Source organism: Sminthopsis crassicaudata, chromosome 4, assembly GCF_048593235.1.
Source record: "Sminthopsis crassicaudata isolate SCR6 chromosome 4, ASM4859323v1, whole genome shotgun sequence".
Classification (NCBI taxonomy): Eukaryota; Metazoa; Chordata; class Mammalia; order Dasyuromorphia; family Dasyuridae; genus Sminthopsis; species Sminthopsis crassicaudata.
In genome coordinates, this window is record NC_133620.1 from 428,013,150 (window position 1) to 428,147,669 (window position 134,520).

A 134,520-nucleotide genomic window follows, 5' to 3' on the forward strand; every position below is an offset into this window, starting at 1 on the left:
CTTTTGTTATGTTTTAATGACCTTAAGAGAAGAAAGGAAAGAGAGGAGAAAAGAAGTATAACCCAGAGTTTAAAGAAAAGTAAAAGAGTGAAGCTTAATACTTTATATAATCAGTATACGTGAGAAAATGATGACACAAAAATGTTAGAAGGAATCTGTAGAACAGATGTCACTTGAGAGAGAGAGAGAGAGAGAGAGAGAGAGAGAGAGAGAGAGAGAGAGAGAGAGAGAGAGAGAGAGAGAATTTAATGTAAAAATACTTTCAAGTCAACAGGGTGAAATAAAAGAACTAGAAGAGTGAATAGAGGGGGAAAAGGAAGGGTAAATTTAAAGAGAGATTATTCATAAGCAAAACAAATTCTTAACTCAAAGAGTGGGGCTGTGAAAAGGATTTAAAAGTAAAATAAAAAGTATTAAGAATATCTGATTGAGGTGAAAAAAGCAAGGTAACAAAATGTATTTGTAGCTAATAGTAGTATCAAGCATTTGGAGGTTCGAGATCCCCTTATATCCTTAAAAATTGTTGAGAACCCCAAAGAGTTTTCATTGATATTGACTATACCTATTGATATTTACCATATTAGAAATCAAAGTATTATGAAAATAGATCTGACCTCCTGAATCCCCAGAAAGAGTCTGGACAATACTTTAAAAACCACAGGCATTAAGCAGAGGGCATACTTCTGAGCATCCCAAGTGTCTTCTCTATAAAAAGGCATAGGAAACAAAAAAAGGTGAAAGGTATAACATAATAATAGAGGGAAATACAAAATTAATGATCACAACTGTGAATGGGAATGGGATGAACTCAACCAGTAATGCAGAAGAGAACAAAAGAATGAATTAGCACTGGAGTTGGCAAACTGTGGTCCAAAGGCCAAATATAAACTGCCACCTGCTTTAGTTAGGTTCTCAATCTAAGAACAATTTTCATGTTTTTAAATAAAGTTTTATTGCATCTAAAAATATAAAAACCTTTCTTAGTTCACAAACCCTATAAAAATAAGGACCAGAAGAGAAATGGGAAGCTGTATTTGGCTTGCTGGCCATAGTTTGCAGGCCCCTGGATTAGCAAACAGAATCCAAAAATTTGTTTACAAGGAACACCCCTGAAGCTTAAAAGATGCTGTAGAGCTAAATAAGGGACTGAAGCAAAATTTAGTATGCTTTAGCTGGACTGAAAAAAGCAAGAGTAGCAATCATGATGAATGGCAAATTCAGATGAGGCAACAGGAAAGATAGACTTGATATATCCTAACTATTGATTTTGTTTGTACAAATTCTTCAATTTTATATAATCAAAATTGAAGTTAAGGAAGAGAATAGAATTTTAGAAAAGTTAGGCATGATAGAGCTCTAGAGAAAATTGAATGGAGATAGAAAAGAATGCATCTTTTTCTCAGTAGTACATGACACCTAAACAAAAATTGGCCATATATGAGGGCATAAAAACCTCACAATCAAATGCAGAAAGGCAGAAATATTAAATGCATCCTTTTCAGATCATGATGCAATATACATTACATGTATTACAGAGTTATGGAAAAATAAACCAAAATTTAATTGGAAATTATGAAATCAAAATTGTCCATTTTTAACCCCTGGTATCTTCCTTGTCCTTGGTTTGGTTAAGGACTATTTCTCTCAGTTACATAAACTGATGTTAAGTGAAATGAGTAGAAGCAGGAAATCATTGTACACAGCAACAACAAGATTATACTATGATCAATTCTGATGGATGTGATTCTTTTCAATAATGAGATGATTCAGACCAGTTCCAATGATCTTGTGATAAATAGAGCATCTACACCCAGAGAGAGGACTGTGGGATCTGAGTGTGGTTCACAACACAGCATTTTCACTTTTTGTTGTTGTTGTTGTTGTTTGCTTGGATTTTATTTTATTTCTCACTTTTTTCCTGGTTTGATTTGATTTTTCTTGTGCAGCAAGATAACTATATAAATATGTATACATATATTGGATTAAACATACATTTCTACAATGTTTAATATATATTGAATTACTTGCCATCTAGGGGAAGTAGGAAGGGAAACTGGAACACAAAGTTTTGCAAGGGTTAATGTTGAAGAATTATCCATGCATGTGTTTTGAAAATAAAAAGGTTTACACAACATAGCATTTTCATGCTTTCTGTTGATGTTTACATGCATTTTGTTTTCCTTCTCAGGTTTTTTTTCTTTCTAGATCCGATTTTTCTTGTGCAGCAAGATAACTATATAAATATGTATACATATATTGGATAAAACATATATTTTAACATATTTAACATGTATTGGACTGCCTGCCATCTGTGGGGTGGGGGAAAGAAGGGAAAATTTTGGAACAGAAAGTTTTGCAAGAATCAATGTTGAAAAAATTACCCATGCATATGTTTTGTAAATAAAAAGCTTTAATTAAAAAAAGAAAAAAAAAAGGTTTAATAAAAAAGGGACTGCTGGAAAGCATAAGAATAAATGGAGCTTTTTAAAAACTGAAAAAAAAAAAAAAAGAACTCGTCCTCCCTCCATGGTTGTAAAAAGTAGCTTCTTCCAAGTTCCTCTAATTTGCTTATGATATGACCTTTTTTATCTTAGTGAACAGATGCTTCCCAAGGCCTGTGAAACTCTAAGTTAGTCTTAAAAACATAATTAAAACTAAAAATTTATAGCCTGAAATTTTCCCTTTTGACACTGCATCTTTCATAATCAGGTTTCCCAAATCCTCTTCCCACCTTCACACCCACACTTATATGACTCCCCCCCCTTTTTTTTTTTTAACAAAATGCAAACCATTTGAATGACTGCCTTTGTCAGAAGTTCCAACACCCTGAAAATTCTATAGATGTTTTCAGAGAAATGTAATTTAATTTGAAACCATCTGAAACAATCTAGAACACATATTTGATCAGTATTAGACCTTTAGATTGCTGTAGATTGTAGATATTTTCCCAAAAACATACATAATATATTTATTTGATTAGACTAATGTTAATTATGCTGCCATCAATCTGATTTATAACTGTAATAGTTTTCTTCATAATATCACCAGATAGCATCTTAATTAGTCTTCCTAATTACTGGAATAAGATACTAGAATTATAAGGAAAATTAGATATCATCTTGTTCCATCCTCTTATTTTACAAGGGAAGAAAATAATAAAACATTTATATTACACTTTAAGGTTTACAAGATGACTGTGAGGTAAGCTGTGGGGTATTATTTCACTTTGGTGACGCAAAAACATCAGTTAAAATTATTTATATATTGAGGAAAACAAGATACTACTCATTTAATAAATACTTACTGTGAGCCAGTCACTGTGCTAAGTACTAGTGACATAAATTTAAGCAAAAATAAATGTAATGTCTACCTTTAGGGAGCTTACATTCAAATGAAGGAAGAAAACACATAAACGGGATAAGGAAAGGGAAAGAAGAAGGGATGGAGGTACTTCCATGTAGACATAGTGTGGAAAATGGCAAAGTCAAAAGTCCAGCCAAAAGGGAAATGAAGCTTGACCAATTCATCCCCCCTCCATGAAGGAGGCCCCAGAAGGAACTTCCCAGTGAGAGAAGTAGGCTGGCACAGAGGGTAGATGTTCCAAGGTGAGAAGGCCCCAGGTATTGAGGAAGGTTCAAAGGTGAGATATGGTATTGAGATCCAGAAAGTCAGAAGCACAGCTGGGAGGAGAGGAAATAGAGACTCTAGGAATATAATTTGGTATAAGCAGAAGGAGCTGCTGGATTAGCATCAGAACACCAGGGTTCAAATCTTCACTCTGCTATTTACTTGTGTGAACTGAACTCAAACTTAGGTAATTCATTTACCTTCTCTAAATTTTAGTTTCTTTATCTGTAAAAGGCAGATAGATCAGTGTTCTATATCAGTGGTATCAAACTAAAATAGAATAGGTCTTTGCAAGGCCCATATTGACTTAGAAAACCACAAATTAACATTATTTATATTATGTTATATTTTTATTTATTTTGTTAAACTTTTTCTAATTACCATTTAATCTGATTCAGACTTCACTTGGGAATTTTGCTGGTGTCATGAGGCTCATTTTTTGAGATCTCTAGATTAGAGGTCTTTTTCTGTTTAAACTTTTTGTTGAATAGGACCTTTATTTTTGAATAGGACTATGTCCTATTTCTGTCCTATTAACTTACTCTAGGGTACATAGATAGCTAGCTTTACATAGACTTTAAAGTTTTCAAAGTACTTTACAAATAATCATCTCATTTTATTTTCACAACAATTTTGGGAGGTAGATGCTATTATTTTCATTTTAGAAAAAACAGGAAACTGAAGCACCTGGAGGTCATTGGGATTCATTTAGCTAGTAAATATTTGAGGCTGGATTTGAATTCAGGTCTTCTTAAATCCACTGTTGCTACTTTGCCATCTAAGTTGCCTCTAACCAGGTCTCATTAGAGCCAGAATTCTAACTGATCTAGGTCTTCAGCTTTACACATTCTTCCCACTGCACCATACTGCCTCTCAAATTTAAATATGGGGAAGTAAAGTGACTTGTGAATGATTATACTTGTCAGCTTATACTTGTCAAACTCATTCCCTGCTAATTCCAAACCTAGCACTTTTCCTAAAACACCACACAGTCTCTCCACATTTAAAGGGAAAAAAAAGTTTTATAAAAAACAGTGGATGCCAAAAGAGGGTAGCCACGGATTCTGAAATATCCTGGAAGCTATTTTAGAAGGACAAGGCTGTCAGCTAGACAGAGAAGAAGAGAGAAAGGAAGCTGTTGAGAAGAGGTTAACTCACAGTATACGTTGAGGGTAGAGGCAATTAGCAAAAGTGAGAAAATTGCTATACTAAAGAAAAAATAGCACATAGACTGCATTTTTCAGAAGGAAAAATATTTGGAATCAAAACAAATAATTTCAGAATTGAAATATTTTTCCTTCTCACCTTTTTCTTCCAGCTTTCCTATTTTCCTTCAAGACTCAGCTCAAATACCATTTTTGGAAAGAGTGGTCTCTTTTCTTTTCTCTAGCTTTTCCTCCTTTTTTGTTTGCTCTCTCTCTCTCTCTTAATATGGTTCTTTCTCTTTCTCTGTTTTTTCTCTCCATATATGTATATATGTATGTGTATGTATATAATGTTTACATCAGTTTTTGCATGTTTTATCCTTTATAGTTTGTGGGTTTTTAGATAAAAGTTGTGTTTCTACTTTCTTAATTATGCCCATAGACTCTGAGGGTCTCAATCCTAACTGCCATTTGCAATGATGAATTGAATCTCCCAGCATAAGGCTGCATCTCAGGGGCTTAGGGGGTACCACTGAGTGTTTAAAGGGTTCTTTCTAATGCCATTGGCTCAAGTCTCCATTCCAGTGAAGTTTTACTTCTAGCTTAGTAGTCAGTCAAAAGGCTGGAAGCAATACCTGCCCACGTTCTAAAATCCACATAGGGATTGCATCAACAGAACACATGTGCATGCTCCTGAGGACTGGGCTCATTGACTAATCACTCCCTTCCCCATTCTGTTAAATGTCTGGTATGTAGTAAACAGTGAAGGGGTCAGGGAGGAAGTTGCTTATTGGTTGATTGAAAGGAAACTTGGAGATCATTTATTTGGAATTTTCTTGTTCTGGAAGAAAAGAAAGAGAACAGAAAAATCCAGAGAAAGACGTAAGCATTTTAAGTGTAGGAAAGCTCTGCTTTTGATTTAGAGTAATGTATAGAAACTTCTGGGGTCCTTACCTCAACTCCCATTTATACTGGCAGCCAAGTCCTGACAGCTCAACTAGCTACATATCCCCCCCTCCCCCCCGCCTCAGTGTTCAAGGGAATATTCCTGAGGGATCAGAAATAATTTTCTAATGCTATCATTCAAACATCCAATCCAGTGTTGTCCCAAATGTTAATCATAAAAGCCAGTTGATGTGTGGTGTTAATTAGATATTATGAATATGAAAGAGATATTTACTAAAAAGATATTGTAAGAGTAGAAATACATCATTCCTTGACCAGCAACATGCTCTTCCCTTTACCACTTCAATCCTTAGGGAGAATGAAGCTCAAACTTCAAGGGGTTTCAACAAAACATTTGTACCATGAAGTTCTCTTCGGAGTATGAGCCAGACAATTGGCAAAATAGCTCCTTTATTTACAGGACACAGTAACTTAACATCAATCCCTTGCTGGGCTGGGTCAAGTAGGTTGCTCCTCAGAGATGTACTAGACATCTTTCAACAAGCTCTAGTGTGGATCCCACTTCCTGGATCTCTCTGGTTGGTGATTCTCCCAATCTTTTGAAGTTTGTTTCCTCATCTGTTCCATCTCTATTACACCATTACTTAGCAGCATGAAAGAATTGACAGAGCAGAGAGAGAGGCACTTTTGCTAGGCTCCCAGTAAAAAGAGTAAACCATTGGTATCCTCTTTCTGTCTTGACCATTGACATTATATCTCAGTCATTGAACTATCTCTCTTCAACAAGTGGCTTGAATCAGTACTTGCCTCAAGCCACACAAAACATGAATTTTCCCAGGATTGGGGTCTTCAGCGGTCAGTCCCCCCCCCAATCAAGCACCTAGTAGGGATTTGATAGTTACTGAGCTGATAGAACCACTAAATGTAGATTCAAATGACTGTGAAAAGAGACTAATTTTGACTTCAAATGGAGAAAGAAATGGAAAGTCAATAAGAAAGTAATAATTGGGGCTATAGAATCCCAGCTTACCAATTTGGGAATCAATCCTATAGAAGTATACTTAATTAAGCGCTTGTTCCAATCGAGCTGGAGCAATGGGACAATTTGTCTGAAATTGTCTAGCTTGTTACCCCATTTCCTTACATGATAGCAGAATAGTTTAGACAGCTGTTTAAACATTTTAAACAGCTGGCTGAGCATGTGTAGTGCTAAAGATAGACTATAGAAATGAAGGGGAAAACCGACCTCTGCAAAGATGAACAAACTACTTGCCAGCCCTGGGAGTTGTTGGCAAGGGAGCTGTCCCTTTCTGCCCTGGTCTTGTTTTGCCACTCCAATCCTCATGTATCATTACTTCAAGAATCTATTAAGGAAAGTCCTGGGACCTCCTATCTCTTGGTAGGTAGTTTTCGAAATGTGTTTTCATTTCTCTTCTTTCAAACTAGTGATGAGTTTCTCAGGACTTAACAAGATTGGTCTCAGAGAGCTGGTGGCTTACAGTTCATGTCTAAACCTGCCCTGATACAATTCTGTCTTGTTTTACCTTTTCTTGGTTTTGCTTTTGCAGAATTGACCAGCTCCCTGAAGTCAACAGGACAATTACTTAGAGTAAACAAGGAGCAGGGAGCCTCTTGTTCATTGCTTCAACTGGCTTCTGGCATTTCTTTGCCTTTTTTCCACTGTTCATTAGTTCCAGTCTTATAATTTCAAAATCTAACCCCAAATCACATGTTGTCAACCACTATTCTCTAACTGTCACCTGAAGCCAGGATTAAATCTTACTAACCAGCCAATTTTCATTCTCAGCATTTTGATTTAAGGAAAATGAGGTTCAGGGTTAAACATGTTGCCCCTTACAACTAAATCCTGCCCTTCTTTTCTATTATCTTCCTCCCCTTTGACAGGAGGAACCATGCTTTGTGTTTTCTATGTCACTTACAATCTCAAAAATTTAATGCTGATATTAGGAATTGGAGAAGGAGGGAGGGGGAAGATTAAAAGCCACTCAACCCAATCTCCTCTTTTATTAATCTGAATTCCTCAAAGTCTAAACATTAGCTCCAGAATTCTGTTCCTGTTGGTCAATTGGCCAATAACAAGGCCTAACCCAAGCCTCATTTGCAAATTATTTGGGTTTTGATGACTTAGATTGAGTGTAAATTGTAATTATTTCTGTTCTAACCAGAAATTCTGATCTTCCCCTCTTTGATTCTTTTGTGAAGGCAAAGTAGACCATCTTTAACCTTTAACTACTGAATGAATATTGTCTTGGACAATCTGAGACCGGGGAAAAACCTTAGTTTAAAAAGGCCAAGGACTCCCACTGCAGCCTGAGCCAGAGTAATCCTGACCTATGTCTTGCTACTGGACTCTGATATAGTTGGATGACTTTGCCCAGTTCTTGCATTCTTTAAATCCAGTTCATGTTCAAATCAAGGCATCAGTAACCTGATGTCACTGGTCTTCTTCAAGAACAAAGGACAAAGAATACCACTCACTCAAATGTATTTTTCCCCCCTGATGCAATCGGGGTTCAGTGACTTGCCCAGGGTCACACAGCTAGAAAGTGTTAAGTGTCTGAGAATGGATTTGAACTCAGTCCTTCTCACTTCAGGACTAGTGCTCTACCCAATGTACCACCTAGCTGCCTCATCTGTAGTTTTTTAAAACCTGTTGCAGACACAAAGCTGTCCAAGGGGTGAAATCTCAATTGTACTGAGGCTTTACTATAATGAAGAATAGTTGAATGAAAGGAGATAGCTAGATGGTATAATGGATAGTGTCAGGTCTAAAGGCAAGAAGCCTTATCTTCCTGAGCTGAAATCTGGCCTCAAATTCTTATTAACTGTGTGATCTGGGTACGTCAATTAACCCTGTTTGCCTTAGCTTCTTCATCTATCAAAGGATCTGTGGAAGGAAATGAAAAACCACTCTGGGATCTTAGCCAAGAAAATCCCAAATGAGGTTACAGAGTCAGACCTGACTGAAATGAATCAACAACAAATTGAACAAAATGAGAATATTTAACTGGGAGAAAACTTGGAGGAATAATAGAAATGAGATAGGCTTCAAAGGTTTGAAAGACTTTCTTGTTCAGTTGACTTCACAGACAAAATTAAGACCAATGGTAAGAAGCTGTGACTAACAAGATTTTTTTAAATCTCAATCTAATTGAAAGCTTCCTAACACTTTATTTTAAAATTTAATAAACTGTCTTAGAGGAATAATAAGTTTTTCATTACTGGAAGTTTTCAATTAAAGATTAAATGAGTGCTAGACAGGTTTCATGATTGGAATAAATATTCTTTGAGTCCATATGATTCCATTTAGAAACACAAACATAAGGTTGGAAATGATCCTGTAAATAACCCAAGGAAATCTATTCTAAGGTCTTTCCTGATACATTAATCCCCTCTACAATATCCCTATCCAGTAAAAAGGGGAAATGACAATTGTTGGAGATCCTGTAGGAGGACATGAATGATAGTACATAAATACACTACTGCTGGAAGCTATGAAATGGTCTAACCAATCTGGAAAATAGTTTGGAACTATATCTTCTACTCTGCTTGCTGACCTTCCTGGTTTCCTTTAAGTCCCAACTAAAATCCTATCTTTACTGGATGCCTTCCCTTCTTAATCCTAGTGCCTTCCCTTTCCCAGCTCCTCTTAATTCCTGTGCCTTCCCTCTGTTAATTATTTCCTACTTGTCTTGTATAGCTTGCTCTGTATAATATATTTATTTGCATGTTGTCTTTCCCATTATATTGTAACTTCCTTGAGGGCAGGGATTGGTTGTCTTTTGCCTTTTTCCCTTAGTGCTTAGCACAGTGCCTGACAGAGTAGATGCTTAATAAATGTTTATTGATTGATTTATTGATAATCCTTTGATCCTGCAATATCAATACAATGTTTATCCTAAAGAGATAGCACTACTTTTTGTTGCAGCTAAGATCCAGAAAAAAGATCTAGAAGTGGGTTAATCAACAATTATTTACAAAGCCATTTTCTTTGTATTAGGGAATGTGCTAAAACATATTAAAATTAATGTGATTAATTAAAATATATTTTTAAAAATCAGTAACATAGTTCCTACTCTCAAGAACTTCATATTCTAATTTACATTCAAGCTCAATGTGACATAGATGAAAAGTAATCTCAAAAGGAAAGGACGGGCTCTTGGAGAGGCTTCAGGCAGAAAATAGACTTTTAGCTTAGTCTTGAAGGAAGCCAGAAGGCAATGGCAAGGAGGAAAAGCAGTCCAGCCAATGAAAAGGTGCAAAATTGAGAGATGAAGTGTCATGTTTGAGGAACAACCAAAAAGCCAGTCTAAATAGTGTAGAGTTCTTGGAGAATAAAATGTAAGAAGACTGGAAAGCTTGAAAGGGGAAAAGTTATAAAGATTTCTAGTGCCATCGACTGGAAAATGACTTAACAAATTATAGTAAATGAGTGTAATGGAATAGGATTGCATTGGAAGGTGATAAAAGGGACAGATTTAGGGGAATTGGAGAAGACTGGTATGGACAAACAGAGTCAAATGAGCAGAATTAAAACCATTGAAGAAGAAGAAGAAGAAGAAGAAGAAGAAGAAGAAGGAGAAGAAGAAGAAGAAGGAGAAGAAGAAGGAGGAGGAGGAGGAGGAGGAGGAGGAGGAGGAGGAGGAGGAGGAGGAGGAGGAGGAGGAGGAGGAGGAGCTAGGTGAATAGAGCACCAGCCCTGAAGTCAGGAGGACTTGAGTTCAAATCTAGTCTTAGACACTTAACACTTCCTAGCTATGTGACCCTGGGCAAGTCACTTAACCCCAATTGCTTAAACAAAACCAAAAGAAATAAACAAAAAAGTGCAAAAGGATGCTCCCATGGAGGCACAGACAAGCAGAGTAGTGTTAGAACTACTGTGTTAAATTTTAAGCATACCCATAAAAAGAGTATTCATAACAGAAAAAATATATAGATTGCATAATAATCATTTTACATGTTTTCCCTTTTTGTATACAAAGTTTTCAAATTAATAAAAGAAAAAAAGAAAACAAACAAAAAATCCAAAGTCCCTGATAAGTGTATGTAGCCTCTGCTTGAAGAACTCAAGGGACTGTATGTTTCAATTTGGGGGGTTATAAAGTTCTTCATTTTTCTTTTTTGTCCTCAGCCTATTTCTTTGTTGTAAAATACTCTCAGTGTAGAAACTACCTTTCTGATGCCGACTGACCGTTCATTTAGCACTTGCTCTGAAACAGTCACTGGGAGTTGCTTGGGATACTTTGAGGGTAAGTGACTGGCTCACGATCATGTAAGCAATATGTGTTACAGACAGAACTTGAACCCAGATCTTCCTGATTCTGAGTCTAGTCCTTTATCCACTCTACCTGTAGATATATCTCAGCATATTTTGCCTGAAATAAATTACCTGCTCTTTACAACTTTGGGGCAGGATATGAAAGAACCTGTTTGTCTGAAAAATAATTAAGCCAAGGACATCACATTCGTTGCTGGTGGCTTCCCCACTAAAAGCCAACTTTAAAAGGGTCAGTAAGATATTAGCCACAGGAAAACTTTTGGTCCCTGAAAAAAATCCCCTCACTTGGATTCTCTATCATTTGGAGCCTCTGTCTTCACTTTCAACTGTTTCCTGTGAATGTTTTGTTCCCAGGGTAGACCAATAGTTGTTGATATGCATTTTGGCTGCAGCCATATCAGCTTTAATGATCTGGTTGTTTTAGTGCCAGCTGATGAAAAATGGTCTTGTGCTCCTGGAAGGGCTTCAACGATCAATTACGCAACACGCACTGATATTTTTCTGACAGTTTTGCCAACAAACCTGCTCCATTTCCCTATCTCATTTGCAGCAACATCCAGAATTGGATCATGCTCCAAGCGTGACTTAGGAAAAGCCCCCTGAGGACAGGCTTGTGTGCAGCATTTCCAGGGGCTCAGTCCCATTTCTGGCTTCTTCATCTAATAAAATGAAAGTGTCCTTGCTCGAAGATAGAAAATGATGAGCAAATTTCTGCAGACCCCTGTTCTTGTCCCAACTCTATTAGCAACTTATTATATAACTTTGGGGAAGTTATTTCTCACTGGTCTCAGTTTTCTCATCTATCTGTTAAATAATGGGAATTAGACTAGGTTATCACTAAGGTCTTTTTCTGTGAGGGTTATCCCCCTTCCCCACCAAGACCACCAAATGTCAGGTAGCCAGAATTTATAAGAGTAATAGCTAAAGGGAACCTTGCAGAGGCCAGAGCCCTTAATTTAGAGAGAGTATTTCTAGAGTATTTACTATTTTGGTGGAGGTATATTTCTTTAAAGGGGGAAATATTTACACAGAACTAATGCCACACTATGAAAGGAGATAATGATTGGTAGTTAGAAGAGCTAGGGAAGAAACCTAGGATCTGGCTGTATATTTCCAATACTTTGTTTTCCAATACAGGAGAAAATCAAAGAATACTGGATTGGGAGTCAGAAAGACCATAGTTCAAATCTTGCTTTGAGATGTATTGGAAATATGATTGTATAAAATTAATTTAACCTCTTTGGGACTCAGATTCCTTGTGTATAAAGTGAGACAAATGGGGGTTGAGAAGGGGCTGCTGAGATGATCTTTAATGTCCCTCCTAGTTCTAGATATTCTCTCCTAAGAGTAGCAGGCTCTCTTAGGTCATCTAGCTAACCAACACCAAAGATTGAAGGTCTTCTAGGTGCAGGGCCTGGAAATAATGAGGAAGGAGGGCCTAGCTGTCTGTCCTCAGGGAGTCTCGAAGGCCACTTGGGGAGACTGAACAGATGCAAGTGAAAATGCAGAGAAATCACAGACATAAATACTGTCTGATACAATTCCAGGAGCAGACCTCTCCTCAGCTTCTTTAAATGGCATCTGAAGGCATCTCAAGACCAAGACTAGAATAAAAGGTACAAAAATCTGAAGGGATGAGAGCGGTTAACATGGGCAGTCAGGACTTTACAGGTTGCAATGATTTTTCTGTCTAATGCTCCTTCCCCTCCAGCTCCCCCTTCTCCTACACACATGTAACTCCTCCCTGTTTTTTACCCTCAAGAGTCTCTGGATAATAGTAACACTATGTTCTTAAAGCTCATTTCATTTAGGACTCTCGGGCCCTTTACAAGCCTTCAAGATTCCCCAGCCCCCTTTTTAAATATAGGGGAAACTGAGGTCCAGAAAGGGAAATTACTTTGTCAAGAATTTAGAAGGGGAAGGGAGGTATCTGGCAGTTAATATCTGCAGGAGCCCCTGCTTAGATTGCTTTCCTCTCTAACCAGAAAGGCTGTGTTGACTCCTTGTAGCAGGTTCTATTTGTAGTCTGAAAGAGGCATTAGCTCATACTGGATACTAAGGAACTCTTCTCTCACTGAAGCAGAATGGGATAGATGCTGGGAATGAAGAAACTTAACTCTTTCCCCGGGGAAGACTTGGGGCTGGCATCTGGATGGGGCCTGCTAGAAGCCAAAGCAGAAAGAATCTCAGGGCTCTGAGGAGCAGGGATAGAGTGGGGCAAAGGGGGGAGATTCTGTTGCCTCTGGTCGGCAGGGATCCGGGGAGCATGCAGGCAGCCTCTCTCTCTCCTCCAGGCTGCTGCGTTGGGATAGACAGAGGATAAAAGGAGGATGAAATGGTTAATGGCTTGCTGAAAAACAGGGAGACTCCCTCCTCCAGAGGCCCAGCTGGCTGCAGAGCTGTGAGCAGAGGCTCCAGCGGGTGATGCAATGCAGGCCCGCCCTGCACAAGCAAGGGCAAGGAAGGCTAGACTCTCCCCCTTAGCTGCCTCCACCACTCAGGGGCATCTTGGATTCAAACATAACTGCCAGACCTGAGGGTTCTAGGATGTCAGGAAAGATTGAAGAATTATTACTCTACTCCCCCTCCCCATCCCTTCAGCTTCCAACTGGGTTCTGTAACCTAGCTGATCTCCCTTATCTCTTTCTGTAGTAGGTCACTATTTGGGGGGGGGGGGCTGACCCAAGGTAAAGTACCAAAAAGCTATGTTATAGAAATGCTTATTTAATTTCATTTTTTAAAAAAGATACCTACCGGGGCATCCTAGAGTTCTTGCTAATACTTGTCTATTTAATTCCCATAAGATAGGTGTGTGGCTTCTGTTCCAATCCTGGGTGTAGGTTTGTGTACAAGAAAGCAACAGAAAGGTGTTTCTCAGTTCCCTAACATCCTGGCATCTCTTACTCGACGATCCTGCTCTTGAACTAACTAGACACGGGTGTTAGAAGACAGAATCCGAATAACACTTGGCAAATCCAGGAGATTTGGCAAGCATCAATTGAACCCCACAAATAACTGACTCCAAGTTCTCTCTCATCACCCAACACTGATAAAGTATCGGGGACAGTTAGGGTGGGACAGTTTCATTGGAGAAAGCAGATTTAGGACCAGATAGTTATTAAGCACATGAGTAAAAGACTTGAAGGTTATCTCATGCATTCTCTCTGGATTTCCTTTTGGAGCTTGGGCAAAGGTCTGGGCAGAAGCCAACTTTTAAGACAGGCTTTGTAACTTCCATCTTGGCTCAGCAATTCAAACTTTCTTCCTCTTCCCCTAAACACACATACACAAAGAGAACAGGACGTGCATATATACTATCCATAGCCCTATTTTATTTAGCCCATAAAAGCATAAAAACAGGAAAAAGGGATCTTTTGAAGGTGATTTGTTGCATTGTCTTTCACTGAGATGTCTTATCAGTGATAGCTTTATTAGGTTACAATACTTAGAATTAGATATATTTGTCTGTTTATCTACCTATCTTTAACTATAAATATTAGAGCCATATAAAGTTATGACTTTGTTTTGTGATTTTTATATGCATGCACATTATATGTTTATAAAAAGATCTTTGATACAGTCCAGCAAAAAAGGCATTTGAGGCGACAGTTGGTGAGGCTACTGTCTGGCCATAATCTGCCCAGGATTTTTAGACTTTACTAAGGCCTGGGAAAGGAGCAGATGCTCCCAGCTGGGGAAGCTCCAGCCCCCGAGGCAGCAAAGCCCAATCTCAGTGCAAACAAACACTCAACACCAGCAATAAAAAGCCTTGCTGTCTCTACATCCTTGCATGCATTCCGGGAACCAGGGTCCAGGCAGTTAAACCTGTGCCAATAATCAAATTCTTGTGTTCCGATTCCATAGCAACAGCTTCTTCAGTCCCCTTGTCCTTCTCCTTTCAAAGCCTTAGGCTTTCCAGACTAGTTTTAAAGTTTGACTAAAGACATTTCTTTATAGAAAGAAACAGTGTGGGATGGCAGAGTAGTTATCAGACAGGGGACTTTGAGACAGAAAGTTGTTACCCAATAATAATCATGTCCAACTCTGGGTAATCCCATTTGGGGTTTTCTTGGCAAAGATACTGGAATGGTTTTGCCATTTCCTTCTCCAGCTCATTTGACAGATGAGGACACTGAGGCAAATGAGGTTAAGTGATTTTCCCATAGTCACCCAGCTAATAAGTATATGAAGATGTATTTGAACTTGGATCCTCCTGACTCCAGGGCTACCTAGCTGCCCATGACAGAGGAAATCTTCATTCAAATCCTGTTTCTGACACAAGTAGCTGGAAGATCACAGACAAGTCTCCAAGCCTTTCAGTTCAAAGCAATTTTTGAAGGTTTAAGAGTGTCTTCCACATGAGTGTGAACTGTTTGCATTTTTGTTTTTCTTCCCAGTTTATTTTTACCTTCTGAATCCAATTCTTCCTATGCAACAAGAGAACTGTTCGTTTCTGCAGACATATCTAGGATATACTATAACATATTTAACATGTATAATACTGCCTGCCATCTAGGGGAGGGGATGGAGGGAGGAAAGGGAAAAGTCGTAACAGAAGTGAGTGCAAGGGATAATGCTGTAAAAAATTACCCAGGCATATGTTTTGTCAATAAAAAGTTATAATAAAATAAAATTAAAAAAAAAAAAAAAAAAAGAGTCTTCCACACCGGTGGCTCCCCATACTGATGAAATCAGCTATCTGAGTACAAAAATATATGTATAACAGGGAGTTCTCTATGGCAAACTTCCTCCACCAATACAGAATAGCAGGATTCTTTGGGAACTCCATACCCAATAAGTGTAATAACTTCCTTTCTTCTTCTCTGCAATCTAGCTCATCATTCAACTGAAAAGTACTCTCTTCAAAGTTACTAATTATCTTTTAATAGCCTAATCTAATGACCTTTTTCCAATCCTCATTCTTCTTGAGCGCTCTTCAGCCTTAAACCCTTCTCTCCTCAATTCTCTCTTCTCTCTGAATTTTCCCTGTCACTGATCTCTCCTGGTTTCCCCATTTCCTTTGCTGAATCTTCTTTATAGCCATTCCCGTTCATCATGGGTGACCTCCGAGGCTCTGTTTTGGACCCTTCCCTCTTCTCCCTCTATACTATCACTTAATGATCTCATCAGTTCCCACGAGTTCAATCATCACTTTTATGCTGATGATTCTGAAAATTACTTTTCCATTCCTAACTTCTCTTCCGACCTCTAGTCCGGCATCTCCAAGAGCCTCTTGGAAGTCACTAACTGAACATTTAAACTCTGCAAGTCCAAAACTGAGCTCATTATCTTTTCTCCCAAACTCTCTCCTCTTCCTGATTTCCTTATTACAATCAATTTTTTTTCCAGTCACCAGAGTATGTTTACTCTTTCATCTCTTCCTCTCCCCCATATTTATTTAACCTTGCAAGTCTTGTTGATTTTTATCTTTGTAACATCCCTCATCTATGCCTTCTTCTCCTTCCTGACAAGTTTTACTTTGTTCAAGCCCTTAATAGCCTTCTGGTTGGTCTTCCGCCTCAAGTTTTCCCCCATTGAAGTCTGTCTCTATTCATCTATCAAATTGATCTTCCTAAAGTGCAGATCCTACCCCATCATGCTCACCTATTCCCATTCAATCAACTCCAGTGACTCCTTATTACTCCCAGTACTAAATATACAATTGTCTATTTGGCTTCTAAAGCCTTTCATAACTTGCTCTCTTTGTACCTTTCCAATCTTCTTATACTTTATTCCCTTCACATATTCTATGGTATATTGACATTGACCTCCTTGCATCTCAAAATAGACACTCCATCTCCCAATTCTGTATTTTCATGGACTGTTCTCCATGCCTGGAATTCTCTCCCTGGTGATCTCTATCTGTTGATTTTCCTGGCTTCCTTCAAGTTTTATCTGAAATCTCACCTTTTACAAGGAGCCTTTTCAGTTCCTCTTTACACATACACATTGCTAATATCTTTCCTCTAAGAACACCTTCAATTTATCACATATATATCTTGTTTGTATACAGTTATTTGCATACTATCTTCTCCATTAGACTGAGAGGCCCTAGAGAACAGAGACTTTTTGTTTTTCTTCATATTTCCATCATTGACCACAGTCTTTGGCACATAATAGGTACTTAATAAATACTTATTGATTTGATTTGACTATGGTGTTAGCTATTTGGGACACTTAAAAGTTAAGCAGCAACATGTTCAGAATCACTCATCCAATAGATGACAAAAGTAGAATTTGAATCCTAGTCTTACTGTCTCTGGCTTTTTGAAAGTCACCTGATCTTCATTGGTCAATATTGGAGAGAGTTGTGGGGAGGAGAGAGAAAATTATTTTCCCCCAAGAAGGGCAATTCTCTTCCAGGAGGCCTTTACCACAGAATTTGACCACTTGACTTACTTACTGATGGAATGTGTGATTCTAACCCAGCTTACTATATTATAGGCTCAGAGATATATTTCAGTTAATTACCAAAAAATTCCTTCATGGATCATCTGCTTTCATCAAGGTCCGAAATCCCTATCATCCTTTCATAGTTATTAAAAACTTAATCACACCCAATTTTCTTATGATGACATTACTTGGGAGGGGAATGGAAATCCCCACTTTGACATAATATTCTTTCTGTCATGTCACACAGATTCCTTTTGAATCAGAAGGATCACATGTAATCTTGTTACTAACCCTTAACTCTTGTTGTTTCCCAAAGGTGACACAGTACACTCTAGTTTATAATTAGACCCTGCTCCAGTATATAACTGATCCTGCTGTGTTCAGGGCCCTCTTTTTTATGGCCTTATCCTGAAGCCTTCGCCCTGTCTTCCCAAATGAATTTGTAAGCTCTCTCCTGACCCGCCTACATAGGTATCTACCTTCCCTGGAAGAGAGAGGTGAGAATGAAACCCTACAGATGAGCATCTTTTTTTTTCCTTCTAGAAAGTAGAGATTTAATGAAAGACTGTGAGTGAGGTATATTGCCTAATTTTTTTTGTTTGTTTCTTATGCCAGTCATTCATAATTATTTTATTTTATTCTTCATATTTCCTTTTATTCCTTAATTATTTTGTAAGAGTAGTTCTCCAAAGTGTAGATAATTCCCTTGAACCATGGGGCCTAGATTAAACCACACCACCATATTCCTCATTTTCCCATTTCCAGGGTATAAGGTTAAGCTTTGAGTTTGGTTTTTTTTTTTTAGTGTTTTTTTTTATTTTTTGTTACATTTTGAGTTCCAAGTTAACTACCTCCCAACTCCACATCAGTAAAGATAAATGTTATATATATATACATATACATATACATGCATATGTGTATATATGTGTATACATATATATGTGTTTGTGTTTATATATGTGTATGTTTGTGCATATGTATATATATGTATGTATATGTGTATATATACACACACACACACACACACACACATATAAAACTATACAATACATACTTCCATATATCACTTCTTATTTCTCTAGAAGTAGCTAGCTTGCTCTTCTACAAATCCTTAGGTCTTTCATGGTTGATTTGAATGTTTATATTATTCACAGTAGCTTAGTCATTCACAGTTTCTCTTTGAACAACATTGCTGTCATATTGTATACAACATTTTCATGGATCTGCTCAATTCACTCAGTTATTGCCCATACTTGTAAAAGGAGAGCCTGGGGTTGGGAAGTGAGAACCCATGAGCTTGTTTAGCATGTTCTATGGTTGTAATCCCCATACAGACATCAGAGCACATGCAGCATAATTGAATATAAATAGCAATCATTTCTGCTTTGGCCAAATACCCTGAGGGTCTTCCCCTCCTAGATATATTTATTTATTTAGATTTTTTTTTTTTTTTGACTTGGTAAAGCAGGAGATTTTTCGACTCCATGGCTACCTAGCTCAATCACTGAATGGGTGTAGTCTCAGTCAAACAGACCTGTTGAAGACCTTAGCTTTAAAAGGGTCTCCCATTTCATCCAGGGCCATCTCCGGCCATCTCATCTATATTTGGCCACTAGACCCAGATGTCTCTGGAAAGGAAGGTGAGGCAGGTGACCTTGCCCAGTCCTCTCTCACTTAAATCCAATTCACTTACACATCATGTCATCACCTCCCTGATGTCATGGTCCTCTTGGAAAACAAAGGACAAACAACAATAATTAAATGGTAAAAAATCTACTTTTGATTGGGAACTGGGTATATATTCAAAAGCTACTAACTGGCCAAGTTGTTTCCTCTTTTGTCCCCAGCTTGTAATAGAATAAGGAGTACAGTAAACCTCTGGGTAGGGAAAGAAGACTTCAACTTTAATCTACTCCAAAGTGGTCATGAATATAGACCTTTTTTCTTTCAATTGTTTATTCTTGGTCTTAGATATAATAGGATAAGACTAGATTGCAACCTTGAGAACTTCAAAAGGTCGACTAAGCTTTTAGGGGTTAGGGAATGGGATTCTGTGGGATCTTGGGATGTATGAGAAGCAGAATCCCAAATGACAAGCTTGACCTAGCAGAGAAGTAGATTAAAGACAGCCAAGAAGGAATGATTACAATTCATTTATTGGCTATCTCACATTCAGAAGGGAATTTGGTGGGAGCAACATTGTTTAGAAATTGTCTTAAATCCTAATCCATGCTCCCCAGTTTCCCAGTGACTGAGATTGTATAGGAGAAAGTATGTTCACAAGTGTTAAGAGGAAATGCTTGTACTTCTTTTCTAGTTATATCTTCTCAGCAAATATTCCTTTGTAAAATTGAAATGAGTTGGTTAAATGAAACTAGGGCACTAGGCAATACTGGTGGTTAAAATGAAAGAGAACATACCACAATTAGGACTTGAGTTGATAGCATTACACAAGTCTCATCCTGCCCTCAAACTTTTCAGAGTTATATCTAGGACTCTGAGGGAGATATATAGCCTTGCTTAGTGTTCTAATTCTTCTGTGAGAATTTGGATAAGGATCCCTGGAGCTTATATTGGCTACATAGTGTTAGAAACAGTTGATATATTGTTAGTTTTGTGGAACTGCTCTTTTTTTTTTCTTTTTAAAATTTATGTCCAATGGGATGGGGAGAGGAGAGAAGGAAGCATTTAGAAATTAAGCTGCTATAAAAACAAAATATAGCAATAATTGTAAATTCCAAAAAAATAGCTTAAATTGGGACTGTCAGAACATTTGTTAGTTGAAGGAAAATAGGGCAGAGAGTATTGGTGGATTTTTGTATAAAAGTGCATATATTTCATATAAGACCATCTAGAATAAGATGATTAAGTGAAACAATCAAAAAGAGGGAGGTATTTGTGGGTAGAGAGGAAGAGTATATCTATCCAGGAATACTGTAGATCCAGCCCAAGGATGCTGCTACTATATCCATTTCTGTGTTTACTACTTAGTCTCTCCAGACTGATGATTCCCTCCCACAGAATAGCTCCTAGAATTGATGTAGCAAGTGGCCAATAGGAACTGGGGGAGCTTCAGGAAGTTTTTAATAGTCAGGTAATGATTTGTAAAAACACTTCTCTGTGGGGCTGAAATGTCTACAGAGAATTGGAGTCCATAGAAAGGCCTGCATGGAAAGAGAATTGAATTCATCTTTGAATCCTGAGTCTGCCAGTGACCCTCTATGTGACTTCAGACAAGGGACTTCATCTTGACTGGAGACAGTGATTATTGCACCCCTCCATTGAAACCCTATTGCAATACTTCATGGTGGAGGGTAGGTGACCTGGGTTCCTGAAGGCAGCGCTAGCAGAGGGCAAGCTCAGGCAGGTCATCCATAAAGCTGGGAAGACTTAGAGCACAGGGCTGGCAATGAACCATATGTCTATTATCTCAGAACAGCAAGCTATTTTTGTAAAGGTTTTTCATTAGGCTAACCTCAGGATGATGGATTTTGCAGCCATGACTTGAAAATGATCCAAAAGAGCACTGAAGGGTTGAAATCTGTATTGGCAGATGGCATGCTCACAATGGGGGAAGAAAATAACCATACTGATGTGATTATGGCTGAGAGACTGAAGGAAGCAATATCTGTACAATCTACTCTGAAAGGATTATCAAGAAGCACTTTGTAAGTTGTAAAATTTCTATACAAAAACAAAAGCTCCTTTTCTTCCTGTTTCCCTTTTTTACCTTCCTCCTTTGCCTTTCTCTCCTCCCTTTCTTCTATTTCCTCCTCTTTTTTACATAGAATCATAACATTTTAGAGGTGGAACGTAGTTAAGATGGAAAAGTGCATAGAATGGCAGGCCTGAAGTCAGGAAGACTCATCTAAGTTCAAATTCAGCCTCAGACACTTACTAGTTGGGCAGGTCTCTTAACTTTTGTCTGCCTCAGTTTCTTCATTTAGAAAATGGGGATTCATTCCAAATCACTATTGATCAGAGAAATGCAAATTAAAACAACTCTGAGATACCACTACACACCTCTCAGATTGGCTAAGATGACAGGAACAAATTACGATGAATGTTGGAGAGGCTGTGGGAAAACTGGGACACTGATGCATTGTTGGTGGAGTTGTGAAAGAATCCAACCATTCTGGGAGCAATCTGATATTATGCCCCCAAAATAATCAAAATGTGCATACCCTTTGACCCAGCAGTGCTGCTACTGGGCTTATATCCCAAGGAAATACTGAAGAAGGGAAAGGGACCTGTATGTGCCAAAATGTTTGTGGCAGCCCTCTGTGTAGTGGCTAGAAACTGGAAGGTGAATGGATGTCCATCAATTGGAGAATGGTTGGGTAAATTATGGTATATGAAGGTTATGGAATATTATTGTTCTGTAAGAAATGACCAACAGGAGAAATACAGAAAGGCTTGGAGAGACTTACATCAACTGATGCTAAGTGAAATGAGCAGAACCAGGAGATCATTATATATTTCAACAATGATACTGTACGAGGATGTATGCTGATGGAAGTGGATTTCTTCAACATAGAGAAGAGCTAATCCAATTCCAATTGATCAATGATGGACAGAATCAACTACATCCAGAAAAGAAACACTTGGAAATGAGTGTAAACAGTGAGCATTATTATTAATTTTTTTCTTCCCAGATTATTTTTACCTTCCCAATACAATTATTCCTTTGCAACAACAACAAAATTCGGTTCTGCACACATATATTGTACCTAGGATATACTATAAGATATTTAATATGTATGGGAATGCCTGCCATCTAGGGGAGGGGGTGGAGGGAAGGAGGGGAAAAATTCAGAACAGAAGGGAGTACAACGGATAATGTTGCAAAAAAAAAAAATTATGCATATGTACTATCAAAAAAAGTTATAATTATAAAAATTAATTTTAAAAAAAGGAAAAAAATAATAACATCTCTTAAGAGAGTTCTATAATAAAAAAAAAAAAAGAAAATGGGGATTCAAAATACATTTGAGGTTTGGGTCTATTTCATTTATCTTTTTCAGGTCTCAGTGCTCAAGCAATGATGTTCTTGGAGAAAGAAGTCCAGTCCAGATGTTGCTGCCAACCTCGCAAGGAAGCCCTGAGAAGCCAGGATTCTGGAACACAAGCCCAGGAGGATTTTGCACTTGGAACTGATATAGAACTTAATCTGTGAATCTAATATCTCTTTCTAAAAATTAAAACGGTATAAGGGAGATTATATCCCAAGGTTCTGGAAAGTAGGGAATAATGGTACATTGGTTCTTGTTATAAGTTTGAAGTAAATAATGATCGATGTGTTTAAATGGATCTGAGGTACAAGGCACCCCTAAGATTGGGAGAACACAATGGGTGAGGACTAGAACTAATGGGAGATACTACAAACCCCTTGGGAATCCCAATGATTCTTCCAGGCCTAGCTAGAGTCAAGAGGACCTGAGTTCAAATATGGGCTCAGACACTAGTCTAGTGTCCTAGCTATGTGACCCTGGGCAAGTCACTTAATCCTGTTTGCCTCAGTTTCCTCATCTATCAAATGAACTGGAGAAGGAAATGGCAAACCATCCCAGTATTTTTCTCCCAAAAAAACCCCAAATGGATACAATTGAAACAACTGAACAATAATAACAGCTCCCCTGAAGAGTCCTGGAGAATGCTAGAGAAGGGGGTGAAAGTTACATACCTGTCTCTCAGGCAGTGAGGGGCGAAGGTAGTCACTACTTTGTTTTTTTTTTTTTTTTTTAACATCACCATTATTTGTCCCTTCTCCCTCCTAGAAAGCTATCCCATGTAAGAAATAATATTTTTTAAACGAAAACAAGCCAAGGAAAAAGTCTGAAAATGTATGCAATATGCAATCTCCCATCTCTGCAAAACAATGGGGTAATAGTGTCATCTCATATCTTTTTTTTTTTCAGTCAAGCTTATTCTTTTTTTATGATAGTTTTTTTTTTCCAAATACATGGAAAGTTTTCAACATCCACCCTTGCAAAATTTTATGTTGCAAATTTTTCTCCCTCCCCTAGAAAGCAAATAATTCACTATAGGTTAAGCATGTACAATTCTTCTAAATATATTTCCATATTTGTCATGCTGCACAGAAAAAATTCAAACAAGGGGAGGAAAACATGAGAAAGAGGACAAAAACCCCAAGCAAATAAATACCACCATCACCAAAAAAATATAAAAATATATGTTTTGATCCACATTCAGTCTCCATAGTTCTCTTTTTGGATTCAGATGGCTCTTTCCAGTACAAGTCTATTGGAACTGATTTGAATAATGGCCTCATTATTGGAAAAGAACCAAGTTCCTCAGAGCTGATCATCATATAATCTTGTTGTATACAATGTTCTCTTAGATGTATTTACTTTGCTTAGCTCTAATTTATGTAAATCTTTCCAGGCTTTTCTGAAATCAGCATGTTCATCACTTCTTACAGAACAATAATATTCAATTACATAACATATCCTGTCATTCTCCAACTGATGGGCATCCACTCAATTTCCAATTTCTTGCTACTAAAAAAAGAGCTACGACAAACATTTTTGCACTTGTGGGCCCTTTTTTGTTTTTGTGATCTTTTTGGGATACAGGCCCAGTAGACATACTGCTGGATCAAAGGGTATGCACAGTTTGATAGCCTTTTGGACATAGTTCCAATTTCAAGCTTATTATTTATAATTCTGTTAAACCACTTTGATGGCTTGGATTTTTTTAATTTATAGTTGTTATTTCCGTTTCCATTGTTGTAGTTATTGTGTATATTTTTTCCTCTGTTCTGCTGACATTGCCGTCAAGTAGTCCATGGTTTCTCTATTGTCATTATACTTATCAGGTCTACAGCACAAGAATATTCCATCCAACCTTTTCTTGAAAATCCTTAGAAAGGGAGAATCCACTCTCTCTTCCTATGGGAGTCTGTTTTCTTTGAACAGTCCAACTACTAGAAAGCCTTTATTGGTTACAATGCTCTCACAGGAGACTCTCTGTAGTTTCAATGACTCAGAAGTCACTTCAATAATGTAGATGGCAACCCATCCACACCAGCTTGTGTGGGCTCCCTAAAGTCCACTGGAGGATTTACACAATGTACTTACAGCCTTCTTTCATTTCTTTTGACCCATTAGTTGTCCATTCGTCCTCCTTTGACCTCACCATGCGATTAGCCCATCTTTTCTCATCATAGAGAGCCACCTTACTCCTATTCATCTTCAGAGGTCCTTTTTGCTAATTTTCTTCAGCTATTCAAAGTCAATATTTGTCTTTCCATTGCCCTTTCTGAAGTATTATTTTTTTAATTCTTCATTTTCTAAATCTCTTCTCATTCTGCGATTTAAAAGATGGGCTTTTGCTTTTGTAGAAAGTTTGGGATTATTAAGGTAGCCCTACAATTTCTGGAAGGTGATTTGGCCTACTTTTCTCTTCCAGTTCAAATCTAGACCCAGTCTGACTGAGCTAGATATCCATCCTGATTAATTGTCCTTTCAAATGAATGATGTGCTCTCAGCAATAGATAAAAAGTCCAAATTTGTTGGTTTTACCTAGTGCTTCAAATTTAACTCTCTGGAATAAAATAAAATAAATTTAATTATTTTCCCACATGGAAACCCTTTCAAATACTCTGAATAACTTCTCTTCTGGAAGCATGAGTTGCTCATTTAGATCAATAATTTTTTCAGTCATTTATTATATGGTATGGATTCAAGATCCTTCCCAATCTTAGTTGCCTCTCCTGCATTCTGTAGCTTCTCAGTCTTTCCTAAATTTATTAATCTTTTCTAAACAGGGACTATGGTTTGTCTTTCTCTTGATTCTCAACATTTAACATGGCACCTGGCATATAGTCGGCACTTAATAAAAGCTAGCTGATTGACTGATTGACTGACTAAACTGTGGCAACTGAAAGTATATAACATACTCAAGGGCAGCTAGGTAGTGCTATTATATACAGTGCCAAGCCTGAAGTCAGGAAGACTCATTTTCATAAGTTCAAATCTGACTTCAGACACTTCCTAGCCGTGTGACTCTGAACAAGTCACTTAACCCTGTTTGCATCAATTTCCTCATCTGTAAAATGAACTAGAGAAGGCAATGGCAAACTATTCCCAAATGAGATCATAGAAAGTTGGATATGACTGAAACAACTCAACAACACTATAGTCAGCTTCTTTTATCAATGCCCTTGGTTGCACTTGCTATTTGGGATATTGTATCACACTGCTGACTCCTAGGGATCTTGCAGCCCATTAAAACCCCTGGATCTTTTTCAGACAAATTGCTGTCTGACCAGACCTCTTCCCTTCCTGTACCTGTGAAGTTAGTTTTTTGAACCAAACTTAAAATGTATCCCAAGGAATATCATCTTATTAGATTGAGCACAGTGGTCTATACCAGAGGTCTACCCAGTCTTTTGTACAGTCCTTAAAATAAGAAGAGTTTTTATGTATGTAAATAAAGTTTTGTTATGTTTTTTGAATGTAAATGTTATGAGCTTAAAGCTCATGCATGGAGTCCCACAACTGGAGCAGCAGGAAGGGCATTCAAGTCATAATATGTGGGAGCAAAATCATTGAACTTTGTCTTTTTTTGTTGCTGTTGAGTTTACAGGTAGTACAGGTCTGATGCAAAAGGGACTGTGTTTCTAGAAGCTCTAATACAGTTTTCTTCTCAAGAATCCAAACTTTTTAATTTAAGCTGAATAACATAGGATGTAATACCAGAGAAACTGAGGCAGACAGAGATTGGTTTTTAATCTTTAATGTGGAGAGTTTAGGCTAGCCGACCCAATGAGACTCTTGTCCAAAGCATTTGATGCAGATAAACCAAGGCAGGGAACTTATATAGGGTTTTAATTAACTAGGGTTTACAAACAGAATACATAACCTGAGGATACAATCTTATAGCCGAAACAAAGGCAGGTAAGGGGGTTGAGGACACTGGTGGTGGTGGGGGGGGGACGGACAAGCCATAATTCCAGGAAAGGATCATAACTTAATCCTGACAGAATAAGGGTCAAGATAAGGAAGTTGAGAGCAGGAGACAGTGAGGCAAGGGGCAATACTCAAATGAAGGGGGAATTATTCTAGCAAGGATTGAGATAATGCACCTGAAGTTTATGACACAATGGTATATAAATGTGATTGGAACTCCAAGGTTTTTCCTAACTCAATTCTTCCAGTACTAAAGGCAAGGAAAGGGAGGTGGCTATAACCCCAACGCCTAACAAGGAAAGCAAGATTCATTAGATCAGGCTCAAGGGTGTTTCTTCCAAAGGGGGGTATATAGCATATGATAACAAAATAAGCTTGTATGAGTCTCTGGGATAAAAAAAAAAAATGGATTTGCTAAAAATTTTGAGAGGATATGAATGGTTAAATTTCCCATGGCCTTAATTTTTTCTTGCTTTAAAGAGGAATTTAAGCTTGATGTTATGCTATGAGTTTGAAGCACTTTAGACTTTTATGGAAGTTGAGACTTATGAGTTACTATGAGTTTTCTTCATTTGCTTTAGGTGGAGTAAAGATTGTCCTGTTATACATGCAAAAAAACCCAAAACCAAACCAACCAAACAGAAAATAAAATGCACATGCCATTCTTAGTTTACCAGCCTTATAAAAAACAAAAGGAAATTTTGGTCTGGATTTGGTCTGCCCATTGACCATCTGTGTCCAGTCAAGAAGTTTTTAGATACTGATTCTAATATGCAGTAGGTTAGTTGTCTCTCCCAGCTTTGTGTCATCTGCAGCTTTAATAAGAAAATTTTTTATGCCTGAATTTGGAGTAAGATGATCTGGGTTCAAATATCAGCTCTGGTATTTAACTCGCTGTATGATTTTGGGTAAGTTCCTTAAACTCTTTGAGCCTCAGTTTCCTGATCTGTAAAATATGGTTTGGACCATGTGACTTTGAACATCCTTTCCAGTTCTGTGATTGTTGTGCAACTATTTCACCAAAAAAGAATGTAAGCTCTTAATGACGGAACTCCCTTGGGAGGGATGGGTAAATTTCCGGGCAAAAGCAAATTTAATGAATTGCAATTCTGGGTGAGTCACAAATGCTTTCTCTCTCTCTGTCTCTGTCTCTTTCTGTCTGAATATTTTTCTGTCTCTCTGTCTCTCTCTCACACACATACACACACAAACACACACACACCACACACACACTCTTATCTACACTGCAGCCACACTGGTCTACTTGTTGCTACTTGCACATATATTTCATTTCTCTGTCCCCCATTTTTGGAAAGTACTTCTTCCTCGCTATTGCTTCATGGAATTCCTAATTCCTTTCAAGGCTCAATTTAAGTATCATTTTCTAAAGAGATTTAATTCCACTTCTGCCTGAGCTTGCAGAAATTATTCCAAAGGGACATCCATGTATTGTAAATTGCATACACGAAGAAAGAGATGATTCCTCATTGATTGAAGTAATGCTTAGTGGTCATTTGAAAGAAAAACTTGAGGTGATATGGGGAAAGACAGACAAGCATGGAATATGGGGTACTAACAGGAACCCCTTGGAGCTACAGACACATTGGGATGCTTTGATCATGTCACTCCACTTCAGTGCTTGCAACCCCAGAGACTGCCGGATAGCAGACTCCCTGAGTGAGTTTATTCTCTTGCTTCTTGATTGAGCGCATTTTATCCTGATGGAAGTCTTTACTTTTAAATATTCTTTGGTCTCTTCTAATCACTATAAAATTCCTGGTTTCTATTTACTACTTTTCATGGATAAAAGGATTTACTTTCTATTTCCTATTCATGATGATCATTCATGTAAGTTGTCTTTAGAGAGAGGGAGATAAAATATTTAGCTATTAACCCTCCTCTTGAGAACAAAGTGGATGCCTAAATTCCCCAAAAGTATCATGCACTTAGATTTACAAGTGTTTGAGATATAGTAGATAAATATAATTCTAGCCCAATCCAATTTTGTTTATAGATTATGGACAGAGCAAACATCCAGACAAAGCCTTCTTTCTGCTCTTTTCAAAAGCAGAAATCATAGTGTCTTTTGAAGAGAGGTGAACCATATGCTAGATCAGGTATCTATCTATCCACATCATATCTGAGTCAACCATCTTTCTATCTTAGACAACCTATTTATGTTTTGTATTTATGTTTGTTATATAATATGTTTCTCTTATATAATATATACATTACATATTTTATATTGGTTGGTTGTTGTCCTTTGTTCTTGAAGCAGAACAAAAACTGACATCACCATGTCAAATTAGTGTGTTCAATTGTTTCCAATCAGACCAACACAAGCTCAGAATGCTCTATGATAGGTTGGTTACAAATAATCCCTATGAATATTTGAGGTGGATTCTCTAACTTTGCACATCTTGCATTTCTTCTAAAATAATTCAATTCTGCTTTGCTCATAGACCCCAGCACCTTCTCTGATGAGGGCATGCCATGCTGGGCAGTTTTGTGTCAGTGTTTCTCATGTCATATAATTGGTTCTAAAGTTCTTGAGAGACTTTGAGAGTGTTTTTATATCACTTTTTCTGACCACCTTGTGAGACTTGCCCTGTATAAATTCTTCATAAGATAGTCTTTTTGGTAAGTGTGCATTTGGCATTCAAACCATGTGGCCAATGGAGTTGTGCTTTCTGCAGTGGAGTTTGGATGCTTACAGAAAGGATTTCATCATCTGATATCTTATCCTGCCAGTCAATCTTCAGAATCTTCCTAAGATAATTCAAATGGAAGTGATTCAGTTTCTGGTCATGGCACTGGTATACTGTCCAGGCTTCACAGGCATACAATAATGAGGTCAGAACAATAGTTCTATTGATCTGTAGTTACTTAATCCTGCTATTTTATATAATGTATATGCCATGTAAAATCTATAATATATAAAATTATATTTAGACAACATATTTACATTTGATTCCCTCCATTGCACATGTCCTTTTTTTTTTTTTTAACCACTATATTTTAATTGTCCTATAGGGCAACTAGGTGGTACCATAGTAGGTAGAGCACTAGGTCTGGAGTCAGGAAGACTCATCTTCCTGAATTCAAATCTGATCCCAGATATTTACTAGTTTTGTGACTCTGGACAAGTCACTTAACCAATTTGTTTCTGTTTCCTCATCTGATGGCAGAAATTAGATATGGATCCACACTTAACACCATATACCAGGATAAGATCAAAATGGGTCTATAATTTAGGCATAAAGAATGAGATAATAAATAGAATATAAGAACAGAAAATAGTCTACCTCTCAGACCTGTGGAGGAGGAAGGAATTTATGACCAGAGGAGAACTAGAGATCATTATTGATCACAAAACAGAAGATTTTGATTACATCAAACTAAAAAGTTTCTGTACAAACAATATTAATGCAAGTTTAGAAGGGAAATAACAAATTGGGAAAATAATTTTACAGTTAAAGGTTCTGATAAAGGTCTCATTTCCAAAATATATAGAGAACTGACCCTAATTTATAAGAAACAAACCATTCTCCAATTGATAAATTGTCAAAGGATATGAACAGACAATTCTCAGATGATGAAATTGAAATTATATCCACTCATATGAAAGTGTTCCAAATCACTACTGATCAGAGAAATGCAAATTAAGACAACTCTGAGATACCACTACACACCTGTCAGATTGGCTAAGATGACAGGAACAAATAATGATGAATGTTGGAGGGCTGTGGGAAAACTGGGACACTAATACATTGCTGGTGGAGTTGTGAAAGAATCCAGCCATTCTGGAGAGCAATTTGGAACTATGCCCAAAAAGTTATCAAACTGTGCATACCCTTTGATCCAGCATTGCTGCTATTGGGCTTATATCCCAAAGAAATACTGAGGAGGGGAAAGGGACCTGTATGTGCCAAAATGTTTGTGGCAGCCCTTTTCGTGGTGGCTAGAAACTGGAAGATGAATGGATGTCCATCAATTGGAGAATGGTTGGGTAAATGGTTGGGTAAATTATGGTATATGAAGTTTCCTCATCTGTCAAATGATCCAGAGAAGGAAATCAAAGTCACTTTGCCAAGAAAACCTCCAAATGGAATCACAATACGTTGTACATGACTGAAAAAATGATTAAACAAACGTCCTAAATATAATTATCTGTAGATACTTTGCATACCTGCAGTAGAATATGCAATGCTTAAACATGTATACTGCTCAATTTTGAATTTATAGTTTCAGTTCCTTGTGTATTGCCTAGGTAGGTAGGTAAAAATGTTGATTAAATGATTGGTGATAGAGTTGGCTGTATATTTCTCTGAAAGCATTTACATTCAAGTATTAAATGAAATATGGTAGGCACTAAGTATACAAAGGAAAAATAATATAGGACCTTTCTTCAAGTGTTTAAATTCTGTAGTTGGAAGGGGGGATATGACACATACATAGATGACAGATGGAAGATAAGGAAATAGTGGGTAAAGACATCAAACCAGGAAAATGTGAGTGAGGAGAAATCACTCTGATTTGGAAACTTAGGATGCTACAAGGAAAAGTTGGATTGTACGCTAATCCTGGAAGAAAGAAAATAGGATCACACAAAACAAAAGGATACCAGATTAAGATTCCAAGTAAACCTTAGAGACCACAAAGCCCCAATTCTTCATTCTTCAGGTGAGGAAACAGAGGTACAGAGAAAAGAAGAGATCCTCTTTTGGTGGTCATTGGCCATAGATTTTACATGTAGAATACGAACAGCAGATTTTAATAGGAAAAAATAAAAATAGTGATCCTTAGCATTTTTCTGTACCAACCCCCTTCCACCAGTGAATGATTTTTTATTTTTATCTGTGTAGTATTCTGGGTTGCTTCATAATTTCAATTTTGGTGCCAAAAAAGGGAATAACCTCAGAGTTCACATGCATATCATGTAGTGGCACCCCACTGGTGTGCTTCTCATTAACTAGCCCATGATAAACTATCCAGAAGTCAACTAGCAAATTCTAGGATACTCATGTGCTTTTTCCTAAAGAGCACAGACTTCTAAGAACTTGTGGATGCTTCTCCAGTTGCCCACTCAGCTCTGAAGTCTGTTTTCTTTTCTTTTTTTCTTAAAAAAGATTTTTATTTTCAAAACATATGCATAGATAGGTTTCAATATTCACCCTTGAAAAACATTGTGTTCCCAAGTTTTTTCCTTCCTCCCTTTTCCCCATCCCTCCCCTAGATGGCAAGTAATCCAATATATATTAAACATGTGCAATTCTTCTGTATATATTTCCACAGTTATCATGCTGCACAAGAAAAAATCAGATCAAAAAGGAAAAAAAAATGAGGGGGAAAAAACAAAAACAAAATGCAAACAAACAACAACAACAAAAAATGAAAATACTATGCTGTGATCCACACTCAGTCCCCACAGTCCTCTGGGTACAGATGGCTCTCTCCATTGCAAGATCATTGATTGGAACTGGCCTGAATCACTTCACTGTTGAAAAGAGTCATGTCTATCATATAATTTTGTTGTTACTGTGTACAATGTTGTCTGCTTCTGCTCACTTTATTTAGCATCAATTCATGTAAGTCTTTCCAGGTTTTTCTGAAATCTTCCCACCAATCTTTTTTTATAGAACAATCATATTCCATAACATTCATAGACCATAACTTATTCAGCCATTTTACAACTGAGGATATCCACTCAGTTTCCAATTCCTTGTCACTACAAAAAGGGATACTACAAACATTTTTGCATATGTGAGTCCTTTTCCCTTTTTTATGATCTCTTTGGGATACAGGTCCAGTAGAGACAAAGGATCAAAGGGCATACACATTTTGATAGCCCTTTGGACATAGTTCCATATTCCTTTCCAGAATGGTTGAATCAGTTAACAACTCCACTAACAATGTATTAGTGTCTCAGTGCAACGTTGTTCAGGGAAAGCTTGTACCTCTGATGTGAGAGCTGCCAATCCCTTTTCAAGATTGCTTTGGTACCTTCCTGATTTACCCAATGTTCATGTGGCTCCAAAAAGCTGTACAGTGGCTATACCTTAATAAACTGTTTCAGCAGAAGCTAAACCAGGTTGAGGATAATTGGAGTCTCAGACCCATTGGTGAGTTAAGGAGGTGTCCTCATAAGTTGATGTCATAATGTATTGACAGTGTGGTAACTAACCTTTATACCTTGATGGAAGTGTCTGATGTAATCATTAATGAAGTGGCTCATTTGACAAATAAGGAAACCCCCAAACATATGAAGGCTTTCTCCAGCAGAATAGGCAGATGAGAACAATTTGTTCTAATAATCATAAAAGCAACTGAAGCAGGGGTTATGGGATTTTGGGAGCTTGGTTAGACATCAAATAAGCCAAGATTCATCCACTGAATCCAGGGTCATTAGTCTTCTTGACTTTTGCCTTGCCCCTGGACTTCCATGACTGGAAAAGAGAATGAGGTTGACTTCTCACTTCTCCACCTTATTTAAATCTAATTTATGCACAAGTCAAAAGCCATCATCTATACCATTTTGTTGTTGTTGTTGTTTTTAACCTACCCTTTAATCCTGTTTCAACAGGCAAATGACAAAGCACCAGGTACAGATACACTGGGAACTGTAGTCACAGCCCTATGTAAAGATGGCTCTGACCATAGGATCACCTTGTCACTTAACTGAAGCATCAGTGGGATTCAGCAGCTCCCTGAATGCCTGCAGCTTTTTTGAAGGACCACACTGCTCACCACCTGGTATGAAGAAGGCACTAAAAAAGGTACCCTAAAAATTGACTGCTTCACCCAACCCTGACCTGCTTACCATGGTAAATGGAGATCCCACTCTTCAGTTAAATTGCACAAAAATGTACAAAAAACTTTTGTGAAGATGATTCTACTCACTATCAGTACATGGAATATGTGTGTGCTTATGGACAACATGAAATCCAGTAGACTTGAAAGATGGACAGCTCTTGTGATGAGAGAATTCAGCAGGTATAATATCCAAATAGCAAATCCCTGAAACAAAGCTGGTAAATGAAAACCAACTTACCAGAACTGGATAACCACTTTTCTTGAGTGGCCACAGTGATGAGGTGTGTTCTGAAGCTGGCATAAGTTTCACAATCAAAACCAATCTAGTCAACAAGCTTGTGTGCCTCCCCAAAGCAGTGAATGACAGGATTATGACAATGAGATTGACACTTGCAGGAAAATGTCATTCCATCACCTGGTCTCCCTCACTGATGAGATCAAAGGAAAATTTTATGAAGACCTGGATTGTCAATTGTCAATGTGTCAAAAGAGGACAAGCTTATAATTCTTCACAGCTTTAAAACCCGAGTAGAGACAGACTAACAGATGTGGCAGGGAGTCCTTAGGAGAAATAAAATTGGAACTTCGAGGGTTGCTTACTACTGAAAACTTGTACATCTCATCACCAACACCGTCTTCCATTTATCTAAACTTCATGCATGCACCCTCATAATAAACATTGTCATGTAATAGATTTTGTCATTTTAAGGAGAAGAGACAGATTGGATATTATACTCATGAAGGCAGTATGTGACACAGAATGCTTGACAGATCATAAACTTATCCTCTCCATGATAAACATTCTCACTCAAGAAAAATGTCCCTAAGGCAAGACAACAACTGCAGACTTAATGTCACTAGATTAAAATACTTCTCTGAATGGGAAAAACCTGTTGCTAGAGGGAAAGTTTAGCCAGTACCAGGTTGGCAACAAAGAAGCAGAAAAGAAGTGTGCAGGTTTCAGAGATTTGATACATTTACTCATCTGAGCCAGAACACTTGAAAACATGAAGATTATTTTGATGAAAATGATGGGGGAATTCAGAAGCTACTAAATGAAAAATGAGTACTCCACAGAGTTTACCAGCAGGATTATTCATCTATATCTAAGAAGGTAGCATTTAACACCATCAAAAGTAATGTTTAAGTGAAGCTTAGAGAGATGAAAGATTCTTGACTCAGTAAGAAGGCAGATAAAATTCCATTTTACATTGATGGTAACAATTCAACTTTCTTTTTATGATGCTCTGAAGGCCATAAATAGGGCAAAGACCTATGGTACATCTCATGTATTTGGTGCTGAATAGAATGGTTAAGGGATTTGATCCTGGAGAGATGAACAGAACACTTCTACAGTATTCTCCACAGACCATCATTAATCAATGCTGAAGCCACTGACAATATGTCTACCTCAGGTTGAAATCAATTCCTCTCCAGCCCAACTCCCAACCGAAGAAGAACTATTGAATGCCATTAAATTCCTCTTGCATGGCAAAGTACCTGGTACCAATTCTATTCCAGCTGAGATCTACAAGGTAGAGGGTCCACTGCTTATACAAAAGTAGGTTATATGGTAAGAAGAGGCAATTTTTTTAATGCATAAACTAAAACACGCAGGTTTAAAAAGACAAGAGTTCAAGGATACCTTCATTGTCATATCTATAAAGGAAAAGAAAATGGATTGTCCTATAACAATCAAAAGGAATGTCTCCCTCTCTAAGTAACTGCTGACAAGATTCTTGCCAGGGTCCTCAGGGTCAGCCAGAATAGGCTGATTCTTCACTTGGAACATGGCCATCTACCTGAGATCCAGTGTAACTTCAGAAAGGGCCAAGAAATGGTTGATATGATATTTTCTGCCCAATAACTCCAGGAAAAATGTCAGGAGAAGAACAGAGGTTTGTACACAATACTTGTCAATGGAACTTGTGCAAAAGCATGGCCAAATTTGGTTGCCCAAAGAAGTTAATCAGTATTGTATGGCAATTTGGTGACAGCATGCTTAAATAGTTACAATAGTTACAAATGGTTGAGATATTGCTCTTATATTTTCCCGATCACCAGTAGAATGACTGAAGCAGGGCTTATTTCAATGCTTTTTAGCATGGTGTTTTTAGTTAGCTAAAACACTGACAATACATTATTCAACTTAAAAAGGTTACAAGCCAAGGTGAAAGTGGAGAAAGAGTTGGTTTGTGACTATTTGTTCCAGATGATTGTGCACTCAATACAACCTCTGAGACTGAGATGCAACAAAGTATGGATCAGTTTTTTGTTTTTGTTTTTGTTTTTTTGTTTGTTTGTTTGTTTTTTTGCTGTTTGTGCTAATTTTAATCTAATATTCAACACCAAGAAAACAGGTTTTCCACCATCCAGCACCACAGCATCTATAAGTGGAACCATCAGTTATAGCAAAACAGAGAAATTCTAAAAGCTGTGAATACATTTGCTTACCTTGGCAGTATATTTTTCAGAATATACAAATAAATGATCAGTATTTGGGATGTTTTAAATGAAAATATTGGAAAGAAGGGGTTAGATTTCCCAGCAAACTGAAAGTGTATAGAACCTTTGTGCAGAACTCATTGTTATATATCTGTGAAACCTAAACAGTATACCAATGCCATGACAGGAAATTGGATTGTTTCTATTTGAATTGTCTTAGGAGGATTCTGAAAATCCTCTGACAAGATAAAAAAATTCTGAATAGTGTGATCCTTTCTTGAACTTAAATGCCAGACCTTGAAACCGTACTGCAAAGAGTGTAGCTCTGATGAGCTGACCATGTTGTTCTAATGCCAAAGTTATGTTTGTCTAAAAGACTATTTTATGGAGAACTCACACAAGACAAAAGATCAAAGAAATGATATAAGGACCACTTTCTTAAGGTCTGTCCCAAGAACTTTGAAATTGATTGTGAGAGATGGGTCCTGGCAAAGGACCTCCCCACTTGGTGTCCCTACATCAAAGAAGTTGCTACGTCCTATGAGCAAAGCAGAATTGCAGTAGCTCAAAAGAAATGTGACATGTGCAAATTTAGAGACCACTTCATGCCAAATGGTCACATGAATTATTTATACCCAATCTGTGATAAAGACTTCTGAGTTTAGATGGGTCTGAGGAGCCATAGTTGGACACATTGAATCTTGACCCAAACATAATAATATCACTTTGGTGTTCTTTGAGAATAAATGTCAACAAACAATGTTTCTAGAACAAAATAACTTATTTGTGTAACAGACCCCTATAGACTCTTCAAAATATTGTTTTTAAATGCATAAAATGAAACAGGCTTACAATCAATTATGATGAAATATAATGATAAGAGTTTTTTGAATAAGTTCCCAGAACTCAGATTATGAAACTTGCTCTTAGGATCAAATATAAAATCCTAATTTGGCATTAAAGAACTTCACAACCTAGACTCTATTTTTTCCAATATCCTTACAATTTTACTTTCCACCCCAGGTTCCTTGTTCTATAATACAGGTCTCACATTTGTATTCCTCTCCGTCAATCCCCCATTCTTGGGATGCTCTTCCTCTTAACCTCTGTTTACCTCTGTTTTGTAGGATGCCTGCCTTACTTCAAGACCTGACTAAAGTACCACCTTCTGCAAGAGACTTTTTCCCATCCCCACCAACTGCTAGTGCCTTCCTTATCTAAAGCTACTTAACTGCTGCTAATCCTAGGATACATAACGCTGGGTGTTCTAATCTAGAAAGAAATCTGGAAAGTTGTGTAGTAGGTGCCTGGGATTGCTTCTCTCTAGGAAGGAGAAGGCAGAAGACAAGAGTTGAAAAATCTGTGTGAAGTATTCTCCAATTTATGGGAGAGAAAATGGTAGCATTACTTGTTTCCTTCCCAGAGTTTGCATCCAAAAAGTGCTGGCCTTCTAAGCTTTGGACCAGTGGAATCAAATAGAAAAGGGAGAATACTAAACCATAATTAACTATCTTGCCAGGCTATATATTAACTTAGAAAATCACAAATTAATATTATTCATGTTCTATTATATTTTTATTTAGTTAATTATTTCTCATTTGCATTTTAATCTGCTTCATTAGCCTTAGAGAGGATTGCAAGTAGAGTGTTTGACACTGAACTGAGTTTTTGATTTGAACTGAATCTGGTTGGAGAAAGATGATCCCTCAAAGATGTATCTAGTCACTTACCTGAGGGATGGTATTGGTGAATTCCTCTATCTTTCAAGCAGGAAGAAATCAGAATATCTATGGCTTGCTGTGGTTGCCGTGTCTCTCCTGATCATTTTCCCCATCTTCCACTGAGTGTTCTATACACCTCTCTTTTTCTGTTCTGATTTGTTCTTTCTGATGCATCAAAAAAAAAAAAAAAAAAAAAAAGCATAGGACTATTTCAAATGTGCTAGCCTTGGATATGGAGTTATTTGGGGAATATTGATAGGGGGGAAGGGAAAAGAGAGACAGACAGATACACATGGACAGACACAGAGAGACAAACAGATTTAGAGAGAACTAATGTTACACACACACACACACACACACACACACACAGAGGGAATTTGGCTGGAATAAAAACAACAGATCTATTCAAGGCTCATTCTGTAATATATACTTTTGGCGCCAAAGTCGCCAGGGAAACTAACCTCCAGAACACTACCACCACCATCCCACCATTTTTTAAATCAGTCAAGACAGAAGCAGGAGAATTATTACCAAAGACAAGAGAGAATGATTTAGTACTACCCAATCATACAGCCCAGCTAGAATAGGATCCCAGTAGTGAAAACAGAAAGATGGATATGGGAGAGGGATTATTAGGCATGAGTTTTCCCTGGCTTCTTCTACCCTTGGCACTCAACCCTATTCACCAAAAGTGGTGCACTTAAGCCTCATTCTGTTACTCTAAATTTATTCCCTATATACTGATTTATGTGTATGTTGTCTCCCTCAGTGAAACATAAACTCTTTGAGGACAGGAACTATTTTGGCTTTTTTTTGTGTTTCCAAAGCTTAGTACACTACCAGACATTTAAAAAGAGCCTAGTAATACTTGTTGATTGATTTATTCTTCAGTTGGTCTACAATGATGGGGAAAACATATTGTGGCAATTGAGACAATGGGGGTAAATTTATTGTCTCTGCTGACTTTGTATAATTCACCAGATGTACAATGATCTGCTAGCATCTGAAAAGGACTGATCTTTTACAAAGTATAAATGATAATCAGAATGAACTATGCAAATATCTCACTTCATCTGTTACCCCTTAAATAGGCAAATTTGCTGAAATCTGAAAGGGGTACACACTTACATTTGTTTCATTCAGGAGTTCTTTCTTTATTTTTTCTTGTCCTATGGACTCCTTCCTTTGACAGTTTGATGAAGCCTACGGACCCTTTCTCAGAATAATTTTTTAAAAAGTAATTAAAGAAAATCCTAAATTTCGATTGAAAGTTGTAATTTTTTTCCTAATCTAAGTTCACACACTGCCTCTCCCACCCCCAAAATCTGTTAATGGACTTTTTGGGGATTTTCACTCAAGTTAGAAAGCCCTGAATGAGTCACTACCATATTGGGATTCTAACCTCTTAGTCCCCTATATGCTGCATGAAATAGTGAAAGTGACATTAAAGAAAATAAAAATGAGAAGACAGAAAAAAATAGCTGCATCAAAGGAGTTATATTGTGCTGATTAGCTCCCCCTCTCCTGGAATGTTTTGTTCATTCCCCTTTTTGTTATGATTTATTCTCCCTGATATATTTAATTTTTTTCAATATTATTTTATTTGTCTAATTATATGTAAAGATAGTTTGCAGCATTCATTTTTGTCAGATTTTGAGCTTCAACTTTTTCCCCTCCCTCTCCTTTCCCTTCTCCAGGCAACAAGTAGTATGATATAGCTTATACATGTACAATCACTTTAAAGGTATTTTCATCTTTGTCATGTTATGGGAGAAAAAAATCAGAACAAAAGGGGAAAAACACAAGGAAAAAAAGCAAACAAACAAACAAACAAAAGGATGAAATTAGTATGATTCAATTAACATTCAATCTATATAGTTCTCTCTCTGGATGCAGATGACATTTTCTATCCCAAGTCTACTGGAATTTTCCTGGATCATTGCATTGCTGAGAAGAGCTAAGTGTGTCATAGTTGACCACCACACAATCCTGTTCTTTCTGTGTACCATGTTCTTCGGGTTCTACTTGTGAAAAAAAAAAATACTGAAAAGTTAGGTTACCTCAAAATGTTGCAAGCTTCAAGATAATGTAGGATAATAAGTATCACAGCCCAATGTGTTTTCAGAATGTGAGAAATCAAGAAAGATTACAGTTTCCACAAAACAAGTAAGTTTCAATCTTTCAGAAATCTTGAGCAAACAAGGAATTGGGTGGGGGGAAGGGGGTAGGAAGGCACAGGTGGACTCAGCCACTCAGAAAGAGTCTTGTAATTTTGAGAAAAAATTAAGTTTAAGATAATAACCAATCCAGCTCAAATTGGTTGGGTCAATGACCTGACTTGATCAAACTGATAGTGTATCTGCTTAATAGGCTAATTGAATATTAAATAGCACACCCTATAAAAGTTTTCCACCATTTTTGAACATGGGATGTATGATGAAGGAGGGGGAACATGGTTATACATATTTAGGGGGAAATATACAGTGGGTGTATCCGAAAGATTGTAACCTGGAAGAGAACAAGACCAATCTGGTCTCTGAAGGGAGGGACTACGCCAAATTTAACAAATATAAAACTTCTCTCACTTCTGTGCTCAGAAGAGGAGAGGATCCTGCTTCTGACCAGAAATGTTAAGAAAACTCCTTAAGATTTTTATTTAATAAATTATCCTCAATATCTGATTTTCACTGTCAAATGTGTTTCCAACATACTCACTTCACTCAGCAACAGTTCATGTAACTCTTTCCATGCTTTTCTGATATTAGCCTGCTCATCATTTCTTATAGAACAGTAATATCTTGATACATTTAAAAAAAAACCAAAACCAACAACCACCACTTTAGCACTGTCCCATGTTGGAGCCATAAGACAATTTGAAGGATTTTAAGGGATTGAATTTCAAGAAATCTGATAGAGGAGAAGCTCTTGAATTTTTGACAGGAATGATGGGTCTTATTGTTGCCCCAAAGAGTTGCCCAAAGAAATATCAATAATTGCTGATCTACCTACTTGCCCATTCCTATAAAATATTAATTATAATACCATTTATATGGTGCATTAAGATTTGTAAAGTAAATTTTATAAAGTGTTTTATAAATATTTTCTCTTTTTGTTCTTGGTGGTAGGACCTTTTATGCCTCTTTTACAGTTGGGGAAACTGAGGTTGAGAGTCATTATATGACTTGTCCAAAGTCACACAGTTAGGAAGCATCTGAGCCTGGATTTGACCTCAGGTCATCCTGACTGCAGGGCCAGTGCTTTATTGATTGTATAAATGTCTAGGATAAACCGTACACATGTAGGTTTAACTATGTGTCTAAAGCACAAGACTTAGAGCCAAGAGAATCTGAGATTAAATCTAGTTTCAGATACTTCAGTGGGCAAGTCACTTCCCTCAATCTCAGTTTCCCATTTGTAAAATGTGAATAATTATAACCCCTATTTAATAGGGCTGTTATGGGGCTCAAATTATATTTATATATATGAAGTTCTTTATAAACCATAAAGTACTATATAAATGCCAAGTAACATTATATAGATGACAAAGATGATTATGATGTTGATGTTTTAAAAGAAGGATTCTAAAGGAAGCAGAACAGGAAAATTTTCATCCAAGGTTTCTTATTAAGGCCTTATTTTTAAAATATTTAGAAAATTGACTCAAATTTATAAGAATACAAGCCATTCTCCAAATGATAAATGGTCAAAAGATATGGACAGACCATTTTCAGATGAAGAAATTAAAATCATTTCTAGTCATATGAAAAAATGTTCTTAGGTACCACTACATATCTCTCAGATTGGCTAAGAAGACAGGAAAAAATAGTGATAAATATTGGAGGGGATGTGAAAAAACTGGGACATTAATACATTGTTGATAGAGTTGTGAACTGATTCAACCATTCTGGAGAGCAATATGGAACTATGCCCAAAGGGCTATCAAACTATGAATACCTTTTGATCCAGCAGTGTCACTACTGGGCCTGTATCCCAAAGAGATCATTAAAAAAGGGAAAAGGGCCCACATGTGCAAAAATGTTTGAAGCAGCCCTTTTTAAAGTGGGAAGGAACTGGAAATTGAGTGGATGAACATCAGTTAAGAAATGGCTGAATAAGTTATAGTATAAGAAGGTTATGGAATATTATTGCTCCATAAGAAATGATAACAAGGATGATTTTAGAGAGGCCTGGAGAGATGCTGAATAGAACCAAAAGAACACTGTACATACACAGCAATAGCAAGAATATACAATGATCAATTCTGATGGATGTGGTTCTTTTCAACAATGAGATGATGCAGGCCAGTTCCAATGGTCTTGTGATGGAGAGAGCCATCTGTACCCACAGAGAGAACTGTGGGGACTGAGTGTGTATCACAACATGGTAGTTTCATCTTTTTTGTTGTTATTGTTTGCTTGCTTGTTTTTTCTTTCTTTCTTATTTTTTCCTTTTTGATCTGATTTTTCTTGTGCAGCAAAATAAATGTGGAAATATGTATAAAAGAATTGTACATATTTAATCTATATTGGATTATCTGCTATGTAGGGAAAGGGAGGGAGAAAAAGAAGGAGAAAAATTTGGAACACAAGGTTTTGCAAGGGTGAATGTTGAAAATGGCCTTTGCAAGGGCAAATAGGTGGAGCAGTGGATAGAGCACCAACCCTGAAGTCAGGAGGACTTTATCTAGCCTCAGACACTTTAAAAAGTGTCTGTGTGATCTTGAGCAAGTCACTTAACCCCAATTGTCTCAGAAAAAAAAATATCTTTGCATGTGTTTTGAAAAATAGAAGAGAAGGTTCTAAAAGTTGAAAAGGAGGGGGAAATGTGTATTCAAGGCATAGAAGGACAGTCTATGAAAACATAAAAGGGCAAGAGAGGGTTGAGAGCTGGGAACAACTAGTAGTAAAATTTGATTAGAATTTCAAAATTCATAAAGCTGAGTCATGTGAAAGAATACTAGGAAGGTAAAGTGAGAATATGAGTCATTGTGGTTTTATGGGGATTCTGGAGAGCAGAGGAGTGGATGACCCAGATAGGGAAGGGAGAGAATAAACATTTACTATGTGCCTACTATGTGCTAGACATTGTGATAAATGCTTTATAAATATGCTCTCATTTGTTCCTCACAATAACTCTGGAAAGTAGGTGCTAGAAACTAAGACAGAACAACTTACCCAGGATCATATAGGTAGTACATGTCTAAGGTCATAAAAGTAGAGCTGGCCTTTGGGACGACTGACCCTAAATTGACTATCTCACCATTGGTTCATTTGTATCTTGCTCTTTCTCCCCTCCCCCCTTTTTTATTCATTTGTATCTTGATCTTTCTTTTTTAGAAGAATTGAAAACTGGTAAAGGGGTAGAGCCAAGAGTGTGTGTGTGTTATGGTGGTAGTGATGGTGCTGTTCAGTGGGGTTCAGGATCCCTGTACCAGGTAGCCAAAGGATGGGGTCTAGCCACCAAATGATGGAGTATGGGATGACCCTAAAAATATTTGAGATTGTGGGTCAGTGTCTCAGGTTGTGTCAAAAGAATTTGTAGGCTTAGATCTCCTTCAAATCAAGGGGCAAACATTTTATTACATTGCTAAAAGTGGGCTAAAATTCATAAGGATTTTAGCAAAGAAAAGGGATTTTAACAATCAATTTTAACAATTAAGACTAGTTCCCTAGAAAACCATCATTAAGGAGTTTAGGGTCCAACAGGTGTTATATATTGTAACAGCAAGCAGATTAACTTCAAAAAGGAGTTATCTTGGAAGGAGAGGATTAAGTCTTTGACTGTATCAGTTTATCCTAATTTAGTACCCTAAAAAGAGTTCGAAATTGAATTGTAGAGCAGATCTTTTAAAAAGGAAATATAACCTCAGGGTTGACATCATAAATTGGCTTTCTGGTTGGATACAATATCTGAGGAGTTATGATGATTTTGTTAATATAAAATTCTACCATAGACCTCCATCTGGGATGGAACTATAGTAAAGGTCCACTTGAATAAAAGGCCTAATGAAAAATTTAAACGTCCATTTTTCAGTGTCCCTGCTTGCCTCTGGAAGTTTCTAAGCTTCCAGATTATTTATAAACAATTCAGGCTTTCTCTAGATGCCATATCTTGCTGACAAAGACCAGGCAGTTTTATTCAGTCCCCATCTGTGGGGGTAGATATAATTGGTTAATCATTCCTTAATGTTTACAGAAATGCCAGGAAAGATTCTAAATGTGACAGAGGGAGGTTAGTCTCTGAACTCCCCTCCTATGACATTCTATTCATCATTTTTCAGTCCAATGAGTTCTTAGATCCTTTGATGCATCTTGGTGGGTTGGATTTCAACTGCTTATATCCTCTACAACCCACTGACTTCCAGGAATGCCCCAGCACCAGAATCTGTCAGAGTCCTTATAGAGGACATGGTCTGTCTTTAATTCTATCAGTTTACAGCTCTCTACAGAAATGATTGCTAACTCCCCATGGCTCACCTTCTTTACTCTTCCAAAATGACAGGGAGGCTATCAAACTGTGCATACCCTTTGATCCACTATTAAGCCTGTATCCCAAGGGGATGATAAAAGAGAGAAAAGGACCCACACGTGCAAAATGTTTGTAGCAGTCCTTTTTGTAGTGGCAAGGAACTGGAAACTGAGTGGTTGCCCAGTTGGAGAAAGGCTGAATAAGTTATGGTATCTGAATGTTATGGACTATTATTGTTCTATAAGAAATGATCAGCAGGATGATTTCAGAGAGGCCTAGAGAGACTTACATGAACTGAAGCTAAGTGAAGTGAGCTGAACCAAAAGAACACAGCCACAAGTTTATATGATGATTAGTTCTGATGCAAAGTTCTTTTCAATAGTGAGGTGATTCAGGACAGTTCCAATGGTCTTGTGGTGGAGAGAACCATCTGCATACAGAGAGAGAAGTGTGGGGACTGAGTATGGATCACAACATAGTATTTCACTTTTTTTGTTGTTTGTTTGCATTTTGTTTTCTTTTTCATTATTTTTTCTTTTTTGATCTGACTTTTCTTGTGCAGCGTGATAATTGTGGAAACATGTATAGAAGAATTGCACATGTTTAACACATACTGGATTACTCACCATCTAGGGGAGGGAAGGAGAAAAAAAATTTGGAACACAAAGAGTGTTTGCAAGGGTGAATGTTGAAAACTATCTGTGCATGTGTTTTGAAAATAAAATACTTTACTTTTAAAAATGTCAGGGAGACTTTAAAGATGCCTTAAGATCATCTCCCACCAAGGCTTTCCATTGTCTCTGACCAAACTAGTAAGTATTCAGGTCCTAACTAAAATTTTGATACCCTTCTCTATTCCAGGCTTTGTTGTTTATATTGCTCTATAGTTATTAATTATCTATCCTAAACTTGAATGAATGCTGGCAAAAGTGAAAAGTAAACTTGGGTCTCTGTCAGGGGCTCTAGGCTAGAATTAAAAGTGGTTAAGGAAGGCTTCCAGTAAAAGATAATGCATCAAAAGTGTAGAATTTATCATCATTAACATTATTGTTATTAAGAGACTTCAGAAACCACCCATTCCAACCTTATTTTCTTTTTTTTTTATTAATTTTATAATTATAATTTTTGACAGTACATATGCATGAGTAATATATTTTTTTACATTATCCCTTGTATTCATTTTTCCAAATTTTCCCCTCCCTCCCTCTACTCTCTCCCCTAGATGACAGGCAATCCCATACATATTAAATGTGTTACAGTATAACCTAGATGCAATATATGTGTGTAAATCCAATTTTATTGTTGCACAGTAAGAATTGGATTCAGAAGGTATAAGTAACCTGGGTAGCCAATCTTCTTTTCTTATGAATTGTAGAAATTTATAGAATTGAAGCCCAGGATTGCCCAAGGTTGTTAAAATGGTAATCAAAATGGTAAATTTGAACCTAGACCTTCTGATCCCAGAACTGATGCTAAAGGCATTAGTGCTCTTCTTGGGCCTGTGCTCTCTCTTTATAACCCCTTACCTCCATGACCTTAGTTTTTATGACCATTACCTTCATTAGGTATTAGGCCTCAATTTAGATTTTCTTTTCTTTTTTTTCCCCTTTATGCCTTTGATTTATTGACCCATTGAATTCATGCACTTATCTAAATATTTAATTCAGGATCAGGAGGTGGACAAGTGAGCAAGTGTCAGCACTCAATTAAGATTTTCAAGATTAAAATGACACTTTCCTGGATGCCTTTAGTATATTTGTCTCATGATAGTTCCTACCATGCTGTACCAGGTTTCCCTAGGCATATTCCTAAGTAAGGAGAGTTATTCTGGCAACTCTGAAGAAAGAGATGAGAAAATTCAATTCAATTCAACCAATATTTATTAAGTGCCTTTCAGGGAGAAGGACCTGTGCTGGACCCTGGGAACATGAAGACAGATCTCATTGTGGTCCTGTACTTTGGAGTTTACAATTGCAAATGAGAGGAATAGCTTTGGGAAAGGGGAGGTTATAGTAAGTATGGAAGGAGGATAGAAGGGAGTGGATATGATCAAAGATGTTTCCCCATAAACTCAATGAGCTTGCCAGTAGGGGAGATTGATTGATTGATTTATTGCTGAGGTTCACTTGTTCACCTGTGGACTCACTCACTCACACAGTCCAAGCTTAAGACATAAAGTCTCTTGCTGCAATCTTGAAGATGCAATGGACAAATCTCAACCTGAGAAATAGCAGCTGTGGAGAGGAGAATCACCACCTGGAGGGAGTTTTGAATCTGTCTCTTGGATAGAGAAAAGGGGACTTCCTAAGAATTCCAGTCCTGAAATTTACCTTTTTAGAAAGAGAAGGGGAAGTTTCTGGATAGCATTAGCATCTTGAAGAAGATATCTGGAGTTGTCTTCTAATGGGAGCCAGAGATTATACCAGCCTCTCAGAAAGAAGAGAAGAATGGCACATATAGCCCTGGAAGCTACTTTTACTGTTAATTACTCAAATTGTGATGGGAAGTTAGAGTGAAGGAAGGGGGAGAGGTTATCTTCTTAGTAAATCCAAGTTTGTTCCCTTTTAAAGGAAGTCCAAGTCCTCAGTGTAGCTTTACTAAATATCATACTTGTGTGGTTTTCTGGGCTAACAATACTCCCCAAAATATCTGGGAGTTGCCATTTCTGAGAGTGGGCTAGAACCATATGGTGGTGGTAGTAATCTGAAAGCCCTCCTTGTAATGGTGGAGTGACTTGTTCAGCTCAATGAACTGTGCCATTCAGGGTTACCCAAGAAGGACAGGTCAGAGAGTTTGAAGAATAGCCTATTGGATTAGAAGAGATCAGTTTGTGCCCCAGTCCTAAAGAAAGGCAATGTCAAAGAATGTTCAAATTATCAAACAATTGCTCTCATATAATATGCCAACAAGGTTGTATTTAAGATTCTGCAAGCCATGCTTCAGCAATATGTAAACCAAGAATTACCAGAAAAGCAGGCTGGTTTTAAAAGAGATAGAAGAATTAGAAACCAAATTGCTAACATTTCCTGGATTATGGAGAAAGCAAGGCGGTACCAGAAAAACATCTACTTCTGCTTGATTGACCTCACTAATGTCTTTAGTGTATGGATCACAGCAAAAGGTGGCAAGTCCTCAAAGAGATAGGAGTATCAGATCATTTTACTTGTTTCTAAGGAACCTGTATGCAGGCTAAGAAGCAACAATTAGAACCAAACATGGAACAACTAGTTGGTTTAAGATTGAAAAAAGAGTACAAGGTTTTATGCTATCATCTTATTTATTTAATAGTAGACAGAGTACATGATTTGAAATGACAGGCTGCATAAATCGAGCCGGTATTAAGGTTACTGGGAGGAAAAAACAACTATCTCAAATATGCAGGTGAAACCACTCTGATAGCAGAAAATGAAAAATTAAGAAGCCTCTTGCTGAAGGTGAAAGAAGAGAGGATAAAAGTTGGCTTGAAGTTTAATCTTAAAAAAACAACAACAATAACAACAACAACAACACACATCACACAAAGATCTTGGCAACTGATCCCATCACTTCCTGGCAAATAAAAGAAGAAATGGAAGCAATATCAGATTTCATATTCTTGGGCTCGAAGAAAATAGCAGATGGGGACTGCAATCATGAAATTAAAAGACATTTGTTCCTTGGAAAGGAAAGATATGGCAAATCTGAAGAGCATATTAAAAGGCAGAGACATTGCCTTGCCAACAAATGTCATATAGTTAAAACTTTCTTTTTTACAATAGCAATGTATGGTTGTGAGAATTGAACTGTAAGGAAAGCTAAATACCACATAATTGATTATTTCAAATTGTGGTACTGACACAGAGTCTCTTGAATAGCTAGGAGATCAAATTAGCCAATACTTTAAAAAATTAATCTAGACCATTCATTGGGTGATCAATATTGAAACTGAAGCTCAAATACTTTAGCTGCATAATGAGAAGACAGGACTCATTCAAAAATACCCTGATCTTGGGAAAATTTGAAAGCAAAAGGAGAAGAGGATATCAGAAGATGAAATGGATAAATAATGTCATGAAAACAATGAACATTAGCTTGGACAGACTTCAGGAGATAGTAGAGGATAGAAGGATCTGATTTGGATCAGATATGAATGAGTGAATCAATGAACAACAAAAAAATGTCTGAAGGACTCAAGAACAGCCTATCCCCCACCCTCAGGCAAAGACTTGGCAGAGAGGGAAAAGTGTATTGATTATAAAAGTCCTATAGATGTTTTCAGCACTTTTAATGGAATGGAATAAAAGTTGACCTGTTTCTAATATAGACATTGTTCACTGAAGTGCCTTTAGGGGTAGAAGAAGCTCTTAGGCATTAGCTATGTTCAAGGTATATTCAAGGATTGTTCAGAGGTAACTCTGAGTGAAGCTGGAAATAAATTGATTTTATGGGATCACATATTTATAGCTGAAATTTATAATAAAAATGGGAAAGGAAAAGAAAGGGAATGAGCATTTATAAAATATCTACTCTGTGCCAGGCACTGCAAACACTTTACAAATATTTCATTTGATCCTTACAACTCTGCCAGCTTAGTACTATTATTATCATCCCTATTTTCCTGTTGAGGAAACTGAGGTTGAGGGAGGCTAAGTGCTTTGCCCAGTCATACAACTAGTAATAAGGATAACTTTCATTTATATAGGCACTATACTAAGTGCTATGCAATTTTTATCTCCCTTAAAGCACATAACAATTCTGCTACATATGTGCTATTATTATCCCCAAATTATATTTGGGAAAATAGAGGCAAACAGAAATTAAGTGACTTATTCATCTAGCTAGGGTCTGAATCTGGATTTGAACTCAAGTTAATTGTCTAACTTCATTTTAAAGTTAAAGAAACTGAAGCCCAAGAGAGATTAAAGCACTTGTCCAATGTCAAATAGGTGACAAAATGGCATTGTCAAGATTTGAACAGAGGACCTCTGACTACAATTTCACCATTCTTCCCACCGCATGTTAAGGTAGAATAGCTCCCAAGATTAAACCCAGTCTCTGTAAATTCAAAGTTGGAGATTACATGTGCAAAGTTAATCAAAGAAAGTGTCATGGTAAACCTGAAGAAGGAGGAATTTTTCACTTTGGTTGGTAATGAGTAAAAGCATATCAGATGAGTTAACTCTAGAAGGTTGGGAGAAACTTTAATAGGTAGAGATAATGACAAAAATTTATCATCACGTAATATCCATATAATAAATTAATAAAATATAACAAAATGTAATAAAAATCCAATATAAGAAAATAAAAAAATTATCCATATAAAATATATTATCATATAATATCCAGATAATAAAGGAGAAAATAAAAAATTATTGACGTTAATTCTCCCAGCTCCACTCAATTGGCAAATATCTAAGCCTAAATATTAATCTAAGTTTCCAAATTCCAAGTAGGTAGGAGAGGGGAGGAGGTTGATTCACCACATGGGGAATAATGTGAGCGTGTTAATCAAAGATTAGGAAGCAAGACCAGACACAGTATAGTTTAGTTTGACTACGATATATATGTGAAAGCAAATAGTATGAAAAAAAAGTTGGAAAGGAAGTTGGAAACAGGATATGGAAAGCCTTGAATGCCAAGATATAGGATTAATTATGTAAACAACAAGGAGTCGGTGATAATTTTTGAGTAAAGGAGTCATAATAATTATGTAATTATAAATATGTCTAACTCCAACTTATGTACTCCTAAAAGGACCAGGCAGCTAGCTCACTGACTCAATCAGTTAAAAGTATAAACTAGATGTGAACAAGTCTTTAATTGATTTAAGGGAAATAAGATGTTTTGATATTGGATAAAGATAGGAAATAGCTTTTGATTGTCCAAAATCATTTGACTCATCTCTGAACTCATCTTTATGTATAAAACATCAAAAAACTTAGAATCAACCATTCCAACAGCAGGCTAATCTACTAGTAAAGGAACTCCATCCAAGTTTCTGAAAGAGATTCATTTTGGGGCAAGAGTTTCTCTTTCCTTCCTCCAAATCCAAGTTGAAGTTGAAGTCATCGGGAGCTTCTATTAGAGATCTCTTCAGTGGCCATAATTAGTGGCTTAATTCAATAGAGAGCTAAAAGCATTGGGAAGTAATCAGGCAGCAACTTTGAGATGGACATATCTTGTGATTTTTAAAACTTTCTCCAGTCTGGAGATGTCTTAGAGTGACAGCTAATGTTTTCTTTTTTCCTAGCACCTAAGCAGAAGCTGGGGACAAAGTGTCAGCAGCAACAGAAAAGTGACCTAAGGAGAGAAATGGCTTTTAGAGCAGACTGGCTCAAACCAAAAGCAACACCTCTTTTTCTTTTTGAGGAGCCAGCCCAGCACACAGATTTGTGTATTATTTATGCTATGCCCTGAAGTGAATTACAGGAGTATTACGCAAAAGAGAAATAGAATTTCTATTAAACAGGAGTTGTGAGGTATCTTTTTGCCACATGCATCCCCTTCTTCTCTGAGTTGGAACCCACTCTCTCCAAGAGATTTGTATATACAAGGAGATAGGCAGGGGTTCTCAAACTGCGGCCCACTGAGGACATTTATGCAGCCCGCCGGGTTATGGAAAATAGGCTGAGGGGAAGAGACAGTTTTTATTTTTACTATAGTCCAGCCCTCCTACAGTCTGAGAGACAGGGAACTGGCCCCCTATTTAACAAGTTTGAGGACCACTGAGATAGAGTATTCCACTCTCACCCCCCACCCCAGTTTAGCTGGAATTTTGTCCCACTGTTCTATTTATGTCATATAAGTAAATACTTTTGCTAAACAGTTTAGAATACTTTCTTACGATTCCAATAGACTTGTGATGGAGAGAGTCTTCTGCATCCAGTGAGGACTGTGGGCTTGTTTTTTCTCTCTGTCATTTTCTCCACTTTGATCTGAATTTTCTTGTCCCGCATGATAAATGTGGAAATAAATTTAGAGAATTGCACATGTTTTAACCTATATTTGCTGTCTGGGGTGAGGAGAGGAATAGGGAGGGAGAAAAATTTGGAACACAAGATTGTGCAAGGGTGGATGTTGAAAACTATCTTTTCATTTGTTTTGAAAAATTAAAAAGCTAGGTTTTGTTGTTTTTAAAGAGAAAGCTGGCTAATAATCAAATCAATGGGGAGCACAGTGATAGGGGCTCAGGATTATAGTACTAGAAACTTGATTTTTATGTTTATCTCTTAGATCCTTGAGGGGAATAGTAGTCAATTACCCTCCAAAATCTAGCTCAAGGGTCCCCAAACTTTTTAAATCGGGGCCAGTTCACTGTCCCTCAGACTGTGGGAGGACCGGACTGTAGTACAAACAAAAGCTCACACTCTGTCTCTCCCCTCAGCCCATTTGTCATAACCCAGCGGGCCGCATAAACGTCCTCAGTGGGCCCTTCTGGCCCTCCGTAGTTTGAGAACCCCTGTTCCTTCAAGCATATAAAGCTGGATCATAGCTGTAGAAGGAGCCCTGTCACTCTCCCCCTCCCATTATAGATGTTAAGTGACTTAATCCTCTATTACTGTAGACCAGCATCTCTGAAACTTACAGTTTTGGAACTTGCTTTGAACATTGAAAGGTTAAACAATTTGCCCAAAGTCCCAGTGGAAAGGTAGAACTGGGACCCTAGGCTTCCCAGCTCTGAAGAATGTTTTCTTCTTAAGCCGCACTGCCTCTGTCTTCGGATAATTAGAAGCAGAAAAAAGATTTGAACCCGAGTCCTCGGCCCCCATAAGCAATGTTCTTTTCAATCATCACCTTATATGAAAAAAACTTATTCAACCCAAAACATTTTCAAGTCCCGTTAAACCAGAAGTTCTCAAAGTGTGGTCTGGGACAGTCCCTCAGACTTCCAAGTCAGAATTCTTTCCTTTCTTTCCCCCCAAAAAAGTGTTTTATTTTTTTTTCTAATTAACATATTAGGACAGTTTTCAACATTCACATTTTGAGTTCTAGATTTTTCTCCCTTCCCCTCCGTAACACGGCAGAGCGGTTTGGTAATAATGCTTAACGACGGTGCATTCATGGAAAACATGTCTACTTTACTCATGTCAACATGAATTTCCTAATGATGCTAAAATGTTTTAATTTTAAATACAGTAAGTGTCGCTATAATCCATAGAAAGTTCTTTGGGCGAATTTTAATAGTGGGGAGAGGTCTTGAGTTCAGGAAGTTGGAGAACCCGGGACTGACGGGACGAGGCAGGTTTTCCCGCGTACAAGCTCCCCCCATTCCGCGCAGAGTGCGCCCAGTGGGGCGCTCGCTGGGCTCTTCTTTAGGTGTATAAGAACGATGCTCTTGCGCTTCCGCTTGACAGGTAGGCTTATGAAGAGCGGAGGTGACGCTGGGGCCGCTCGAGGACTAGGGAAATACTAGTTGATTTCACCAAGCATGGCTGTGTGCGCTCGGCACCACAGAGCAGCGCAGAGTGGGGGAAGCGGACTGCGCCTCGTGCTGGGGTGGGGTGCCCGGCGTGAGGCTGCACCAAGCCTCCCTCCTCCCCTCCCCCCGCCCTCTGGTCTTCCAGACCTTTCCCAGCGGGCTGCAGGAAAAGTTCATCTCCCTTCGAGTTGTAAACAGGCTCGGGCGGGAGGAGATGGCGACCGCGGAGGACGGGCTTCAGAGAGCGGCAGTCGCTGCCCATCAGAGCCCCGGAGACAAAGGCGGCCGCCGGCTGGGGCTGAAGGGATGGTCTCCCCCCAGCTTCCGGCGCCTTCTCCTCCGCACTAGGATCTCATATTTTACTTTCCACACTTTCTATTTAATTAGGTGCTTAAGCGCAGTCTCCCCGAAGCCTGTAAGCTGCTTGAGGGCAGGGATGCTTTGGTTTTTAATCTCCAGCGCCCGACTAGAAGTCTAGCATGCTAAAGGCGCTCAATAATTGCTGCTTGATTGATGGACTGACTTCCCGAAACTGGCATGCCTAGGGCGGAGGGAGGGACTGGCAGGCTGGCAGTTCTTTTGAGACTGGAGGAAATCTCAGGCTCCCAGCACCACGCTCAGCTCGCCCTCGCCTGGGGGACTCGTGGACACGTGCACGGTAACTCCTCCCGCCCTGTGCAGGGCGCTGCTGCAAGGGCTCAGCGCGCCACCTGGTGCTCCTCAGTGATCAGTTCACCCTTCTCCTCTGAGTGCACCAACTGCCGCCGGGGGGAAGGGAAGAGAAGCGAGAGGAGGAGCCGGGGAGCGGTTTCCAGCGTCGGCGCGAGCGTGCTGGCGTCACGCGCTGCCCGGGAGCATTTCCCCTCCCTTCCCCTCGGCGCCGGCTCCCGAGGGCTGCCCGTTCTGGACGCGCCCCCGGCGGCCTCTGCCCTGACAGTGCGTACTTGCGTGCTTCGCGCGAGCGTGCGGCGGAGGCGGCGCGGGCCGAGCGGAGCGCGCCGCTTCTGTAGCTGGCCAGGCGCCGCGGAGCAAACGGGGCGCCGGCTCCGCCACCTCAGCGTCCGCTTCGCCGAGCCCCGGGCTCCGGTGTCCGCCCAGCCTCGCGGGAGCGGCAGCTCTGGGCGGCCCCGCGCACGGGCAAGCCCGAGGCCCGAGGGCCGGGGGCGGCGTGAGGAGCGAACGGGGACCGCGGGCGAGCGGCAGGCATGTCGGTGCCGGATGCGATGCCGCTGCCCGTGGCCGGGGTCGGAGTCGGGGTCGGCGAGGAGCTGAAGCAGGCCAAGGAGAAGGAGGACGCCGAGAAGTACTCGTTCATGGCCACCGTCACCAAGGCGCCCAAGAAGGTGCGGGGGCGGGCGGGCCCGGGGGGAGCGCGCCGGAGGCGGGCCGGGCCCGGAGCCGGGGGAGCTCGGGGTGACGCAGCCAGGGCCCCCGGCGCTGACGTGTGCGGGCCGCTCGCCGCACCACCGGCCCGGGCCTCGCTCTCTCGCAGCCCATTGTCCCTTCGCTGGCTTTGTCCCTTCCTCCCCGTCGCTCTCCGTGGAACCTCGATACCCCGCGGCAATCCGCTCCTAGACCCCCAGGTCGGGTTCCACGTTCGTGGCCGACTTCCGTGGGCCGGGGGCTGCGGGATGGGGGTGGGGTGGACGGGGAGGGAGCCCGTCTGGGTTAGCCTCTTCCTCCACCGCGGCTGTATTGGCTTTGGAGGCTGCGGAGCTGACCTTCCTATTCAGGCGTAGGTAATCCCTGGCGGGGTGGCGCTTTGTGGGGGGAGGGCTGGACGGCGGACGTTGCTAAACCATCTGTCCGCGGCTCCTCGCGGTGCAGCCCGCAGCTAAGGCCGAAGACCGCTTGCACCCTACCGCGCTCTTTCGTGGAGGCGAAGGTAATGGGGAGAGGGGAGAGACTAGGTACCATCCCCCCGGCTGCTGCTGCGCTTACTCTGGTGGTCCCAGAAATGGACGTTTAGCGCTCGGTAACCACAGAGCCTGTCGCGGATGCAGGGTGAGACCCACTTTCTGTCTCCGAGAGCGAGCTTGGAGCAGGGAGTGGGAGAGGTGGGGGATCGGAGGGTGGGCGCGAGGGCAAGACTGGTCCTTTTTGCACTTACGGAGGCCGAACAAATTGAATGTTTGAGTTTGTTTTGCGTGTGGATTGAATCCAAAGGATTTTTGTTTTGACTCGGGTTAAATCCGTGGGTTTTAGGCTAACATTGAGGGTTAGGAGGACTGGGGGAGCTGATACAGGAGAGCTTGGCTTTGCACGCAACCGTGACCTCAAAGCGAAAGAAGATGCGCAGAAGAGAGGTGACATTCTGAGGTAATGGAGCCCAAGCCCTCAGCTCCCTTATAAAGACAAGAATGTTTCCAGGCTCTCCGCTTATCACCTTCCAGGCCTGCAGTGCTTGCATAAGCTCAGCGAAGCTGAGCTCGCAGCAGTGCTAGATAGCAGCTTCTGAGGTTTCTGCACCTGGTCCTGTTTAAGGAGGGAGCTTTCCCATTCTATGTTTTTGGAGGAATTTTATTTTACAATTCAGCAATCGAAGAAAGCCTCCATTGTGTATCTATATCTGTGCTCCAAAAAATCCTATCCCGGGAAAGCCTATGTTTTCTTTAAAAAGGATCGAGGGAGCTATTCTTTGTGATCTCTGGGAGCCAGTGTTCTATGAGGTTGTAACCCTTTGTATTCTGTATTATTCATATGAGTGACTGTCCTTTTACAAATAGAATCTTTATTTTTAGTTAAGCATTGAGATGAGTCAGTGATAAAGCTGTGGAAGTACCTTAGAATTATAAAACTAGAAGAGAATCATCTAGAACATCGAGTTCAACCCCCTCACTTGGCAGAGGAGGAAACTTAGGGAAAGTCATCCAGCTCCTTATTGGTGGGTCTGGGGTTAGAGCCCAGGTCTGCTGGACCTCAGCACAGTTCCATGCTGGCAGCCTTGTATCCGAGCCTGTCTTGGTCTCCCAACTTCTTAGAGCCTCCTTCTTCACCACTAGGGCCTTTGAATGGTTGTCACAGATATTGGGGGGTGGTGTCCTTTAACCTGGCAGGCACTCCAAGAATCTTTAATTTTCTGCAAGCTCACCCGGGCCACTTATACTTGTGATTTACTGGGAAAAAGTGTGCTTGAACGGGATGGCTGCTCATACACATAGCCAGCCTGGGGATCCAAGCTAAGCGTTCTGGATTTCAGAGACTCCTAATCCATTTGTAAAAGGCTACTCAGTTTCCACCAGGGATGTGGAAGGTTTTCATTTGCTTGTAAACATGTCCTTATGGTTCTCATTAAGTTTGCCCTTTCTGAATTTTATTGTTCAGCCTTTATGCAAATATTTAACATTGAGTGCTTTATGATGATTAATTATTCCTCCCCTAGTGATAACCGGGAGCATTTATTTTGTTAATGGAGCAGTCGAGGACTGGTTCAAGGTCACATACTAAGTCCAGTACTGGTGTTCAGAGCTTCATAGTTTTACATCAGCCTCTGAGTTACTTTTGTACCCCTGTCATGAATGAATAACTTGATTTCCTTGTCTCTGGAAAAACTAGAACAACACAAGCTGTAAAATAAAAATAATTACCAAATTCAATGGCCTCTTTTCAGTTCTTGACCTTTCTTTAGCTTCAGAAATACCACACTTTCCTAGTTCTAACACCTTATCTCAGTAGTTCCTTATCTTCTTATTAACTGGTACTCCCACAAGGTGGATGTTCCTCCAAGAATGTGCCCTTGATTCTGTTTTTATTCTATTTCTTGATCATATCATCAACTTTTGTGACTTCAAATGGAGGAAAAAAGGTACAAAATGATTAAGAATTTCAGCACAGAGACTCCCAAATATTTGTATGTACTGCTGGATTTTTTTCTATCCCCATCTCCTTTGATTTCCTCTCTGCATCTTTGCTGATTCATCATTTACTATGGGCTCCCCTCAAGACTTTGTCCTGGGAACTCCTCTCACTTTTACACTTTCTCCCTTGATAATCTCATCAATTGCCAAGGGTTTAATTTTCATCTCTTGAATAACTCTCAGTATATAGTATCTGTTCTTTCCTGAACTCCAAACCCATGACACCAATTGCTTGCTCAATACCCCTACCTGCCTGTGTCAGTAAATTCTCATATTCAATACTGCCCAATTGGGATTCATCATTTTTCCTGCTTCCCCTTCTCCCTTCCCCCTCTTTCCTTCATATCTCACAGATTTGGAGAGAGCACTTTTACAATCACCCAGATTCTTAGCTTCAGTGTGATTCTTGAGTCTTTCTCTTACCTCCCTATAATCAGTCACTTACCCTATGATTCTAGCTATAAAATATTTCTCAAACCATACATATTTCAAGTTTAGACTCGTCACCTCTCACCTGGAATGTTGTAATAAGTTCCCTAATGACTCCTGCTTCCTGTCTCTTACTTTTTTAGTTAATTCTACATTAATCTTTTTAAGGCATGGATGTAATCACATTTCACCTGTTTAAAAGCTTTCAGTCATTTCCTGCAATAAAATGAAAACTTAGATATTTAAGATGCTGGCTTCTATCCTATTTTTTGGTAGCCACGTCTCACATTATTTTTCCACATGCTTTTACTATGCTGGACTATGGTACCTGAAGTTAACAATTCCATATCCTGCCATCATGCATTTGCACGAGTTAGGTCTCTGCTTGTCAAGATTTATGTCTTTTTTTTTTTTTTTTTAAAGACTTATTTTAGCTGCCTACCTCCTGCAAGAAGCTTTTAATTCTCCACCTCTCTCAGTTAAAGCCCCCTTTCTCTTCAGATTACTTTCTGTGTACTTATCTGCATTTGTGTTTTATTGTTTTATTGTGTTATATTATAGTGAATTTTGAGAACAAGGTTCTTTTCACATTTGTCTTTATACTTATAGTCTAGCATGTTTTATGCACAGTTAATTTAATTAAAATTTCCAATAGGACATAATGGTATCCTACAGTTACCTCAAACCAACATGTGTAAAAACAAGCATATTCTCTTTGCAGATTTTATGACTTCTGTCCATGGTACCATCCTTCAATTATTTTCTCATTCAGGAGCATGATATAGTATAGAGGGTGCTAATGTCTTTCAGAGAGTTGTATTTGGGTTCTGCTTTCATCACCTTATTAGCTAGGTGATCATTTAGTCTGTATCTCCATTTCCTCTTCAGTAAAGTAGGGCTAACAATATTTGGTGGTACTTAATATCTATTATGTTAGAAGTCTTTCAGGTATTTCTCAGATCATCATTCACCAAATCTGCTTTTACCTTTTTTTCACATCTATCCTTCCCCCCACTTCTCTACTACTTTCATCTACTTTGACTATTATAGTAGCCTTAAAAGTCTCTCATCCATGCCACTGGTGGACCAGTCTTTCTGATACTACAGAATACTTTCCTAATGTTATTTCATATCATTTCTCTTCATGTCCTACTTGGCTCCAGCCAGTGGACTACTAGTTATTCTTCAAACACAGCACACTATTTTCTGTGTCCTCTGTTTCTATGAACCACCCTTTATGATTACCTTTTATCATTCTTTTCTATCAAGGCTCAGTTTTCCTGAACTTTGGGGCAATTCTCTCTTATTCTTTGCCTTATCACATTCTGGTTTATATTATAATTTATATATATGTATTTATGTCTTCTAGCAGAATGTGAATTCTTTGTGAGAAGAGACTATCGTTTAAAAAGTGATTATATCTCCAGCTTTTGCTTTATACTTTTAATGTTTTTATATTTTGTATGTTTTAAAACAGGAGTATAAAGTAGAAAATAGTATGCTGAACTTGGAAACAAAAATATCTATATTTAAATCTTGATACTTAAATGTGACTTTGGCAAGTCATTTCACCTTTGTAAGCCTCTTTCTTCATCTATGGAAAGGGGCTAGAGCTTGTAGAGCCCTATAACACAGGATCATTGTATGGTTCAAATCAAAGAATGTATGGGAAACTCTTGACAAACTTGTGCGTGCTATGTAAAGGCCAATTATTAAATATTAAAATATAAATCTGGATATGCCCCTCTATTCCAAAGGCAACACTTTCCCTTATCAATGATCCAGTCAACTCTTGTTTCTTATTCTAAGCTCTGTACAATCTTACATTACTTTGTCTGCTTTATCTCTTGTTACTCTCCTTTCCGAATATACTACAACCAACTGGATGGCTTTTTTGTCTCCTGAATAAGGCCTACACTTTTCTATATGCCTTTGCTCTGAATGTACTCCCTTTGCCTGTTGAATTCCTTTACAATCCAGTTCAAACACCAACTTCTCAGTGAAATCTTATCTGATCTCTATTAAGAGTGACCTTTCTTGGACCTCACATAGTACTTTGCTCTGTACCTTTATGATATAATTATCAAGTGACATTTGTGTATTACCTAATTCAGTGGTTTATCATCATATTCCTTCTATTAGATTGTAAGGTATATGAGGTCAGGGACTATTTTTTAATCTAAATTTGTATCTGTTCACAGGAAGTATTGAATGTTGAATTGAACCCCAAAACAGATGCTTCTAGCCATTTTTCACCAAAAGCTTTTCTATGGTTCTATACCTAGTAATGTTAGTCAAACCAGATAGTACTCAAGTCTTCTCTAGTCCTGAAGTCCCTTAGGAGATGGGAGTACTTCTGGGACTAACATAAATGTAAAGGTTGTGTTTTTTCCATAGCAGTCATGGAGCAAACCACAATCTTTCACAGGTACAGTAAAAAATGAAGAGATCTAAATTTCACATTCTTGCCCTGGCTTCTTAAATAGTTGTGAGTATGGTTGTCAGGGCAGAGGGAAAGGTTAGATAGACATAGTAGGTTGTCTATCTTTGAAATTTGGGTCTCTTAGAAACAATATTAGATGAGGATATTTCTGGACTCATTTAGGTTTCTTTGGTTCAGCAGTGACAGGCTGAGGCAGTTAACCTCAGAACTCAGACTAAAATATTCTTTTTTTTTTTTTTTAATGATAAATTTTTTTGATAGTATATATGCATGAGTAATTTTTTTTTATAACATTATCCCTTGTATTCGATTTTTCCAAATTATCCCCTCCCTCCCCTAGATGACAGGCAATCCCATACATTTTACATGTGTTACAATATAACCTAGATACAATATATGTGTGTAAATCCCATTTTCTTGTTGCACATTAAGTATTAGATTGCAAAGATGTAAGTAACCTGGATAGATAGACAGTAGTGCTAACAATTTACATTCACTTCCCAGTATTCCTTCTCTGGGTGTAGTTGTTTCTGTCCATCATTGATCAACTGGAAGTGAGTTGGATCTTCTTTATGTTGAAGATATCCAGTTCCATCAGAATACATCTTCATACAACATTGAAGTGTACAGCGATCTTCTGGTTCTATTCATTTCACTCAGCATCAGTTGATGTAAGTCTCTCCAAGCCTCTCTGTATTCGTCCTGCTGGTCATTTCTTACAGAGCAATAATATTCCATAACCTTCATATACCATAATTTACCCAACCATTCTCCAATGGATGGACATCCATTCATCTTCCAGTTTCTAGCCACTACGAAAAGAGCTGCCACAAACATTTTGGCACATACAGATCCCTTTCCCCTTCTCAGTATTTCTTTGGGATATAAGACCAATAGCAGCAATGCTGGATCAAAGAGTATGCACAGTTTGATAACTTTTTGGGCATAGACTAAAATATTCTTTAAAAAGTGAGGAGGGTATAATTAGCTTGGAATATGTGCCTCATTGTCTTTTCTGTACTCATAATTTCTAAACATTTGTGAGAACAAATCTGATTAATACTTTTGTGTTGTAAATCTGATGTGTTTTGGAGAGACAAAAGTGATTCCCTGAATAGACTTATTTACCTATATGGCATGTTATCTTAGTTTATCAATAGAGTCAATTATATCTTCAGAAAATGACCAGATTTGAACCTGCTAAGTGACATATGTGTGTTAGACTGGTGGGTATAATCCAGAATGTCATTAAGGTTTAATTTGCTATTTTTCCTTAATGAATTCTACTGGCTAGAGCTTTCACAGAGTACATCTCAGATCGGTATATCTATGTATAAAGCCCCTGTAGTTCTTAGGTGTCTTCTATCCAGAAATGATGTGATAGGAGTGTCGCTGAACCTTCTTTTTAGAGTCTAATTATCTCTATTTTTAATTTTTTATCTGTGACAAGGCTTAGTAATTGGTTGTTCTGTACAACTCTTGAAGACCCTTCTTTCCAATAATAGGTTAATTCAGTAAATTAAAGAAAATCTCTCTCCTTTTTTCCCCCCCTTTATTTTTTGCAGAGGTAATTGGAGTTGTGACTTGCCTAATGTCACACAACTAGGAAGTGTTAAGTGTCTGAAACCAGATTTGAACTCAGGTCCTCCTGACTTAAGGGCTGGTGCTGTAATCATTGTGCAAACCTAGCTGCTTCAAAAATCTAATTTTTTTTTTTTTTTTTTTCTCAGCCAGGACCCTTGACTGTGTGGTATTCAAAATCCATTTAAAACTCTCCTTCCCTTTCCATTATTCTTATATTCCCTCTCTACTCCTCCATTGTTTAGTCACTCTAGTGATTCCTATCTGCAGGGTCTTCTCTACTGGTCCTGATCTCTATCTTGCCACTGACCAAATAGCTCTAGAGGTACAAAGTCTGGTGACTTTATACAAACTGTCCTTCACTTAAATCCAGTTCATTTGGACGAAATAGCATCACCTCTCTAATGTCATTTTCTTCAAGAATGACAGACCAGCAACACCACCTATTTAAAAAATAAGACACTCCAATCTTCAATTTAAGGCATTTCTCGTATGTCCTCCATGCCTAGTATGCTGTCCATCATCTCTGCTTCCTAGCTTCCTTCAAGTCTAAGTTAAAATTCTACCTTTAAGATATCTTTCCTGATTCTTTTAGTGTTTTCCCTTTCATAGTTATTATTTATCTTATATATAGCTTGTTAGTATGTTTGTTTGCCTGTTTTCCCCCATTAGATTGTGAGCTTCTTGAGGGCAAGGATTGTATTTTGCCTCTTTTTGTATTTCTAGTGCTTAGCATAGTACCTGATATATCATAGGTGTTTAATAAATGAATAGCAAGCAGCTGACTCTCTGGTAAGCTACACACTCCCACATTGATGACAGTCCTTCTAAGAGGAACTTGCATTTTATAAGGAAAGCAGCTGGGATGTGGTATGGTGAGGAGATCTAAATTTGGAAGAGACCTCAAAGGCCATCTATCTCACCCTCATTTAAGTAAAAGGCTAATTATCAGGGCCATGATCCCTCACGTCCTGGACTCTAGAGACTCTGCAGCACCAAATGGAACTCCCTAAGAGACATGAGTTCTAGTTGAGATCCTGTTATCAACTTTGTTACAGAGTCTGGGCAGATCCTTTAACCTCTACAGATCTCAGTTATCTAGTTTGTAAAATGAGGATTTTGGACTGGGTGATTTCTAAGTTGCCATCCAGATGTAACTTCTCCACAGCTACACACAACTAAGTTATTAACTTAATTGTTGAATAACCTAATTCCAAGTATAGGTACTAGTTCTGTGTCTTTGTGTGTCCCCTTGAGGATCTCAGACCTATGCTTAGCCATGGGCTTATTGACTTAGATAAAAACATTTTAAATGGACAGTTTACACAAAGACAGGAGAGATGTCCGAATACAATTCTTCCTTTGCAACAATAACAACAACAAAATTCGGTTCTGCACATATATATTTGTACCTAGGATGTACTATAAGATATTTAATATGTATGGGAATGCCTGCCATCTAGGGGAGGGGGTAGAGGGAAGGATGGGGAAAATTCGGAACAGAAGGGAGTACAAGGGATAATGTTGTTAAAAAAAAAAAAAATTACCTATGCATATGTATTGTCAAAAAAAGTTATAATTATAAAATTAAAAAAAGAAAAAGGAAGGAAAAAAAAAAGACCGGAGGGATGGCTTAATACTGGATGACAGCGTTAGGATCCAAAACCATCTTGACAGGCTTGAGTATTGAGCATAATCTAATAAGGTGAAACTCAATAGGGCTAAATGTAAAAGTCTTACATTTGGGTTTAAAAAAGTCTATTTCACAAGTATAGGCAGGGGGAAGCATGGCTAGATATTTCAACAAGTTGAGTACAAATTAGTTGTGTAATGTGGCAGCCATAAAGCTAATGTCATCTATTGACTGCTTTAGGAGAAGCCTTTGATTCCAGAATAAGAGAGATAGTTTCATTGGACTCTGGTCAAAACACATCTACAGTTTAACTGTTAACTTTTGGTTGCCATGGTGATGCCTCTTTTATTGATTGGCATGTGACGACCAGCCCAGGAAGTACAAAGAAACTCATCACCAAGTTGGCCACAGGTTGATGAATTGATCTGATTCAGGCAACTCTGGAAAACCATCTGCCATTGGAGCATTTGTGATGTGTTGATTGAAGAGAGAATTCAAACCTAAAATCATGGACCTCAGAATTTGTGAAGGATTAAGCATTGACTGCCTCCCCATCACTATTAGTAGTAGGCACTTCTTTGATCACTTCCTAATCACCACTTTCCACTTTGTCCATCTCCATTGTCATTTTGCTACATGGTCCTCCTTCTTTGTTCCTCTTTGATAGTCCTTTCCTGCCCATCCTTATTTTTCTCTATTTCTGTCTACTTAAACATTTCTGAAATATATAAATCAGAATTATTTGTATTCCTGACAGCAAACTTGATGGTGCCGAGGAGAGTATGAAGCATAGAACTTAAGACATCTGTGGGTGGAAAAGGGTCATGTAATTCCCTTGAACAATAAAAATAGGGAGTAGTTCAGGCAGGCATAACATAGATTGCCAGTATCAAGACTTGGTTGCAGCTAGGACTTTTTATTGGACTAATGAACCATGAGTATTTGGGATGTGAATTCATCTTTTATGTCATCCTTATAATATGTATTCTCTCCCTCCCCCTTTCTTCTAGTTACCCTGTTTTCCTCCTCAAAGAACAGTTTAAAGAACTCTACTTTTAAAATATTTCTTGCTTTAGGAATTTGTCTTTCACAGTTTCATTGTTTATGCTTCTATTTTCAAATGCACCTGTTTGTTATGCCCTGTAGCATTTTGATTACTTTGTACTTCTCTCCTTATTCCTTATCTTTAAGGCATTCTTGATAGTATCTTATTTTCAACTGTACCTGTGATTTCCTGGTTTTAGAACTCTTGGTAAGGAAATGTCCTTAATCAATGCAGATAGATGAGCACCTTCTCTGCAACTGTTGGAGAAGTACCCAAAACTGAGAGGTCAGATGACCTGCATAGGATCAGTTCAAGGTGGAACTTGAATCCAGGTCATCCTGCCTCCAAAGCCATACTGCCTTTCTTTTCATATCAGGAAACTGTTACCTTAGTTGCAGTTTATTAATTGGAATAACCTGAGGCATAGAACTGATATAAATAATAAACATTTATTGCCTAATAGTATACAAAATGAAAAAACAAAAACAAACATAGTTGTAGAGGAGAATTTGAGGAAATAAGCCGAAGAATATTAAAATGACTTACCAGCCTATTCAGAGGGAGTCCTTGCCCCCCTCCCTTTCACATCATGAAGGCCCGCCAGACAAATGCCTTGTTTCCCTGCCAGAATGACTCTGTCACTTGACCTGGAGGAGCGCTTTGTGCCATTCCAGTCCTGGCTAGTTTATTTCTTTTTAGAGCTGTAGTGTGAGCTCGGTTGTGCAAAGGAAATGAAGCTTACACAGAAGGAGGTTTGGACTGCTCACTGTTCCACACTGTTCCCTCGTAGACTTACATGAGACAGGGCTTCGTACAACCTGAAAAGCTGACCAGCTAGAGAAAATCCTGTTATCTCTATATTTTTTGTTTCTTTCTTTGAATCCACAAAAGATTGGCATCAGTTGAAATCTTGCTGAGCCTGTATATTCATATATCTATATGTATGTGGCTATATGAGTACCTTCTTAATCCGCATCTAAAACTCACTTGTTTTTGATTCTCTAAAAAGACTCCAATTGCAGATCTTAGAATCATTGTTCCTGGGTGTGAGAATGAATTTTCATTCTGTGTTTTGTCTTTCAGGCCTCCAATGGACACTAGTGAAATTCTCCATGTATTTGCTGTACCTTTGGGATTGTTCTCAATTTCCCAGGGCCCTCATTAGAAATGTCTTTAGGGTTCAGCTCAGGAACTAAAGGTGTGCTGGTGCTAATATTTCAGCAGGACTTTATTTGAAGTTGCTTTTTATTGCTTCCTTAGCATTGCTCCTTTTTATGAGATCTTTGGGTCACCTTGGGGTTTAGATTATAAATGGCAGATTCACTGTACTAAAAGAAAATGAGCAGATAAAATATTTTTGCTTTTTCATCTCAGAAGTAGTGGGGGAAAGTAGATCTGTGAGAATAGTAGTAAATAATGTTCTGGAATCAATGGAGCAGCTTTACCTCTTAGAGAGTATTTTGGTCAATGAACATAGAAATGGTTACTTTTGCATAACTGGCCAGAATTGCTTAGATGAACAAGCTTGTATAGCAACTATCACATTTGTAGACGAATCCTGATCATGATAGTTAAACTATTGTATGCTTTGGATGTCTTTGATAAACATTAATTTTTTAAAAGATCAGCAATGTTTTGGTTGATGGACCAATCCGTATTTTAGAGAAGAGCTAAAAGTGTCAAGGATTTGATACTGAAAAAATTCTTTTGGCGGGGGTGGGGTGGGGGGGTTGTTTTATTTTGTCAGTTTTTTATTTTGTTTTGTCTTTTATATGTGATACAAGTAGCACTTGGAGGGAGTGAATGGATCTCTTAAGTCTTTCTGCTTTGGAAGAAGAGCTCAGTACTTTCCTTCACAGATGGCAGATATGTCCAATTGTTCTGGTAGCTAATTGAGTCCCTTCTCTGTATCCAGGTAGCATTCAAGTTGGAGAATACTGTTCAATGTCTAGTGTCTGGGAACCAGATCTTTGAGCAGGCAGAACACGAAAGTTCCAAATTCACATCTCATGGAGGACAGTCCAGCTGTCCTGTGGTGCTGGACTGGATGAATTGTGAATGTTAATTACATTGATCAATACAGTGGCCTTGGTAACAGGCTTGTGGCTGCTGTAGAATCTGTTTATTCCAGGTTACAATAGAAAAGAGACTACTAAACTGGTGGGGAACATGATGTTCTGATTATAACAAAACTGTATTATAATGCCGGGGGAAAAGCAAACTGGAAGTGACTGACCCTATGGGCATCCCTATGCCAGATTTTCCTGAGGAGAAACATGAATATTCTAGGTGGTTTACTTGTCTGCCAATTGTAAATACATTGGGCATAAGTCTTGGTTAAGCAGTGAAAGTGAGACAGGAGTGCTAAACCCAAAGACTAGATAAAGAACATCCATTTGGGAAACATTTCTTAGTTATGTTATTTGGATCTGGAAGTTTCTGAAAAGGATATGTCTTAGCCCTGCCAGTCAGCCAAAGGAGCCCCTCCAGCCTGTCAAGTAGGGGTTCAAAATTCTGCACATTCTCTTCTGGCTCCACAGGGAGAGGATTAGCTGAGTACAGGGCACGTTTGGAATGAGTTCACCTTGCCAATTCTTACTGAATTTGGATTGAGTTATTATGAATATAAATATAGTCTAGGATTTCTCTTAGACATCCTCCCAGTAATGTTCTTTTAAATCTTTTTTGGGGTAGGTGCGTTCTGTTTCTGGCAGGTAGAATTAGATTCTCTGGTATCCTTGCTCCTTCCTCCTCTCCCCAATTTATTCACTAAAGTAAAGGTTTTAGATTAGGCCAAAGTTACTAACATGAAATCCTTTTCCAGAAGCTGGGTAAAATCTTGGCCAAAGGTTACAGTACAGGTACTATATTGGTGGGCTTTGAAGCCTTTGGAGTCTGAAAAGGAGAAGAATGAATGACTTTGACAACCTCACTCCACCCAACTGTTTTCCCCTCTAGTTTTCCATGCAATAAGACATGCTCTAAAGTGGCATCCTTGTGATGTGGAGAGCACTCCAGAATTAAGTGAGAACCTTGCTCAATCTGGAAGAGACTCACTGAAGATGAGTCTAGGATGGGTGATAATTCACTCAAGCCAGAGATGAATCATCTAATCCTTTTCACCGTGTGTATAAAGGGCCAGTGTATATTGAGGGTACGAAGAAGGAAGTTTCTTCTTAGTTTGGAGAATGAACAAGGACTCTAGCAGTATTTCTTTTGCCCTTGAACATATATAATGTTCATGGTATGAAGTATTTCTTGAGACTGTCATTTTTTCTCCCTCAGTACCTGCCCCCACACTTACTAGAAACAGTTTGAAAAGCTGGTTAATCTGAGAAACTTTGCCTTATTAGTATAAATATTTGTATGCCATGGAAGGGCTGGTGGATATCTTGAAAGAGTGGGCTTATTCCCGTGTGTGATATACCATAGAAACAGTATAGATTAAATTCATTTTGGAGCTTGTGAGTGAGGATTCTATAGAAAGACCAAATCAAATTTGGAGGTTGAAGACTCTTAAGTCTTCTCAGTATTATATCCACTCCTCCTCATCACCTTCTTCAGTTCAATCTTAATTTAGATTTATAAATCTCATAAAGATGACCTATTTCAGTCATCTTCTGGTTTCTGGATTTTAAGGACCAAGTGGAATTTTCCATGCTCACAGATAGCTACATGCTTACTATGTGTCAAGGCCAAAAGTCTTTTTTTGGGGGGGAAACTTAGGCCTACAGAGGGCATTTGGGTACAATTGTTTCTATTCCCTTCCCAGAAAACCACAAGGTTGAAGGCGGGGAGGGAGTAGGGAGAGCAGAGGACCTGGGGATAACCTTCTACTTTCTTATTTTACAGATGAAGAAACTGAGATCCAGAGAGGTTTAGTGATTCATCTAGTGCCCAGAGGTAGTAAATGGCAGACATGGATTTAAACTCAGGATCTCTAACTTTGGAACTAATGTTCTCTCTTCCATATCATGGGGATGCTACTTTAAACTTTTTAGTTTCATAGAATAAAAAGGTCTCTCATATCTACAATTTATGTTTTGAAGTGATGTTGCTTAATTTGGAGCAGATAACTTCATTGTTTTCTTTTAAAACATCATTTTAACAGATTTCTCTAGTAAGAAATGCTGATCTTTATTAGATGACTCCAGAGGATCTCAGACTTCTGGTGGTAACAATAGCTAACTTGTAGCATTTGTATATAGAATTGCAAAGGGCTTGATATAGTGTCATCTGATTTTCACAACCTTTCCATGAAATTATGCACAATTATATACTTATTTTTATAGGTGAGGAAGCTGGCCAAGAGAAAGGATAGTGTACCCCCACCCCCCCCCAAAAAAAAGGACTGGATTTGGATTCAGGAAAAATGGAAAGTTGAAAACTGTCTCCCTTGCTTAATAGATTGTAGGCAGGTAGCCGGAGTAGCAGTTGACCTCTACATAGAATGAAATAGTATACATTCTTTTCTATTTTTTCATTCTTTTGATTTTGTTTTATTATTAATGACATGAGGATATTGATTTCCCTTTGCCCTATAGTATTCAAGAAATTATTTTCTGTCTTTACTTTGCTGTCTTGGCTTTGCCCCTTCAAGGAATTATTTTTTTACGTTTCTGATTCTCTAATTCTAAACTACTACTCTGGAGATGTGTGGGGAATGATGTTCCAAGTCTCAGGTCCTTCTTACTCTTATATTCTAAATTTTGACCTAGGGTCCAATCTTGGGCACTCTTCTCTATCCTGTAGTCATGTCTAGGGCCCTCAGCCACATTATGCTGTGTGTTTATTCTTGCTCCTTCTATTCATTCTCTCTGGTGGCTGCAAACACCAGCTATTCTCTCTGCCCTGATACTAAAACCAGGGACTCTGCTCTCCTGCAAGTGCCCACAGCTAGCAGGATTTCCACCTCTCTGCTACTGCAGGTGTGGGCTAGCTCCTTTTCCTCCAGAGCCACAATCCAGAACCATACTTAGCACAGCTGGGCTTGGTGTCCTTCATGTGTAAAGTCCTTCAATTTTTTGCTTCTTAGCCATTCTACCCTTTTACTCTGGCCAAACCTCTGCCTCTGGAAGTCTAGTCTTTCCTGGATTCTTCAAATGGTGTCTTAGGAGGACATATGCATTACCCCTCATTCCTGTTTATTTTTGTTATTCTCTCTGAGGTGATGTCTTTTTTTTTGTGGAGAAAATTTGGAGAGCCAAAAGTTTTCTAACCTATTTCACCATCTTTCCAGAATGCTCTCCTACATATGGCTTTAAGATTTGCAAAGCAGTTCATGGAGATACTCTTTGAAAATGTACAAAAACTTTATTAAATTGGTACTGTCTTAGCGAGGTAAATTGACAGCTGGCTTAGGGTGTAGGTGTCTCTTGATGGCACTATTAGTACTATTAAAGTCATTCTATTCTAGGGCCAACTTGCATGGGTGAACCATTTCTGAAAAAACATCATGTAACTTAGCATTATAACAAGACATTAAATCTAGGCTAACTGGGGAGACAAGGACTGGCTTTTCAACAGGCTTTGATGACCTTACTTTATTTAATATTTTGAAAATAACATTTTCATTACCAAACATTTGCTTTTTCCCCATTTCCCCTTCTTTCCTCACAGGGTTAGGGAGTGGAGGTAGAGGAGTGGAATCCCTTATAAGATATAAGCTTGATCAAACTGGACAAATTCTCAGATTGACTATGTCCAGAAATTGATGTCCTATTCTGAATAGTAGTTCATCACTTCTTTGTTAGGAGGTGAGTAGCATTCTTTGTCATTGTTCCCTAGAATCAATGATTGATCATTGTGTTGATCAAATTATTTCAACAAAAAATAAGAATCATAAGATCTTAGCTCTAGAGTTAGTAGAGGGTCTTCAAAGACCACCTAGTCCAAGCCTTACTTTTTACTGGGCAGGAAACCAAGGTGACTTGCCTAAGATTACTCAAATAACCTTATCAGAAGAAAACTTGAGGTCCTTTCAAATCCTGAGCTCTGGCATTTACAGTTTTCCCCAGGGAAATATAAGCTCTTTGAAGGCATGGACTTTTTTATTTTTGTCTTTGTGGCCCCAAAGCCTAGGACAGACCTGGAATATTTAATAAATGTTTAATAAATGTGTCATTGACGGTGGCAGCTACTGTTCTCAAACTTACCTTAAAGGCTTTGATAGTTAATCTACTTGGGTTGCAAGTCTGTTATAAAATAAATCAGAGAACTATAAATCTGAACACTTTTCACAGTATGTGAAAAGTTTGTGTTTTTATATGTATGCAATATAATTTGAAACTAGCAAATCCAAGGGCAGATAAGTTCATTCTCCCTATGTAATTTTTAAATTATTTGACCTTTCCTCAACTTCAGTGCATTCAATATTTACATTAAATCAGAATTTAAATTGGAAAATTAATTACTTGAGAATTTTTATTGTTTGTCTTGTCTTCCAATAGATTTTAAGCTCACTGAAGTGGCAGTCTTGCTGTATACTTTTTAATTTCCTCTTAGACACTAATTAGACCTATTGATTTCAGACTGAAAACTTTCTCTAGAGATGAACAAGTGAAACTTCAACCAAGTTAATAGTAACTTGTACTTCTGGAATGAAAAATAAATTGTTACATATTATCATTAAAGTGGAATTGACAAACATGTACAATTATCCATTTGTTTTATATGTTCCATCTTCTCTAGAATTTCCCTAAGTAACCAAAAAAAAAAAAAATTAATTACCAACTATATGCTATTGCTTCCTAAAGAAGTTGGAGTAGAAATATTTTTAGTCTTGTTCTGTATAGAAAGTATTCTCCTACCTGTTTGTTTACATTTGCAAACAGCAACATTTTACTACCTTAGTTACTATTTAACATTTAGATTCTTAAAATCAAATTTATTTTCTTTAATGTATTCTGATATTGTTTCCTTCCTATTCTTTTTAACCCCATGCTTTTTAAGGAGTTATGAATAATGATTAAAGGCATATTTTTTTGTTCTCATCACTTGTGTGAATATGCCCATTAAAGTAGGTTTGGTTTGTGGAAGAGCGACTTTTTATATCATCTCAGTGTTGGTGACAAGTTGCAAATTTGGGTAACGATTTTATTGCCAGTGTCTAGAAGTAGACAATGAAAATTAGATGACCCTGTGGACAGCTTGTCTGATACCTCTCCCCCTCCCCTCCCCGCCCCAAAAAAGTTAGTAAACATTTTAAATGTTTGCTTTATGCCTGGAATGTATTAAGCCTTAGGGAAACAAAGGCAAAGAAACCCCACACTAAATCAAAATAGTTTACACCTTTAAAGAGCTCCCATCTAATGAGAGAGACATTTAAATAGCTTAGGTGCATATAAAATAAATACTAAGTAGATGGACAGCAATCTGAAAGGAGAAGCTGTTAGCTAGAAGGCTGGGAAAAAAAGCATCCTCTGAAAGGTATATTTTGAGCTAGAAACCAGAGAAACTAAGTGGCTGATGTGAGGAAGGTGAGCATTTTCAAGTATGCAGTCAGTCAGTGCAGATAAAGAAATGGAAGATTGATTTTCACGGCCAAGGATCTGCAAGTAGCTGCATTATAGAGTTAGTAGAAGGAGAGCCTTGGGACAAGATAGATGGCTGACAATGGCCAGGCAAGAGGTGAACACCATCAGAGCTATGACTGTGAGTAGAGAGAAGGGAACATATGTAAAAGATGTTTTACAGATACAAACAAGATTGTATGGGGTGAGGGAAAGAGGGGAGAGGATGACACCAGGGTTGTGAGCATGGATATTTGGGAGGATGGTGATGCCCTTAAAAATTACCTGGAAGAAAAGAGAATTTAGAGTGAAAGAGAATTTGTTTTGGAAATGGTGAGTTTGAAGTGCCATTGGGAAATTCAATTCCATGTGTCCAGGGAGCAATTGAAAATGCAGTCCTGTAGCTAGGGCTGAATATATGGGGTCTGGGAATCATTTGTTTAGAGATGGGAAGTAGAAAATCCATGGGAATGGATTCCAAAGGAAAGGAAGGAATAAACATTTATATAGCACCTGCTAGGTGCCAGCCCCCATGCTAAATGCTTTTCATGAATGTTATCTCATTGTTCCTTACAACAACTTTAAGACAGGTGCTATTACAATATATTGTACAATTGAGGAAACTGGTCAGAGGTTAAGCTATTTGCCTAGATCGTACCACTCAATAAGTGCCTGAAACCAGATTTCTTTCTCAGACCCAGTGGTTTTGTGCCACAAGCTACCTCTAGGAAAAGGGACCAGAGAGGACAGAACCCTAGGCTATACCCATGGTCTGTGGACATATTGGGACTAAAGAACCAGGAAAAGTGTAACATAAAAAGGCCTTTGAATAGAAAGGAAATCTAGGAAGGGATAGTGTTTATAGAAACTTAGAGAAGCAAGTATAGCAGAAAGAAAAGGTGATCAACATGAAAGGTGAAGAGAAATTGAGAAGAATCACATTGAAGAAAAGGCCATTAGATTTAGCAATTAGAGATCACTTTGAAAAGGGCAGTTTTCATTTGAACTTGAGGTTTGGAGGCCAAGCTCTTTGAGGGTTTAGAAAAGAGTGAGAAGAGAGAAAGTGAAAGAATGTGGAGAGTTTATTCAAGTGGGGAGAAGATATACAGGGTGATAGTGGGAAAGGTAGCATCAAGTGAAGGGGCTCTGTATGTGTGTGTGTATATGTGTTCATTCTAGTCTGTTAAGATGTTTTTAGATCCTATCACCCAATGTGTTAACAATCCCTCTCACTTTGGTGTCACTTGGAAATCTGACCAACAGGCCCTGTGTAATTTATTCATATCATGTGATATGGGTGAATTCTATGAAAGATTTATGTAAAGGTATAGACAGAAATGACAGAAGAAAGATAGTATGGTTATGATTTACACTGATTGCAGGAATCCTCTCACATGAAATCATAGCTCTCCCAGGTATTTTAGAGAAACACAAAATAATCTCATTTTCACTGTTTCCCAACCCATATCAGTACTCTTCATTATATCAAAAAATTACCTTGTTCCAATGTCCTGAATTTATTTCCCCATATCTGTTTGTAATTTAGAGAGTTGAGATAGGAATGATTTTGGTGGGGAGAGAAAAGAGAAGGTGGCTGTAGGTCTATTGAGTATATATACTAATGAGATCTATGTATAATTGGAAGTGGAAGGTGTAAGTGGACAGGAAGTTAAATGGTATAACTGGGATGTTCCCCAGGTCTACTCCAGAATTTTCATTGGGCTGTAGAGATCTGACTTTTCCACTAAGTCAGTTCCCTTCTTACTCAGTGTCCTTGTTTGCAAAATAGGGATATTACATTACTCATGTTGAAAGATTCTGATGAGGATAGGTCTCACTATATTAAGATGAGTAATAATTGTTACTTAATGGAATTGTTTAGGAGAAACTTTCCTATTGGAATGGACAAGTATTCTTTCTTGCCCTCTGTACTGTAGACAGTTTGTGGGCCTGGACTGACTGCATGATCATCCTTACCAGAACATTTAAGACAATTAAGTATAGGTATTTTTATTAAGGAAAGAGAAGATAGATGGAAAGATAAAAGCAAACAATGCTGCCCCTGTATCACAGGTTCACATGTTCTATGTTTCACCTTTTCTTCCTGTCAGCATTGACAAAAGAGGATCAGGTTGGGTCCCATTTTGAAGGGAATGTTCTTCCTGGCAATGTGTGGAATTGGACTCTAGCTGTGTGTATGTTGTATCCTATTACTGTTGAGAAATGGCCTGGGAGAGGAGTGGGGGTGGGGGGAGATATGCTCTGATTAGTCAGCCCCCTTCTCCCAGAATTCAAGCCCTATCTGGGGAGACTGAGAACTTAAGAAACTTGAGACAGGGAGAGGGCTGAGCTGGTACGTGGGCAGGGAGTGGCCAGAACCTGCTGAGACTCAGAAGACCAGTTTACGTGCTGGGAACAGAAAGAGGTGGTTGCAGAATAGTTGTGAATTTTTTTGACTGGCCTAAACATTTATTGAATTTTCTAAGGAGCTCTGCCAAAGACTACTTGGTGTGAGAGAAGAGGGAAACTTTGAGAAGACTCACTTTACAGTATTGTGGATCATACTGGGATTCATCTAAGTAGATTTCTACAGCTTACACTAAGATTTTTAGAATTATTTTGAGATGAGAGTTGAGTCACTCTCTGGTAAGTATGAAGAAAATTGATAGTAATCAATCTGCTTTCATTTGGACTGTTAGATCTCAGATCTCTTTGTCCTGTGAGAATGCAGGTGAGGGAGGGACCTGAACCGATTGTGGAGCTGGGTTGGGGAGAGAGATACAATGTCTGAGCGGGAAGGTGAGTCATTGAGCAGTGGCCACATTGAGGGGGAACATCAGACTTCTGGAGGTGAGTGCTTTTCTTCCAACTGCCCAGTGCATAGGGTAATTAATTATGTCTGTGTAGCAAGCACTTTCCTTGCAACCTTGAAATAAGTAATGTGATTAATAGCCATACTTATTTTATAGACGACATTGAAGCTCTGAGTTATACAGACCAAAATATCTGAGGTGGGATTTGAATCTTGATCTCCCCATCCCATTCTTTTCTGTTAGGTTATCCAATGCATAGGTACTGTCATAAGACTAAGTTTTCATCTCTTGAAACCTTTAGTTTTTTTGGATTTCCCACGATCCTTCAGCCTTGTCACTTAATGTTGAGTTACTTCCAGAATTAATGCTGCTTTAACCAGGCCTTTGGCATTTTCTCTCAACCCTATTCTCAAAACCCAATCCCTAAGCTAGAGACAGTTTGCCACTGTAATGGCCAATCTATTCCAAGGAATTTCTTTTGAAATAGTTAGACAAAACCTGATGTGTTTTTGGTTTTTTTTTTTTTTTTCCCCCATTATCTTTATCACAGGAATTAAAACTAGATTTAGCCTTGATGTTTTCTGGAAAGGGTTAGACTGACCTGAGCTTTGTTGACACATTAACTTGAGTAGGATTTTTGTGTTCTTATTTATTCATTTGTGAGTGAAGCTTTTTAGGAGCTGTTTTAAATGTTTTAAGTAAAAAGCAAGTCTATTCATGATTGACTGATTAGCTTTTTAAATATCAGAATACCCTTCCTTACTTTTTTACTTCTTTCTTCATCCCAGATATAGTCCCTTATAGTAGGTAGATATAAAAGAAACAGAAACAAAGTATTTAGTTAAAATACTCTGCTTGAGCAAATTTGAATATGGTTAAGCAACTGTCAGTTGTGGAACTAGATTGGTAACTCAGACTTTTGGTCTTCTTTCATTTTCATATTTAACTAGTAAACTTAGGGAGCTCCAGTCCCTTAAGGCTTTTCTTGAGATCAGGTTCCACTAGAAAGAGAACTTGTGACATCAAAAGATTACTTTTGGGTTGTAATGCCTTTCAGTTTTATCATGTTAAAGTCAACCAGTGTTGGTGACAGGTACCTCTACTTCAGGCTGTGATCATGACCAGTGGAGCTGGAAGGCCATGGGGAAGCCCTGATTCAAGATGTGCTTAACATATAGTTTTGAGCCAAGGAAAAGGTGAAATTAAATGTTGGGCCAGTTTATAAACAGTGAGATTATCAGCATCGAGAGAAGACAGTTATTAATTCTTTGTCATGGTTTATTGGAATTCTATATACTTTATGTGGGAAGCATCTGTTTTTGAGCGATGGGGAGGTTGGGGGGGTAATAATACTGGATTAGTAAGCTGCTTGTGATGCTATCTAATATTTTTGGTTTGGACAGATTTGGCTAAGCTCTAGAGTACTGATGAGAGTATGGGGATTATAGCTATTAATTCATTCATCAGTTACTCTAAAGAAATTCATTGCTGACTTTCAAAAGCCTCTTTTAAAAACAATTTAAATCTAAAATCTAATTGCAAATGCCACCTCCCTCCCCTACCCCAAGGGTAGGTGGGGTCTGGGAACATGCCCAGAACCTTGTGAAAAGAGATGAGCTGGGGAGGGAATACATAACAGCAGTGAGAGGAGAGCAGCTTCCGGATATGCTGGCATGGGGAGGCTGGTGAAGAGAGAGCTGCTGCAGCAGGCTGTTGGGAGGTATTGATTGCTTTGACTGTGTGTTGTTTTTCCCACCAAAAATAACTGCATATCAGGACAAAGGATACTACTTAAGGACTGGATATAATCTCTTTAGTAAAGCTAGCTTTGCTGACTATTTAAGTCATGTGATACCAACTGGGAAATCCTATCTGGAAGGGCAAATGCTGACCTGTGGAGCACTTCAATAAGGACTTTTTTTAAAGGCAGCTGTGCTGTTGGCATTTAAGAGATTTTAAATTTTAAGTTTTAACGCCAACCAAAAAAGTATTCTTTGGCTTGACTTGCAGGCCAACTAGCTAATCAGGCTCTTTAGTGCCAATGTCTATGTGGCTGTTTTGGAGTTCTCACTTCATTAATGTTAGGGGTAATTTTCCTTTCTTAGATGATTAGCAGGTTTTTCCTTAGCCCAAGTTCCCATACCAGGTTTAAGTTTACAGATTAAGAAAGGTGACTTGGTAATGTTCATACAAAGATGAAAGGGTTTATTTAAAAAAAAAAGGAGGGGTGGAGGTGATAGGGGATATCATTCCCTTATTGCCTTTAGAAATTGTCTGAGCTGGACAGACCTTCCAAGGTACAACATGGCTCTCCACTCCTCCCTTTACTTCCCAGATTTACCTAGCATAAATATATCTTTCCAGTTAGATGTTATGTTAAACAGGATTTTAAATGTGTCTTGGCTTTGGTCTCCAGAGTTCCTGATCTTTCGTTTTTGTTAATATTTTATCTACTTATAATTCTATGTTGATTTTGTTATGCAAAGGTTTGAAAACTTGTGATTGTTGCTACTGTGACATAGTCCTGTCTTGTGGTTTACTGCTGCACATTCTGGTCATTCCTGACCTTCATATGGCATCATGCCTGTTCAGTCTTAAACTGGTACATATCCATCTGTCTAAGTCATACTTTCAAACTGGTTCTTGGGAACAGAGACTATCTTGAATGCATGCATGTAAAATGAAGTGGGATGCTTTTAAACTTTTAACCAAATAGAATTATTATTTCTGGTTTAAAGGAGGCTACTCTCATCAGCAATATATAAAGATATCTATATAGATTTTATTTCAGAGATTTGGGGGAATATCTGATTTAGTTGATTTAGCAGCAGGACAAGTTTGTTTTGTTTTTAGGCAAGTAATAAAAGAATATGTGTGTGTGTATGTGTGTACATAGTAAGCATTTTATAATTCACAATTTTCTTTGTACTATCTTAAAAATTTTTAAAGTAAGTGAATAATGTAAATTGAGATTTTAAGAGGAATAGTTAAATTGGTTTTTAAGGTTAACTGAACTATTATTCATCAAAAGAATTGTGACCCTCAGGATAGCAAAGTGTTAAAGAAGATGTCTATAAGGAAAAAAGGAGATTGCTGACAACTGATATTTCATGGGACACTTGGACAAAAGGAAAATTGATTTAATTGAATATTAAAGTTTGAAAATAAGTAAAAAAGGAAAAATATTCTTATTCAGATTAAAAGACAATTTGTAAAAGTTGTCATGGGGTTTGAAGCAGAAAAGCTTTCAAGTTATCTGGTCAGAGACAAGATAGTGACCATAATTGGTTTTCTTCCCTGGCTTCTGGTGGTAAAGTTGTCTTTCTTCATGGAGACCATTTATTTCAATAGGAGCCAAAGTGTTTGTTGGCTTAATTAATAAACAACTGGGTAACATTTCACGGTACTGCCTCCTTAGTACAAGTAGCAGAGATAGTACAGAGAAATTTTTTGAAAGCAACTTGGGACATTTCCTCTGTGATTTTCAACTTTTTCTCTTTATCCTATAGCAAATTCAATTTGCTGATGACATGCAGGAGTTCACCAAGTTCCCAACCAAGACTGGCCGAAGGTCCTTATCTCGTTCCATCTCACAATCCTCTACAGACAGCTACAGTTCAGGTAGGTATGAAGTTCACTTACATGCTAATTCCAGGTGCCCATTCCCAATTCCCTATTTATTCGCCATAGATTTTATTTTGCCCATCTTGAATATGAAAATATAAAGCAATAACATTATTATCGCTGTATTTCATTGTTCTGGTGATTAGAAGTTGTTGGAGGGGGGAACATTCTCAGTCAAGCTCATGAGGAAATGCCTTTCCTCAGTTCAGCTGGGTTGAGGCAGGTTCCCACATTAACTCAGCCACATTCCAGAGGGAGTTAATGGGAGTGTCTAACAGAACAGGCTTTGAAACAGAAGTGCATGTTCGGTCCAAAGTAATTTTTTTTAATAAATTAGACTCTGACCTTCCCCATTCCAGCCCTAAGCTTCATGAATGGGAGGAATAGGTACTAATTTGAACATTTGAACTCCTTTAATTATTTTTTTTTTAAATGAATCAAAAGAACACATTAAATGCTTAATAAATGTGTGTTGATTGACTGCATCTAAAAATCACCAATGTTATCTCATATGACTTTTGATCATCTCTAGTTGTTAGAAAGTTTTTCTCCACAAAGAGCCAACATTTTCCTTTCCACAACTTCTATTTATTGTTCCTTCTTCTATCCTTTGAGTTTGGTTTAAGAATAAAGATATTCCTCTTATTCATGATAGTTCCTCAAATACCTAAAGATAGTTGTCAGTTCCCTCTGAGGCTTCTTCAGGATAAACATTCATCACTCCATTAACCAATCTTTGTTTGACATGATTTTAAGGTACTTCTTAATTCAGATTGCCTTCTTTATATGCTTTTAATAGCAATTTCAATTCTATATTATAGTTTTCTTGGTGTTTTATCTTACTTATAAACCATAAGCTCAATGATGGGAGAGACATGTCCTAGCCAATCCATCTTCACTAGTTAGTTTCTGGTACACTAGGTGTTTGTAGGCTGGATGAATTAACTGGTGGAATGAGTAATCCAAGTTGATGTGAGCTGGGTAGAGTACAATAAATTCTCAGTTTCCTTTATTCTGGACACTTGGTCTTTTGGACTGCCATAATTCATTATTGACTCCAGAGCTTGGGGTTTTCCAAAATGTTTAGATCTTCTGCCTTTTACTTTGTGCAGTTGATTTTTTGAACTTGTGGGGTAGGACTTGACATTTATTTCTTTTAATTTTCACCTTATTAAATTCAGCCTATTATTCCAGCCCATGGAGATCTTGGGATGGCATCTTGTCTTGTTAACTATTTCTCTCAGCTATTTGTCTTCTACAACCATGATATCTTTGTCTTCCTTAAAGATACTGATAAAAATAGAACAGGGTTAGGAGTAAAGCCCTAAGAGCATTCTGCTTGTCATTCCTCCAGATCAACATGGACTTATTAATCCCCAGTCTTTGTGTGATTAACTAACCAATTTAGAACTCTTCTCTTAACTGTATTATTCTGCTTATGGCTCCCTAGTTTGTCCATAAAAATATCATGAAGGGACTTTGTCAAATGCCTTGTTGAAATCAAGACATACTGTGTCTGTGACATTTCCCTCATCTATCAGTCTGGAAGGAAGGAAGAAGTTAATATTCTGTGACTTGTTTTTTAATTTAATTCAACAACAAATCGGTTATCCAAAAGAAATGCAAAGTAATGGTTGGGGACATAGGGAATCAGGGGCATCAGTAATTGGAAGAATGATAAAAAACCTCTTGTAAAGAGAACTCAAGCTGAATTTTATGGGGAGCTAGAGAATCTGAACACAGTTGTTGAGGTAGAGAGAATAGTCAGGGTAAAGGGCTTAGTCTGTCCAGTAACTCCGGGTAAGAAGATGGCAGATTGTAACATAGACTGTCACATAAAGGATGTGGGATAGGAAATGGAGGGAGGGATTCGAGTGACAAGTCAGTCTAGAAAGAGTTTAGAGCCAAATTATGAAGGATTTAAAATGACAAAAGAGGAGTTTTTATTTTATCCTGGAGGCAACAAGAAGCCCCTGAGGCTGCTTCTTCCTCTTCCTCTTTTAATTGGGGTTAAGTGACTTGCCCAGGGTCACATAACTAGGAAGTGTTAAGTGTCTAAGGCTAGGTTTGAACTCAGATCCTTCTGACTTAAGGGCTGGTGCTCTATCCACTGCCCCACTTAGCCTACCCCACACTGAGGCTTCTTAAGTAAGGAAGTGACATGGTAGATTTGTACTTTAATGTTCTTGGCTTGGCAGATGTATGAAAGATTAAAGGGAAGAAAGAGATTTGGTGCAAGGAAACTAAATTAGGATGGTATTTCAATATTTATGGGTAGAGGTAGTGGTGAAGAGAGGTAGCTTTGTGAGAGGAGAGAAAATGGAAGCAAGAGATATTAAGTAAATATAATTGATATTTTCCAGTTGGCTATGTGGGGGATTGGAGAAGGGAGGGTGAATGGTCAAGAATGACTCTTAAGTTGTGAAACTGAGTGTCTGGAAGGTTTTGAATATTTTAGACAGAAACAGAAAGTTAAGAGGGAGATAGGTTTAAGGATATTCTGAGTTTCAGATGTCCATAAGACATTGAGTTAGGAAGTCTTGAAAAGCAGTTGGGTTTGGAAGTTTAGGGGAGAGATGAAGGCTCTGCTCTGGAAGTCATCTGTACACAGCTAATCATTGAATTCATTATGAGTTGATGGAATAGCCCAAGAAAGTTAGTGAAAGGGAGATCCTAGGCTTAGACCCTGCCTGCCTTAGTTTACACATCTGTAAATCTGGGATAATAATAGCACTTAACTCACTTAACTCACAGGGTTATTGTAACTATTGTAAAGAGCTTAACAAAGCCTGGCACCTAACAAGTAGTATGTAAAATTATTAATGCATATTCACTGTGATCCTCTTTTTCCACTTATTCAGCACCATTGTTAAGCATCCACTTTGTGTATTATTTCTTAAAAAAAAAAAAAAAAAAAAACTTGAATCCCAAACTGAGCTTTATAGTAAGGTCTCAGTCTGCTCTGCCTGGGTAGTTCTGTGGTTGATATGAACATACTGAATTACTGACTGTTCATGCATTCATCTTATTCCTGGAATGCACATCTCTTTTTTAAATCCTCTTGGAAATCAACTCAGCCACTGCCTACTTTGCAAAAACCCTCTTTAATCTCTTCCTACTCAAATTTTTCTAGAGTACTTAATGTTTGAAGCATTTTTGTCCCTATCCCATCCTGTCTGTTTTAATATTAGATTATAAATTCCTCAAGGTCAGAGAATCATTCTTTACCTTTTTATCTTAACTATTGCTCTGTGCCTTGTTCCTAACAGGTGTTTCATGAATATTCTATGAATTTAATCCAAGGGCTGTTTCAGAGACGAAGGCTTCCATGACCAAGGGCATCTGGAGATACAGAAACAGAAACAGATAACATTAGGGAAATTTAGCTGATTCTGAGAAAGAACTTGGCTTGGTGGTAGAAGATGAAGTGCTGAAGAGAAGAGAAGATAATGGAGAAGGGCTTGTTTGATCTTCTGTACAATGGGTAGTTTACTGTTAGAGAGTTAAAAACCTCAGCGGAGGGTACATGGTCATATTGGTAAATTGGATGTGCAAGATTACTGGCCTTCAGATGAGACTGGAGGGACTTTGGGCTAGACACAGATCGTTGTAGGCAGTACTAAGTCAAGTGAGAGAGGACTAGGTATAGAGGGAATATTAAGGGGAATGTTCTGAGATTCAGAGAGGAGAGAGGTGCTTATGGCTTTCCCTGTATCTGAAAAGAGACACCTTCTTTGGCTTAACCTTACAAATTTCCCTGTAAACAAATGTATTTTACTTTCCCCCCACACTGTTAATAGAACCTCAACTACATGTCTCCTGTGTCATTTTTTTCCATTATTGTATCTTTTGAACCCAACCTTCATAATCTCTTAAGATTTCCTTGCCTCCATGCAGAGTTTTGCCTTTAATAGTACTGAATATTTTCCTGTGATTCTGCCAGACTTGTGTATGCTTAGAAATGGCAATGAGTATTATGTTACTTTGAGATCTTTGGAGATGTTGGAGTAAAGACACTGCAGTGGCCTGATGGTGTCAGCTCTGAAACATCAAGGTTGGTGAGCCGGCAGCCAAATGAGAAGAGACACTTGTTTCAACACACCCCTCCACTGCTAGTTCTGTAGGTAGCCGGCTTTTATTGAGTTTGGAGCCATTGATGTCATTTCTTTCCTAGCTGCATCCTATACAGACAGCTCCGATGATGAGGTTTCCCCACGAGAGAAGCAACAAACCAACTCCAAGGGCAGCAGCAATTTTTGTGTGAAGAATATCAAACAAGCAGAATTTGGGCGTCGGGAGATTGAGATTGCTGAACAAGGTAAAGGAAGGAAGAAGGGAAGGGAACCTGCTGGGTTTGGGGCTTAGAATTAACCACTTCCTGCCCTACGAGTCTCTGAGCCAGTTAGTGGCTGGAAGCTAACCTGAAGATCTGGGGGAGCAATAGAGCACGCTCAGAAGCTAGAGCCACCCTTGAGTTTAGGTGGAGCCTCCTACTTTTTTTCTCTGTCTTTTCCCCCTCCCCTCACCCCCCTTAGCATATAGAATGTACATTTGAATACATTTTTCTTCCTGGCTGCACCACTATTAGTGATCTGACCCCACTACTAGCAGCTCGGTAAAGAAAGAGCCTACTTAACCACATTGTGACTAGTTTTACAGGTCCCACAGAGGTAAAATAGTCAATGAAACTTTTCTAGAGAAAGTTTTCTAGAAGAGTCCATCCTCAGTTACGTGAGAGAAGGCTTTAAGTTAGGGTGTGATTGGCTGAAGCATCTTTGGTAGCTGCAGCACCCTCTCCTGGAACAGCTGTAAGTGGCCCAAGTCTAATCAGTCAAACCCTCTTTTTCAGGTTAGCCCACTGAGGAAGTCTTGAGTTATCCTTGTATCAATTTCACATTTCAGGCATATTCTATACAGGGAGGGAGTCGGGGAACCAAAGAGACCTCCACGATGGGGTGAGACAGAGCGTGGAAAGGCAGAAGCAAGTCGCTTCAGCTGAGGGTGAAGTCTCCCTTCTTGGTCTGATTTGTATATATCATTAGCCAAACTCATCATTTTCCCCCAAATGAGCAACCAGAATATTTCTAGTTTTACCAGTTTTGAAAATCTGCTACTTTTGTTTGTCATCTAGCTGGGAGCCACTCTGTGCTACCTAGTGCTTGAAGGAGTGCAGGAGATCAATTTCCAGGTGCTTCTGTGATAACTTGCTCACTCTAGCTCTGCAAGCCTCATCACATGTAGTCTGTAATCATTGTGGGAATGTGCTTGGTGCTTCTCTGCCTTCTGCTACCTGGCCTCAACTGGACTTTCCATAAATGAGTCTTCAGTGTGTGAACTTGACAGCCTCAGAGTGCATTTTGGCAGGATTGGTGAGAATACTAGTGCAGTCCTAGCTCAAATCTCTGTTCTTTCACAGACATGTCTGCTCTGATTTCACTCAGGAAACGTGCTCAGGGGGAGAAGCCCTTGGCTGGTGCTAAAATAGTGGGCTGTACACACATTACAGCCCAGACTGCAGTAAGTAAATCTTTTAAGGGACATGCCAAGATCCTCATAATAGAGAAAAGAATGTGCTGTGGCTAACATTTAGCTCAGAATCTTCCATCTCTATCCTTAACTAACCCTCAAACTTTCATGTTACTGAAGGATTAGATATTCTATAGGTACAAAACCTTTGTTTACATAAGTATAACTCATGTATAACCTGAAGAGCTGAATTTATAAAGCAAAGCTGCTCAAGGATTTTCCATATTATTTCTTTAAAATTAAGGAAGGTCCCTTGGTGCATTTTTAAAATAGTCCTTGATTTATGCCCATTGGGAATATATCTTTTGTAAAAGTGAGGTATATTTCTATAGCAATTGTATGAGAGCTTGTGGGTGGCCTTCTTGATATCTCTTGGCATGCCATTCTTTGTATTTGTCCCCCATTTCTCACTGTATTTTCTTGCCTATATGCACAGGTGTTGATTGAGACACTCTGTGCCCTAGGGGCTCAGTGCCGCTGGTCTGCCTGCAACATCTACTCTACTCAGAATGAGGTTGCAGCTGCATTGGCAGAAGCTGGTAAGTTGGTCCTATTTTGTACCATCTTTGCCCCTTAGAAAAATATCTAAGCTTAATTTCTTGCAACTCTAGTACAAAAGAAAAGGAACAGAATTGCCTTATGGTTTACTTATGGAAGGATTTTGATAATGTTTGAAAGAGGGAAATTTTAGTCTCTTGTTCTTCCCTGGTATATTCCTATTAAACCCAAGAGTTGTACCTATTTGAAGGGACACCATCATTTTATGCAGACTGCTGATTCAGGCATTCATTGCTTTAGCAGGTTCCTTATTTGGAGAAAGTTTTGCCTTTATTTCATTCTTGAGGTGCATAGATCTTAAAGTGCCTAAAATGTCTCGATTCTTTCCCCAAAGTCATTGCCAGAACTCACAATGGTAGTTTTCTAGTCCCTTTAAATTGTTTCTTTAGGGCTCTTCCTTTTCCATGGGTTTCCAGAGCTATTTCTAAGAGGACACTTAATTAAAAAGAAGAACTAATTGTGTTGACTTTTTCCTAGGTGTTGCGGTATTTGCATGGAAGGGGGAATCAGAAGATGACTTCTGGTGGTGCATTGACCGCTGTGTGAACATGGATGGTTGGCAAGCCAACATGGTAAAAAGCAAACAAAAGTGTTCCCTTTCTGACCTCTAGAAAAGCTATTATTGTATTTCTCCTTTCCTCTTTCCTCAAAACATAGTGGCTCCCATTACTGAATGTGTGATAGATATTTTGTCATGTTCATTTGCCACTTGTCAAGGAAGGATCTGAGAGTTAGATATAAAATTAGAGGAAGAAGCTACATGCTTCTGGCTCAGTAATAGCAGATGGCAAATGAGAGGAAATTACTCAAAGATATTTTTTGGAGCACAGATCTATCTTTTCTTTCTGCTTCAGAAGCACTTTTGTTCCTTTAAAGAGCTCTGTGTGCCTTGGGTCTTAGAGAAAAATAGGTTATGCAATAGGTTGTTCAATTTGGAACTAAGACCCTTAGAGGAACTAAGAGCCTAGGAACCTTTGGTTGTGGTCCCTTTCATGTCAACAAAGCCAAATCTCTCTTCCCTCTGTGAGCCTCTTTGCACCTACTCCTGAGAGGCCACTGTAGAACTCACTGTTGGTTCAGAAAGTGGGTCTAAAGTTCCCCTGGCATTAGCAGCCTGAATCCCCATAGAAGTCTTCTGGCTGTTCTGTAGATCCTGGATGATGGGGGAGACTTAACTCACTGGGTTTATAAGAAGTACCCAAACGTGTTTAAGAAGATCCGAGGCATTGTGGAGGAGAGCGTGACTGGTGTGCACAGGTAACAGCTCTGGGGAAGTTGCCCCTCTTGCCTTTGCCTCAGCAGGTTCCTATGTCATTTCTGCTGGGCTGAACATTATGCCCATAGCAGCTTGAAAACATTTTCATTAGCCAAAGGCTGACTCCTGAGTTTTCATTTTTGAAAGATGGGGGGCCCTAAAAGAAGGTTGCTTCTAATTATGATCCTTTTCTTTTTTTCACCCTTTGAATCAGGTAAGTCTAGGGAAATGCACTTTTATAGAGAAGTAATTTTTTTAGAGAAGTAATTTTTCCAAGCCTTTTTCCAAAAGTTATGAGTGAGGGAAGGAAAGGAATAGGCTTTTGTTTACTGAAATCCTTGGGAAGTAGGGGTGAGAAGGGCAGGGTTGGGCTTGGAACAGAATTAATGCATTTGTTCCCAAATTTCATTTACATTCAGTTAATTTGTGTTTGTGGTTTCTCCTCCTCTTAGGCTATACCAGCTCTCCAAAGCTGGAAAGCTCTGTGTCCCCGCCATGAATGTCAATGACTCTGTTACCAAACAGAAGTTTGATAACCTATACTGCTGCCGAGAGTCCATTTTGGATGGGTGAGTAGACACTACTGGTATCAAACCTATGAGGAAGGGGAGGAGAGAGAGCTTGAAGTTGTTGTAGAAAAAGCCATGAGTTTGAGGCCAGAGGATCAGGCCCAGGTCTGATAAAGCCTTATGCTGCCACCTGCTTTGGGACCCACAAAAAAGTCATTTTACCTAACTTGACCTCAGTTTCCACATCTGTAAACTGAAAAGATTGGGCTAGATAGTGTCAAGTCCCTTTTTCAGCTCACAATCTTGTAATACTGTTACTTGGTACCCTAACTGACTAAAGAATAGCCACTCTTTACTTTGGGCATGTGCGTGTGTCCTCTAATTGAGGCACCCTGGGCCTTCCCTCATGTGAAAGCTGTACACTGGGATTGCATTTGAATTAGCAGTATTTGGATGGAACCTTCATCTTTTTTTCACAGTCTCAAGAGGACCACAGATGTGATGTTTGGAGGGAAGCAAGTGGTGGTGTGTGGGTATGGTGAGGTAAATAGCTGGGCTTTGGCAGCCTTTTTTGAGCTCCTCTTCCCCCAATTCTATCTGCTGGCTATCTCTTGTGCCTTAACAGTAACTTGTCTTAAAGAAATTTATGCAAAAAGAGGGATCTCCCTGGGATTACTGCTGATTGGGCTTTGCATATGCTTTTAGATAAGTTTCCTCATTCTAGCAGCAAAGAGCTTTTTTTACCCCAAGCTGTAGATAGGCTTGCAAAATCCGTATACCTCTCTTAGATTATGGGCAGGGTGGGGAAAGGAATGGAAAGTCTGGATCCTGTTCTTTGGTGATAGTAGTTTTTTATTAGTTTTGATTCAGATAGATCCATTTAAGTTCTGAATTCAGGGTGACACAGATTGTGAGTTGTCTCAAATGGAACAAATCACTGTTGTGGGGTTTTTCTTTGTAAGCCTGTGCTTTGCCTGAAGTATAATTTTACAAACTAGTCTTTTTAAAAAGCAAAATTGGAAAAGTAAGGATGAGCTGCTTAGTAGCTGTTTGCTGTGTGCAGCACCAGGCAGATTTTTCTGGAAATTCTAAACTCTTTGGGGAGGACAATAACCATCATTAAGATTTTGACTAAGCAAAAGGGCTTATCTCTCTTAAGAATTGTGTTCTTTGATAGAGAAAATCATATTCATTCAGTCAGGAATCTGTCCCTATCACTTTCCAGTGGTCTTCATGATATGCAATGGATTTATTTAAAAAAAAAAAAAAAAAAAAAAAAGTAGGGAATCAATTTATTGAGTCATAATCTCTGTGGTAAGGCCATGCAGATTTTTGTGGAGTAATAGATAAAAGAGATTGCTGTTGCCTGACCTTGGCTTAGTTCACCTATCCCTCCCTATCTCCCCGAAGTTTCCTTGTTTGTTTTCAACATTCTGCTTCAGATGTAAATTACTGGCTTAGCATGGAATGTGCATTGTACTCTGTATTCACTTCTGCTCTGCCTCTATCCTCTAGATTAAATTCAATTGAAGGCCTTCAAAAAGGCTGAGTCTCATTCATCAAGAAGCTAATCTTTTCTGAACCCTTCAGTTTCTTTCTCTTGCTTTGCAGGTGGGAAAGGGATGTTGTGCTGCTTTGAAGGCACTTGGAGCAATAGTCTATATCACAGAGATTGACCCTATCTGTGCTCTTCAGGCCTGGTAAGGAACAGTGATCATGTTACCAGATTTAGTAGTAGATCCCCTATATGAGTGTTTATCTTCCTACTCCTCTGGCCTTGTAATTTGATATGTCATTTATACTGAAGGGGGAGCCCAGAGGGAATATAGGACTTAGTTTAGTAATCTTTGGCTAGTCTAATAAATAAAACTTTTGAGGCAGCCTCACTGTCATAGTCTACGGATAAACTATCCTTTGATTCTAAAGTCTTTGGTTTTTCTGTTGCTCAAATTATAGTTTTGGGTAATTTCAGGACATAACATAGCATAGTCTTTTATGTGTGATCACTATGAAAATAATACTAAACTTGACTCTAGATATTGCTTCTATGACAATGCCTGCTTGCTTGCTCATTAGTTTCTTTCTTCTTCCAGTATGGATGGATTCCGGGTGGTAAAGTTAAATGAAGTCATTCGACAAGTGGATGTGGTGATCACTTGTACAGGTAGATGTAGAAATGGGTTTGGATAAGAGGGCTTAAATATATATAACACAGATTCTTTAAATTGTGGTCCAGGGACCCTGGGAGTCCCCAAAACCCTTTCGGGGGGCACTTGAAAAAAACCTATTTTCATAATTATGCTAAGACATTTTAATTTTTAATATAGTAATATTATTAGATAAATCCATATTAAATTAAGTGTAAAAAAGTCCTGGGACCAGAAAGTTTGAGAACTATTGACCTAGAAGAACAAGCAAAGTCTGAAACACTGGCATTTGAAGCTTGTTACAAGGCAAATGAAGTCTGTGCTACTTTTTTTTTTTTTTTTTTTTTTTTCTCCCCATAAATGTCAGAAAACTTCTCCATGCCATAGCTAATGCTAAACCATTTAGCTTTTGTTGTTTGGCATACCTCAATCCTGATCACCCTTTTCTTCTCTTCAGGAAATAAAAATGTAGTAACCCGGGAACACTTGGACAGAATGAAGAACAGCTGCATTGTGTGCAACATGGGCCACTCCAATACTGAAATTGATGTCGTAAGACTCCTCTTTCATTTGATTGTGAATGACCACTGTCTTATTAGACATTTGTTTCTATTCTCTTTTTTTATTTTGCAGTTACAGTTCAGTTTTTTCTCTCCCTTTCAGACAAGCCTCCGGACACCAGAATTGACATGGGAGCGAGTTCGCTCTCAAGTGGACCATGTCATATGGCCAGATGGCAAACGTGTTGTCCTCTTGGCAGAGGTATACTTCCAGAAGGGATTTGGCTTTGATGTGGGATAGAGATCTGTGTATGGCAAGAAGGTAGAGAGAAAGGAATGGAACTTTAAATGGTTATCTATAGTTGAGTTTTATATTCTAGAGAAAACTGTTAACTAATTCTTATTCTTTAGTCCCTTGGACCCAGACTTATTTACTAAGGGAGCACCAGATATTAGGGATAGAATGTGGTTGAAAAAGGGGGGATAAAGGACCTAGAACTTACTTTTACTTTTTTTTTTACCCACAACACTTTGCTTTTCTTCATACAGAACCTAGAAAGGCTCTGAATCCTATACAATAGTAGACTGGCTCCTATGTCACTTGAATTTATAACTAAGAGTAGCAACAGAACTGATCCCCACCATTGTCCTCTACTTCTTGATGCATTTTTTTTTTTTTTTTCAGGGTCGCCTACTTAACTTGAGCTGTTCAACAGTTCCCACTTTTGTTCTTTCCATCACCGCTACAACCCAGGTATGTGACTGGAGACCTTGGCTCCTCCTAATACTGGAATTAATGGAAGACAGAGTTCTTAACAACCAGAGGGGAATTCATACTCCTCTTTGAACAGCTGGCCATCAGCTATCTTTACTACATGTCTGTTCTGGAGTTTTCAAGTCATCACTAAATAAGGAATAATCTAAAATGCTCTCCTAAAGGAGAAAGGAAAACTCAACAAGGCAAAAGTAGTGGTTGGTGGCTATTTGAAAGCACATAGGTTGTGCAAAAAACTGGGTTTTGTTTTCATCTTTTCCCATTTTATCCACTACAGGCCTTGGCTCTAATAGAACTTTACAATGCCCCTGAAGGACGCTACAAACAGGATGTATACTTGCTGCCCAAGAAGATGGGTGAGGACAAAACCACAGGGATTTGTCTGAATTGTCCAGCCATGTGCATCATTACATAATATTCCCAATTCTGATTTTGGCAGCATTCTGGACCTGGAGTCAGGAGACTTGAGTTCATGGCCCAATTCTAGCACTTTATAACAATGTTTAATTAAGTAAATCCCTTAATTACTCTGGGTCCTTTTTTTGGCAAAATGTGGAGGTCAGGAAGATACCAGGATTACCTGCCTAGGATAATGTGAAGAAAATAAAACTATAAACTATGAAACTTTTTGAGATTATTAATACTTTTATAAACTTTATCCTTTGAGGTCACTGTACAAGGTATACAAATTAACTTTTGTTTCCTTTCTTGAGAGGGATATTGATCAAGAGGATGCTGCAGATATAGTTTACCTAAATTTTAGCAAAACATTTGACAAGTTTCTTAAGTTATTCTCTTAGAAAGATGGAAAGAAATGGATTCAATTAGTAGTACTGTTAGATTCAAAACTGATTGAGCGGTAATTAAACCAAAAAGTAATCAGTAATAGTTTGTTATTAGGACAAAAGACATCACTTTGGAGAAGAAAACAGGCAGTTTTTAATGGATGCCCCAGGGATCAGCTTTGGAGAGTCCTAAAATATTTAACAGTTTTGTTGGTAACTCAGGTAAAGGCATAAGTGACATGCTTATCCAATAGACATGACAAAATTAATAGAAATAGTTGTTAGCACATTATTTGTCAGTCAAGATCCAAAACAATCTTGGCAGGCTAGAACAATAGGCTCAAACTAGTAAGATGGAATTTAATAGGGATACATGTAAAATCTTATATTAGATTTTTTAAAAATCTGCTTTACAAGTACAGATTGAGAAAATATGGCTAGATAATATATAATAAAACATTCATCTGAAAAGATGGGTGTTTAAGTGGATTCCAAGTTTCATTAACCTAGCAATTTAGTCAACATTCCCCATGACTATTTTAACTAAGGACCAAATGACCATTTTACACTGTTGTTAGTAGTAGTACCTATCAGTTGCTTTCTCAGAGCCTGCCAATGGGAAGGAGTTCAGAGCAGTGGAAGGTGAGGCTGTAACTCAGGGTCCTCACATGGAGCAACCAAGCTGTTTAGCTTCCTTCTTTGCTTTTCCTAGATGAATATGTGGCCAGTTTGCACCTGCCTTCATTCGATGCCCATCTGACAGAGCTGACAGATGACCAAGCAAAATATCTGGGACTCAACAAAAATGGGCCATTCAAGCCCAATTATTACAGGTAACCTTAGGAGAGGAAAGGGTAGAATGGGGAGGTGAAGTTAGCTCTTCTCTAAATCTAGCCCATTGAAAAGGTAGGCCATTTTAACTGAAGGCCAGATAATGGGCCTGGTTGGCAAGAGTATAAGAACTCTGCTTCTGAAGTAGGCAGCAAGTAAAATAGGCAAATAGGGTCCTTGATTATATTATTAGAAATAGGTATTTGTAAAAAAGAAAAATGCTGAAGGAGTTTTTCCTTATTAGGAAATGAGCTATTAAAAGAAGTGGGAAATGTATTGAAGTCAGCTTCTTGAATTTTCTCAAAAAGAACTGACCAATTAATCTCCTTTTATTACAGATACTGATGGACCATATTGCAGAGGACCAGTCCACACAGAACCACATAACTTTTAAAAAAATATTTTTTAAAATAACTTTTATTTTCATTTTACTCCTTTCTTAAGTTTCTTTTCGCTGTGGTTTAATACTCTTTTTCTCATGTCTTTGTCTGTCTAAGCTCGCTAAACCGCACAGGGATTTGTTTCCTAGCTTTACAGATGAAACTGAGGGTCAGGCTTTCTTACCCTAGTCACTACAGGAGAAATTCATGTTCCTAGCTAGGAGGGGTGATACTTTCCTATAGTTACCTTTACCTATCCTGGGGCACCTTAGTCTTAATGGGGTACCTTAATCACAGAAAACACTAAGGTACTCTTTTCTATGTGGAACAATCTGCAATGTCTAAATTGCCTTAAAAGAGCCCATTTCTAAGCTGCTGAATCAGGGCTTCCTCATGACTGTTGGAGGAGCAAAGGCAGCACCTCCCAGCTGGGTAGGGGAGAGTAGGCTGTGCATGTTTGTTGATTTCCCTTAAAAGGCACAGGCCCTGTTTCACTGATTCAGAGGAGGGCTGGCAAGTGGATGCCTGTTCAAAGCCCAGCTGCCCACCCGGACCGAGCACATCCTCCTCCACTTCCAGGGCGTCTTCTGCATTCTTCTCTAGTTTTTTAGCCAGGCTACACCTGATTCAACTGAAATTTCTCTTTCAACACCGGTTTCTGTTCAAACTTTTTTTTTTTTTTTTTTTTTTTTTTTTTTTAAAAGGAAAATTTTTAGAGTTTTAGCATTGTGGAACTGCTTGGCACTTGGTTGGTGCCAGTCCTTCTTTCTCCTTTAGATACCTGATAAGGGAGGGTGCAGAGCCATGTCAAATCAGTTGCTGGGCTCAGATTCCATGGGAGGCCTTTTGTTTCTAGCCCATACCTTCATAGTGTCAGTAAATTGGGGCCATAGCTGCTTGTTCCATCAGCTCATTGTATTGCTTGTGCAGAAGGCAAATTTACTAAACAATCACTCAGAATAAAGCACTGAATTGCTTTTTGAGGCTATGTCCCTAAAAAGCATCAATTTTGGTCAGCTGCACACCTATCCCTGAACATCAATCTGGGGATAGCTGGAGCTAGGGTAGAGAGTGACTTGTCTGTAGCTTCAGGCTATGTTGAGATTAGTGTGACATTTCACTCTGGTGTTACTTTTTGATTGCATCCAGCAAGAGGAAATTAAGGTCTGTGCATTCAAATTACCTTCAAGGCCAGAAATATGGTTTAGTAGGTTCTGACTCATACTCATTCAACACCCACAGAGCCATTTCCTGAACTTCCAGAGAAATACATCCTTAAACCACACACCCAGCTTGCCAGTGTCTCTGCATGGTAAACTGAGCTTTGGGCTCGGTGGCTTTTAAGTACATACTTGTTCAAAATCCTAATCACCCTCAACTAGCTTTGAACAATGGTACTATTGAGCTGGTTCATGAGTTGGTATTGGGAATTCAGGTCTTTGATTTTTCTACTGCTGCTGACCGGAGAGACAGAAATTATAACCAGGAACACAAGAAAAGAAAGCTTCCTACCCATTTCTTCCCATCAGGAAACAGTGCCTCATGCCAAAATATTTCTCCTTTTCCTTTCCTCTTCCTTTTTACCATATTTGATCCTTTATCAGTGTGACCGTGCTTTTTTCTCCATAGATGATGCTATTGGAGCCCCATTTTCCTAAGGCAGACCCAGTTTGTATCTCTTCTTCCAAAGAGAACAGATCACCACCCTCATTAGGAGGTATTTTGACCATCAATGTCCCCACTGACTTTCCCTGTTCAAGGGAAATAGCCCAGGTTCATGCTACCCTCTGGCCTACTTCCCTGCTCCCATATCTATTATTATGTCAATAGGAATATTAGATAAGGGCTCCATCTCTGTTCAAGCCATGTGACAAAGGACATTATGGAATGAGGTGTGTTAGATCAGAGGGAGCAAATGGAGAGCAACCTGGGTGGAATAGGTTTATTTTGTATATGAATGATTTTTAATGAATGCAATATTAATCCTTGCAGATAAGCAATAATCATTAAAGTCGATTAGAAAATTCCTGGTAATCTGCCTCATTCTTGGTGGGAATACAAAGGTTCTTTATGTTGCCTGAAGAGTCATTTGTCAAAGCTACATTCACCAAATATATTACTCACCCTGCTATGTCCTTAGTGCTATAAAAGAATTGAAGCTGAATAAGATATAACCTCCATTCTCAAGGAGATAAAGAAGTAGGGAAAATAAAACGTAATGATAGCTTTGAAATAAGGCATGTTTTGAATGTTTTAGTAGGAATACAAAGAAAGAGGGAGCAGGTAAAGCCCTTGGGAATTGCGGAAATGTTCATCGCTGGCACCAACAGCAGCAGGATCAGTCTCATCAGCACAGAGGCTGGAGTTAATGTCCAATATTCTTGTTTTGTCCTCCTGACCACTGGCAAGGAACCACATGAGGCCTGCATTGCCCATTTTGGAGGCTTCTAGAGTTTATGGCTTGCCCAAAATCACTTCTCTATTAAGTGGTAAGGCTGAGACGACGGCCTAGGACTCTGCTTCGGACAGTGGTTCTTAAAATTTTTGGTTTCAGAACTCCTTTGTACTGTTTTTTAAAAAAACCTTATTGAATACTCCAAAGTGCTTTTGTACAAATGGGTCATATCTATGAATAATTACCATGCTATAAATTAAAATGATAAAAATATGTGTATTTTAAAATAATAGCAGGTCTATTACATGTTAATATAAAGTATGTATTTTGTGAAAATAATTCCAAAACCAAGAAATTTAGTAAGAAGAGTACCATTGTTTTATATATTTTTACAGATCTCTTTAGAAAAAAGTTAATCTGTTTCTGCAATGTCTGCTGTGATACATTGTTTTAATTAAAGTCTAAGAAGATCCAAATTCACACAAGATAGGTGATTGGAAAAGAGAGAAGTCTTTTGATAGACGAATGGCATCTTATTATTATTATGAAAAATATGTTGACCTTGATAGTCTCAAGGATTACCTGGATTCGAGAGATTACACTTTGAAAATCATTGGCCTAGATAGAATATTAAGATTGTATTAGAAAATGGTGGGAAGTAAGGCTGTAAAGTAATGTTGGGTTCAGATTGTGAAGGCGCTTGAACCCGTGATTGGGGCAGTAGGGAACTATTGAAGCGTTTTGAGCATGGAAGTGCCACAGTTATAGTGGTCAGTATGTGTGGTGGTGGCTTGGAAAGGTCAGAGTCTGGAGGCAAGGCGACCCAGAAAAATCAGTTTAAATTTGAGGCTAAGAATGAGATGGGGAATCACTGTCTCCACCTTCAAAAATGTTCCTGACAACTTTTTCCAGTTTGGCATTTAGTGCTGGTGGCTTTTAAATGAGACTGTTGGGAAACTTGTTCTTTGGGACTTTTTGTATCTAAACACTACAGAGGAGGAAGGTATGCATATGGGAGTGGTAGCTAAGGGAGAGCTTGTTGGTCTGGAGAATCACAGGTTTAAAGTGGAGCCAAAGGGCAGTTGGTTTAAGTGACATTTCCTGAATCAGGGCTAGAGCTGATTTTAAAATGGATCCCAGAGTGAGAGGTGAAAAACAGAAGTTATAGAGAAGGGGTATGATAAGGTGGGAAGGGGGAGTGAATGAGTAAGGATGGTGTTGCTTCAGGTCTGTGTTCTAGTCAATTCTGATTGCTCCCTATTCTGTAAACTCCGTTATCTGTTTGGCCTTTAAAGCCCTTCACAATTTGACCTCTCCAGTCTCTTTACACATTGTATGATCCTGCAGCAGCAACCTTGTTCCCATTACGGTATGACCCTTGTCTCCCAGCTAATTTCTTTTCACTGATTTTTCCTGCTTTCTGGGCTGCTCTCCCTTAACAGCTGCCTCTTGGATTCCTAGGAGGTCCCTTCCTATCCATCCCTCCCTCCTTCCCTGTTAATGCCTTCCCTCTGACTGCTCCTGTTTTGTACATACGAAGTCATTTGCATGTTGTCCCTGTTAGTGGGTGACCTCTCTATAGCAAGGGCCTTTTCCCTCAAGGCCTTGCCCCTGGCACGGAGGAAGCACTTGAATGTACCGACTCACAGGCAATTCCAGAGCTTACTGGTTTGGCTTCTCTGGAGCATGGGTTTGCTCTGGGTTTAAGGGCCCAGGAACTGCAGAACAACATGGAAGATAGAAAGCCTGGGGGCACCTCTGGAGAATAACTAGGGATGGGGACTGGCGCCAGAAACGGCTTGTCCCCTTGCATCCCTGCCCCAGTGGGGACCTTAACAACTTGCTTAGATAAGAGGTCCAGGAACTGGTTCTCTGCTGCTGCCACTAAAGAACACCAGATGGCGCCCTTTCACTCCCCTATGGTTCTATTTCCTGGTCACAGATCCTACTTGTTAACCAAAAACCAGAAAATCCCCCAGATAGCAGTATGTTTTCTAATGTTTTACCTCCTGTTCCAAACCCACTAGATCCATAGACAAGGACATCAGGAGGACTCTAGGTCAAACCTGGCCATTCAATCCCTTAGTGCCATATAACTGATAAATGGTCAGTTACAAGTTTGTTCTTACGGAACTAAGACTGAGAAGATCTGCTCTTCTTAGGCTAGTGAGGAATCAGGGTTACCAGGACTATGGCAGGAATGTGTTGCTTTGCCATCATTCCCAGTTAGCTCTCTCCATCTGTCCTGGGCTTCACAAGGTAAACTCCCTTTCTCCTTCATCTCAAGCCTGTGTCCCTTGCCATCTGGGCAGCAAGGCCAAATCTGTCACCCGCTTAACCAACTTGTGAGAATCAAAGGGAACCATCTTATCCTGTTAAATTTAAATATCAGAAATAATGGCCTCGGATTACATGAGAAGACTTTCAGACTGTTGGCTTATTCATTTTGCTGTGCTTATTTATGGAATATGCCTTCTCTGCTTTGCACAAAGTTTTGCTATCATTGCATTAGTAATATGGTGTGTTGTTCCCCCCCACACACACTCTACAAGGAGGTGATGAACTTTGCTTGGTTTAAGTCCTGCTCTGGCATGATCACTGACTGGCATTGAAAAAGACCATTCAGAAATAATAAGATATAGAGAGCCACCTGCTATATTTGCTCATAGTTAGAATGAGGCAGACTTTCCTTTCAGTAAGCTGCATGTTTTGCTTCCTCTCTCAGGGGTGAGGGGACCTTCTCAAATCACTGGAGGTGATGAACTTTCCTATTACCAAGGCAACTAGCAGCTGCTTTTGGAGCTAGAAGAGATACATACTTGTCCCATTACTATTCCAGGGTTTGGATCTAAAAGGATCTCTAAAGCAACCTAGTGACACAAGAAATATAGTTCATCTTAGATTTAGAGCTGGAGGGTACCTTAGAAAAATCAGTAGAAACCCTTTATTTTATATATACAGAAACTAGGTTGGACTAGGTCCTTTCAGCTCAGACTTAGGAGTCTATTAAGAGAAATCCATCTAAGATACATACTTCTTGAATCACTATCATTCATTTGAAAGAAGCCATGTGATGCCTCAGGCGAAAGTCAGAGGGCCTTCAAATGCTCATGCATTTGCTTGGCTGAGGAGAAAGGTGACAGGTTTTGAAAAGGCTCAGCTCTTCTTAAAGGTTTTGAGAGAATAGATGTGTTGGGTCATTTCCCAGGGAATGGAAGCAGGCCTATTGCAAATAAGTGTATCATCTGTTGAAGCCAGAACAAACATGCCTATTTGCATGTAATTTGCATGTTCATGTTAAAATAGACCCATCCTTGGCCCGGTCTCTTTCCATCTTCCACATAACTGCCAAAGTGATTCTCTAAGGCACAAACAGGATTAAGCATATCATAATTCTTAGGTCTAGGGCTCCCTATGACTTCCAGGATCAAACATTTGAAACCCTTTCCAATTTGGTTCCAATCTCCTACGTATTCTTTTCCAACTCTGGTTCAAGCAGACTGGTCTTGTTTCTCACACACAACACTCCCTTCACTCCCATCCTTCTTTTTCTCACATCCAACTGTCCTTGCCTAGAATATATTCCTTTCTCACCTGTCCCTGAGAATCCCAGGTTTACGTCAAAACTCAAATGGAACCTCCCACATCAAGCCATTTTTGACTCTCCCAGCAGTTGGTGAATGTTTATAGCATTTTTAAGCAAAACACTGTGATAAATACTGGCGATAAAAAAAGTTATGCAGGCCCTTTTGGAATAAAACTTACAACCTATTAGGGGATAAAACACACACAGGAAACTTAAGCCAAGGAGAACAATCCCATGATTCTCAAGGTGCATCAGCAAAGCCTGTTTCCTAAAAATGTCACGGATAGTACCATATCATTTTCGAATGCCGAACCACTGGCCAGGGCTATGGATTTTTTATTTTCAGTGCCTTCCGAAGATAGTATCTGCAGAAACGGCTGTCAGGCTCACCTCTCAGGAGCTGCTGGAGGCATGATTCCCAGGGCTTTTAGGTTCAGGGCCTTACATAGTGTTTTTAAAGCAAGCTGCATAGGGTAGAGATTGGGGTAGGGACTGCGCATGTCGTTTCCTTGGTGTGGGGCACTAAAACTAGGACTCAAACATTAAAAGCGGTTTGCTACGTCACACCGGGGTCAGCAGAAGAAGCCGGAGTCTAAAGGGGGGCTTCTGAAGGTCCCAGAGCTGGACAGAGCCTGGGGGGTCCTTCCCATTCTGCGGAAGAGGAAAGGGACTAAGCACTTTTCTACCCAGGCGCCGGGCTGCCTCCACCGCGGGGACACTTAATAAACACTGGTTGGCATCCCGACTGCCATGGCGCTCTTTATTAACCAAGAAGGCAGCCACGATGGGATGTAGGCAAGGGGGCCTCGAGTCCTGAATGCACTTGGATGCTCCCTGCACCGCCCTCATGCCCTGGGGCTCCGAGCTGCCCGGCCACAGCTCCGGAAAATGAGTCCCTGATTGCAGCCTGCCACTATGGGGTGGAGTGCTGGGCCTGAGTCACCAAGTCTTCTGAGTTCAGAGCCCGCCGAAAGGCCCATCGTCATGTTTGCCTCAGTTTCCTCATCTGTAAAGTGAGCTGGAGAAGGAAAAGGCAAACCACGCCACGATCTCTGCTAAGAGAATCTAGGATGGATGCAGAGTCACTGACTAACTACAACCACCTGACCCTGCGACAAGTTGCTGGCCATCCCAGAAATAACCTAGGATGAGAAGTCCGAAAGGCTGCCTCTCTCAAGATGGCTGCTTCCGTTCTCCGCCACACTCATTATGGCAGAAGTGAGGGGGCGCGGATGAGGTCAAATCTCGCGAGACTAGCTGGCTGACGGCCGTGCGAGAATTGGGCTGGGGCTGCAGGAGCCAAGATGGAGCCGGGAGGCGGTGGGCCAGGCCCTCTGATCGTGAACAACAAACAGCCGCAGCCGCCCCCGCCCCCGCCCCCCGTGGCCCCGCAGCCCCAGACCGTGGCCCCGCGGGCCGCCGGCAGCGGCGGGGGTAGCGGGGGCGTCCTGCCCGGGGGCAAAGGGCGGGAGTTCAACCGCAACCAACGCAAGGACTCGGAGGTCAGGGGGTCTGAGGGCGAGGCTGGCGGGGGTGGGCGTGTGCGGGTCCTGGCGGGGCGGAGCTTGGGGGCGGCCTCTGACCTGGAGCTGTCACTGCGGCCGCGGCGGGAGCCGGGAGCGGTCTGGAGAGCCGGGGTAACCTCTGCGGGAGGACGGCGGAACGCGACGGGCCGGCCCCGGGCTCTGGGGCTCGGAGTCGCGGCTGGACCCGCTGTCTGTCCGTCTGCCCCCTGCTGCGGGCCCCGGCGACCCCAGCCTACTCCGCGCTCAGGAGCGGGGTGGGGGCCAGAAGTGGTCAGCCGTCGTGCTCCTGTCCGCGAGCGAGTCACCCTGAGGGAGACACGCCTCCTCTTCCTCCTCCTGCCCTCCTCCTTGTCCGTCGGACATTGCCTGGCAGGTCACCCCCTAACTTCTTATCACATGTAGGAAAGCCCCGGAGCGGCGCCGATCCCGTACTAGCACTGCCTTCAGCCTCCCTCCCGTGCCATCCTAGCTCCTCGGAGTCATTCACCTTCTCCCGGAGTAATTCCACCCACTAGCCTCCCTCGCCAGTTTCATGAATGAAAATACACATGTTGGTTTCCGTCTTTGTTCTCTTTAAAAATCAGGTTACGCTAATCAGCAAATCCTCCAACACTTTGATGTTCCTCTTTACCTACAGAAGTAGTTACTGTAGAGAGGGAAGCTGAAGCAAAAGGGAATTTCTTCTTCACCAGCCATTTTTTACATCCCAGCTGAGGGAGGCCCCAGTGTGCTTAATCCTTGCACACAGTGGGCTCTTAGTACATGCCACATTCTGAATGGCTTTAAGTTGGCTCTATGGCAAGCCCAATAAAAAAACTGGCTGATATTAACGCAGGCTTACAGTTGGCCGGAAGATGTTGATGTGGAAGGCAGAAGGACTGACTTCTCACAAGAGCCGGGTGGAAGGAGGGAACTTGCTAGTGAGTTCTCATAAGTGGCTGAGGTGTTTATTCAGAAAAACTGACTGACTTCACCCCGAGTGTTCAGAGCACTGCAATATACTGCGAGGGTTATACGGATGAGTAAGGCAACGGCCTGGCTTCTCTGGCTTAGAGAGCAGAAAAGATGCTCAGTCTCTGCCATGCGGTTACAGCTAAGAGTTATTTAAAAGAGGTACAGGCACCGTGAGAATTCAGAAGAGAAAGAACAGTGGGCTTCAGGGAAGACAATGTGAAGGGGATGTTTGGTCTAAGCCTTGATTTTAGCAGGTGCAGATGTGCAGCTCTGAGGAGGGCGCTGCAGGCAAAAAGAGGTGTGTGAGCAGAAGAACGAGACAACGGGGAGTAGTCATTAAGTTGAGCAAAAACGTCAATTATAGAAAATCAAAAAAGGTCAGAGTCAAATGATGGAGGCCTTTGAATGGTAGGTAGGCTAAGGGTTTGGATTTTGTCTAGTGAGGAACCACTGAAAGTGATCAGGGATGTTTGTGGGTTAGGGCAATTAATCACACTGAAAATGATCAGGGATGTTTGTGGGTTAGGGCACTTAATCACACACTGATATGTTGAATGGACTGGAGGGGGAAAGTGAGAACTGTGGCCTTAGACTGGCTTGAATATCACCTGAGTATCCTTGAGGAGTCATTGCAATTGACGAAATGAGTGACTTGAAGATGGATGATTTCTCGGTTTTAAATCTGAGATTCTATGACAAATTGGGAGAGACTTATAGTGGTCTAGAAAGGCCTGAACTAGTTGGTAATGATAGAATGGAGAAACCTTATGGAAGAAGAATCCACAGAACTGGTGATTGCCTGCTTGTGGAAGGGAGAGATGTAAGCCAATTCCCTGATTCTTGAGCTTTGAATAGCTAGGAAATTTATATGTCCATTAGAATAGAGAAGTAAGAGGAGGAGCTTATATTCTTGAGAGGAGAGGAAAAAATGATACCTTGAGTTTGAGGTGCTAAGAGGACATTGACTTAGTCAATGACTTCAGTCAAGAGGAGGAGAGAAAAAACTGATTATTTTCAGATACATTGTTTGAGGTGCTAAGAAGGTACTGATTTAGAGATATCAAGAAGAGAGCTGAAAACTGGTCCAAGATTTCTCTAAGAGGTTAGAACTAAGAAGAGATTTTGAATTGTCCCCATAGAGGTGATAGCTAAAGTCAAAGCCTCAAAGGAGTGGATAAGTAAGTAGAAATGAAGATCCTTGGGGGAGACACCTAAGAGGCAATTTGGGAAAAATCCGAGTTCAAGGACCTAAGTTTGCAAGCCAGTTCTGCTACTCAAGCTAGTGTGAGTCTTTTCATTTCTCTTGGCCCTGGTTTCCTTATTTTAAAAGGGGGAGGGGGAGTTAAATTTAATCGTCTCTAAAGCAGCTCTCCAGCTCTGAGTCCTGTGACCTCACGTTTACCTAAGTGGAGGAGAAAGCTTTGCCAGCGCAGAAAGTAGAATCCTCCCAGAAGTCGTGTAGAAAGAGAATGTGAGGTCATAGAAGCCTTCAGGAAGGAGAAGGCGAGTCCTGAGTCCTGTGAGATGCTCTATAAAATTCAGATAGAATTCAGCCTGAGAAGAGGTTGTTGGAATGAGCTTTATAATAGTGGATTAGATGTCATCAAAATTCAGAAGCAAGATCCCATCTCCCTAGTTAGACAGAAATGTTTGTCAAAGCTTGCTCCATGTGCCTCAGCTTTTTACTAAAATTCGGTAGATAGAAGCTTGGACAACTGGGAGACAAATTTTGTTGCTCTTTTTTGTCCTTCATTTCAAAGAGATGTCACCATGGGGTGATGTCTTGACTCGTGGATGAATTGGATTTAAATGAGGCAGAATTACACAAATTTGTCAGTAAAGTTCAGACACATATATCTAAAAGTAGATGATGGGACCCTAGATAGATACCTTTTCTCATTTACTAATAGTTTCCACCTTTCTTCATATTTGTTTGAAAGTCATTAGAATTTGAACTCCAAAACCTGCTCCTGAAGACGGGCCATTCTCCCATTCACTCTCATTCACAGTCCTGGCATTAACCCCAGATTCTCTCTCTTGTACGTCACAGATCTGTTAACTTGCTCAATCTTGTTTCTGTGGCCACAACGTAAATCTCATCTGACCTCCTTCCTCTACTCATGGAGTCTTCAGTTCAGACCCTCATCCATTACCTCTGGCCTAGATTATTGCAGTGGGTCAGTTAGTCTTCCTACTCTCAAGTCTCCATGCTTCAGACAGCTGCCAATGATTTTCCTAAAGGAGAAGTCTTAGCATGTCACTCAGTAACCTCCAACACCTTTCTGTTGTCTTTAGGATCAACTACAAATTCCTCTATTTGGTATTTAAAGCCCTTCACAATGTGGTCCCAACCTATCTGCCCATTCTTATTTTTATAGCTCCTTCAGTCCATCCAGACTGTCCACCTTGCTTTCTCATCTCCCTTCTCCCTGCCTTTGTCCCCCAAAAGTGCTCCATGCATGGAATGCATCAACTTCTCTTTGCTTTTCTGAATTCCTCGTTTCCATCGAAACTCAGAGCCCAAATGCAACCTTCTACAGAAAGCCTGATTTGCCCAGTACCAGTTAATTTATTTCTTATGTACTTGTATATGTACATATTGTTTCCCTTTCCCCCAAACATAAACTCTTGAGATCAGGAACTATTTATTTTGTCTTTGTATCCTAGCACCAAGCACATTGCCTGGGACTGTAGTTAGTAGACATTTAATTAAACACTTGGCAACATAGTAGAACCTCTTTATACCTCTATTGGAGACATAAGTATTGATTATAGCATGTTAATATAGTTTATGTAGTGCCTTCAGTTTCTTTTCTCACAACAAACTTGTAAGGAGTTAGTGAAAAATACTGATTTTTTTCTATCTCACAGATACTAATACAGAAACTAAGTCTCACTAGTATATCAGACTTGGTATGTGTGGTTGTTCAAATGAGATAATATATGTAAAATACTTGCCAACTTTAAAGCACTGTATAAATGTTAACTATGTTTGGATTCACTATATAAATAGGTAAATTAATAAGTAGGTAACTTCTACTTGTTATTTATAATTTAACATTTGCCTTGTCATTTCTCCTATGTATTTTATCTCCTCAACTAGACTAAAAGTGAGTGCAGGAAGCTTGTTTCTTTTCATCCCCCACTAGCTTCCCACAGAAGAAGTTCAGTCCACATCTGTCAGCTAGCTTAACTCTCTGCAGTCTATTGACATTTTTTTTCTGCTGTACTTTGAATGTTGAGTTCTACCCAGCAGCCTTTCTGTGTGATTGCTGCTGTGTTTCTATCAATCAGATCTCAGGAGCACAAGAGATTAAAACACTTCATTATATATTTCCCTGCTGAATAAGGTAGAAAAAAGCTTTCTAAATTTTCTGGGCCTGTGACAGAAATAATCCTGTACACATGTGAGTTCTGTTAGAGGTTTTGTAGTAAGCATTAGGTGTATCTATAAACTATAAGAGATTGTGTTACTGTATCACTTGAGTGACTTGTAGGAGAATTTATGTTTTTCCATTTTAAATGTACTTAGAATATAGAAATGCCCTTTTAAGTTAAATTTCTCTTGCTTTCCACAGGGCTATTCTGAGTCCCCAGACCTAGAATTTGAATATGCTGATACGGATAAGTGGGCTGCAGAGCTCTCAGGTAAAGGATGACCTTTCTTATTTGTTGAAAACTTTCACCTGACTTTAAATACTTAGGCATGACTAAATCCTATTCCCTGAGTAAATGTTTTTAATGTTTTGGGACAATATTTAGTTATTTGAGTCAAGCACTGGGTATCTCATGGCTCCCAGTTAATTATTGCTTCTTAAGCATCTGTGGGTATTTAAGCCAGCTAGACCTTGCCATTGAAGCCAGCAGACTATATCCCTCAAGTCAAGTCAACAGAATTATTAAGCACTTTCTCTGGACCAGATGTTGTGCTAAATGTTTACCAGGGATACAAAGAAAAACAAAAATAGCCTCTGATGTGAAGGGGCTTACAACCTAATGGGGAAGATATCATGAAAACAACAGTGTATATAGAACATTAATAAAGGATAAATTTGGAGGTCTCCCCAGACGAAAGGAACTGTCGGGTGGGTGGGGGGAACGAGAGGGGCAGGATACAGGGGAGCTGGAAAGAGTTGGTATAGAAGATAATATTTTAACTGAGACTGAAGAAGTGGTGATAAGATCAGCATGTGGGGAAGCCATTGAAAATGCAAAGATAGACTGGAGTGTTTTGAGGAAAACCAAAGCCAGTGCCATGAGATCAGAGGGGACATGGACGGGACAAGAGGTTAAGCAGCCTGGAAAGATAACAAGGAGTCAGATTATGGAGGATCTAAAAGCCATAAAGGATCTTTTCTTTGATTCTGGAGATAATGAGCTATTTGGGTTATTGAGGAGGGCAGACATGACATGGTTAGATATCTGCTCTTTACAAAGATCACTTTGGCAGCTGAGTAGGGGAGAAAAGGGAGCAGTGTCAGAGGGAAGGAGAGGCCTCATACCAGAAATATGTGAAGATGGCATTGACAGGACAGCATGATTGGACCTGGGGATGGGAGGGAGATTAGGCTGAGAGCCTGGCTGACTGGGAAGTTGGAGGTGTCACCAGCAGTAATAAGTTTGCATGTCAGGCGAGCTAAATGAATAAAGGGGGAGCTGACCTGGACTACTTGAATTAAAATTTGGCCTCAGACACTTAACCAGTTGTGTGATCCTGGGCAAGTCCTGGAACTACTGTTTGCCTCTAATTTCCTCGTTTGTAAATGAGGATAACAATACCACCTACTTTGCAGAAGTCTTATGAAGATAAATTGAGACATTATTTGTAAAATGCTTTGTAAACCTTAAAGTGCTGTAAAAATGCTCAATAAAAGTGGAAGAGGGGTAGTCTTGAGGAAAAGATAATGAGTTCAATTTTGGAAATGTTGAGTTTAATATGTCTGTTGGATATTCAATTCAGAAGGTTCAGTTGGCCTCTCTGGAGATGTGAGACTAGTGGCCAGGACTGGATGAATAGATGAGAATCATCTATGTTAGGATGACATTTGAATCCACAAGAGCTGATGATCACAATTATCAGCCTGCTTAGAGATGAGTGTGTCATATCTCAAGCTAGGAGTCTTGAATCAGTCAAAGGCATCTATACTGCTAGAAAAACAACTCTACTGTAATGAATCATATATGTGAAGGATGGCCCGTGACACTTAGCAATCACTCATAGTGCATTGAGCATAAAAGAAATTACTTTTACCTTGAAAAGACTAATTCCAGACCTGCTATTTAGCCTCTAAAGAATCTAGTTGGAAGTGAGGGTGTGAAAGTCTCAGCATTCGCTGAGACTTTAACTTTTTAAATCAAATTTGAGGCAAATCTATGCTGTCTCCATTTTTCAAATGAGGAAAACTAAAAGTAGCCAATGCTAAGTGGCCTAGTTCAATTTGCATTATTTAAATTTAAAAAAAAAAAAAGGATCATAACATGAATCTGTGTTGTTTCTCCTTCCTCTTGAATTGTTGAAACAGACTGCAGCTAATAACTTTTTTTCTGACAGAACTTTATAGTTATACTGAAGGACCTGAATTTCTGATGAACCGAAAATGCTTTGAAGAAGACTTCAGGATCCATGGTGAGATAATTTTTCTCCCTCCTTGTCCTTGTTTTCCATTCAGCCTGTTTCCTAAGGACTGTAGTAGATTATGTTTTCTATAGTCATCTCTAGCTTCAGGCCTCAGAATATATAACCTCCCAAGTCACCAGTCATTGATTCAGCTGGGCCTTATTTAATTTACTGCTCTGATATGCTCTGGGAGGGACTTTAAAAAGTTAGCATAAGCAAAATAACAGCATAAATATGTATGCATATATTGGATTTAACATATTTTAACATATTTAACATGTATAGGACTACCTGCCATCTAGAGGAGGGGATGGGGGAAGAAGGGGAAAATTTGGAACAAAACGTTTTTAAGGGTCAATGTTGAAAAATTACCCACGCATATGTTTTATAAATAAAAAGCTTTAATTTTTTAAAAAATTTAGCATGTTGTAAAAATATATTTTAAAATTTCTGTTTATATTCAAATGTTTCAGTTGTGTCTGGATCTTCATGGTCCCACTTGAGGTTTTCTTGGCAAAGATATGTAGTGATTTTACCATTACCTTTTGCAGTTCATTTCACATGAAGAAACGGAGACAAATAGGGTTAAGTGACTTGCCCAGGGTCACATAGGTAGTATGTGTCTGAGGCCATATTTGAACTTAAGTCTTCCTGACTCTGGGCCTGGTGTTATATGCACTGTTCCAGCTAGCTACGCTTTCTGTTTGTATCCATGTTTAGTAATGATGAAAAAAATCAGCCTTTCTGATCTGGATTTTTATAACTTTAGACTAGCCAGATTGACCTTCTTCTCTACACAGAGAATAACTTCTCCTTATGTTCTTTTGTCACTTCTAGTCATGTCAGTCATCCTGTTAAAGGTACACACTCCAAAGAACTTGACTTTTCAGCCTTTAAGCTAATTAGGAATTTTGCTTGACAGTGGCAGATAAAAAGTGGACCGAACTTGATATTAACCAGCATCGTACCCATGCCATGAGGCTCCTGGATGGCTTAGAAGTCACTGCCCGGGAGAAGAGGCTCAAAGTGGCCCGAGCAATCCTCTATGTCGCCCAAGGTCAGTAGAGTACTCTCAGCGGGCAGACAGCTTCTTTACATTACAGTAGTCCAACAGAGGCAGCTTGGAGCCAGATGATAACCTGTGTCCTGTATATGTGCATCTAGGTACCTTTGGCGAGTGCACCTCTGAATCCGAAGTTCAGTCGTGGTCGAGGTACAATGTATTCCTGCTCCTGGAGGTGGGCACATTCAATGCTTTGGTGGAACTCCTGAACATGGAGATAGAGTAAGCACTTTTATCTGGGATTTAAATAAAGGAAGAACATGCAGAAGAACCCTCACTGGCTCATTAACTATTTCCAGTGATATTTTCCTCTGGTTCTGGAGTATTGAGAGCCACAATGAGCTGCAACTTAGACTGTCAGCCCCAAAGAATGACTTCACTCTAATCTTTACTCATTCCTGGGAAACGCCAGAAGGAAAATCCTGATTTAGATCTTCAGAACTAAGAATAGTCCTCCAAAGAGAAACTATTGGAACTCTATACGTTTGAACTATTGATTAACTCTACTTTCTTGTAGAATGCCTGATGTTATGTTTGCTCAATAATTTCCCCCATAAAAAAAGAAAAGAGGCAAATACCTACCATACAACCTGAACCTGGGCTTGTCTCTAGCCTCTGTGGCTACATTTGCTTTGTCAGATTCAGGAATTTGAATCTAACTTGGCTGATACTTGACTAAAATAATAAAATGAATAATTAAAGTTAACTTGACCCATGTGATAATCCAGCTGATTAACACCCTAAATGTTGCCATTATTTGAATTCTGTAACTTCATCTTTCCCAGAGCAGCTAGGGGAGTACCATCCTTAGAAATCTGACTCTCTCTTGTTTTAGCAACAGTGCAGCTTGTAGCAATGCTGTGAGGAAGCCCGCCATCTCCCTCGCTGATAGCACTGACCTGAGGTGAGCTTTCCTGCCTATTCTCTTTGATGAGGGTTTGGCAAGCCTGAGGCTAATGCAGTTTTAGCTTGGGTTGGGAAATTAACCACAATGGGGGTCAGAGGAAATGTTTTTTCTTTCCATTTCTTCCATTTATATTTCTCCCAAGTACATGCATCTTCAGGGTATGATGGGACTCTGGGTTAGCAATTAAGAAATAGTGAGAGCTATTTGTGAAGCTAATGTAAATGTACTTTGTCAGCCTATCTTGTAAAGAAAATTCTTGTTCCCAGAGATGGAGCCTTCAAGAGTAGATGTGCTGAAAAAAAGCTTCCGAATGCCAGATAGAGGGAGATGTTAGGCAAACACTCTTGAATTCTTTGGTGTACAGTGTTCTAATAGGAAGAGCAGTGACACTGATAAAATGTTCTGGACTTTTGAGTGCTGCATAAGTAATTGTTGACTAAAGGTCCAAGGATCGTTTTGAATTTGGGAGGATTAAGAAGTGTAGGTCAGACCTTTCTCAGAATTAAAAGAAAAAAATGCTCTAACATTAGTTTTAAATTGTTCTTTTCACTGTTGTTTAAACTCTAGAAGCCACCCTATCCTTGTTATTCCTGCTATTCCCAGTGTCTTTCTCTCCTTCGCATTGTCTTCTCTTACCTACTCCTAACCTGTTTCTGCCCTCTCTCCATCCAGTCCTTAGTTCAGCTTCCACTGTTTCCCCTTCCTTTGACTTAGTCCCTTTGGCATTACCCCCAAGAGAAAAACTTGTTCTCCTAAAATGCTTTCATAATTGAGGGTGAAGAAGCTGAGACATTGAGCAGGAGAAATCTCTGGCAATTTGTTTATCTTGAGAGAATCTAATTTTGATCCTTCATATATCAATATGTGTATTTCTGCATATTTTAGAAATACATTTTTTTTTACTAGCATGTGATAAAGTAGCCCTTATTTCCTCTTCTGTTCTGTTTGTAAACTGGCTTTTGTCCTTAGGGTCCTGCTCAATATTATGTACCTGATTGTAGAGACTGTTCACCAAGAATGTGAGGGTGATAAAGCCGACTGGAAGACCATGAGACAGACTTTCCGAGCAGAACTAGGTAAGACTCCTATGAGCATCCTGTAAGTCTATAAGTATGGCAGGAGGCCAAGGATCCTGGCAAAGCTTTTAGCTCAGGAGGACTGCTCTGACTGAAGGATGTCTTTGTCTTGCCTCTAGGCTCTCCCTTGTACAACAATGAGCCGTTCTCCATCATGCTGTTTGGGATGGTGACCAAGTTTTGCAGTGGACATGCCCCTCACTTTCCCATGAAGAAAGTTCTTTTGCTTCTTTGGAAAACAGTATTGGTAAGAATCCTGCCTGGAACTGGTCAGAGAATTTGCCACATCTGGTTAATGTGACTCTGAAGATCTAGTCTCCAGATCAGAATGTATATTAGGAGAATGTAGCAGGAGATTGTATGTTCTCACACACAGCTGTTTTTTAGAGAATAGTTCTTGGACCTGTAGCTTGTTTGGGGTCAAAAGTGATTGAGATTAAAGCTAATAGAAATATGTCCTCTGATTAAATATCACCTGAGGGGACTGAGAATTAATTATCCTACAGCCTTTTCAATCTGAAGAGTGAAACCTGACCTGTTTCTAGGGAGAGGAGTGAATGGTGCCAGGGGAGAGGGCCAACCAGTCCTCAAAAGGTTGGAGCTCTCATTAGTAATCAAAGATAGGGCCAAGCTTGGAGCCTTTCCATTACCAGAGAAGTAGATGGGTGAAAGAATGGGGTTAGGGTTTTTTCTACTACCTTAACACCCAAAAAAATCACTCTTTTCTAGTTAGATAGAACCAACTCTTCACAAGTTAGTGAGTAGCTCATTAAGTGTGGGAGGAGCTTTATCAAAAGCAGAAGCAAGCATTCCTAGGTGTTCTTACACACTTCTGGTTTACTTATCTCTCATCTTTTTCATTCATGCCGTTGGTTTCCTTCTTGTGATTCACTCCAACCATACAGACAAATGGAATCACCCCCAAACAGTGAAACCGCTCAGACCTTAGAGAGTTCTTGAGGATCAGTCCAAGCCTCTCAGGCCTGTGGATTTGATTTCTCTGGGAAAGGGTTGGATTAAATTTCACATGTTATTTCACTTAGAAAGAATTATGAAATATTGTGTCTGTGTCAGATTTTATTTAGCCTTTTCTTCAAAGATTTAAAGTTGGAATTAATTTATGATTCTGTAAAACAGAATTCACATACCCTTATCAGTAAAACTTTTATGTTCACATAAATAATATGTGTATATTTATACTGATTACAGTCTCTACAATCAGGTACATTATACTGATTATGCTGATATACCATGTACATTTTAAACATAAATAAAAAGGATTTTAAAATATAAGATGAAGTTAGAATAATATCTTAAATGGGTTTAAAATTGTTTACTAAGGGTACAAAAGGCTTTTGCTCAGTAATTTATATTATTAATGAGAGCAAACAGGTTGTGTATCTTTATTATGTTCTTAATAATATTTTATATAATAATAATAAGAGCAGTGTGATGGCATGTGCTTTATAGTTTTTAAAATCTTGGTTTAATTTTTTTTTTTAGCAGTTCAAAGCACTAGTTTTAATGAGTTACTTGTTTTTCAGTTCTTGCTTTTAATGTTTGTTGTCACTGAAAAAGATTCTTTACAGTGATCTGTAAAATTAAATGAAAGAAATACATGGTTGAATTTATTTTCATTATTCCTATTTTTCAACCCTCACCTCTTAGATAATGTGGTTTTTGTTTGAAATTGGATTTATAATTTTTCCAGATCAATCAGCTTTCCTTCAAATGATCGGAAAATGTTGTAGTTTTATATTTTAACAAATGCATTTAAAAATCACTAAAACCATTTGAAAGATCTTTAAGCATATTACAGAATTCTATTTCCAAGCTTTTGAAAGTGTGCATATGTGAGCATGTTTATGGCTGACATCATTTTCAGCAGCAGAACTAAAATGTCTTCCTAATCATGAAGTTTCACACCATCAGAGATAAGGAATGATATACACACTGTACAGGGTTCATTTATGACAATAATAGATGGATAGCCACATTTCAAATGGTCTTTTTGATAATTTGACTGGTCAGTTCCGATTAGATTTTCATTGTCTATTTTGCAATATGATTGAGGGAGCTTTGCTCTTTAGTAGAAATGTTAGCTGTATATTTTATTATTTATTCACTTGTGCCTGTGTCACTTGTATGAGTTTCAATCTGAGAAGCTTTTGCAGGAATCTTTTAAAGCTACTTGCTCATTTTATGAAGATTACTTTAGTTAAAACTCATCAATGTGATTGGGCATATCCAAACTTCAGCATACCATATTCTGAAAACAAATTAGAGGCGGTGCCACTGTTAATCCCTCCATGCTTGTAAACCCCATTCTTCTCTGAGTGTCCTCTGCAGGCCACATGTGACCATCTGACATACTGTATAAAGATGCCAGTTTCAGCCCATCTCTTAACCATTCATTAAAGTGAATTTCTCATTTTGTTAGACTAAAAGAGCTATCAGTAAAATTTTAAACTTTTCTACCTGTACCTCCATTAATCATCTTGTGCCCTCCCCTTGAGAGACCACTATTGTGGGATTGCTTGCTCTCCTATTTAAGCTTGGCAGGCTGACTTTGCATAATTTCCCAGCCTCTTTTTTCTCCTTTAGCTGCTCATCATTTCACTTGTCCCAGTGACATGGTGTCTTCATTCACCATTGGCATCGCTGGGCTTGTTTTGAGTGAATTCATACTCTTCTTCAGAGACTGTGGGACTGCGTACAGATGAAGGTTAAATGGGTGCTTTGAACCTTTTAATGGAAATCAAGCGACCATGTGTTGGCACTGGTGCCATTAGAACAGAAGAGCTTGATCCCACTCCCAAACCCTGATCCAGCTCTGCAGAGACTCACGGCATCCACTCTTTGTTGTAGTGCACGCTTGGAGGCTTCGAGGAGCTCCAGAGCATGAAGGCAGAAAAACGTGAGATCTTAGGCCTCCCCCCTCTGCCTGAAGACAGCATCAAAGTGATTCGCAACATGAGGGCAGCCTCCCCTCCTGCTTCTGCCTCTGACCTCATCGAACAGCAGCAGAAACGAGGGCGTCGAGAGCACAAGGTAAGCAGTGGGCGGGGGTGCTGGGAATGCCTCTGGCACCACAAAAGGTGGTTGCTCAGAGAAATCAGCAGACACGGGGACAACCCCTGGTGGCTTCCCAGATTTTGTGTGCTCAGGGCAGCGATGTTCTGAGCATTTCACCCATCCTGATCTTTGCTTTTTGTCCTTCCAGTTGTCACTCATTCTTGGATCTCTTCTCTCTTCCTCTTCTGTTTTGCTCCTGTTTCTCAGGCTCTCATAAAACAAGACAACCTTGATGCATTCAACGAAAGGGATCCATATAAGGCCGATGACTCCCGAGAGGAGGAAGAGGAGAATGATGATGACAACAGCCTAGAGGGAGAGACATTTCCCCTTGAGCGGGATGAGGTGATGCCTCCCCCTGTGCAGCATCCTCAAACAGACCGACTTACCTGCCCAAAGGGGCTTCCTTGGGCCCCCAAGGTTCGGTGAGTCTTGAATCCCTGACCCAAGAGGAGCTTCCTGTTGTGATCACTGTATTCATGGGAAATGATGTTCCTATCAACTGTGCTTACAAGGCCACCATATGTCAGTCCTCAGGGGGTTTATTGGGATAGAGAGGGCCGAAGTAAAAAGGCAGAGTTACTCAGTAGCATTTGAAATTGGGTCCCCAGCAGTTAGCTTCCAGGCAGTGAAGATCCTTACAAGAAGTCCTTCTCACACCTGGAGAAAAATATACTATTCCGACTCTTTTCAGGGGCTCAGTGTGTAGTGTGAATTAAAAATGAATTATGAGTTTCCTTAGAGTGATGGATAAACATCAGAAGGACTTGCTTCTCCTTTGCTGCTTTTCCAAAACAGTGTCTGCAGTATAGGAAACACTGACCAGAAGAAAAAATTTTGTTGCTATAATGCATATGATTTCTTTTCTTGAGATTTTCCCATACATTTAAGTTGATGGAAGCAGAGCTGGATTCCTCAGAGTTCAGCAGTTTGTAGCTTTATTTGTACTTTAAACCAAAGTAAAGCCATCAATAATTTTATAATTTATTGTCCAGATGAATTTTTTTTATCATATCCAATGTAATTTTAAGAAAAAAACAAGTTTTAAGTAAAATATTTTGTGATCCTAAACAGTTTCTTTAGATCCAGTCCTAAAAAAATCTAGAAGAAAAATAATTGTTGCTTAGATTCCCTTCACCACTCCCTTTTTTTTTTTTTTTTCAAAAAGAGAAAAACAAAGAAGTTAATCCTAATACCCACCTACCTTACCCAACACACACACACACACACACACACACACATCCAGAAAATATACATCTTAACCTATCCAGTAATATATCTCCTCTTTTTGTCTATGGCAGAGAAAAAGACATCGAGATGTTCCTAGAATCCAGCCGAAGTAAATTCATTGGCTACACCCTTGGCAGGTAAGTGTTGGCAAGACTCATTATTGCTTTAGCAGTGGGTGGAAGGTGTTGGTAGGGCACTTCCCCCCCTTACCCCACACAGTAGAATCCTTTTGAGTCCTGCTCCTCAGGCCTAAGTTCCTTTGAAAGTTAGATTAACTAGATCTCAGCTTCTTAAACTGTGGGTCCTAACCCCATATGGGTTCTCATAACTGAATGCAGAAGTTGTGAAATTATGATTGATTATCAGTAAATGTTTGATTTGTATATCTGTTGTATATACTTATATACCTTGAGTCACTTAAAGATTTCTCAGGCAAAACGGGGTCTCAAGTGGAAAAAGTTTAAGAAGCCCTGGACTAGATTATAGATATAGGAACTGATGATGATAGTTTGTTTTGCTTTTTCCTCCCCTCCAGTGACACAAATACAGTGGTGGGGCTGCCCAGGCCAATTCATGAGAGCATCAGGACTCTGAAGCTGGTGAGTATCTGTCTGGTCTTGACAGGAAGACAAAGAGTAGGAACCAAGGAATACCCACTTTTCAGACAATTTTACAACCATCCTTCAGGTTTTGGAGAATGATTTATTCCCTGCAAGGAAATTCAGCCCCTCCAACCCAAGGCTCATACATTCTCATATCCTAGACTTTGACATTTTGTGGGCACTTTTCTCCAGTAGCACTGTGTCCTTCTTGACCTTCTTAAACAGAATGCCTTGATGTGAACTCATCTTTATACCTTGGGGTCATCATTTTGCCCACAGTTCAGGAGCTAGTTAAAAAGCCAAGGGTCCCTTGCCGCTCCACTACCCTCCGTGGCTCTACCCTGATGTTTCTGTGTTTTAATGTCTGCTTTTTGTAGTTTTCCCTTCTTGCCCTTCTGTGTCAGGCTCTCAACTGTCCCTCCTTGCCTGCTCTCAGGAGGATTACTTTTCATGGTTCCCACAAACCAGATCATGAAAGGGAGGTGAGAAATATTCTTTGGGACCAGGTTCTTATAGAGGCTTCATCCCTTCTTAAAGAATTGTACTTCAAAAGAAAATTTTGGGAAAGTCAGCTTCTTTGTGATGTCCTTCTCCTGCTCAGAGCACAGTGCACTCTGGAGGGTTCTCTAGAGAATGACCCAACAACACATGAATGCGTTCATTCTTTCCTTTCTTCACAATAGCACAAATACACTTCAATCGCAGAAGTCCAAGCTCAGATGGAGGAGGAGTACCTTCGCTCTCCTCTCTCAGGGGTAAGTGGAAAGCAGGCAGGCAGGCAGCCTTTATTAAGTACCTGCTGTGTGCCAGGCATTGGATAAGTGCTGGGAATGCAAGGAAAGGTAAAAAGCAAAACCTGCTTCTAAGATGCTCCCAGTCTAATGTGGAGGTAATATACAGAGTTGTGTACCCATCGAGTTCTACACAGGATCAGCCAGAGCTGATCAGCAGAGGGGAACAAGGCACTAGAATTAAGAGAGAAGCTCATTATAGAGAGTGAGATTTTAGCTGAGACTTGAGGGAAGCTAGGGGATAGAGATGAGCAGGGAGAACATTGCAGGCATGGGACACAGCCAGAGACAATGCCAATACCTGGGAAATGGAGTCCCTTGTTTTGGGGACAGAAAGGACACCCAGTGTCCTTAGGTCACAGAGCACATAGAGGAGTGACAGATGAAGGTAAAGGGGGCCAGACTATGGGAGGCTTCAAAAACCAACTGGATTTTGTATATGATCCTGAAGGTGACGGAGCCCCTGGAATTGATTTGAGCAGCTGTAGGAAAATCACTTTTGTGGCTGAGTGGAGGTTAGATTGGAATGAGGAAAGATTGTGTCAGGCAGGCCCCCCAGCAGCTCTGGTGGTAGTCCAAGTGTGAGCTGATGAGGTTTTGCACCAGGGTAGGGCAATGCCAGAGGAGAGGTGTGGACATATCTGAGTGTTGTACGAGGTCTTCGTATCAGCTTGGGCATGGTGAGGTGTGAGAGAGGCAGGAGTCCAGGTTGTGAGCCTGAGAGGGGGAGGGTTTAGGGGGAAAAGGTATGAGTTAAGTTTTGGACATATTGATGTTAACAATGGGATATCCAATATGAAATATCCAGTTGGCAGTTAGAAGTAGCTTCCAAAACTGCTATAGATAGAGCTCCTCTGCTGTATAGGAAGCAACTGGTTAATTAGAGGGAGTCTTTCCATCTTCCTATCAATCTTCATAGAATACCAACTAGACAGAAAGCAGGTGAACTTGCCCAGGATTGATCAGACCTTTTATCTTGAAAGGGAGAAGAGGAAGTGGAACAAGTTCCTGCCGAAACCCTGTACCAAGGTCTCCTCCCTAGTCTGCCTCAGTACATGGTGAGTGATTTTTTTTTTTTTTGCACCAAGGATGTTCTATATGTGCCCCCTGAAGTAATAGTGTCCTTAGTAGATGAAAAGTATCTGTTCTCTCTTCTTCAATGAACTTAAATAGCTAGGTCACTGCTGCCTGAGTGGATATAGAAAGCATTAGACCTTAGAATTAATTTTGTCCCCAGATCATCTCGTGCTTTTTTTCCTAAATATTTTGTTCCCATTCCAGATTGCCCTGCTGAAAATCTTGCTGGCTGCTGCTCCCACTTCCAAAGCCAAAACAGATTCCATTAACATCCTGGCTGATGTCCTACCTGAGGAGATGCCGTAGGTATCATTCCTGTAAATGTAACGGGGAAGGGAAGATGACTGGGAGAATTTTCAGGGTCAGCTTCTCGATGCTTGGGGGTCCCTGGGTAGAATTTAAGACATTGACTGGTCAGAGGAGACAGACAACATGACAGCAGAGCTTTGGACTAGGATTCTGGAGACCTGGATTTCAGTCCCACTTTAACCATGGATTAGCTGGGGAGCCACATGCAAGATGTTGGCCTTCTGGGCTTCCATTTTATGATCTGTAAAATGTAGTGAGGGCAGAGCATAGGAGCATATGATCTCTAAGATTCTTTCCAGCTTCGTGATCCATCATCCTCAGAGCCCAAGCAGCTGGCCCACTGAGGTGGGGAAGCAATTTTCTTTTTTTTCTTTTTGCTGAGGCAATTGGGGTTAAATGACTTATCCAGGGTCACACAACTAAGAAGTGTTAAATGTCCAAAGTCATATTTGAACTCAGGTCCTCCTGACTTCAGGGCTGGTGCTCTATCCACTGTGCCACCTAGCTGCCCCAGGTTGTCTCCTTTTAGTCAGTAGTCTTGTAAGTAAGGTCTTTTAAGTTTTGATTAAAATGATAAAGCTCACAGGAGGGGAGTGATCTCACCTTACTGTGCTAAGAATGCCTCTTTTCAAATTAGAGATCTTGTGTGGGATTGAGGCAGGACAAGGAACTAGGTGGGGAGCAGCAAGATGGAAGGAGAGAAAATCAATATTCTAAAAACAACTTAATCTTGTCAGTACTAGTAGCTGACATTGATAGAATGCTTTAAGGTTTGTAAAGCTCTTTATATATGAAAAAAGACGTGGTTTTTGTTTTGAATCTGTACCCTGGCACATAGTAAGCACCTAATAAATGTTAGTTGATTATTTAATCATCATAATATCCCTATGAGGAAAATACTGATAGTTATTCTCCTCATTTTACAAATGAGGATGTCAGCCCTCAAGAAGGTTAATTCTTTCAGTTTCAGTGAATAATAATAACTCACATTTATATAGCACTCCCAATAATCCCTTGTAGTGGAGACTTTCTGTATTTTCATCAACATTTTACAAATGGGGAAATTAAATCTCAGGGAAGTTAATTGACTGACCCATGATCAAAGAGCCAGGAAACATCTGAGGTAGAGTCTCAAGTGCTTTCAGGTTCTCCTTTATTTTAAATCAGTCATTTGAGTGTCAGTCACTTGCCCTGAGCTAGACAGCTGTGCTCATCACTGGGATGACAAGCAAAAGGAAGGAAACAGGCCCTCCTTGAGAGGCCTTGACATTATGAGGGTAGTGAACACAAATACATTTGCAGAAATGTACAGCATGAATAGAAGATGAATCTATACTCTTTGTAAAATAGATAAATACACAAGGTCGTAGGGGAAGAAGAACACTAGCAGTTGGTGGAGATAAAGAGAAGTTCTGTCTTAAAAGAAAAGAAAAGAGAGCCTCAGTAAGACCAAGGGAAAGAGGGGCATTCATTCCAGATGTGGGACAGCCAGTGTGGAGGCCCACAGATGGGCCTGTATGGGTAACAGAAGGAAGGCCAGTGTGATTCATAGTGTGTGAACTTGAGTGATAATTCAATGAAGCTACAGAGATAATTTGGGCTTTGAGGCTGTGAGGGCTTTAAAAGTTTAATAGAAAAGTTTATTTCTCATCCTAGAGGCAGAAAGAAGCTACTGGAGATGATTTGAGCTGGGGAATGACATGGTTAGTTCATTGCTTAAGGAAAATTATTTTGGCAGCAGTGGGTAGAATGGACTGGCACAGTTGAGTTTTGAGGTAGGAAGATTGTTCAAGATGCAGATGGAATAATATAGACAAGAGGAGATAAGGGCCTGAACTCAGGTGCTTGTTGAATGGAGAGAGGGATTTGAATGCAAGAGGTATGAAAAATCCCTTGATTCTTCTAGCCCTGTGAGGGAGGGGTGCCACTGAGGTTATAATTCTCATTCACAGAGGCCCCAAAGGGTGAGTTGGCTTGCCTTTGGTCAAGGGGGCTCAGCCCCAGGTCTGTTAGACCTGGATGCCTAGTAGCCATGATTCATCTCCAAGTGGAGCTGCCACTCCAGGAGAAAAGAAAAGAAAGGAATTTGTCCCTGCTTTGTGATAGAAGAGGTCAGAGTACTAGGGAAGTCCTGAGAGAAAAGAATAGCATCTGGCAGGGAACAATGTGGGGGAGAAGGGCTGCCACCAAACCTCTGCAGGAGTCTTCTGACCAAATGAGATTCCATCCAAGAGCCAAGGCGTTTTCCAGAGATAGTAAGGGGGATGGTGTGAGAGTGTCCAAAAGTACTGCTCTTTCCGCAGGCTCTGGGCTAAGTGGATTGTGCCTGCTTTGTGTTTTCAGAACCACTGTGCTACAGAGCATGAAGTTGGGGGTGGATGTGAACCGCCACAAAGAGATCATCGTCAAGGCCATTTCTGCAGTATTGCTGCTGCTGCTCAAGCACTTCAAGCTGAACCATGTCTACCAGGTACCCTGGATGCCCTCTATCCTCACTCCCAAATTGTGGCCCTGCCATTCCTGTAAACTTGAGCCGAGGGCTGTGCCCAGTGAATGACCCCTTGGTGACATGAAAGTCTGGAATGCATAAGCTTCCCTCACTGTCTTCTTCTGGTTTCAGTTTGAATACATGGCCCAACATCTTGTGTTTGCCAATTGCATCCCTTTGATTCTGAAGTTCTTCAATCAAACCATCATGTCATACATCACTGCCAAAAACAGGTAACAAGGGCCAGGGAAGGGCATCCCACTTGGATAGCAGTTCTGCTCAAGAACCAATTACCAATCTTCTGGTGGATGGATAAACCACTCCTTGGCACTGGGCTCCAGCAGCCCAGAGAGCCCTTTAAACACTCGCCTTCCACTAAATGGCTTTTACTAAAACTACTTGTGAAATTGAAACCTCGAACCCCCAGGGCACCACTTACCAGGACTTAGGATGTAGTCTCCACTTGAATAAAGCAAAGTCAACTTGACATGAGATGATTTAAATGTCAATGCCTCTGAAAGAACACAGGAATTGACGAGAGTATTTTATTTGAGACGTTGTCCCTAACTGGGAAACTGAGGGGTGGAGAAGGTAAAAAAAAAAAACAAAAAAACTTTTCTTTCCTACAGCATATTAAAAAAGCCAGATGTGCTAAGTGCTAAAGATACAAAGAAAGTAAAAAAACAGATCTCTATCCTCAAGGAAAGCGTATTTTAATAAGGGAGACTACACTGCAAATAATTATGTACATAATGTACACTATGTACGTAAAGAAATATACAATGTAAGTACAGATAATCATGGAAGAAAAGGAGGTCAGGGCCAAAAGCCTTTCTTTAGCAGAAGGTGGGGTTTGAGCTGAGCTTTGCTTTAGTCCAGGAGAGCTCTGTTGAAAGGGTAAAAAGGGAGAGCCTTCCAGGCATGCTCGTCAGTCAGCACAAAGTCTTAGAATGGGGAGATGGTGTATCATGTGGGAGGAGCTACAGTAGCCAGTATAACTAACAGTAGATAGGGCAGCTGAGTGATGGGGGAGACCATTCAGATTTAGGTTGCCGTGGTAGCTAGGCCAGAGGGGATACTGCAGTGGGAGGGAGAAAAGGGATGCGTGCACAGATGTAGAGAGAGAACAAGATCTGACAACACATGGGATGTGTGGGATGAGCAAAAGTGGGGAATTGGAGTGACTCTCGATATGGAGCGTGTCGATTCTCCTGAACCTCCCAATTGGGAGGCTGTCGGTACTCCTAACAAGAAGAGGAAAGTTGGGGGAGGGGGCAGGGACAGCGTTGGAGAGGATGAGTTCCTGTTTTAGGTAGGTAGAGTCTGAAATGCCTACAGGATGTTCAGGCCTGTTAGTGACATGATGCTCAAACTCGAGAGCGATTTGTAGATCTATGGGTAGAGGTGATAATTGAATAGGAACTGATGATATCCCCAAAGGAGGTAGTGGGGATTTGTGGAGTAATTTTTGGTTGCTAAGAAGTAGCTACTGTTATCCCCATTTTATATTAAGAAAAAACTGAGGCCAACAGTGAAGTGCTTTGCCCAGAGTTACACAGCTAGAGAATATCTGAAGCTGGATTTGAACTCGGGTCTTTAGGACTCCAGGCCCAGCACTCTATAAAGGGGAAAATGAAGAGAAGCCAAGACAGCCTGGCAGGAAAAACAGTACTCTCCCAAAAGGCCCCTGGCTTCCCTTATGCAGGGGGTTCTTTTCTGCTCTTGATTCCTAACAGCATTTCTGTTCTGGATTACCCTTACTGTGTGGTTCATGAACTGCCAGAGCTGACAGCAGAGAGTTTGGTGAGTGAATTTGTTTATTTCTCTGAGGGGCAAAGAGGAGGGCAGTCCGCTGAATTGGCCCCTGGCAACTTGGAGCCAACTAGTAGAGATCACTCTCCTTATCCTAAGGATGGAGCCGTCATCCAACAAGATAAGACTCTTCTGGGGGCTGGAAGAATGAGAAATGAGGGCCTTGAGTTCATAGTAGCACTTGTCCACCTTTCTTACTTTCACCAGTACAACCCTGTGAGATTCTCCCCATTTTACATACAAGGAATCTGAGGGTCAAAGAAGGCAGAGTGGTGTACCTGCTGCTGCTCAGCTCATAAATCTAGTAAGATCCCCTGGGTCTATGGGAATATCAAGCTAGAAATCTTAAGTCAGCTCATGAAGGTGGCTTGTGTTCCCCCTATTGTGTAACTCCAGGGCCTCGGTGACCAGGAGAGCTCCTCCTCAGTGTGAACTCACCTCCAGAAAGCCCTGTCTGTCGTGCTCCTCAAATGGGGAGGAGGTGCTCCATGGGAGCCTTCGGGTCTCATCACTGATGGCCTCATCTTGGGTTTGTCTCATAGGAAGCTGGAGATAATAATCAGTTTTGTTGGCGGAACCTCTTCTCCTGCATTAATTTGCTTCGGATCTTGAACAAGCTAACAAAATGGAAGCATTCCAGGACCATGGTGAGTGGGGAGTGAACCTAAGAGCTTGAAGTTGTCTCATGTCTCCCCACATGAGCAGCAAATTCCTCAGGCCAGGTTAGGTCACTAGAGCCTGGCCAGTGAGCCAAACTCTGGAGATTTCCTGTATCTACCTTATTTCTATTTAAGGGATCTCCAGATTCTGAAGGATGGACCTCTCCATCAGCTAGGAATAGGGACAGAAACTAAGCTTGCCATTCCATTAGTGTCAGGAACTTCCGGGCAAGAGAATTGTTACTAAAGCAGGTCCACATGGAAGTGATTTATGGTCTTGGAGCCCACAGAGGCTGGCTTATTGTCCTGCTCATTGCCCTACTCAAGTCAGAAGTAGAATTTGAATGCAGGTGTCCCTGGCTCAAACATTAACCTTCATGTTTATTGGTATCCTTGGACTGAACTCTAGATGCTGGTGGTCTTCAAGTCGGCCCCCATCCTGAAACGGGCCTTGAAGGTGAAGCAAGCCATGATGCAGCTCTATGTGCTCAAGCTGCTCAAGGTGCAGACCAAGTATCTGGGGCGCCAGTGGCGGAAGAGCAACATGAAGACCATGTCGGCCATCTACCAGAAAGTTCGGCACCGGCTGAATGACGACTGGGCCTATGGAAATGGTGAGACTGTTGGGGAAGGGAGGGAGAGGCTGCCTCCTGGTGGGCTCCATTCTTGGGGGACCCTGCAAGTCTGTCTCCCTCTAGTTCCCCCTGATGCACAAGATTAGATCTTAGCACAAGACAGAGACTAGAGGGATCATCGCCTCCACTTTTTGTTGTTGTTTCTATGCAAAGATGGCAACAAAACCCTCTTGGATGGAGGAGCAAATTAAAAATCTTTAGGGAGAGGGCAGACAGGTGGTGCAGTGGATAGAGCACCAGCCCTGAAGTCAGGAGGACCCGAGTTCAAATCTGGCCTCAGACACTTAACACTTTCTCCTGTGTGACCCTGGGCAAGTCACTTAACCCCAGCCTCAGGGGGAAAAATCTTCAAGGACATGGGGGGGGGGGTTGTAGTTTTCAGTTAGAAGCCATCTTGGAGAGCACATAGCTGGCCCTTGAATTTTGGGGTTAAGTGACTTGTGTGGGGTCACACAGCTAGGAAGTGCTAAGTGTCTGAGCCCCTGCCCACTGCACCACCTGGCTGCCCCTGCCCTTGAATTTTATAAAGGTATTCGCTGAGGCCAGAGACTTAGGTCAGTTGCCCAGGTCACCCAGTAGTAGGGAGCAGAGCTGAGTTTGGCCACCACCTCCAGTACCCTGGCTCGTGGCCTCCCCTGGCCCCAGGCTCCTCTTCGGCCTGGCATTAGGGCAGCACCGGCGCCTCCTAATTCTGCCTCTGGCTCCCCCTCCCCCCCAGACCTGGATGCCCGGCCCTGGGACTTCCAGGCCGAGGAGTGTGCGCTGCGGGCCAACATTGAGCGCTTCAACTCTCGGAGGTATGACCGCACCCATAACAACCCCGACTTCCTCCCCGTGGACAACTGCCTGCAGAGCGTCCTGGGCCAGCGGGTGGACCTCCCTGAGGACTTCCAGATGAACTATGACCTCTGGCTGGAAAGGGAGGTTTTCTCCAAGCCCATCTCCTGGGAGGAGCTGCTGCAGTGAGGCTCCGCCCGGCGCCGCTTCTCCCGGCCTCCCTGCCGCCTGGGGCCGCGTTTGCCGCAGTGCGGCTCCTCTCCTCCAGGTGGCGCTGCGGCACGCCGTCTTCACAGTCATCCCCGAAAGGGGGGGCCTGACGTCTCTTCTGGTGGTGGTTTCCCGGTGTCCTGCCCAGGAGGGTGTTCTGCGGATCGGGGGGCGCGCGACCCTGGCGGCCCCTCCCCCCCGCACCCTCCGGCTCAGGTGTGAGCCACAGCTCTGCCAAAACACTAGGCGGCGGCGGCGTGACCGGAGCGCGCCTGCCCGGGCCGCGGCCGCAGAGAGCGATGGCCCGCCCCAGGGACGCGGCCTCCCCTTCCGTTTGCTATGCCCTGTACATACTACATCTCTCTCTATATGTAAAATACGTGTGTGGTCCGTGGTGTATCTCTGGGTTTTAAATGTATTTGTGTGTTTTATTTACATTAAAAAGCAAAAAACCCAACTGACCATTTCTTTAACTTTGGGGAAATCATGAAACCCGGGCCAAGTCTGGGCACGCAGGCAGCTCCCCGTGGGACCTCGGAGTCCGCCTTCTGGTCCTCGTGCTGACGGGTCTTATGTGAGCAGCCGCTTTTCGGACGGAGCAGAAAACGATCTAAGAAACGGCGGGCACCGGCGGGCAGAGCTGGGGGGAGGGGCCGCCTTTAGGCCTTTGTCCTCCCCTCCCCCGCCCGTCAGTTTTGCCGCCTTCTTCCCCTTAAACAGTGCTCTCACATCCTGCCAGCCGGGCAGCAGAGCCCCTGTGCAGGGATTGAATCGGGGGAGCACCGAGGCGGAGGTTCGGCGGATCCTCCCCACTGTCCCATCAGAGGGAGCGGCCTCGCGGGGTCCTACGGTCTGCCCTTGGGCATGGGGAAAGCAAGGCAGGGCACCAGGCCACGTACCTCGGCCCTCCAGGCGCGACTGGTGTCTTCTCAGCAAACCCTAAATGCGCCTTTTCTAGCTTGCTTTTTTTTAAGTTAGATTTTTTTATTTTCAAAACATGCGTAGTTTTCAGTATTCACCTTTGCAAAACCTTGTGTTCCAAATTTTTTCTCCCTCCCACCCGCTCCCCCAGGTGGCAAGTCATCCTATGTAAAGCATGTGCGACTCTTCTGTACGTATTTCCACAATTGTCACACCGCACAAGAAAAATCACATCAAAAGGAAAAATCGCGAGAAGACTCGAAAAGCAAACAGCAGAGAAGTGACAGTGCTCTGTTGTGATCCCCCTGTCCCTGTCCTTTCCCGGCGTGCGCAGTCTCGGCTCCCTGCACGCCATCTGGGCCTGAGTCACCTCATTGTAGGAGAGAGCCACAGGGATCACCGAGCGGTCTTCTTCTTGTACAGCGCTCTCCCGCTCCTGCTCGTTTCTCTCAGCGTCAGTTCCTGTCAGTCTCTCCAGGCCTCTCTGTATTCCTCCTGCTGGTCATTTCTTACAGAGCAATAATATTCCATAACCTTCATATACCACAATTTACCCAACCATTCTCCAATTGATGGACATCCGTTCATCTTCCGATTTCTGGCCGACAAAGAGCCGCGAACATTTCTTCACAGGTGGGACCCGATAGAGACATCGCTGGATCCAAGAACACGCAGTTTGATGGCCCTTGGGCACAGTTCCAGATTGTTCTCCAGAATGGCCAGATGTATTCACAACTCCACCAGTGTCCCAGTTTTCCCACATCCCCTCCAACATTCATCATTATGTGTTCCTGTCATCTTAGCCAATCTGACAGGTGTGTAGTGGTGTCTCAGAGTGGTCTTAATGTGCATTTCTCTGATCAGTAGTGATTTGGAACACTCATGAGTATAAATGGTTGCAGTTTCTTCCTCTGAGAATTGTCTGTTCCTATCCTTTGACCATTTATCAATTGGAGAATGTCTTGGACTATTACAAATTGGAGTCAGTTCTCTGTATGTTGTGGAGATTTTCCTCATCCGAACCTTGGATGTAATTTTTTTCTCACTTTATCACTTCCCTTCTAACCTTGTCTGCATCGGTTTGTTTGTACAAAACCTTTCTAACCTGATACAATCAAAATCACCCACTTTGCATTCCATGACCTACTCTTCCATCCTCGATTCCTTCTCCCCCGAGCTGAGAGGCGGACTGTCCTTTGTTCTCTAACCTGCTTATCGGGTCCCTCTTTATGTCTAGATCAGGACCCACTTCCACTCCTGGCGTGTCAGGCAGCGCCTGCTTCCGTTCTCCTTCCCCCGGTAGTTTTCGTCGGCTCTCCGCCCAAAGCTGGGCCTTGGGGTTTGTCAGACGCCGGGTTTCCGTCGTCGCTGACTCGCGCCCCGTGAGCCCGACCTACTCCTCTGATTGCCTGTCTCTCCGCCAGGGCCGGAGGCTTCGAGGAGCGCTGCCTTATGACGGTTGTAGGTCTGGTTCGGTCTAACTCGTTCTCACCCCGAGCCCGGGGGCCAGTGACTGGATTCTTAGTGTGTTCCCATCCGAAGCCCGGCCCGCCGGGGGCCCAGGCCTCCGACCTCGGACCTCCAGGGGGCGCTTTCTCCTCCAGCTCCCACCGTCCCGTACTCCAGCACGCAGAGCTGTGAGCCACGGGCGGGCGGGCGCCGGCCTCCGGCCCGTGCAGAACATGAAGCCGCTGGGATTGGGCGGCCCTTTGCCCAAAAATGAACTTGGCTTAGGGAAAGGGAAACTGATGTTGCCGCTTCTCCCGAAGGAATCTCTGCTACTCCCTGCCAGGTGGGGAGGGCCCCGGGGTTCACCTGTGGGTAGCTCCTAGCGTCCTGTATCTGCTCTGCCATGCTGCCCGTCCTTTTTTTTTTTTTTTTTTTTCTTTGTTTCATCATTTTGATTTTGTTTTATTATTTTCTTTACATCTTTTTTAAATTTTTAAATTAATTTTATAATTATACATTTTTGACAGGATATCCCTTGTATTCATTTTTCCAGATTATCCCCTCCCTCCCTCCACTCCCTCCCCCCATGACAGGCAATCCCATACATTTTACATGTATTACTGTCTAGATACAATCTATGTGTGTAAATACCTTTTTCTTGTTGCATGTTAAGTATTAGCTTCCGAAGGTATAAGTAACCTGGGCAGACAGACAGTAGTGCTAACAGTTTACATTCGCTTCCCAGTGCTCCTTCTCTGGGTGTAGCGGTCTCTGTCCGTCACTGAGCCATGCTGCCCGGTCCTTGAGCCCACCTGGCCCGCTCGTTCCCTGCTTCCTTATGCCCATCCATCTCTGTTTTCCCCACGCCCTCCCTGATGGACAATGAGAGTCCTAAGATATTAAAATGGAAGGAACCTAATCTCACAGATGAGGGACTAAAACCCATGGAGAAGGTCCAGGTTTCCAGGCCGCCGCCATGCCCGTGGCCGGAGATCTGGGCTGTCCTCCGCCTCTTCAGAGCAAACAGCAGCCTAAGCTTTCTGGGTGTGTGCTCCCAGGTGGGCCCGGGACTCGGTGCTGCAACTGGGACGTGCAGGTCGGGTCCCTTACTCCTGTCTGAAAACGAGCTTGGGTGACAAAACGGACCTAGCGTGAGCTCTGGGGGGCACTAGCCGTTCCGTCCTCCCTAGAGCACATCAAGGAAGCCCAGCCTCCCTCCTGGGACCGGGAGTCCACTCGAAGCATTCGTTCCTTGTGGTGCCAGGCCTTTGCCCGTGGCCCCCGGGTGGGCTGGGGACTGCAGAAAGTCTAGCTTTAGGACCCTAATTGAGGTTGATGTGTAAATGGGTAGGAATGAGGAGAGGGGATTAAATGTCTCTAACAAGAAGCAGTTCCTCGTCTAGGTCTAAGTCAGGAGGACTCGGCCGGTAACTTCTAATGGTTCCTGAGATTTCATTCCCCTGAGGCGGAGATTCTGAAGTCTAAGAAGCCAAGGAGAGGGAGAGCGGAGGCCTGGAAGCTGTGGGACCGTGAGCTGGGCCGTGGGACTCATTCCGACCTCGGGTTTCCAGGAGGGTGGGGTGAAGGGAGGAGGCCTCTTCCCACTTCCTCTCCCTTTCCCTAATCCCCTCCCTGCCTCCAGGAGCTTTCCCTCGGGGGAGATGCAGGGGACTGTATTCCTGAGGGCACTTCTGGAGGGTGGATGGGTGGGGTCCTTGGTGGGAGCAGAATCATTAGGTTGTGACATAACATATGTTGTGCTGAGATCCAAAGTTCTTACACACGCTGAACCCAGACCTTTTACCTCAGATCTGGACATCCTTCTCTGCCACCTAACCAGAGGCAAGACAGATAAAAGTGCTATTCAATCCTTTACTCATCATCATTATAGAAAGATATCAGAGAAGAGGGAAGGGAGGCAGGAAGAAGGAAGGAAGGAAGGAAGGAAGGAAGGAAGGAAGGAAGGAAGGAAGGAAGGAAGGAAGGAAGGAAGGAAGGAAGGAAGGAAGGAAGGAAGGAAGGAAGGAAGGAAGGAAGGGAGGGAGGGAGGGAGGGAGGGAGGGAGGGAGGGAGGGAGGGAGGGAGGGAGGGAGGGAGGAAGGAAGGAAGGAAAGAAGGGAGGGAGGGAGGGAGGGAGGGAGGGAGGAAGGGAGGAAGGAAGGAAGGAAGGAAGGAAGGAAGGAAGGGGAAGGAAGGAAGGGAGGGAGGGAGGGAGGCAGGAAGAAGGAAGGAAGGGAGGGAGGGAGGGAGGGAGGAAGGGAGGAAGGAAGGAAGGAAGGAAGGAAGGAAGGAAGGGGAAGGGAGGAAGGGAGGAAGGGAGGAAGGAAGGAAGGAAGGAAGGAAGGAAGGAAGGAAGGAAGGAAGGAAGGAAGGAAGGAAGGAAGGAAGGAAGGAAGGAAGGAAGGAAGGAAGGAAGGAAGGAAGGAAGGGAGAGAGGGAGGGAGGGAGGAAGAGAAGGAAAACAGGCATTTACTAAGCACTTACCATGTGCCAGCCCCCATGCTAAGTGCTTTACAAATACTTAATTTCATCCTGGAATTAGGTATTATTATCCTCATTTTACCATTCTGAGGAAATTGAGGCAGAAGCCAAGTGATTTCCTAGGCCACGTATCTCAATTTTAAGTGTCTGAGACTGGCTTTGAATTCAATTTCTTCCTGATTCCTCTGAGAGCCACACTACCTGCTAACCCCCCTCTCCCTCCTCTCTCCCCTGGGGTCTGGGTGGGGAGAGGGTTCTTCAGGCAGAGCTGGGGCCGGCAGCCTGGAGTCCACGAGCTAGCTTGGCCAGTGGGACTCCAGCAGCCGTGGAGCGCTCCTGGGTCCAGACAGATAAGTCTGGGGGAGCAGAGGGGAGAGGAGTCTGGGAAATCAAGCCAAGGGCTAATGGAAAGCAGGTGGAAGGCCCTTCAGCCCCGCCTGGCCTGTGAGGATGGCCCGGCTCCTGGCTTGGAGATGACCTGAGGAGGGGGAGACCTGTCAATTCCGAGATAAGCCTGAGAAACTAGCTCTGGGGACGCCCATTCATATTCATTATGTGTGAAGTGGGTGATTGTAAAGTTAGCTTTCCGTTCATTGAGCTGTCACCCGACAAAGAAATACGAGCTGCGGGCAGATCTCCCCTGGACTGGAGCCAGTAGCTAGTTCCTGGCCTCCCTGGCCTCCCCACGATTTCCATCTTGTTCTCTCCAGACCCGTCACTCTCTCCGTCTCCCTGACACTCGAGGCTCCCTCCCGTCCTCTCCCACTCTGCCTTTCCCTTCTGCTTCTTTTCTAGCTCTTCGTTCCCGCCCCCATCCCCTCTCTCAGATATTGTCTGAGCGATGCATCTGCTGTGTGTCTGTGTCTGTTTGTCCATCCCCTTCTCCACCTTTCTCCCACCTATTAGGAGCGCCAGGCGCCCGGGCCCACCACTATTGGGCCCAGATTCTAACAAGTCCCTGGGGATTCCCATCGTCCACACTTTCTTCCCATTAAAAATGGGTCTTTCCATTAAAGCACAGATACTGGCGATTTAGGTGGGAATGAAATAAATGTTGCATTGAATCCAGTTGGTCGGGTCTATAAGTCTCCTGGACTCATTTAAATCCTTGGGGGTCCCAGGAATGAAGCCCCTAAAGGTAGATGGGATTGACACATTGAGGGACCACAGGACTGGAGACGAGCTCTGTCTCAGCCTGGCCCAGCGTCAGCCTTGCTGCTACAGCAGCTTTCTAATCAATTCCTTTCTAATTACAGTGACTGCGAGAGATGGGAAAATCTCCAGATTCCAAGACCTCCTAACCCTTCCCCACAGGCAGATCGTCGTGGAAGGTCTTTGTCCCCGGCTTCCACTGTCACCTCTCTCCACATTAAAGCCCGGAGGGGAATGGGAGCTGAGGGGAATGGCTCTGCCAGAAGCAGCTGATTTCAATCCTCCAAACCAAGTCGCTGGGACTTTGCCCAAGGGCCCTGAAGCCCATTCTGGTGTTTTGTGTTCTGTCCACAATTCCTCAGAAGGAAGTTACCCAGCAAGATGTGGAAGGTTTTTTAATTAACTCTGAAAACTCATGTTCTTTAGGTCACACAATACACTTCCCAAGTGGGTCCTAAGCCATCAGCCTCTCATACACACCCCCTGTCCAGCTCCAAACTCCAATACTCCATTGGGAGCCAGAAGCCATTCGCCCGCATCTTGAATTCTGGCGCTCTGATTTCTGGGATCAGAAGAAGAAAGGGGGGGGGGACTGCCAGTTTCTTGCAGAGATCAAGGCCGGGGATGCCTGAGTCCTGTTATTGTCTCCCTGGCAGGAAGGTCTTGGGCGGGAAATCTGATCTGGCTCCCAATGTGCCCCCATTTCTCTCCAGGACCTGACAGGGAATAAAAATTGGACTGTGTGGCTTTGTGCCATTGGGTTTCTCCAGGCTTGAAAGATGAGGAGCTAGGGAGGGAGTGTCAAAGGGCTGAGCTTTTCTGAGCAATGTGCTTGTGTTTACCGCAGGGGTGCAGGGCCCAGGAGCCTGCATTTCCCTTGCCTGAAGAGATAAGGCAGAGGATTGAATGGTTAATACCCTGAAACCACAAGAAAGAGCCCTGGCTTTTGTCGAGGCCCTGGAGCTCAAGGGGCTTGGAGGAGGCTCAGACAGACTGAGACTTAGGGTTGTCTGGGAGCAGGAAACAACCAGCTATTCTCCCATCCCATGCATGGCAGGAAACCCTAAATACCACTCACCCCCAACACACACACACCCAGACACGTACCCACCTTCCTTCCCAACATCCCTTAGTGCAGTGGTTCTCAGAGTATGGTCCAGAGCATCCTGGGAATCCCTGAAATCCTTTCAGAGTCTACAAATTCATAATTAGTTTTTATCTTTAATGTGATCAATATCTATAACTATAACCCACATAAACAAAAACTCTTTGGACAGATCCTCAATCATGTTTAATAAGATAACGATATTGAGAACAAAAGTTAGAGAACCACTGCCTTCCAGCAGCTGCGTCTGGGATCAGAGACCTGGGCTTTGTCTGAATTCTGGCTGATGTGGTTCATTCTCTCTAACCCTCAGTTTCCTTATCTGCAAAGAGAGAGAGTTAGACTGGATGACATTCCCTTCCATCCTCCAAAGGGAGGGGAAACTCACTTCCCAGGGGGGCAGCCTCTTTCTACTTGGGGACAGCCCGACTTGCTAGGAAGTTTCTCCTTGTCACAAATGAAGTCTGTCTGTGACTTCTATTCATTGCTTGCAGTTCTGAGGGCTATGGCCAAACAGAACAAATTATTACCTCTTCCCTAGGAAAGTCCTTTTAGGTATAAATAATATGAAGTATTAATAGTGTGAAGCCATACTATTAGCCCTGCTCTGCCATCAATAGCAAAAGGCACCAAGCCAGCCCGGCACGGATGGACGCTCCCCCTAGTGACAATTCTGTGCTTAGACAGCTCTGGTTAGTCAAGAATTCTTATTGTCTATTGTCAATAGACAATTCTTATTGATTAAGCAGTTTAGGGCCTCCACTTCCAATCCTCCCCATCTGGGTGTTTTCAGACCAGAACTCCTTAAACTTTTTCCACTTGCAATTCCCTTTTGCCCAAGAAATTATTATAGGACCCTGGGTATGTAGGTATGTAAAATAAGTATATAAATCAAATATTTACTGAGAATAAATCATAACATTCAGTTATACAAGCCCCTATCAGGTTTTCACCCACAGCTGAAGAAGCTTTGACCATGGTTCCTGAACCATAGGATCATAGATTTAGAACTAAAAAGGACCTTAGGTGCCAGTGAGTCCAGCACCCTCAGTTTATAGATGAAAAATCCAAGGCACAGAAAGGTGGTCACTTATAGATTATAAGATCTGTATAGGTTATAGATCACCCTGCTAATACATGTCCGAGGCAGAATTTGAATCCAGATGTGAGGCAGCTACGTAGTGAGCGGATAGAGCACCAGGTCTGAAGTCAGGAAAACCTGAATTCAAATCTGGCCTCAGATACTTCCTACCTGGGTGACGCTAGGCAGGTCACTTCACCCCTTTTGCCTCAGTTTCCTCATCTGTAAAATGGAGAAGAAAATGGCAAACTACTCCAGTATCTTTGCTAAGAAAACTCCAAATGGAACCACGAATGGGGAATGAGATCATGACTAAAGTGATTGAATGATAATTTCCCAATTCCAAGTCTGGCACTTTATCCAAAACTTCCTAGTCCTTCCATTAGCTAGGAGTGCCATTTGGGTCTCGCTTTAGAGGAAGACACTGGGGACTCCTGGTCCAGGCCCCTAAAGGCATCAGAAATCAGTCCTCTCTTTAAAAAAATGAAAAAAAGAAAGCCCTTTATTGTTTTTGACAATGACAAAAACTTTGCAGATGTAGTTTTTACAAAATAGGGTGATTAGAATATCACGGGGTCAACATTTATTTGGTGTCCCCTGATGGGGAGACTATGGAGGAATTGGGTCATAGCTCTTCTTTACTAAGGAGCCAACCAATGGTTCCAGGGTTTGGGAGGAGGGGGTTTGGGAACCATTGGTGTTCCCATGACAATAGCCTGGCACAGCTCTGTGATGGCTCTGGACCTACACCATGGGAAGGCTCACCAAAATTGCCATATTTGGTGATTTTCTTTGGAATTTCAGTTCCTTGGGGAACCAGGGGATGATTCCATAGACTAATGGGGAAAGAGGGTTCAAGAATGGAGGAGGTGTAGAGTCCAGAGGAAGCGCTTCCCAAAATTACACATCTATTCCTCTGGGAGGGAGCTTTGAGAGTGGGGATAAGGAAAACCCAACACCATGAAATTCTCTTCATCCTTGAAGATTTTCACGCTGTGGTTCCCACTCTATTGACTAAGGATTTGGACCAGATCATGCCTTTGAGCCCTGTCAGTCATCTCAGCTGCCTTCCCACTCCCATCCCATCCCAATCCCATTTAACAGGTTCCTCCTTACTCCCTCTTGTCCTGCTATTGGCTGGGAATGAGGATAAGAAACATCTTGAAGTGGAAAATGGTTAAATTCTCCTTCAACAGAATAGTAGAATTAAAAATCCCAAAGAAGGCCTGGATTCAAATCCCAGCTCTGTCTCTTATTAATTCTTCATCTGTCGAACCAAGGATTGTCCAAAGGACTTTCACTCTGGTCCCTGCCAGCCTTAAGGCCTTGTGCCGCCATCAGAAAACATGGAACAGATCGACCTGATCTCCTCTCGTTAGCACCCTTCTTATGGATAATAAGAGTTTGAGGGTCACTCAGGAGGAGGTCCGGGAAAAGCACTTAGAAAAGGGCATCAGTACTCAGTATCACTGCTATTGTCACTGGCACAGTTGGAACACTCTGGTACTAGTCTGGCTGGCTGCCTATTGTATTCTTAATGCTGTCCCCCAACTGGAGCTCCATGGCATCTGTAGCATTCACCAACCCAGCTCTTACCTCATCTACCTGGGGCCCCACCCCTACCCGGAGCAGGGACTCCCTGAATCTTGGAGGCTGCAGATTAAATGAGAAAGAGCCTCAAGGGAGGAAGAGCAGCTGTTTCCCAAATCTCCCCCAACCTCAAGGATGGGGAGCAGACTAGAAAAAGGGTTAAGAGACCCAGGTGGCTACTGAAGTGCCCAGGCAGGTGTAAAACTCCTATCCTCTCTGCAGAGCTACTGGGAAGGAAAGAATAAAAGAAGAAAGGAAAGGAGGAAGGAAGGAAGGAAGGAAGGAAGGAAGGAAGGAAGGAAGGAAGGAAGGAAGGAAGGAAGGAAGGAAGGAGGATAAGAGGAAAAGGAAAGGAAGGAAGGAAGGAAATTCCAGTCCATTGCTGGACTTGGGGTGGGCACAGCTGCTTTGGACCTCTCTGTGTGAGGGGCAGGGTGGGTGAGAGTGGCAGATGAAGGGCAGAGGGTGTGTCCTCTCTGGTGTGTAAAAATTATTAGAGGCAGAAATGATCCATCTCCTGTACATGGGAGTTGGGGGGGGCGGTTAGGTTAAGAATAAGGACTGGCTGCATCTGATGAGGAAGATCTTTAGGGCAGTCCAGGAGGAGGCAGTCCAGAATTGGGGTGACCCAATCACGTGGTCCAGTTGAGGAGGGTCGGCGGCTCTTTGGGCTTCATCCTCAATGAGACCAGGCTGGGAGACTTGTAGTCACCATCAGGGGCTGTCTCAAAGCTGTGGCCCCCCAGAGCCGGGGAGAATCCATGGATGGAATAGATGCCCGGAGGAGGTCCCGGGGATGCTGGCACGCCCATAAAGCCAGCCACATTGCTGTGGGAATGGGAGTACGGCGACGTGCACGGGGATGGAATCCCCTCTGGGGACATCAGGCAGGGGCCGCCGGGGCTCCCTGAGCCTGGACTGGGCCACAGGTTGCTCTGCAGCTGAAACGAGAGGTGGGCTGTACGTTAGCTTAGCAAGTCAAAAGCCCGAGTATTTAGCATATAGTGAGGCATTAGTTGATTCCTTTAAGTACTCGACATTATAGGCTAGGCTCTGGAGAGGGACAAAACCACAGCTATCCCCTCCTCTCCCCCCAAATTCAAGGTCTTCCCAAACGGAACTCAGTCCTTTCCACCACTCACTACCCACCACCTGTGAGGTCACATGCTAGTTAGTGTAGCAGAGGCCCTGGGCAGCTGAGTCACAAAGTGGATGGAGTTCAGGCCTGGAGTCAGGAAGGCCTGAATTCAAATCTGGATTTGAAGCTGGGTGACCTTGGGTAAACCATTTAACCACTGCTTGCCTCAGTTTCCCCATCTGTAAAATGGGGATGCTAATAGCAAAGTTATTGTGAGGATCAAATGAGACTACAATTATAAAGTGCTTAGCACCAAGTAAACACTACATAAATATTAGCTATTATTACTGACAGCTACGGAGCAAAACAAGCCATTCACCACTTTCAAAAAACCTTTATCAAACTGCTATATTGGCAGTGGGGTGGCAGGGTGGAGGTGAGGAAGGGACAAAATAAAACTTGAAATACAAAGGCTTTACAAAAAAGAGTGTTGGAAACTATCTCTATGCGTATTTGGAAAAATAAAATACTATTGAAGAAAATTTTTCAAAACACGAAAAAAAAAAAAAAAAAAGCAATATCCTGACTAACATGGTAATAGATTTTGCAGGATTAAACATGTATAACCCAGATCAAATTGCTTACCATCTCGGGAAGTGGGGAGGTAAAGAAGTGAGAGAAAAAATTTGAAATGAAAAAAAAAAAAAAAGTTTAAATGAATGTTTGGGAGTTCAAATCCAACCTTAGACACTTTACTAGCTGTGTGAGCCTGCCTAAGTCACTTTACTTTGTTTGTCCCAGTTTCCTCATCTGTAAAATGAGCTGGAGAAGAAAAATGGCAAACTACCCAAATGGGGTCATAAATGGAGTTAGACCAGACTGAAAATAACTGAACAACCACCTCCTCGTTGTATAACTGAGGCAGAGAGTGGTTCAGTGCCCAGTCACACAGAGTATATGCATCTGAGTCAGGATTTGAACTCAGGGAAGTAAGGCTCTCTGTCCACTTGGCTACTCCCTCCTTATCTGGTGTCCTCTCTTCCACCCCCCAAAAAAACAATCCAGCTCTTTAGGGAAAAATAAAACTGGGCTCCAGGACAAGGATGGTCAAAGAATAAAGTGGGTTAGCCCACACACTGTGGAGAAGCAGCTTGCCAGAGTGTTGGGAAGAAGAGGAGGGTTCCAGGTGGGCATCTGAATGGGCTCTTCAAAATCACTCCCACATCCTGACCTCCTAAGAGATGGGGGTGGAGTGGAGTGGGGAGGCAAGAGGGGAAAAAGTGAAATCAAAATGTCCTCACCCCACCTCCACCTTGGTCCCTGGGCCACTTGAGAGCCTAGGAAAAGGGACAAGAGGACCAGGGCTATCCCTTGCCTTCCCTGAATCTCAGTTTCCTCATCTGTAAGTAGGGCTAACAAGGTATCCATTACTGACCTCACAGGGCTATTGGGTAAAAAACGCTTAAAACAAAATATGAGTCCTATTATAATTGTTGTTGGCACCCAGCTCCTGGCCGAAAGTGTGGTGAATTTATTATTCAATTCAACAAACATTTTTTAGGCTAGCACTGGGGATGGGGGAGTAAAAACAAAATTGAATCATAGGAGCAGCTAGGTGGCGCAGTGATAGAGCACCAGCCTTGAATTCAGGAGGACCCAAGTTCAAATGTGGTCTCAGACACTTAACCCTTCCTGGCTGTGTGAACCTGGGCAAGTCACTTAACCCCAGCCTCAGGAAAACACACACACACACACACACACACACACACACACATACACACACACACACACACACACACACACACTGAATCATGTCTCATTTCAAAGAGATGACATTTCCCTAGGGAATCTCTTCTGTGTTCCTGGTTTTCCCGGCTTCCAGATAGCTTAAATGTGTAGCACACACATTCTCAAAGAAATCTTTCCTAACTCTCCTTCTGAACTTAGGGACACTGTATGTATCTTGTACATGCATCGTTGTTGAATGTTGCTTGCCGCTATTAGAATGAGAGCTCCCTAAGCTGAGTTTTCCCCAGGTTGTAGACTCGAGCCTAAGGTATAGGAATTTTCATAAGTGCCTGTTGACTGACATTGGGGGTGGGTTGTAACAGGAAAACCAGACAAGTACCTATGAGATAATTTTTTTTGGAGGGGGAGAGTACTAACAACTAGAGAAATCAAGGAAGATGACATTGAAGGAGACTCTTGGCTCTGATTGACAATGGGCTAAGCCCAGAGGACTGAGGACTCCTCTGAAAGGATTTAGTCTTATTTTTCCAATGAAGGTGACAAATATATATATGCCTTGGCGCCTGTGTGAATTAGAAAGAGGAATTGGTGGAAAGTGAGGGGGGGGGAAAGTTTTTATATAATCTTCTGGATTATTGTACTGAATTGTCATAATGATCTTTATTTAAGGATTTGATTTTAAAGCTTCTATTCCTGTGGCTGATTCTTTCAGGTGATTCTATAGGAAGCAAAATATGAAAATAGCAAGTGATTGACCAGGAGTCAGGAAGGAACA

At 40.7% G+C, this 134,520-nt stretch overlaps 3 protein-coding genes across 9 annotated transcripts in view; 2 read left to right on the plus strand and 1 right to left on the minus strand.

Moving 5' to 3' along the window:
- Positions 1-53,145: 53,145 nt before the first annotated feature.
- AHCYL1 (adenosylhomocysteinase like 1) lies at positions 53,146-92,374 on the plus strand. 7 transcript variants are annotated; one of them, XM_074262948.1, is made up of 18 exons: positions 53,152-53,491; positions 76,970-77,081; positions 81,259-81,402; positions 81,987-82,085; positions 82,501-82,601; positions 83,047-83,149; positions 83,646-83,740; positions 84,319-84,425; positions 84,876-84,992; positions 85,412-85,475; positions 86,544-86,632; positions 87,026-87,096; positions 87,537-87,631; positions 87,743-87,841; positions 88,265-88,333; positions 88,632-88,710; positions 89,852-89,972; positions 90,309-92,374. In XM_074262948.1, the coding sequence occupies exons 1-18, from the start codon at positions 53,354-53,356 to the stop codon at positions 90,313-90,315; spliced, it is 1,710 nt and encodes a 569-aa protein (XP_074119049.1). In that variant the 5' UTR covers positions 53,152-53,353; the 3' UTR covers positions 90,316-92,374. The 7 variants fall into 7 exon arrangements, with proteins under 7 accessions (XP_074119051.1, XP_074119052.1, XP_074119049.1 ...); XM_074262954.1 differs by lacking the exons at positions 53,152-53,491; positions 81,987-82,085 and adding exons at positions 62,453-62,657; positions 68,756-68,892; XM_074262952.1 differs by lacking the exon at positions 53,152-53,491 and adding an exon at positions 73,157-73,293.
- A 5,232-nt stretch (positions 92,375-97,606) lies between these two features.
- STRIP1 (striatin interacting protein 1) lies at positions 97,607-121,596 on the plus strand. The gene is made up of 21 exons (XM_074262947.1): positions 97,607-97,833; positions 102,390-102,459; positions 104,363-104,437; positions 105,351-105,485; positions 105,593-105,713; positions 106,327-106,395; positions 107,368-107,474; positions 107,594-107,721; positions 110,343-110,525; positions 110,757-110,974; positions 111,851-111,916; positions 112,315-112,378; positions 113,065-113,136; positions 114,156-114,230; positions 114,454-114,551; positions 116,902-117,028; positions 117,179-117,279; positions 118,783-118,849; positions 119,401-119,505; positions 119,927-120,131; positions 120,871-121,596. The coding sequence occupies exons 1-21, from the start codon at positions 97,636-97,638 to the stop codon at positions 121,116-121,118; spliced, it is 2,532 nt and encodes an 843-aa protein (XP_074119048.1). The 5' UTR covers positions 97,607-97,635; the 3' UTR covers positions 121,119-121,596.
- Positions 121,597-129,802: 8,206 nt separating this feature from the next.
- ALX3 (ALX homeobox 3) overlaps positions 129,803-134,520 on the minus strand; it is a 16,155-nt gene continuing 11,437 nt past the window's right edge. Inside the window, exon 4 of the mRNA XM_074262956.1 lies at positions 129,803-131,859. Coding sequence (XP_074119057.1) covers positions 131,551-131,859 — 309 coding nt within the window. The 3' untranslated portion in view covers positions 129,803-131,550. The remainder of the gene's footprint in view (positions 131,860-134,520) is intronic.

Bases quoted from the DNA above. Each gene is read 5' to 3' on its own strand.
- AHCYL1 (XM_074262948.1), top strand. From the start codon at position 53,354: ATGTCGGTGCCGGATGCGATGCCGCTGCCCGTGGCCGGGGTCGGAGTC. The intron at 82,602-83,046 runs GTAAGTAAATCT...CTATATGCACAG, and splicing joins ACATTACAGCCCAGACTGCA to GTGTTGATTGAGACACTCTG. The intron at 87,632-87,742 runs GTAAGACTCCTC...TCTCCCTTTCAG, and splicing joins CCAATACTGAAATTGATGTC to ACAAGCCTCCGGACACCAGA.
- STRIP1 (XM_074262947.1), top strand. From the start codon at position 97,636: ATGGAGCCGGGAGGCGGTGGGCCAGGCCCTCTGATCGTGAACAACAAA. The intron at 107,722-110,342 runs GTAAGAATCCTG...TCTTTGTTGTAG, and splicing joins TTCTTTGGAAAACAGTATTG to TGCACGCTTGGAGGCTTCGA. The intron at 110,975-111,850 runs GTGAGTCTTGAA...TGTCTATGGCAG, and splicing joins CCTTGGGCCCCCAAGGTTCG to AGAAAAAGACATCGAGATGT.